A 143,567-nucleotide genomic window follows, 5' to 3' on the forward strand; every position below is an offset into this window, starting at 1 on the left:
TGCTGGAAATGAGACAATCTTAATCCCATTATTTTTGTAGGAGCCATTTTTGGGTTGATACCTCATGTTGCCGCTAGAGGTAACCTTTTTAAGTTTTTTCTTTTTTTTTTAAACTTTATTTAACAAACAATGAGTATACAACATACGAACAGATGAAGTATACAAAACAACAGAACATGAACACAAAAAGCCAAGAGTAAAAGAAAAAGGTAACAATTATAAGAATTCACATACATGTATTGTTTTGAGAGCCTTTGTGTTGGTGGAGTCTGATATTGATTGTATGTACATTTCCACATCCTTAAAATAATGACAGAAATATGGTGTTTTGTTAGTAAACTTACATTTATGGATAAAAAATGTAGCTAAAAGTATGAACAAATTCATCATAAAAAACATTTCTCATACTTCTTGGGGAACTTAAACAAACAGAATAAAACATTTTCCCATCGTAAAGAAAACTCCCTTAAAATATGGACAATAACAAACCTGCTAAATTCCTTCCAGAATCTCTGTGTAAAAGAACAGTACCAAAAAAGATGCGTCACAGTTTCTGGATGATCCCCACAGAAAGTACAATTAGTATTTATGTCCCTTTTACATTTGACCATGTAGTGACTGGCTGGATAACATTTATGTAGAATTTTAAATGAGACTTCTTTCACCTTATTTACAATCAAATATTTATGGGGGACCATCCAGACTGTCTTCCACTTGATATCTGGAACATATCGGTTCCAATAAGATGTTATATATGGGAGAGAGACGATATCTTCTTGGAATAACTACGTATTCTCTTATTGCTGTTACCAAGTTCCTGTGAAAAGCAGATTTTTCCTATTGGTGACTCAGCTGGATCAGGGAGAGTGACTGAGGCAGATATTGAGCTGTATGGTAGGTTTATGTAAGGTATTTAAGGTGGACGCACGTAATCAGCGTCAGGTGTGTTGTTAATCATAAGAAGGCAAAACGTTTGTGACCGCTGCGCTTTTATCTTAAAATGTTTGGAACAAAGACCAAAAAGGACAAGATAAGTACTGCTGGAGTTATTGGACTGTTTAATTAATTCATGCATACCAGAAGCATCGCGTCACCCCCGCTAACAACCACCTCAGTGGCTTCAAGCCTACGCTTGAATTTTTGTTTTTTGTTCCCTGTTATACTGATCATAAAGCTTTTTCCCCCTTTTTTTAAAATAAAAACCTTCTTGCTGTTGCCCTGTTTTCTGATTTTATAGCTGAAGATGTTGTACAGTAACTAGTGCATCTTTGGTAATAGTTAATAGTTTTCATAAATCCTTTTTACCAGATAAAATCAAGGACTTGCTAAGCCAGGATGCAGTGGGTAGCCTGACGAAGCTGGTTCTCGTGAATGCCATTTACTTCAAGGGCAGCTGGAACACGCAGTTTAAGGAGGAGAAGACTGCTGATGTGCATTTTCGACTGAACAAGGTAACAGTGCAGAAAGGCAGCATAGGATGGTGCAGTTATACTTTGATCTGTCATACTACAAACGAGCTGTGGACTTTGCTGAATGAGAACATAAAGCCTGGAGCTCTGAGGGGATAAAATCGTGCTTTTAGGACGATCACTTTCCAACTTTATGCAGTTATGCAATGCAGTTTATTATTCATGTAATATCCAATAAGTTCTCAAATAAATCTCAAACAACAGCACATCACAAACTTCGGCTAACAAGAACAAGTTGTGTTGTGACGTGTGCTCTACATCCAAATCCACTCAATGGCTGGAATAAAACCATGACAGAACTTTTTGAGATCATTTTGAGACTAAACACAAAAAACATTTCTCTTGTCTCCCCTATTTTTCAGAACGACACTAAGCCGGTGAAGATGATGCAGCAGAAAAGTAAATTTCCTTTTGCGACCATTCCTGAGGCCAACTGCAAGGTAACATCCATCACTTTCAGCTTATTACAGGATTTCACCAGCATGATCTAAAACTTGTCTTTTACAAATATCAGCCTAAATTTCTAGATTAGGAAGTCAGATCATCTTTGATGGAGTAATAAATAAAAACAATGTTTCTGGACAGATTCTTGAGATGCCGTATAAAGGAAATGACCTCAGCATGCTCATATTCCTGCCTAATGACATAGAAGATGATACCACAGGCTTGGAAAAGGTAAGATGCACTTACCAGTACTTTAATGTCCAGTTTCAATCAGACAAGCTAGTGACACTGTATCCACACAGCTGGAGAAGGAGCTGACCTATCAGAACTTTGTGGACTGGACTCGCCCAGACATGATGAGCCCCAACGAGGTTGATGTCAAGCTCCCTCGATTTAAGATGGAGGAGAAGTATGACTTGGAGAAAATCCTGACCAACATGGGAATGGAGAACGCTTTTGACATCTACAAGAGAGACTTCTCTGGTGAGAAATATTGCACCAATGAGACACACTGAATCAATTATACAGTTATATTGAGAGCACAAAAACTGCAAAACATCATCTGGTAAAGAAAAAAACACAACTGATTTCTGGGCTCTTCATCTACTAGGAATGTCTCCAGCAAATGACCTGATAGTGTCCAAAGTTGTCCACAAGGCTTTGGTGGATGTAAATGAAGAAGGAGCTGAGGCTGCTGCTGCCACTGGGGTTGACATGGAAGTCCGCTCTATAACGATTCCCGCTGAGTTTGTTGCCGACCATCCCTTCATCTTCTTCATCCGACATAAACCCACCAAGAGCATTCTCTTTGTGGGCCGGTACTGCTCACCCGAGTAAACACGAGCTGACATTGACATGAATTAAACATAAAACATTATATACAGTATAAGATTTTGTAAGGTAAACCTAGTTCATACAAATGAAGTAAACAAAAGTTATTAAAACAAAACGTGCCTTGCTGTTTATTCTTTCAGTGTCCCACAGTAGCACATTTCCTGCTAGGAAAATGTCAGAAGTCACATCATTTCTGTAAATTGGGAAGTAACTGTAATACATCAAGTCACCTCTGTCTCTTGTTACCAGGACTTTTTAAAATGAATGGTGCAACATGGAAAGAGGCCCTACACAAGAGTTTAGCTTTGAGCTCAATATGCGATGATCCTTTCAGCCATGACATCTCTGACATGGGAAACCAGGGAATTTGATTAGAAAATGGTGAAGGATTTTCTTTTCAGTTAGAAACTGGATTTGTGTAACATGGTGGTGAAAAGCCCCCAAAGAAAGCAGCATATGATCAGTCGCTATATTGCATTTAATACAAACGTCCTTCGTGTATCCTTTGAATACAGAACAGATCATTTCTGATATCTATGAGTAAACCCAACGAGCACGTGTCCCAAAAGACCCCACAGTGTTTTTATCTGGCTTTTCCCTGACAGTTAGTGGACACTGACAGATGTGTGCTGAATATGAAAGGAAACAAAAGAACTAAAGAAGGTTTGCAGTGTTAAAAACAAGAACTACATGAAGGTTGTTTCATCCTGCTGTAACTTATGACAGAAGCATCTTTTGTTTGTTTTTTCATTTATTTACACAAAGACAGATGTTGAAATAACAGGAGTAACAGTTTAATTCAATTGAAATCGGTCCAATCGTCTATAGTGAAATTATTGTTTTTCATTAGTTGGCAAAAGATGGGGGTTGTTGACGGCAATTCAGTGAATGCACTTTCTTTTTCTTCAGGAATAAAACACAGAGTAAGAGCACATGTTAGCACTGTGTACAACTGTGAGGGAAGCAGTTCAAAAACACGAGACAAGCTGTAAAACTGAATGAAATCAGGCACCATTAATGGATCATTACAATAATTCCTGCAGACATCTGCAAACAAATGACAGATACTTGCAGATCAGTGAACCAAAGCAGCCGAGCAAACTTAGTTTGGAGTGGAGGTGTTAGGTGGAGGAGCAGGAGTGACATACTCATACATCTGTACACCGTTCCTACACAGATGAAGGGAGACAGATATGAGATAACAGGAAGAAGTTATGAATATAGAGATGTTCAGCAGCTGTGTTCACTCCAGTGTTTGTGTGTTTTACGTACAGTACTCCAACAGGACGCAGGTTCTGGAGCACACAAAACACACAACAGGTGACGAGACAAGCTGCAATACTATCATCTATCCACTAGGTGGAAGAATTGATCAGTAGAAAGAGGAGATGTGCTCAAAACGACATTCATACATAGATTTATTCTTCTTAGTTAGTCTTAAGAATTAGGATTCACTGACAGTGAAGAAGTTTACTGGTCAGCAAAGTTATTTAAGGGTCAAATACAAGAAAGGTGACAGCAGATTGATTTTACATTCAAACAAAACAGTTTTTCCTTCAGTTGGCCTGAAGCATGCAAAAGTTTTAAGCACTTTTATCAATTAAACTCTAATGACACCTGCCACTACCTCTGGTTGTCTCAGCGGTCCCTGGTTATCTGTCCCTGGCTCTCTGTACAAGTAAGCTGGCCTCATAATGATGGGAGTAACAGCGAGTGGAACTTGCTGCTGAGATACAGGAAGACAAGATCCCGGGAAGGTGTTGTTAACAAACCACCCAGTCTCTGCTGCTGGCTGAGGGGGGAAAGGTGTTCCAGTGGGCAAAGGAGGAGGAGGTGGAGGGTTGGGTGTTTGCCCAAACATCACATCGTCAAGCCTGCAAGGAACATCATGTTCCAGATCTTCCCTGTTGTCCATTTTCGTGATGTTTTTGTCTGAACTCATCCAGAAGAATTTCGAACCGATTCTGTCTGGGATCCTGTGGCACAAAAGGAGGGTTTGATCCTCTTAGACTGGGACTGACATCTTATATAATACAGAACTATACAAAGGACGAGTACTATGAGGGAACAAAGTGACTTATCAGTGAAAAAACTGGTAAGTCACACTTGAAAATATGACATTTATTTTACAAAGAAGTTTAAAAAGGACATTTAAAGTGCTGCATTTGCAAACTAATTGAAACAAAACTGAAAACTATGAAAAATCAACAGTAATTAATACCCCAAACTATGAATTCTGTTAGCTCAAGACTTCACTGCATTTATATTGTAATTGTTCGAATGTGACACAATCAGAGTTTAAAACATAATGCACTGTTACACATGCAGTTACCCACTTCTGCATAATATAGTGAACGGATTTCAGTTGTTCTTTACTTTTAGTTCAGCTTCAGCTCAGCCAGTTACAGCATTAAAGTACTGACCTCTGAACTGTGCTGCAGTGGGATACGGTGTAGATTCAATACTTGCAGATTCAAGTTTTACAGGCGCTCCTGTGATAAACTAGTACAATATGATGAATTGTTAGAGATGAAAGCATCCCAAAATTCGATTCATCTGTACCAATCCACAGAAAGGTTCATGTTTGTCTCTGTTTTGAGCTTGTGGGTTGAATGTATTTAATATTTCTGATACAATTTGCAATAAAATCCTTCAGTTATTGAAGAAAACAACTGTCAGTTGTTGTGTCGCTGCTCTTTTATAAAGTCCTACAGTTGCTATACACATCAAACACACAATGATACTTCATTAATCAACCCTTACAACAAATATCATCTAAAGAAAAAGTAGTTCAATTGGATTATGACTCAAACCACGGAGCACATAAAGTGGCAGCTATTTTACACATACAGCCTGCTACAGCTTTCAATAAAAAGAGTAAACATGCTTGTTTAGAAGTGTTTCACAAGAGCCCTACAGTACCCTATTAACATTTTCTAATATTGTATTTTATCCAGTTGTTTGAACTGACAGGACTCACTGCCTTCTTAGAGCTTTAGCTTGATCATGTTTTTGTGTTTTTTGCATCTTGTATCTTGTAAATTATTCTTTTTTTTTTTTTTTTATTGATATTTTTCTGTGTTTGTCAGGTTTCCTGTATTATTATTTTCAAAGTCCCCCCTTGTTCTTTGTCAGAGTGTCTGCTCATCTAGCCTCATGTCTCTCAGGTTGCATGTTCTCTGTTCCCAGTGTTTCCCAGTTTAACATTTCTGTTGTAGTTTCTTATTGCATCTTGGACACTATGGGGCTGTATAAAATGTGTCAGTGTCCAATTACAGTTAAGTGTATGAATATGTATGTGTGTTAGCCCTGCGACAGACTGGCGACCTGTGCAGGGTGTACCCCACCTCTTGCCCTATGACAGCTGGGATAGGCTCCAGCACGACCCTGAAAAGGATAAGCGGAAGCAAATGGATGGATGGATGATTATAATAAAGTACTTCTAACTGAGAGTTTTTGATTGAGAGCAGAATATGTCCATGCATGCCTTCTAATCTGCCAAATACTTTAATTACTAAAATTACCACAGAGGTGAAATGTGTGCCCCCAATCCTCCATATTTAACCTCAAATTTGAGACTTTTGTTATGTGGATTGTTTTTTCATATCTCAAAGGAAAGCAGGTCAGCACAGAATGTCTGCTCAAACATATTTATATCCAACTAGCATTGGTATGCGTTCACATATTCACACAGAAATACAGAAGATATTTGCAGGAGAAACTACAGATGCACTTCTGACACAGTGCATGCACGTGACAGCTAATTTAATGTTTTAAAAAAAAAAAAAACTAAAGCAAACAGAAAACATTTAAAGCAATCGCAGAGCATCACTGTCATCACTGTTGCTCTGAAGTGTTTGAAGTGGAATGTTTACTTCCTGTTTAGCTCAGGTTTGGTCTCCATCACTGCCCGAGTCATACCAAAAACTCAGATTTGTTTTGCATGTGCAACATCCCCCCCCACCCCAAACCCACGTTTCTTCCTTCCCTTCCCTTTCACAGTAAAAGTCCTGGAAACTAAACTTCTGGACTCTTAGATCAGGAGAGACAACTCCTGTAAAATAGCAACTAAATAAAAACCAAACCAATAAGGTCGATTCTGGAATTTAGAGAAAATCCTGTTTTTGGTTTGACTACTGATGCAACAGAACAGTTTATTTTCTTTCTTCTTATTAAATTATTCTTTAGATATACAAATACATATACAAAACGAAAAAGGAGAATCATTTTTTCTTGTCAAATACACACGTTAGCGTCGTCTATGAAGCTGAATCCAACAAGTGTGAATGATATTGCATTGTCGAAAATGTAATTCTTCATTAAATTAAGAAAGTTTCAATTAATCAATTAATTAAAGAATTAATCATGAGATAAAAATGATCATCTGAATAAATCTATTTTGTTCACTTTTGCTTTTCTTTTGTCCTTTGCTACAAATCAAATGCAGCCCAGATGTTTAGATCAATAAGATCTATCTGGAGGAAGTTGGTGGCAAGTTCTTTCTGCAGGTGAACCTGTGGAACGGTTATTAACAGCTGTATCAGCACAAAACTGAGGCGACTGCTGATCATCAGCTTCATACAAGCCAGCAAGCCACGCCGGTCTGCTGCCTCCTGAGCTTCTTCCTTCTCCATCTACACCTGCATAGGAAGCTCAAGGCCAGGCTATTGAGGACCCAAATGGGAAATCTCCATTAAAAAGATCATCTCTTAAAAAGTTCAGTGTCAGTCATTTTTGTATCTGGGTAAAGTTGAGTCACAAATCTTAAAAATGGTTCAAGCTTCGCTCAGGTTAGAAGGAGCTGATTTCTACGTCCAGTGCCAGTTAAAATCAAAAACTCAAAGATCACATGACAAGAGCAGCGTTCTATGCCAGTTGTTTTGCTGAAAGGTCAAGTTCAGCAAAATAAAGGAAAAACAAAAAAAAGCTCCCTAGGGTGTTGGCCGTGAGTGCATGCAGATCAAAAACCAACACAAACAGCGGCCAAAAAGCTACCCGGGGTGCATCTGAGCCATCTTTTTATAGGGTCAGTGACCCCTCCTACTGCTGGTGGGTATTTTTACATTCCTTGCTTTTTCCCTGTTCCATATTAAAATTAAACTAATAAGTATTTTCTTAAGTCTACAAATGTCAATATTAACCCCAACTACTGATAGAATATGGTTGTCTATACTTTTCCCCAGTCATTTGTCAATTTGCACTTTGTTCTTCTTAAATCTCCGACTCTTGTGCAAAATTCGTTTATTTCAAGGGTTAGAGATGGGTGATTAACCGCTTGCTGGCAGGAGAGAGTCTCCTATCGGTGCAGCTTAGCGGGGCCAAGTTTATTTAACCTTTTGTTTGGACTAGTTACCATTGGCCATAATACAATAAAGGATCCTAATCACTACATTTCAGACAGCATGGATCACATGTGCTCATTCAACAAGTGAAACAAACTTCATTAATATGCTTGTGAATAATATTTGACCTAAAGATGTGAGTCACAAAGAACAAAAAATGCTGGGTCAGGAGACCCAGGATCCTGACAGGAAGAGGGCCATGTGACACATCAAACTTATTAGTAATGTCACAAGAAAAACAATGGTGTGCTCGGTTTCAACGTAACTTTATTCTTTCATGAGTTATTTACAAGTTTCTCTTTGTTCACAGCCATTGACATGTCAAAGAAGTTAACATGTGAGGAACGGATCGAAATATGTTGATATCTGGTGAACGCAGCAACTGTGTCATTGCAGCAGATTTCAATGCAAGACACCCTACAAGACCACCCATCTCCCATGCTACAGTCAGCAACCTGCTTGCTAAGTTTCATGAAACGGGTTCAGTGTTGGGTTTGCCAAAATGTGGACGCAAGAAAACTGTCACTAATGAAGAAACATCAGCTTCATTCAGCAAGAGCCCACAGCATAGCACTCACCGCATGTCACTGGAGAGTGGCATTAGTCGAACATCCCTTCGGCGGATATTAGCTACTCACAAATGGCACCCTTACAAACTCCAGCTGCTGCAGCATCTCAACGAGGATGACCCAGATCGGCGCACAGAATTTGCAGAATGGGCAAAACAAAAATTGGAACAGGACCCTCAGTTCATGCAGAAGATTTTGTTCAGTGATGAGGCAAACTTTTATGTGAATGGTGAAGTTAACAAACAAAACCACCGCTATTGGTCTGACACTAACCCACATTGGATGGATCCCTCCAAGACTGTTGGAACAACAGAAGTGATGGTTTGGTGTGGTTTAAGGGGTACAACGATAGTGGGTCCATTCTTCATCAATGGAAACCTCAAGGCCACTGGATATTTGAAATTGCCACATGATGATGTGTTTCCCTCTTTATGCACTGAAGCTGGCACGTTCCCTGAGTTTTTCCAGCAAGATGGTGCACCGCCACATTATGGGTGCCAGGTCCGAGCATTCCTAGATGAGCAGTTTCCTGGAAAGTGGATTGGTCGTCGTGGGCCAGTTGAATGGCCCCCAAGGTCTCCGGCAGAACCAGGCTCAGTGAGGGGCGGCCAGCTGCTGCGACCGGTTGGGGAGAGAGAAAGAAGATGGGATAAAGACCTGCTGTGGAAGAGAGACAGTGACGGAGTTTGTGACTCTGTGTTTATGTTTTAGTAGTTATTATTATTCTGGGTTTTGTTTTCATGTTCCTATGTGTTCCCCAGTCTGTGTGACGTTGTTGCGTTGTGTCATTGCGTGTATGTGTTTCCTGTTTTATTTTGAAGGTCTGCATCTTATGTGAGTGTTTTCAGGTTGCCTCCCTAGTCTCGTCACGTTAATCACTCCCAGCTGTGTCCCCCACCTGTGTGTGATCTCCCTGTGTTCTCTGAGTGTTTTTAAGTCTTGTCTTCTGTCTTAGTCGTTGCTGGTTCGTCTGTGTTGTTTCTCCTCGCTCTCCCTGCGTCTCTCCGTATGTATTTCCCCGGACCTCCTGCATCTTCGTTTCTGGTTTGTTTTGTTAGTTTTACCCAGTTTAGGTTTTCCTGTTTCACCTTCACCCACGCCATTGCTGTTTGTATTTTCTTTTGTTAAATAAATACTCATCTGCACCAGAGCTGCCGCATTTTGGGTCCTATCTCCAATTCCACACGTCTGCCACCGCGGACGTGACAAACAGAGGTTAATAACAGATATGATTCAGTGCAAAGAGGTCTATTAACACATAGTGAGTGAGAATCATGGAAATCCTCCGGCAGCCTACATCTATTGCAGCATAACTAATGGAGGATTCAGGGTCACCTGGTCCAGCCCTAAATATATACTTTACCAAAGAGGAAAGTTTTAAGCCTAATCTTGAAATCTTGTCTCCCGAATCCAAACTGGAAGCTGGTTCCACAGAAGAGGGGCCTGAAAACTGAATGTGTTCACTGACCGGTGTTGCCAGCTTTGGTGGCTCGTCTCCCGCTCGAAGAGGACCAAAAAGAGAACCATACAGTGTTCAGCTGCCTGGCTGTGCTCTACACACACAGCCCTGCTCTGGTACAGTAAAAACCACATTTACATTTGTTTACATTTCCAATGTAGAGGATGAGTTTAGATCACTGTGGTCCAAGCTTGTCGTCAGTTATAGAAACTGGATGTTGCACAGGAAAGTGTGTTTCCTTACATTTATTTTGTGTTGACAGAAGTCTTTGATTCATATTGATTATTAAAGAGCAGCTGTTCACATGTTTAGAAAGATGCTTTGAAAGGAAAAACTTCCAACCAATCATTTCTTTTATTAAATGTTAAATCAGTTATTCTTACAATCCAACACATGCAGAAACTTTGACATGCTCTGATGTCTTGAACTACTTCACATTGTGCATTTTGTCCCTAAATTTTAAAAATATTTTTAATTACACTTTTTTCTTAAATGTTTTTATTTATTTATTTTATCTCTTTCAGGTCGTGAATTTAATGAAACCCATAGTTGCTGCTTCCAGTCATGTCGTGGGCAACAAGGATGTTGATAAAGGTGAAGATTTCTATGGCCACATGCAGAATAACTCATCAGATTGCATGTTAAAATTCCTTTGAATGAACCCTCATGACTCAGAGCTTCATATCTAATGTCTCTTAGCATCGTGCACAGCACTCTCATCAGTATTTGGTTCTTTTGTAGTGATCTGTCTCCAGTGTTGACCTCTAACTCTCAGTTTGTTTCTCCTCCACAGAAAGCCAGAACATTTCAGTAGCACTCATGAGAAAGTTTGGCCAGAACCACAGTGCTGAGGTCCAAGCAGCTGTGACCTCACTTCCTGCACAGCAGAGACCCTTGTTAACGTGCATGCCGTGTTTACTTTTTCTTATGTTAGGAGTTCGGGTTCACCATCCTGTGTTCTGTATTTTGATTTCCTGCTTCACTATAAATCGCTGCTGCTGTTCTTTACGCGGTTTGGACACACTTCGTGCTTTGTTCTCAAGAGTGTGAAGTAATGGATTTAATCTGCTAAGGAGAGTTTTTCATTCCCATTGCTCTTTGGGAGTCAGCGGGCTTTAACCTGTGGAGAAACACGTGTGCTCTTGCTCCTTCAAACGGTTTTCTTCAGAGATTTCTCACTGTTTGTACACATGCTGAGTGGCTAGTTTTGAAAACACTTACTTTACCTTTACTACTCTGCTCAGAAATGCAACCTGTGACCTTACACAGCCCAAAAACTTATCCTAAAACATAAATTAACAAGGACAGAAGCTTTTTACAAATGCTTCAACAGTGTAATTCTAACAAGGTATGCAATACATCTAATGTCAGTTCAGAGGTATGAAGTGATGACACTTTGACATCACTGAATAAAAGCAGTCTTGTCATAATAAGCTTTGCTGTGGACAGTTGGCGCGTTAAACTTTTTCTTACAAATAAAAAAGGTAATCAGATGTTAAGTTTGTTCAGTTTTAGTTGTTCTCATCGTGTTGCTCCTCAGATCTCCCGTTGTCCCTGAGCCTGACTAAAGCTCGGCAGCTTGTTTTCAGGGCATGGCAATGCAGATATGAGCTAAATGTGACACAGCAAAGAAAAATCAGAATCAAGAAACCCTGAGCTGACTTTCATGGCTACAGACGTGACATTAAGAGCCTCACAGATCAAAAAAGTATGGGATTTAAACTGCTTCTAGACCTGCACACGTCTGTTTCCAGGGCAGGATATCCATTCCAGTGCAGCAGAAGGAGCGGTCAGTGTGGACCTCGGTGCTGTACAGGACCTCCTGGAGCTGCTTGTCTCCTGGCATCTGGGCTTTCACTCGTATCTGAAGGACAAAATAGGAAAATCAAGTTGCTCTCACTGTCACCTGATTTCCACAGACTGCCATCTGACCACATCCCTGCAGTTGGATCCCACCGCCGTACCTCTAGGATGGGTCTTCTTGGTGTCAACCCAAACCACCCTCTCCTTCAGCTCTGAGCTGAATATATACACATGATTGCTTCTTAAAAAACAAACAAAAACAAAAAAACGTCCCCACACGGAGTGAGACTCAGTCTTGGATGCCCAGATCAGCCAGTGTGGTGTCCAAGAAAGGGAAGGGTTGGTTTGCCAAGTTGGGCTGTACCTCGATGGGCAGTGTCACCAACATGGGGATATCCTGCTCCAGTCTGACGCGCAACATCTTGTTGTGGGACCCCGGGAGCTTCCTGTCTGCCGATCCGCCTCTTCGTCGGCCTGCTCCACAGTCGCCGCCTCCTCCAGAGAGCGTTTTGTGTCGTCTGCTGCCAGCTTGACTTGCTGATCTTTATCTCAGGAGGCAGTGGGTTTTTACCCTCTCCCCCTTTGATCCTGTGTGTTATCGTTTAAAACTCGCTATCTGCATCTTTTGGCTCCAGCACGTCTTTATTGTTAGAGTTGTTGCTTGCTGTGTTCTTCTGCAGGGTGCTGATGATTCATTGTTCTGCTTCTTCTGATGGTAAACGCCTCTGGAAAGCCTGAATATGTGAGCGCGTCTGATTCATACAGAGTTCTGCTCTGCCCCCCCCGGACTGATATATGCAGCCAGTGTGAATGTGTGTTATGTATCACTCACATGTTAGGTTCATTAGACTGACACAAGGGTGATGCACGGATGTTGGTGTTTTTAGGGCCAAGTGTGAAAGTGGAAGAAAGACAATTTCTTTTGAAATGTTAAAAGAACGTTGGAAATTTGATCAGAATACAGTAAAAATGAGAGAAACAGATATTTTTCTCAGATCATTGTGTTAAATTGTCATAATCGCCATGTTCTCTTTAAGACTATCAGCTCTACTCTAAACAACCCTGAAAGCCTCTGCTGACACATGTCATCAGTTCCTTTCTTTCTTTGTAAACAAGGTCGAGTCTGTCAGCAATAGTACTTCCTACAGATGACCCATCAGTGTTTATTCCATGACTGTAAACATGTTTCCATTTGTCACTTCAGTCTTTACTCTGAAATACAGGAAATGACATCATGGCTCAAAATCTTTGTCGTTCAAACAATTCTTTATTTAACAATATTTTAACTTTATTTAACAAAATACATTCAATAAAAACTTAAACAACAGAAAACTGATTTTTAATCCAACCACTGAAAAAAAAAGGTAACGACTGAACACAAACAGAAGAACAATTTATAAAGATTAAAATGGAACTACAGGAAGTTTGATTCATAGCCTCATTTGAACTTTAACTTTAACTTAAACTTAAGGAGAGCCGACCTGAACTCTGTGGAGCCTGATCTCCAGGGTTTTAAGTTGGACTCTGAAACCAGAGGATGTTTCTCTCTCTTCAGATTCGCTGTCGTCCTGTGATGGGAACGGTTTCAGCCCTGCGTGATCGCGCTGATGTTTGCACAGAGCAGATGATGAAGTGAATGTTTTGGCACAGTGGTAACAGTGAAACAGTTTATTAGTAACGTGGGATCGTTTGTGTGCAGAGTATGAACTGAGATTACTGAAGCTCTTGTCACACTGCTCACAGCTGTAGTTTCCTTCCATGTGTGTACGTTCATGCTCGTTACGATGACCTGACTGTGAGAAGCTTTTGTCACAGTGTCTGCACTTGTATGGTTTCGCTCCTGTGTGGACTCGTTTGTGTCTTTTAAGGTGACCTGCAGTGGTGAAGGATGACCCACACTGATCACAGAGGTGCTTTTTGACCCCACTGTGAAAGAGTTCATGTTGTTTTAACTCAGCTGATGTGGGGAAGCTTCTCCCACATTCTTTGCAGTATTTCAGTTTGTCTCCAGTGTGTTTACGTTGATGTATTTTTAGGCCGGCTTGCTGACTGAAAGTTTTTCCACAGATGTCACAACGAAAGTCTTTCCCACCACCACAGCGATGACAGGGTTGAGAAGTGGATCCATCTGTGTCGCTCTGCTTCTAAACAAAGACACAAAGACAGTGTAAGTCAGTCCTTCAACACTTTTATCCTGAAAGTCGCCTGAAATAAAGAGCATCTCTGCAGACGTCCAATTACATTTTACTGTTTCAATTAACACACTCAGTTTACTGGGCTACAATAACTACAATACTACCACCATAATACTACAGCAATACTTATTTAATATTACAGTAACATCTGACTTACACTTAAATGAAATGAAAACCTGAATAATGGCTCAGAGCTACTCTTCGGTGCAGTAGAAGTGCTAACATGCTAACACAATTTAATGAGCAGACTTGTTCCAAACAGTCAGACTGAACTTACAAGAATAAAATAAAAATACAAACCTCACAGTAACTGCACTTGTAGAGTCTCTTTCTGGTGTGGATCTGTTGGTGTTGTCTCAGGTACTGTGGAGTTTTAAAAGTCTTCTCACACAGGTCACATTGATAAGGTCTCTCCTCAGTGTGGGTAAACATGTGGTGTTGTAACTCTGTGTCTGTTGTAAAGTATTTGCCACACTGATCACACCAGTACACATCTTCTCCGGAGTGAATGCGTAGGTGTATATTTCGGTACCCTAGCTGGCTGAAAGTTTTTCCACAGATGTCACAGCTGTATGCCTTAACTCCAGAGTGGGTAACTAGATGACTCTGTAAGTTGCTACTTCGAGTAAAAGCTCTGCCACACTGATCACAGCTGTAAGCTTTAACTCCACTGTGGACGACTTGGTGTGTTTTTAGGGCATTCTTCCAGGAAAACGACTTTCCACACAAGTCACAGCTGAACGGTCTCTCTCCAGTGTGGATGAGCTGATGTTGTTTTAGTTTAAACTTCCAGGTAAAATCCTTCCCACACTCGTCACAGGTGTATTTTTTCTCTCTCTTTCTTCTGTGAGGTTTGTCGGCCTCCTGAGAGCGCTGACTTCTCGGTCCACGTTGGTCCTGCAGTGACAGAGATACAAACAGAGGCAGTGAGTGAAATGCAGTCATTAAACAAACTGAAGCTTCAAACTCCCTCCATTAACACTAGTTTTAAACCTGAAGGTGGAGTGTGGCACCAAACACCACCAGAACCTGAACGACTGCAGGTGCTGATAAGTTGCGGTCGCGGTATTTCAACATCTAGTTAGCAATACAGAAGACGAGCGAGAATAAATGGAGTAATATTGTTTATGTGGCAGGTAATTTCAAATGCAGCGATTCTATCAGCCCAACAAACATCAGCAAACACACAAACTGTTTGTGTGCAGTTTGTCTCACAATGTGATGTAAAGACTGCAGTAAAATCCTCTGCAGGTTAGTGCAGGATAAGCAGGCAAGTTTACTGTAATGTGATGGATTTAAGTAAAGAACAGTGTGTGACTGGTGCACAGTGACTGTGGTGCTCATGTCAGAGTTAGATTACATCAAGTGTAGCAGAGATTAACTTAAACTTAAGCTCATGATGCTGACATTCATTCACTGAGCTCCACCCACATACCAACAGTATAGTGTCTAATATAAAGACAGTGTACTGTCAGTGTAGAGAAAGGAAATCAGCCAGGACAACTCGTGAAACATCTGCTGACATCTGGATGAATTCACAGAGAGCAGCAGGTCAGCTGATCACAGCCTGTACATTAAAAAAATCTACTGGAGCTCTCAATAGAAATGATTGTGAGCTGTGACCCTTTTCCCCACACTGAGCCACTACAGCTGATTTTAGGGTTGAATCCTGCTGAATCCCACTTTAACATCTTCCTGCTCATTTTGATGTTTAGAGGCAACGTCACCGTCTAAGATGTAGGCATTGTATACATTGTATACATTATTTCTACATTACATTAATATTGCACAAGGTTCACTTAGTTTAGCATAAAATATACATATCAGTACTTCAGCTTTTAATGGAGTATTTCTTAACACTAGTATCTGTCACCTTCTGTGTTGAGCTCATTGTTTTCTCTGCAGTGGCTGAGCTGAGTCCAAGTAGCTGAAATTTCCTCTGCTGCTCCGTCAGACTCTTCTCCTCCTCCTGATCAGCTGGGACACAAAACAGAACTTTGTTAAGCTCCACACTGCACTGAAGAGTCAAAGTGTCTCATATGTTCATCTGAGAACACACAGAACACATTTTAGCTTCCCTGGGTGGACAACTTGTTTGAAACAAACACAAAAGGTTTGAGCACCGATACCAAATTCAGCAGTATGACACACCAGTACCAGGAGAGCAATTCCTCTTTAAAATATGCCCTGGCCAAGAAAAAACCCAACAATATACGTGTGCCGTGAGAAATGATAGATAGATAGATAGATAGATAGATAGATAGATAGATAGATAGATAGATAGATAAAATTTATTTCAAACATGCAAATATAATTGAAATAACAACAGAAAAAAATAAAAATAACAAAACTTAAAAATCATCAAGTTTTCATGTAAATATCTATGTCTACAGAATGTGTGTGCTCGAAAAGGAGTAGGATGAAGTTTTCTTGTTCCTACCCCCTTATTTCAAATTTCATTGCTTACAAATCCATATCCAGGATTCAACATTATTTGATCATATATTTAACTATGTACAAGTCTAACACATTGAACATACACAAATAAAACCATTTTCAGCACGTAAACCAGAACAACAACAAACTACATTTTTTACATAAACTAATCACTCTGTTTATAACAGCCGCTTAATCTCTGAGTTTATTTTCTATCTATGTGACAAAAACCTTAATGAACACTTAAGGTTGGGTTACTCAGGCCTTGATTTATAAAAAATGAGGACACAATGAGACAACTCAGTCACTGAGAGGAAGATTTCCTATATTCATGCAATTTATTATTTTTTGAACAATCCTGTGAATTTTTGTATTGATGTACTTGTCTTGATTTCATCTGTATATCCGAGTGGGTGTAGAAATCTGAGCCTCATCACAACTTTGCGCTGATAAAGGCAGCTGTGTTTTAGCCTGGAACACATTTATTTTTACATTTCTCATAAATGTATTTCATTATAGCACTTTTACCGCCAACATGTTGGGTCTTTTGGAGCCGGAAGTGACCTTATATGGAAGAAGGGTGGCGCTAGCTAGCTTAGTTAGCAAGCTGCATTCATAAGCTGTGCAGGTGCCACAGAGATGCTAAGTAGCCTTAATAACAGGCTAATAAAACAACAGAAACTCTGATTACAATGAGCTCATTTAAAAGCTTTCTTCTAATAAAATTATTTTCTTCTCTGTGTTTCACAACCTTTTGCTGATATCTTTCTGTAAATTAGTTTAAAGCAGCTTGAGTCAATTTAGTCAGATTTTTTTTTCCAACTGGTTCACAAAAACTTGAGAAGAGACACCGAGGAGAGCAACAGAAAGCCTCATTCAGGAGCTAAACTCAAGATTAACTAGACTCGGATTAATATTAGCTCGGTGCTTACCTTTAAATCAGTCTTGACAATAATCGGAGAGAAAAACGCCATAAAGCGGGAACTCGGCTTCTTCTTCTTCTGCTCTTGTATTTTTTGGCGGTTAAAGCTTTAAGGCGCATTACCGCCACCTGCTGGACTGGACTTTTCATGTCCCAAACATCATCAATTGGGCACAAATTTGTTGGAGTTTCTGTTAATAAAAAAGATGGAATTCAAGGATCTTGTTATTTGGTTTGTTTGTTTTCACCATTTACTCTACAATTTTCTGCCAGTGTATAGCAAACCCCACAGCTCAAATCAATGAAGAATTTAGTATTTTTAACATATTGCTTAAGCTGGAACCAGCAGCTATATAGGCCTAATTTTTAATCCAAACATGTGATAGAGGTTTACCACCAGGAGAAGCAGACTGTAAATAAAAGACTGTGCTACTGAAAACTGTTAGTCTGACTTTGGATTGTAAATATGTTTCCTTTTGTCACTTCTGTATTTGTATATGGCTCAAACTATTTGTTATGAAAGCAAAACAAACAAACTGATGTTGTATAAATTGATTCAGGATTATTTACTTCGAGTCCAGAAATCATAGCTGTCTCATCAGATCCAGTTGTGACATTAGCTATAGTTTCCGCGGAGGGTACTTGGTTCTGTATGACAGCACAGCTTTTAGGTTGAATTCAAGCGCTTGAGTACAGCCTGATAATTAGAGGCCTGCAAACTGTTTGCTGATGAACTTTGGAAGTAAAAGTACAGACAGCTATAGAAGACACAGGACACGAGATGGGTTCATTATTTCTTTTGAGTTCCATGTAACAATCCGTAAGTCTGTAATTAATGAATGTGCCATTTAATCTTGGCTGCAGCCAAGATTAAATGGCACATTCATTAAATGGCTAAAATGGGTTGGCTGCTGTTCAGCATTTAGCACAAGTCAGCTTTTGATCAGAAAGTTTTCTGGTTTGATCCCTGGCTGCTCCAGTCTGCAGGCGAAATATCCTTGGACAAGATTGTAATCCCAAGCTGCTTTCTGATGCATCCATTGGAGTGTGAATGCTTTATAGAGTTTGTGAAACAGTTGTACGTGTGGTCAGATTGTTTTGTATTTGTGTGTGGATTGAAGCACATGTCTGAGAGCACATCAATCACTGCACATATTTTTTAAAATCTTAGTTTAAATAAAGTTTTTGATTATTTATTATAAAAAAGAGATGATATATATATAATGCAGTGGGCACTCCACCAGCTAACATGTCAGTTAATTTGACACATTGATTTATTTATCATTTCTTTTTCTCTCTCAGCTTTTCAGCTCCATATTTTTGCCATTTCTTCCACACTCAACTCTGTTCTACAAGGTGAGCCCACAGTTAATGTAGGAGAGGGCAGGTGGCATTAAGAGGTTTGATTGGGCAATCTAGGGCCCAGTTAGTTCTTCCTTTTGGTGAAAGCTGGGCTCTTCAGTTCAGCATGGTACAGCTCCAAAGATTCTGCAACATCAAACCCTCTGTCTGCTAATGTTACATCACCTGGGCTGAGGCAGTCCAGGTAATTGCAACAGTTTCTTGAAATTAGTTAATTTAGATATAAACAGAGTGACAGTTTACAGATTCAAACATGTCTCAGAGAAAACAGAAAAAAACAGTAAAGCCCAACTCTCCTCTTTGTGATCAGGAAGACAAAATTCAACTTCCTGATCAAGTAGACAAATCATTCAACCAGCTTCTAGAAAAGGAAGATATTCAAAAGTTGAAAGAAATGGAACTCCTAGACAGGGAAGAAACTTTGAGCTCCAAGCAAAGCTTGATAAAGCACTAGAAAAACTAGTGCTGAAGGACAAAAAGAATCAGGAGCTGCAAGTAAAGCTTGATGAAAGACCGCACACAAATGAAGAGTTTCTTCAAGAAAAAAGGCTACAGGAGATAAAACAGAAGGAAATGGATTTCAAGCTCCAGGACATGGAGAAACACAACAAAGGCGTGCAAATCAAGCTTAATGAAGCTCTGCAAAAAAATTAAAGAACTCCTCCAAGAAAAATAACAACAGGACATGAAGCAGTGCAAACTCCAAGGCATGGAGGAAAAATACAAAGCGCTTCAGGTAAAGCTTGATAAAACACTGAACAAAAATAAAGAGTTGCTTCAAGAACAAAAGCAACAAGAAATTAAACAGAAACAAACGGACTGCAAGCTTGAAGACGTGCAGGAAAAATACACAGCGCTGAAAATGAAACTTGATAAAGCACTGCAAAGAAATAAAGATTTCCTTCAAGAGAAAGAACAGCAAGACATGAAACAGAAACATCTGGATTGCAAACTTCAGAACATCGAGAAACACAACGAAGGCTCGCAAGTAATGCTTGATGAAGCTCTGCAAAAGAATAAAGAAATCCTTGAAGAGAAAGAAAAACTGGACCAGAGAGACACGCAGTGCCAACTCCAAGGTGTGCAGGAACAATACGGAGCGCTGCAGGTAAAGCTTGATGAAACACTGCACAAATATCAAGAGCTGCTTCAAGACCAAGAACAACAGGAAATAAAGCAGAAAGAAGACAAAGAAATTCTCCAGGACTTTGAGAGGAAAAACCAAAACCTGCAAGAACTTTATAACAAACTGAACTACAAAACACCTGAACTGGAAGAGGAAAAGGAAAAACTGCAAAACCAATGCTCAGAGATGCAGAGTAAGCTCAATGACATGCTGAGAAAAAACACAGAAGTCGAGGAACTTTCAGACAACGTGAAATGCAAAAACACTGAGATGCAGCTGTTTTGCGGCAGTCCAGACGTTGATTTGAGAAGAAGCCACGGCATGGAGATCACCTGAGAAGGTGCCAGGAGAAAGAGCCAGGCCTTTGCTTGTGAAAATAGAGCACGCAGAAGCAATGGACCCAGCTATGTCCTGACAAAATTAGGCACATATTCAGTAAACATGGCATCCTTCAATTGCTCTCTTAGCCACCCCAGACGTGTAGTCATCCAGGATCCTGTCTGAGTACCGCCAATGACTGATGCGTCTGACAAATGCTGATTGCTTTGCAAGAGGATCGGGATTGGAGGGACAGCGGATTTCACCGGGAATGGGACAACAGCAGAAATAGCTTCAAACATCAAACATTACTGCATGAAAAGCACAAAGAGTGGACACATTTCATTGTTTGGAACACTGCTTTTCACTTCAGCTCTTTGCATGTAAAAACTTTGCTCTTCTCCACAGCTGGCTGACGGACACGCAAAAGCGCAAGAGTGGCCACAGAGCCACTATGCCGGCCTTTGTACACTCTCTCCATCTAATGATAGAGAGGAAGGATACATTCACTACTTCTAGCCTCCACTATTCAAATTCAGTATTTTCACAGCGTCCTAAAAGCTTCCTGAAAAGCCTTTACACTATTTTCCAAAACGCTGCTGTGCTGCCCCTTTAATCCTCCTCAGTTCCCTCAGTTTGAGATCCTTCCTGGGCTTGGTGTCATGGTACTCCAAGTTTTGCCAAACTTTGCAACTGTTGTAGCCCCTATGTGTGGCTGTGCTAACGACAAGAACACTTTCACATGGACTTCAGGTGCACAAGCGAGCTTTGAAGAAGTAAAAAAACTCCTGGTGAATAGTCCTGCACTGGCACTGTTTGACCCTGCCTTGCGTGTTGTGATCTCTACTGATGCAAGTGACTATGGGCTTGGTGCTGTATTTGCTCAAGTGCAACCTGATGGCACAGAAAAACCTGTGGCGTTTGCTTCCCGCACACTGTCTGCAACAGATCAAAAGTACTCAACTGTTGAAAAAGAAGCTTATGCTTGTGTGTGGGCTGCAGAGAAATGGAGAACGTATTTGTGGGGCCGACGTTTCACTCTGCGGACAGACCACCAAGCTCTGACAACGCTGCTGAGCACCAAAGGGTTTAATAGGGTTGGCATGCGCATCGCCCGCTGGTCTGCCCGCCTCCTGTGTTTTGACTATGATGTTATTTGCCGCCCAGGTTCTCAGAACTATACAGCTGACTGTCTCTCTCGCCTGCCCCTGCCTGTTTCTTCCCATCCCACATCAGATTCAGATCATGAAATGGTAGCCCAAGTTTCTGCTGCCATGTCCTCACTTCCAGTTGCGGACTTTGACTCTGCCTGTTCAACTTGCCCTGAACTGGTTGCTTTGCGTTCACAAATACAAAGTGGCTGGCCTGCCTCAATCAAAGCACTTGATGTCACGCTTGCACCTTACTACAAAATCCGTAATGAACTCTCAACCCTAAGTGATTATGTTCTCAGAGGCTCAAGGCTCATTGCACCACTTTCAGTGAGACCTAAACTGATTGCACTGGCACATGAAAGTCACCATTGTGCGCACAAAACAAAGATTAAGAGATCTCTACTGGTGGCCAAAAATGGACTCACAAGTTCAGTCTGCCATAACCTCATGCCTCCTTTGCCAGTCCAATGACAAAACTGCACATACTAATCCTGCTCCTCTCCAACCCGTCCCACTGCCTGATGGACCGTGGAAAAAACTTGGTCTTGACATTGTTGGGCCTTTTGATACTGCAATACCTGCTTGTAGATACGTCATAACATTGACTGACTACTACTCCAAATGGCCTGAGCTTGCCTTTTCACCTTATGCTACTACTGATGATGTCATTCAGTTCCTCTCATCTGTCTTTAGTCGTCATGGCAACCCAGAGAACATCATAACTGACAATGATGCACAGTTCACCTCTGTAATGTTCACCTCATTCCTCCAGAATAGAGGCATCTCCCACAGCAGAACATCTGTCTACTACCCAGCTGCAAACGGAGCAATCGAACGGTTTCATCGTGCCCTCCGCACCTGTATCCAGACATCAATCCAGCAGTCGAAACCATGGAAGGCGACTGTGCTGGATTGGCTTCAAGTTTACTGTGCAACACCGCATGCAACTACTTCCCTCTACTTCCCTCTCCCTAAGAACTCCTGTGTGGCAGGAAGATGCATACTATACTGGATGTACTCCCTTTGCCTCCTGCTGTGTCTCCACTGGATACGTTGCACGTCACTCAGTTCAGAAATATCAGTTGAAAATGCAACGTTACACTGATGGTAGGCGTCACGCACGGAAACCTTCTTTTCTACCAGGAGAGAGTGTGAGGATAAGGAAACCCCACCATGTTCCCAAAGGACATCCCAGATTTACCCCTCCTGTAACAGTAACAAAAGCCAAAGGCTTGAATGCCTTCTTGCTGAGTGATGGAAAGAGTTGGAATGCCACTCATCTAGCACGCTGTCGCCCAGTGACTGAAAAGAACGCTGACACTGCTAGGCTGCACCACACTCAGACTGGCTCACCTACTGCCAGAAGACTGCCACGCGTCAAGTACAAGCCTCGCTGGCACAAAGACTATATTGTAGCATAATAGGTTGCTTCCTCTCTGTGCAGGGGGATGACTGAAGGGATCACCTTGCTAATCCTTGCTGTCCAAACTGGCCTCATTGAGCTGCAGGTCATCCACAGAGCCTTCCTCCTCTCTATCATCCTCTTTATTGTTGTTGCTTCCATCCTGCAGTCCATGCTGGAGATACCTGAGTCCTAGCCCTGGGAGCATCTAGAGGCAATTAAGATAATATACCAAAGACTTTTTTCATGTGTTTATTTTTAAGAAAACTCTGTGTCCCACTGTTTGTTTTATTTTTTACTGATCATAAACAACCAGAGGTGTGGACTCGAGTCACATGACTTGGACTCGAGTCAGACTCGAGTCATTAATTTTATGACTTTAGACTTGACTTGAAAAAATGTTCTAAGACTTGTGACTTGACTTGGACTTTTACACCAATGACCTGGGACTTGAATTGGACTTGAACCGGTTTACTTGAAAAGACTTGATATTTCACCCCAAATATAAAATTTAACACGCATATTATATAGAGATTGAAAATGTGACGTCATTCAGGGGTAAAACCGCAAAGGATTCTGGGAACTCGTGGCAAGAGGTACTAGCGCACGCAGGCTTTCAATTGAAATCACAGCGATAAAAAAGAAACACAAAAATGGCAAGAAGCTGTTGTATTATTAACTGCAATAGCCGGTCGCATGACAGCCACGGGAAGCCGACGGGTAAAGAGATCGGTTGTTATCGGATTACGTCGTTGAAGAGAAATTGTTCGAGCCATGTTTCCGAAGTAACAATGAGGCGACGGGTGGCCTGGATTGCAGCCATTCAAAGACCAAATATAACGTCCCAGAACCCTCCAGCTCACAGGTTAGTCTGCTCCAAGCATTCCCACAAAGGTCAGTCTGCTGTTGTAGTTAATGCGTCATTTTCATAACATAATTGATGATATAGGTTACAAGCAAGTCTGGCGCTGAACAGAAATTGTCGCTCCTTTGTTTGTTGTGCATAAATAGTGAATTGTCCTGACACAATATTGCGTTTCGCTTCTGTTATTTTGGTACATTGACAAAAACATATACTTTTATTCACAGGATAAAACAGGTTTTTTGTATCACTAATTGCCCAGTACGATTACAGCATACAGTATTGTTGTCACTGCTACATTTCTGTAACGCGTACCAGAAATTATTTCCACTGCTAATTAATTACCGTTGAGCTTAAAGGTCCTATTAATAAACGGTTAACGATTGTGTATTTATGAAGACGATTTGTGAGACTGGTAAACTTATGATACGTACGATGGTCTTTCGTTCTACACGGTGCATTTCAAGGTCCTGCACCCATCCGTCGGTAAACTGTACCTGGGCTTGTTGCAGTGACCGGAAGTTACTATCGTGCCAAACTAGGTATCCCCGACAGAATTTGTTTCCCCTGCGTCGGGAGCACACGCTGGACTGTCCAAATCACGGACAAACAGTATCCCACATTGTTGATTTTTAGTTTACAAACACTTCTTATAATGACTGACTACTCCTGACATTTTTGAGATCTTAGCTCTTTATACAACGAAGTTATAGTGGGATACAAATAATATCAGGCTGGTCCTGCCACAATTTGTTCCCCCTGTGTAAATCACGGACAAACAGTATCCCACATTGCTGATTTTTCGTTCACAAACACTTCTTATTATGACGCATTTCTCCTGAAACTTTGGAGGATTTAGCTCTTTATATAATAAAGTTACAGGAGAATAAAAATAGTTATTAGCCAAAATGTTTATGGTTTATTAAAATAATCCCATCTGATACCCCGTGAGCAATAAATATATAATTTTCTGTTGTAACCCTCAAACTGAATGGTAATGTAACGATACTAATTTTTCACAAAATGAAAACATCAGTACTTCCTGCATGCTCCCAGCACAGGGGAAACAAATTCTGTCGGGGATACCTACTTTGGCACGACACCGGTCCTACAACCGCATCCAAGAATAACATGCAGCTTATCTCAGAACTGTCGGTGAAAATTATCCTTGGAGCTAGGTTTAATTGAGCTGCATTTTAAAGAGGTGCAATTTCACAATTTGTGTATATTTTCTAAGTTCACTATTTTGTCATGTGTTGAGAAAAAGACAGATTTAAAAATTACATGGTCTAATATTTACATTTAGCATAACTGCAACATTATTTTTTCTTTTTTTTCTTTTTAAAGACTCGAAAGGACTTGAAATTCAAAATTTCAGACTTGTGACTTTACTCGGACTTTTACACCAGTGACTTGAGACTCGACTCTGACTTGCCTGACATTACTTGAGACTTACTTGAGACTTGCAAAACAATGACTTGGTCCCACCTCTGTAAACAACTATTAATAACTATGGGCAGTTAGTTAATTATCACAGAATTCATTATCTATGGTCATCAGTACAACTCATGCTAACATCATAAGTTAAGTAATACTACGGTGTACTGTCCTTCTTTCTTCATTCTTAAACAGGCAGTTTGTCTTTTTGACATCAATAAATGTAATCTGACTGAATGTGTGTTTGCAAAGCCTGTTATCAACCTGACTGCTTTCTCATACGCTGGTTTTGCTGCCCGTCCCGTAGGAGTTTGTGGAAGCACTTCCGTGCAGTTTCTCTCTGTCCCTTCCTGCTGATCTTTCCAGCGTACATGGCTTTTATGATCTGCCAGTTCTTCCACACGGACTTCTGGCTTCTCATCATCATCTCCTCCTCAATCCTCACCTCTCTCCAGGTAACACACAACCGCATCGCAGTGTGCAAAAACATTAAATTAAATAGTTTAAACTTGCTCTACCCAAACAGTTCAGGCCAGTAATAATTAAACATGTATATTTGCTTGTTTTTTAATTCCATAATAACTCTGAAACACTCTACCGCCAGGTGCTTGGCACTCTGTTGACCTGTTGTTCTCTTCATGGTGGAGGAGTTTTGTAAAGCTCCAGTGGAGAACATGGATGAAGTCATATATTGTGTAAATGGGACCTACAGATTGCTGGAGTTTCTGGTATGTGTCACACACACGTACAGCAACTCTTTGCTAAGTTCTGACTGTAAACCAACACTGTCATGTAATGCATCAGCACTGTCTCTGCCTCACTGTCAGTGATTTGTTACCTCACCAGGTTGCGGTGTGCTGTGGTGTATCAGAGAGTGTATTTGGCGAGTGGAGTATGATGGGAAGCACCATCATCTTGGTCCACTCATACTATAACGTCTGGCTCAGAGCCCAGCTGGGCTGGCAGAGCTTCCTGCTCAGGAGAGATGCTGTAAACAAGATAAAAAGCCTCCCCACAGCTAGCAATACACAGCTGGAGCAGTATAACGACATCTGTGCTATACCTTGTGTGTCACCTCTGACACCAACAACTGCAGCAAGCGTTTGGTGCTAGAGGTCACATTTTGAGTTTGTGAAGCTATTTAAGGTAGACACACGTAATTAGCGGCAGCTGTGTTGTTGATCGGGAGGAAGCAAACAGTTTGTGACCGCTGCGCTGCTGTTAAATCCTAGAAATAAAGAATCTGAAGGACAAGATGAGTAAGGCTGGAGTTATTGGACTGTATCAAGTTTAATAACTTCATGCATACCAGTGACATCGCGTCACCCCCGCCAACGAACACCCCAGTGGCTTCAAGCCTGGGCTTAGCCTCTACAGGAGAGGTTTCAGCCATGTGTGTCCATCACAAGCCCACCACCATGATCTCAGGCCTTGAGGCAACAATCACGAAAACTAATCTTAACTGAGAGTGTTGGATGTCCTCATTGTTGCAGAGCACATGGACAGCATACTCACCTGGTTCTGTGGGCCAGCAGCACATGTCACACCATTCATCACCCTTGTCATCACATTCAATCTTGGTCTGAGAGAAACCTGAAGACAGAAACGTTCAATGATAAAAACACACAGTGGAATAAAATTGTGAGAAGTCATCAGTTGATGCAGTTTAAGGACACTTGTTGTTCTGTGCAGTCTCACCTGGAGCTCACGCTTCTAGTTCATGCCATCATGACCAAAGATTCTTCAAATAATAGTTTAAAGATGTCCATGAATGCACTGCTAACTGCTCTTCACCCTGATAAAAATCAACATGCATTTAGAATAAGAAACACTTTTACAAAACCAAAAGCTTCACTGTACTTAGTGATTTATATGTCTAAGAAACAGGTTCAGTTTGTAACTGAGAGAGCGGCTCAGTGGTGCTGAATTATATTTCCAATAGAAACACAATTTCATATGTTGTAGTAACAACACACTGCCACAAGATGGCAGCCTAGGCCTACTTTACCATGCTGTTCCAGTCAAAAAGAAAAAGTGACAGAGCCTTGAAAGAGTGACAGAGACACTTTTTATGAACTCATCTGTAATGTGTCACCTTTTCTGTAGGATGAAGAAGTGCTTCCCTTCTTTTAAAGTAAATACAGGCTTACAAAGATCCTCTAAACATGTTTCTGAAATAATCCTAAACACAATCACTAAATCAAAAATGCAAGAAACTATTTATTTAATCACTCTTCTTAACTTAATTCCTTAACTTAGTAAAAAAAAAAAAATAGACAAGAACTTTTCTGCTGTCTCACCTCTGTCAGTTTTCATGCTGTTGCAAGAACAGGTGGAGGTGCAGGTGGAACTCTGACTTCAGTGTGGTTTGTATGTGCAGGCAGGAGTGTGACATCTCAGGACAGCAGAGGATTGTTGAGCACGGTGACTCCTGCTGCGACGCCCCCGTCTGACTGTCCTGAGCTCTTGGTCCTCAGCAGACGGCCCACACACTCATTCGTCAAGTTAGTCAGCCATAACCTGCTGACAACTTGTATCTGGTAGCTTTTTCACATCCTGATCAATGTTGTTGTCAAGTGTGTCTCATATACACTATTATCTCAGTCACAGTACAGCATGCATGAATCACAGTAGATACACAGTAACGCAAAACAGCAGGCAGTCATGTATGTGTCGTCACTGTTTTGACTGAGGCTAGCTCATACATGGAATGCAAGCAAATGCTGCATGTGTGTGCAGATCCACACAATGTTTGTGGCTGTAATGTGACAAAATGTGGAAAAGTTCAAGGGGGCCGAATACTTTTGCAAGCCACTGTAGTACCACGCTCCAACAGTTTTGCAAAAGCTTCCCTGGAGAATCATGGAGAAAATACTTTTAGTTCCAGGAAGGAGCTCAAGAGGTCTAAAGTGTAAAGAGTAGACATGTTGACAGATGCTGGCCAATATCCACTCCTAACCAGGTCCTTTAAATCAGGGCTGCACTGCTGCTGCCATGTTTGACATCTGTGTATCGCCTGGTGCACATCATAACGTCCTTGGACCAAAAAGAAAAAGAAACAACATGAATAATACACCACTGCCTTCACAGATGACTTCTGTTAAAGCAATACCATGTTCTGATTGTACAGCAAGGGCAGAAAACATGCTCCATCACACTATGTTCAAATCCATCACAGAAACCTAAATAGCAGGTTGCTGTTTACTATTAATGTCGATTAAAATCACGATTTTTCCTGCTGATACTGTGAAGTTTACGCAACCCACAGGAGCAGTTTCAAAGCTTTACTGTTGGCAGAATGCGAGCTACCAAGAAAGAGAAAACCACTTAAATAGATTCTTTCTAACTGGCTGTAGACACATATGAAAACCAAAATTGAGTGAATCTCATGAGGAAATATCTTGTATATTGGTGCAATTTTGACCGTCCACTCTAATAATACATGTGGTTGGAGCAATGGCTTTAAAAACATCAATAACACTTTCTCTGCTGTGGAGTGGCTGATGTTCGTGATGTAGAACATCACAATCCCCACAGAACCATTCCTCTGGAAGACACTCTCTGCACATAGACAGGACTTTGAACAAATTCAGCAAAATTTGAATAACTGAAAGTAGTATGCACTCAGATCCAGCCACTCTTGACAAAGGTAGCAGCTTCTATTTTGATATTATAGCTCCGGGTGGCTCAGTGTGCTTCACTATGAGCTGACGGTTAAAAGGACATTTGTCAAACTCATGTGGTTTTATAATTATTAAACTTCTCACACGCTCAAAGACATAAATGTCAGCCAACAAGGCATCGCTCATCAAGCTTAGCTCCATAGAAATGTATGTTATTGACACTTAATAACAGCAGGGTGAAGACAGTGGCAACACAGAGGATGGCCAACAGCTTCTGTGTCAGTGAGACATTTCAGCTGGTGTGGCCGTGCTTCTTTCCAGCACTCAGCAGCTTTCTGCTGCCAAAAGGACCGTGACACTGCCCTACTTCTTTGAGCCTCCGGAGAATGACATCAATCCAAAACAGCAGACAGCCTTTTCAAATACTTTTCTCTAAAGAATGCAAATATCAAGTATTCTTGCTCCCCTTTCTTTCTGATAATGTCACTTTTACAAATCCTGTCCCATCAGCTCTCATGGCTGGTTTGGCTTTGAGGGTCGGGGAGGACAAAAAGCTATTAAGGACCTTTTGATCTGCAGTCCAGTTCTCCTCTAAAGTATTAAGGATGAAGCAACAGTGCTCCTCTTTGCTATTCTGAAATGTGTGTTAAACACAGTGTAGAAGGTAAGTAGAAGCTTACACAGCACCATCAGCCATCATGCTAAATTTGCATCTTCAAAAGTCAATGCAGCCAGACTCACACCTGATTATAAATGTTCAGGAGACACTGTTGAATGTTTAGTGTTAACTTAAATCACTCATCATTTACAGCATTACAGAGTTCGGGGTTATGGGTTAGCACTATCATGTTACCCGTAACTGTATTAACTATGGTAGTAACTTAACTAGCAGTGTTGGTCAAGTTACTTACTTCCCCCAAAAGTAATCCCCTTACTTTACTGATTACTTATTTTCAAAAGTAATTAATTACTTAGTTACTTTTTAAAAACATGATTTATGACCTGAATAGGTAATAACGCAATAGATCTTTCAGCCCAATTCTACTTTTTCTGCATCATCCATCATACAAAATGTAATCAAATGGAAAAGTCTGTTTTTAAAACTTGTTTTATTAGTTTGAATCTTTTTACTTTATGCATCAAGCAAAAATTAAATTATATGCAACATCCTGACTAGAAGAAATTTGTGGAGGAATCCGCGAGTCTCTCTGTGAATTTCCAATCCCGTAGTAGCGTACTCGGTGCTTGCTCTGAAGTTAAGGGTTTTTTTCACTGTAAAAAGAAAGTTTCTAAAAGTTTTTGTCACTTTTTACGGAATCAAACTCAAAGTAAGTTCAGTACTTCCACGCTTTAAACGCTGCACGGTCATACTCTCTCTGCACTCCTCCATAGATTATCCATTCTTGATCTGCACACAGCTGTTATTGTCATGAGGCACTCTGGCAAAAAAATTACGGTTTTAGTAACGCAGTAACGCAGCGTGCTTATGGGAAAGTAACAGTAATCTAATTACCTTTTTGCAATAGTAATCCCTTACATTACTCGTTACTTGAAAAAGTAATCGTGTTACTGCCCATCTCTGGCTGTGAAACACTAATAAAAAATGATTAACTCAAGTTTTTGCTGCTAAAGTTGGTTCCATCAGCTGCTGAATCACAGGATGTACTTGGTTATAGTCATTTGTGCATTTTGGGTTGCTTTAAATAAATAATGATGTGTTGTAATCATCCAGATCTAGAAGCTTAAACTGCTTTTTCACGTGTCTGTAAATGAATTTCTTTCTTATCATTGGTGTGGGCTGACACTTGACACTCTGTGGCTCCTGATTTGTCTGTTGTCAAGGTCTCACCTCAGTGTGATTCCTCACGTTTTGTCATGATTAAAGGATGAATGGGAACACAGCTTCAGTCACTGTGTTCACTTCCTGATATGTCAGAACTGTGCTCACATCACTCACTTTTTTAACAACATGACACACTGCTGTAAACAGTGTGTCACGTTACTTGAAAAAAGTAATCGGATTACAGTAACGCGTGGGCAGTTAATGTCTCTGTTAACTAGTCATGATAGAAGCCAATATTTCTGTCCAAACATGGTCGGAATATGTTTCACTACAAGCTAACATTTACAGCATGACTTTAAGCTAGCACCATAAAGACGGTAAAAGACACTGTAATATGTAGAAATGCATGTGAAAAGTGTTATATTAGCAGTGGTTGTGCTACTCCACACAGCCACTTTAACATTACTGACACTGTATTTCTTACCTGTAAACAGCAGGTCTTGTGTGATAAAAGCTTGTGCAGAAAGTAGCAGGTGTAGACTGGTCCATAGCACTGTGTGAAGTGATAAGATGTGAAAGGACATATATAGGGTACCTTAAAGGGCGGCTTAAAAGTGTTTCCCTGAGCTTTTACTTGCAGCTTGATATCTAAATAAATGTAAATAAATATGAATGAAAAAAAAAAGCGGGAAAAAGGAGGAGCCCGGAGCTTCGTCTTTCGCTCGGCCTACCCCGCTATAGCAGACGGACCGTCAGAGACTCGAACTTGGCCGTTAAACTCTGGGGTCTGAATGCTGGCCTCTTAAGGCTGCGCACCACACAGCAGGCCAGAAGAAAATAGAAAAAAAAGGACATTTATCTTCTGTTGTTCAACAATTTTTTTTTCGTTTTTTTAAATCTATTTAGCTTGTTGTGCAGTATTGTTCCACACAAATGACACATGGAAACCTAGCTATTTTTTTATTGGCTTTCACAAAATGGGACTGCCAATGTTGGAGGTGTTACTGCAAAGTCTTCCTGCTAGCCGGAAACCTGCTGGCGGCGCCACTATGTTCTCAGCACACTCTTCAGCGTCAGCTTTGTTGCCTGTTTTCGGCACACCTACCTAGTCCCACTCATCCACTTTATCTGCTCATGGCAGATTTACCCACACTGAGCACTCCTTGGATTAAGGTAAATTGAAGCAGGTCATTATAAAAAAGACACACAGTTTATCATCTTATCCTTGTGCAACACCTAAAAGCACTCTGTTCATTTGTTTGCTAGATTAGCCGCTAGCATACACACACTGTGTTAGAGGCTTGTTGCTACCTAGTTAGCGATGCTACACACCTGTTACTGTGTATTTTTCAATGATTCAGCACTCCTTGGATTTTTAGACAGTAATGAGATCATGTGCACACTCCACAGAGGTCCAGAGTCCAAATGTGACCTCTAGCACCAAACGCTTGCTGCAGTTCTTGGTGTCAGAGGTGACACATAAGGTATCGGGTTTCTGTGCGATTACTTTTTCATATAGGACCAAGTATGTTTGGATAGCGTTTTGCCCTTGAAAACTGCCGTTGAATATTAGACATTGTTGTCTAATGTTATAAATGTATTGATGTGAAAGGTGTAAGTGTGACAAATATGGAATAAGATAGGAAATCAGAAAGGAGGCAAATACTTGTTCACAGGGCTATAGTCTGTAAATGATCTTTTGGCTATAGTAGATCTTTTACTTGTTCCTTTTTTAATTGTTTGTTTAAAATAGTTTTCTCTAGGTTAAGGCGTACGGTCCAGGCCTTCAGAGCAGTGGTCTGGCTGTTGGAAAACCCACTGAGTTCACAGTTGATGCCAAGCAAGGAGGAAAAGCTCCTCTGAAAATTATAGCCCATGAATATCTGGCTTTGTATATGATCACAAATATGTTAAATATATTGCATGTACCGTATTTTTCGGATTATGGGTCACACTTAAAATCCTTTTTCTCAATAATCGACAGTGCGCCTACTTAAATCTGATAGAACTAATCCCTTTTCTTCTGCACAGGATGTTGAAGGTAATTCTGTGGATGTCCAGGTTAAGGATAATGGCAACAGCACCTGCACCTACACCACACGCAAGCCTGTGAAGCACACTGTGATGGTCTCCTGGGGAGACGTTAACATCCCTGAGTAGGGATGGGTATCGTTTAGGTTTTATCCGATACCGGTGCCAAACCGGTACTTTTGAAACGGTGCCGGTGCTTAAACGGTACTCAAACCGGTGCTTAAAGAATGAAGAACACAAACTTTGTCCAAAAACCTCTCGTGTTCAGCATTGGTCTTACGCCTTTATTTATACCTTCATGGTACATGGTGAAACACACAGATAAAGCAGGAACTTAACTGCACGCCCTTCACTCGTGGGTGGAGAACATGCAGTTCCAGGAACTTAATCTAACAATAACAGCTGGTTTTCACAACTTATTGTGGTTAATGCTTTGTACGCTATCTATAAATTCAAATTCAAATTTTATTTGTCACATACACAGTCATACACAGTACGATATGTAGTGAAATGCTTGGATAACTGCTCGTGACCTAAAGAAAACAAAAAAGGAAAAGGCTATGAATAAGATAGGAAATAAATATGAAAAATTAAAAGGGTAAATTTAACTAGGAAGGAATAAAATATAAATTAAGGTTAAAAATGAAATAACTGTACAACACACTGGGAAAGAATAAGATAAAATATATAAATTAAATTGAAAAATGGCAAACCTTCTGTTGCTATGTGCTGATAACTAGAATATGCTTAAAGAAACTGACAGAAAAACAACTGCTTTATATGTGCTGGGAGTCAGGGAGTGTGCTCTCATGATAATTAAGTTTTGCACGTTCCTCTGACTGCTACAAGCATAAGGGAAATTTAAACATAATACACTCATATTTATTTCGCTGAAGGCATATATTCATAAAAGATAAAAATACTGTAACACAGATCGTTGAGCAGATCGTGTGTTGATCTGAGTCCTGTGATTTCCAGTAGTGATTTATTCCCATAACAAAATCAAATTGTCCTCTGCTGCTGTGTTGTTGCACAATGAAAATGATGGAGGTTTCAGAAACAGTCCGAACCTGGTTACTGTCTCAGATATGACGCTAGTCTTATCCTGCCTGCTTCTGTGTGTATATATGTAATATGCATATCCACATAATTATGGATTATTACAATTATGATATTTAATAAACACACACTGTGTTTTAAAGAACATACATTAAGAAACTGATTGTATTAAATTTTTATTTCAAATAAATTTCATTATATTTATAGTCATCATTTTATTATAGATTAAGTGCAAGAGTTGTTAAGTGTGGATAAATAAATAATAGTTTATTGCAATAGCAAATTGCGCCTTGGAGTCCTGAGGCACTGTGCAGGGCAACTAGGAAGTGTGTTCTGGACTCACTGTTAGTATCCACTGATTTAGTCACTGATCAACCTTCAGTCACGTAGGAGGACAGAGCTTCATGTTTATGGGATTAATGTGCAGTTTCATTGAATCCGTATTTATCTGTAAACAGGGTTCACACGGGTGCTTGAAATATGTGATCTTCGGTGCAGTTTTCCTGTTTTGTGGGGAAGAAAGGCTTTTTAAGCCAACCTAAGATGATTCGTTTTCATTTTCACATGGTCTTAGTGAGGTGATGCAAAGTGAAACATGCTTTCTGTGGGTTCTTTTGGCCATGTGCTGGGAAAGCTTGAACATGGACCTTGAAAGTGCTTAAAAAGTGCTTGAATTAGAGCCAGAAAAAAGCGTATGAACCCTTGATTTGGAGGTGTTGGAGTCTGAAACCATGTGATGACTGTAAGCTCTGTGATTTATTACCTGATGGACCAGCAACACCTTCACTGTGTTTAAATGAGAATGAATCCAGCTTTACTTTAATATAGACGGCAGTGTGCAAAAGTCTTGTGCCCTCGTTTCTTTACATTTTGCAGGAGAATTGGAAACGGGTGCAGCAATTTTTGTAGATCGGACTGCGTAGTTGTGAACTGAGTTTTGTAACTTTGTAAACCGAAAGATCAGAAAATTTCTAGTCATTCACATTTATTTAATGGGCTAAATTAAGTTTTGTCTTCAGGTCCTGGGATAATGGAAGGCGGGAGGGATTTGCTCAGATTAAACGGTTCTTCTTTCTAAACAAAAAGCGTGCAGATTCTGGTTTCGTTGTGTAGAATAAAATAAAAAAAAATGTTTTGACCTGGTTTAAAAACGTAAACAAATGGAGAAATGTGCTTATGGACGTAGATCCATCGATTATTCACTTTATTCAGTAATATGTGGCCTCATTAGTAAAGAACTGACCTGCCTTGTGTACTGTAAAGCACATGTACATATATTTCAGGATCACTGTAACCTCAGTGGCTTGAAATAAACTTTATTTTGGAGTTACATATTTTGATTTTGGGCAGTTTTCTTTACGAAACAACTGTTTCTGGTCATTCACATTTATTTAATATGCTAAATTAAGTTTTGGGCATGTGTGGCACCATGATATAGATGAATACATGAAAATTGCAGCCCCCCCCCCCCCCCCCCCATTTTATTTTTATGCTTCATGCTTCCTTTTGGGGAAAACTACTGTTAGTGTTTATTTTGCTGCAATATAAGTTCCGCCAGCAGAGGGCGGTCGAGTCTACGGTAGTGCAAAGTCTACGCTGACTGTAGACGGTTACGTCGTTTTCATTGGCCCGGAGTCTACGGTGAGCGTAGACACTGTAGACTCGGGCCAATGGGAGCGCCGAATCCCACTGTAGACGACCAATCGTCTGCTCGGCGGAAGTTGCGTCACCAAAACAACAACATACGGCGGTACAGCGAAGAAGCCGGCAAGTCCGCTATTCTTTATGGAAACTAGCATTTCTTTTATGTTTACAGTAAGTTATCGACTCTAAGACGCTCCTGGATTTAGCTGGAAGTACACGACGCCACGCTGAATACATAATTTAACCTTTTTTAACTCCATTTTATAGTCTTGGTATGGCGACACCGACGATTCGGGTAGTTAATCCAGATGCCCCTGCACATCGTCAGCAGGCGCTACTTATGGCAACCAAAGAGGCACGTTACTCTCGGGTGAGAAGTACGGTCTTCCCCAAACCTCCACAGGAGCTGCTCAGCCAAGTCACTGCCTTGACTCACGCAGAGAAGCTTCTTCAAGCCGAGGGTATCCACGCGCCTTTAAGTCAACAGTGCCTGGGAAAGCTGGTGGTGCCATTTGATCTTTACAATTGATCTTTTAAAAAACATTACAGTCAGAATCAAGTTCACTGATTGATTGTAGTGCTGTCTTTGTGTTTTACTGATTGCTTGCAGTGTTGTCCTTGTGTTTCACCATTTCATTTATTTTAATAAAGTGTTTTGTATTACAGTAACAGTGAGTTGTGGAATAACTTAATGAATGAATGACTTGGACTTACTGACCTTCTTTGAATCAGCATCACTATAGTCCAAAAGGCACTGACAAAACATACAAGCATAAATAAATAAAATCTATAGAAAGACAAACATGTTGTATATTTTTTTATTAAGTTACACACAAATAGCATACTCTGCCAACAGGTTTAAAAGACACAAATATGAAGAAACATAACAGACCTGAACCAAAGAAGCAATGTGTACAAGCAGGTGGCAAAGTCAAGTTCATAAAGTATTTGTACAACACATGTCTCTGCAAGAGCTTCAGTGTTTACTGGAATTGATTCTGAAACACTAACAGAGCTATTATCTATCTGTTATGTCAGTCAAATTTCCCATGATGCTCTTGGTTGAGATCTGGTGACTGTGAAAGCCATGGTATATGATCACACCATTTTCATAATCAACTATTCACTGACACTTCTTCAAATACTTTGTCACAGGACAAACATAATCTGTCATAGCAAAAGTGCACCCTAACATGGCAGCAAAGTGCAATGTCTCCCCATCTGGGGGTCAAGAGTTCAGGGTATGCCTTTAATTTCTTGCCTGTCTGTAAATGACAGTACAATGGCATGAATAATTCTTCACATTTTACCAGTATAAAAGTAAAACAATTACATGGTCTCATGGGGGCAACATAAAAGACTCCTCTTATGGATAGTCATTGCACATCATAATAACACAGAAGAAAAGAGAGCTATTTGTTTTCAATTGCTGTTGATTTCAGGGGACTTTCCAAACTGTTTTGGTTCAAAAGAGCCAAAGGATAATCATCATCACTATTGGCATAACAACTAGATGCTTTAATTGTATGTGCACTGATAATGCTTACTGTCCTGTCATTGTAAACCAGTCAAAATACATAAATAACACATTGTGAACATGGTGAAGACCACAGACAGCAGTACAGGTGTCAGGTGGGATAAAGGAGATGGAAACATCACCTGATGAAGAAAAAACAGACAACAGACTGAATGAATGAAAGAACGCTTCTTCATTGCACATTTTCCACCAATCACAAGCCTCTCCTTTCACTCTAGACTTTTGACCAATCACCAATCAGGATGAATTGCACTACTGTACTGTGCATCCCCATTCGCGGTGTCTCGCTAGAAGAGTAGTGCAGAGCTGGCGCACCAGGTAGTTCCTGATACCTCCTGTTTCTCTGTTTTTACAGGTATGCTGGGTTCCAAATAATACATATGCGATAGACAACAGTAGCAATCGATCATAAACGTAAAAGCGAGAGAGCCAATTCATGAGCTTGAGGGTTGATAACGGTGAATCGCCACCAGGTGTTGCAAAATTCACCTTTGTTAGAGGGAAGTCACCTTTGTTAAATAGCAAAGTATTTAAAAATGAATTTCATTATGTATGATCTGAGCATGCGCAGAATGATCCACAGCGCTCTTTGATCCTTTTTAAAAAAATTATTATTAAACTTTATTGAGAAACAGTATACAGAACGTGTATACAACCAGAGCAAAATTAACATATGCCAGGGGGTGTAATACAAAGAATTCATTCAAATATTTTGTAATTACTACAAATGGTAATAGTTTTCATAGCATTTTGTTAAGTAATCCACAAACCAATTTTATGTAACATAAAACATCATTATAGTAATATTTAAAATTAGGTTTTTGGTTACTGTTATTAGATTATTCTGTTATTATATGTTACCTTATATATGTAATCAAAGTAGTTGAATTAGAATACTGCTGTAGATCACATTATACCCTTTAAAATAGAGTGTGTGAGCTATATGTAGTGTAGTTCTCATTATACTTTTGAGTTAACAGAACATATTCACATATTAGTTCATTAGATAAATGTGCATCACTCTGTATCCTTGATCTGCTGGGAATGTGTTACACTGTTTTCTTGACATGCTTAATTGTTGAATCATGAAGAGAAGGTTGTAAGCAGGAGACTCTGTGTCTAAAGACAGGGGAGATAGATAGACCACATTCCACACCCCCACCTTACAGAAAGCAGAGAAACAACTGCCGAGGTCATAACTTAGGCGCTGTAACAGAGAAAAAATGTGATGTTTTGGCTTTTACGACTAGCTGGGGGCCACTAGAGACTATAAAAAGCTGAGCAACCCGTCACCATTTTGAGACATGTGCCTGACCCTCTGGTAGCATCTCTCCTGTCCGGACGTTGTAATGCTCTGACTGTTGAATTGTATGGAAATAAATGATTGTTGATTGAGCATTGATACACCGAGTATTGTCCCTCCTTCAGCCCAAAGATTCAAAGAATTGGGAGATTTCAACAACTTGGTGCCGTGTGACCCGGATCTTTGGTGTGCTGAGGAGGTGTAGATTTGGCCTTTGGTGAGATCGTGGGGCAAAGTGAACAGAAGGCCGGCCTAAAACAGAAAGGTAAGCACAGCCTGTTGTATTATAAATACCAAATGTGCATATTGGGCTTTCCAAATTAATCTGTTCGCTGAGTCACATGTATTTTCACAGTAAATTTGTCGGTGTCTGGTTTTTGGCGCAAGATACTAACAACATAAGTTGAGGCTGAATTCCAGTGTGTTAAATAAACTGCTTCTACCGAGATACTAATAACATACTACGTTGGACTAGTTGCAGCCACTTTACCTTCCACATTTAATTTTGTCTAATACTGGCTTCTGTAGCAATAATACGTTAGAATTTATTCTGAAGACGCGGCCATTAGTTCAGTACATTGAAGTCGAGGTTTGTTTATTTTGTTTATGGTGTCAGTGACGTCCTGGCTTTTGCCGGCTATGAAATAGAAGTTGATTTAAGGAAAAGCAGATGCTGGCTTCACGGTGCAGTTGAACGCTGGCAACGCGAGAGCGAAACACGTCCGTAGGTTTGGTTTATGATACGGCGTGTTCCGGTGGTGCGGCCGTGAAGTGCAGTAGTGGTTGGTGCTAGTTTTAGTACATTGGACAGAGGTTTGACGGTGGTTTGTGGCGTCAGTCGAGTTTTAAGGGCTGCGGTCATAATACAAAGTAAAATTTTAAGTACATAGAGCAACACCTGGTTTATGATGTCAGGTATAACTTCGGGGATGCAAGCATCACTTTTATGATGCGACTTTGCCCCGTTGTGGCGGTCATAAGCGCAGAGAAAGGGGTATTTTGGTCTATGGTGCAGTGTGCTTTAAGAAGATCTAATAGTTGAGCTCAGAGGTTTCTGTGCAAATTTCTGCTGATGAGAGGCGCTCTCTGTGTGTCACACTGATGGTGTAACGCGCTGTGTGTGTAAGGCGCGCTCTGGCCGTGGGTGAGGCGCGCTCTGAGTGTGCTTTTTGTGTGTGTGAAGTCTGAACACAGTGACAGTGACGGTTAATGTGTTTGATTAGGAGGACATTAGAGCAAATACACATTTTAGGATCAAAGGTTGATGCCTAGTGTACCTGTGGAACATTTTGCCTATGGAGTAGCGACCCTCCTGTCCAGGGACGCTTGGCCAGGACCGGCGGCGTCCGGGTGCTGAGGTGGTGACTTGGGGAGGTGAGGGCCCCCGCATAGCCACGGAAATAACACTGGAACGACCGTGTAATCACGGGTTCACATTTATTTCCGGACTAGAACAAGACACATTTTGCGAACAAACGTTGAGTCTAGATTAGTAAAGAAATATAAAAAGGTTGAATTCCTCGTTTCAGTGGTTGAAATTGTTGTGTGCCTGTCCCCTGACGAGTGTGAAATTAGAATAAAGAGGGAATTCGGAGCCACATAGAGATAGACGGGCATAATTGGGTGTATTACTCTGTGGTGTAATAAAAATAAAAAGGAGAGATAGTAAGAGGTGTGCAGTGGAGAATTATGGAGGAGTAGAGAGAGGAATGTGTTGGGAGACTGGCGTACAGTTTACGCTGTCAAGGTAGGCGTGTTGCCTGCTTATCTGTTTAACAGTGATGAAAATGAAATTAAATAAATCTCTTAGTGTGTTAATACAGGAAGCTGCGGACCTGGACCAACTGCCCCCACAAGCACAGCGGCCGAAGCAAAATTATAGGTAATGGGAACCACACCCAGCACGAATCAGCAGCTGTGAAAAAGACAGCAGCGAGGAGAGAATTAGAGGAGAAATTAAGAGAAGTTTTAACACATAAAATTGGGGCCAACGGACTTGTGGAGGTTGGGAAGGCGTCCGGAGCATCACAACAAAAAGGTGAAACAAAAACACACACAAGCAGAGAAATCTGAGAGAAAGGCTCCTTTTAAGGTAACGCCTAGTTTGAGAAAAGATAAAATTAACCTGCTTTTATACAAATGCACATACACGCAATGAAGAAACAGCTTACACTCATGAACACGTGAAGATTTTCCAGCAAGGTTAAAGAAAAATTAACATACTTAAATGATGAAGTCTATACATTACTGACAAAGAAACCCTCTGGGTTGCAGGACAACAATTTAACTTAAAAAAAAAAAAAGGAACACTGGTCTAACCAACCAGGCAAGACGCAACAAATTTAGTGGTAAAAAGAGTCAAATTGTGACATGTTTTCTGTTGATTGATTAATAAAAGTGATTACTGAATGAAAGAAAGTTCCTTTTTTGGGCTTTTAAACATGATCTTAAGAATTTTAACATATACCGGTGTTGTCCTGTCAACTTGGTGGGTTAGGAGTTGATTATATCGGGAGACAAAAAACAAAAAAAGGGGGAGAGAAGGCTGACACAGGGCCTGGTCCCGGTGTGTCTCCCCTCTGAATAACACAGCCAACACAACAACATTTTCCTGTTCGTTTGTTTTTGTTTTTTGTTTGTTTTTGTTTTTTCTATACATATTTAATTACAGGCTGCTTTGCCGGCCCTGAAAGCCGAGGCTGACTGGACTCCTGCTCTCCCCCATATGTGACACTGACCAAATGCTGCAACAGCTGGACCCACAACAACGACCTGAGAATGTCAACAGACCTGCAGGAATGTGATCTCATGCAGCCGAGACGGAGAGCACTAAACCTAAGGCCCGTTTCACTACACGGGGGAAAAATTCCCAGACTGCGTCAGCTGACAGAGCTGTGACGAGACGCCCGCCAAGCCCGAATGAAAAGTAAGGCAGAGCGAAAGAATGCTGACCTTGATAACTTTGCATTCACACTGTGCAGGACAGTGATGGACCAACACGGATGATCGGGTGGCGAAAAAGGGCGTGACCGAGACAAGAGGAGTAACTGAGGACAGAAGGCACCTCAGAATGGACAAAAACACAGAAGAAGATGCAGGTTTCACCTGCGGTGAACATCGACACTGGAGAAAGGACTGCCCCAATTGGGGTCAGAACCAGGACGGACTGAATTTTGAGCAGCAGCAGCAATGGTCGCAAACAAACTGAAAAGGAGGGGGGCAGGACCCCAGGGCACGCTTCAGGCCGTGGTTTACCCAGAACACCAGAACAGGAAAGTGATGAACACAAACACCCACACACACACACACACACACACACACACACACACACACAGATTCAGAATGAAGTGAAATACACACATGAACACGTGCACTCGTTGAGTGAGTGAGAAATGACACACACACACACACACACACACACACACACACACACACACACAGATTCAGAATGAAGTGAAATACACACATGAACACGTGCACTCGTTGAGTGAGTGAGAAATGACACACACACACATATACACACACACACACACACACACACACATTGAGAAGTGATCCACATACACACACACACACACACACACACACACACACACACACACACACACACACACACACACACACACATTGGAATGCTGATTCACTGAGAAGTGATCCACATACACACACACACGCTGATGCAATGAAGAATGCTTTGCTTATGCTGATATGCAAAATGCTGCACACAAACATCCCAATGCATAATTTTTATGAGGAGCCATTGATTACCATTAAATACTTAGAATGTGTTATATGTCACCTAGAAGGCATTTATGTAGATTTTAGGAATAAGCTCTAAAACGGTTTGGTTATGAAAACAATGTCTGTGCGTGATGTCTGTTTATGGCTCAAGGCCTTGACTGAATTCTTTGCTGTGCTTCACACAGCCCTGATGAGGAACAGTGGCACAGAGTGAAAATGATGAATTAATAGTGTAAGTTTTAGGTCGGAGTACGGCATTTTCTGTGATTGAGTTTTAATTCAAGGAGGAACAAAAGGTGTTACGGCACCTGAGGTTCTCATTCCCACACAATATTTTAAACCAGCAGGAAGCAAAATTTTCCTGTGAATTTCTGGTTGATTGTTTGGTTTTGTTTAGCGCTAGCTTGATTTTATCAGTGAGCTTTGGCTTGTGTTCTTTCTCGTAAGCGAGAGAGGATAGTTTTATGCTTGGACATGTCTGCAACGGGCCCTAGTTTGTGTTATTGTTGTTAGTGTTTTGTTGGTTATGTCTGTTTTCGTTTTGTTACAGTGCACTGAGATAAGAAAATCTGAGAGGTGTGATCCACCGGTGGTGATATGTTGATATTTTGTGAGTTCATGATTTAACAATCAGCTCTTTAAACAAGGCCTGAAAGATTGAAATTTAAAGCGCTATAAAATATTATTACTGTAAACAGTTGCAAAGTGTGCTTCTCCATGATTGTAATTGGCTTGGGAGAAATTCACTTATAGGGAACACTGATCTAAAAGGATTGCACCGAGTCAATCCGGCCCAAAAAACAACAAGGAATTGTTTTCCTTTAAAATGATGACGTCATCTTGCTGGTGATGGAGGCTCGAATAGGTTGCGCGGGAGACTCCATTATCAGCAACATCTGGTATGAATGTGTATGGAGGTATGCATGTGAATGGACTGTGATGGACTGACGACTAAAAGTTTTGACTGACTTGATACTGAGACAATGACTGCACCCACTTTAGGATTAGTAAATGCCAATAAACAATTCATAAACAATTCACCCAGCGGACAAGAGAAGGGTGGATGCTTCGCTTTGTTTTGTTTTGTTTTTTCAGGAGCAGGAGGATAAGAGAGACTGGAGGAGGAGACTCTAGCTTCACATAAGTATGAACTGCAGACTTAACACTGTGGTTGCTGATTTTGAGTTACTGATGTTTGCATTAAGAAAACTGTGCTATATTAGCTGTGTTTTGATTAAGGTATCATGTTATATTATTGGGAATGCCAAATGCTACAGTGGAGAAGACTTTTTATACCACTCATGACTGGAATATGTTATTATTAACCATAGCAGGCCACTGTAAAAAGTCAATTAAATTTTATAGAGGAAAATCGCCAAAATTGAACAATACCTATGAATGACTGGCCACATTCAGAATAGAGATATGCAATAATAAACATTGGTCCACGTGATTTAGGTTCTCACTTGAAATAGTAAGTTATTAAATGTAGAATATAATCGACAGGGACATTTGATAGGATGTGGTACTGCAAAAGAACAAGAGCAAAGTAAATAAAGAAAATATTGTGTTTAGTTTGGATAAATTCAAATTAAAATGTACCATTACACTCAGAGGATCAATATGAAATAAAACATATGCAAAATTTGTAGGAAGTACATGACTGATAACTGTTCTGTCCTGAGCGTTTGTTTCTAGAGCACCCACTTGACCACACCAACAGTTTCTCGCCACCGAGGAGGGGTACTTGCAAAAAGAATAAAATAAAAATTTGAGTTTAACAAAACATTTTAAATGTAAATATCAAGCTTACCTTTCTTTTTCCATGAAATGTGCTTGTGGGCACGCCAGCCATTTTGAAAAGGTGGGCAAAACAATTGGCAAGGCCACACCCCCACACATGTGATATAATTTTAAAGGTACTGTTGCCCTCTCTAAGAAACATCAGGAATTAGAGGAGTGGCAAGTAGAGTATGCGAGCTACAAGCAAAAACTAAAATGTGTACTACAGTGTGCAAAAATGAAATACTGGGTCATCAGGGGGTCATGAGGGACATTTATAAAACTAAAAGTCCCACTAACCTTAAAGTGCACTTGAAAAGCTCACACAAGAAGGCTAACCTAGCTTACCTAGAAGACCTCATCAGGGGGAGCACACTCCCCCCTCCTTGAAGAGCTCACCCACTCAACCCGCATCCCCAGAAAACAGCTAACCCCAGATAAGGCAGCGTGATGTATCCCGAGACAACAGGACTGGGACATCTAAATAAAGGTGTGAAACAATCGCCTTCAAAAGGTTATCAATTCACTTCAACCAAAATTAGGACCACTCGGTGCGGCAAGAGTTAATAGTTATTAGTCTCAACACCCAAGGATAACCAGAAGAGCATGACTGATATGATGGAACTGGGATTTTGTTACACTTAATTTTTGCAAAACACAAATAAAACTAAATTGAAACTAAGGATTTTCAGAAAATAAAAACTACACTAAACTAGCAAACAATTGGTAAAAACTGATTAAAACTGATGAAAATTGCAAAACTATTACAACCCTGGTCCAGACTAAGATGGTGTTGGACATCTTCGGGGCAGAAAAGGGTTGGTGTGACCAAGGTGTGGTTTGGCTTGTTGTATGTACATTTCAAAATGTTACAGCTCTGGATGGACCAGTTACCAGGGCATGGAAGGATGACAGACTTTATTACATGAGGAGAAGGGACATTTTCGGGATCGAAGATCCTCAGGGATGACAAGGCTGGAGCAACGGTACTCGAGAGAAGAATTTCTGATACTTTCTGAGATATGATGTCACCAACCTTCTCTTTTAATTGTCTAGCTCCAATGAATTGACACATGGGAGTGTGTCAAAAAGGGGGAAGTTGAGTCCGAACATCAAACAATGGTTTTATGAACATCTTATGACGTTATTTCTGTGTTTAATAATTTAGCTATGGTAAAACTTAAGCTTATAATGTGTTAGACTTAGAAAGGGTTCACTAATTTTTGATTTCTTTTACACACACATAGATTATGATTAGAATAGGTCCTGAACATAATATTTTAAACCAAATTTGAATCATTAGAAGAACAATGGATAACAATATTAGATTATCAAGGCTAGGGAGAGAGGTGTTTTGGTTTTCTGTCTCTTGCAGAGAAAGGAACAGACACCAGACGGGGACCCGGAGATGTGAGGACCCTTCACAGCAGGGACAGATGTAGGGACTGCCGAGACAGCAACTGGGGTCAAGTGTCATGACGTTTGGGCTCCTGGAGAAGATGGATCCCACAAACACAGCAATAACCATGAAGGGGTTGGCGAAAACCAGGAACACCAGACCAACGAGGTTCAAGAGGCTCTTGGCAAAAAGGGGGACACGCCGGTGACCCCAAAACACACAGATCCTTGTTTGAAATCGGGGCAGAATAATCCCCAGAACTGTGCAATGACTAAAGGGTGGTCTAACCCCGGAGGTCGAAGAAAGAAGCTGAGAATCACCCAACTGGAAGACACTGGTAGCTGCAGCAATAAAAATAAAGGTTAAAAGCTCCTTAGACAGAGGTTCTAGTCTAAGTACATTTGAAAGGTATAAGGTGGCATTAAAATGGGAGTGGAAAACTGGAGCACCAAAATAAAGCTGTGGGAGAATTGGGGAGTGATGGGAGAGTCATCTGTAACTGCTGTTATGGTTGTAAATCTAACTTTGCTTGCATCTGAACTGCGTGAACACAGAGGTCATCCCACATATGGTCCACCCGTTAAAGGGGGACAGAGGGCCTCAGGATCAAGAAAACCTGGACCTTGCGACCCTGGAGTGCATGTTGTAAGTGATCTCTTTCAGAGATCAAAAGGGGGAATTATTAGATTATTCTGTTATTATATGTTACCTTATATATGTAATCAAAGTAGTTGAATTAGAATACTGCTGTAGATCACATTATACCCTTTAATATAGAGTGTGTGAGCTATATGTAGTGTAGTTCTCATTATACTTTTGAGTTAACAGAACATATTCACATATTAGTTCATTAGATAAATGTGCATCACTCTGTATCCTTGATCTGCTGGGAATGTGTTACACTGTTTTCTTGACATGCTTAATTGTTGAATCATGAAGAGAAGGTTGTAAGCAGGAGACTCTGTGTCTAAAGACAGGGGAGATAGATAGACCACATTCCACACCCCCACCTTACAGAAAGCAGAGAAACAACTGCCGAGGTCATAACTTAGGCGCTGTAACAGAGAAAAAATGTGATGTTTTGGCTTTTACGACTAGCTGGGGGCCACTAGAGACTATAAAAAGCTGAGCAACCCGTCACCATTTTGAGACATGTGCCTGACCCTCTGGTAGCATCTCTCCCGTCCGGACGTTGTAATGCTCTGACTGTTGAATTGTATGGAAATAAATGATTGTTGATTGAGCATTGATACACCGAGTATTGTCCCTCCTTCAGCCCAAAGATTCAAAGAATTGGGAGATTTCAACACTGTATTTGTGAAAATAAAATTTAGCTAAGATAAAAAGTTTATTATAAAGTAAACATCTTTTTTTTGTAGCAAAATCCAAAACATTGAGACCACCGTGTTCATAGTCATTCATCACTACACTCTTTCTGATGTAATGTCCCGTTTTTCCAGAGGAAGTTGAAGAGCATTCGGTCAATATCCTTACAAGTTTTGCCGTGCAGAGAAATCGCTGCATAAGTCAGTCGAGACAGACCTTCTGCTTTTGAGAGCAATACCCTTCCTCTTAAACTTAAATCTCTCTGCAACCATTGATTTAAATTGGTTTGAGATTTTTTAATAATTGGGGGAAAATTTAGTGAAATTCTGTCTTTTGGATCTTTGCAGAACTATTAGCATTGGAATACAGAGTTTTGATAGCTTTGCAGAAGATATCACCAAAACCAAATTTCTGAAGTGTAAGAAATATAAATTCATGCTCAATTGAGTCAAAGGCTTTAGAGAAGTCCAGGAGAAGGATAAATGAGTCATCAGATATTAATGCCGAGTAGTCCAGAATATCCAAGACGAGTCTAATATTATTGGAGATGTGTCTGTTTGTCATAAATCCATAAATCTTGAACGAACAAAAGCTTCTTCAGCTTTCTGGCAGTAGAGCTCATCCAGTTCAGATTGAAAGGACCTAAGATGTAATCTATCCTCCTCCGAGACCTCGTCTGGTGGGAGTTGATATATCGCGGAAGATTATATTCTGCTGCTGCCCTTGACTTAGCTATTTTTGCCCCATACTGTCTTTACATTTTACTCGTTTCAAATTAAAAAAATTCCCAGTTTATGCCATAGGAATTGTCAATATTAGCCTTGTGTATAAAATGTTTTAACAGTCGTGTGATTTCTGAATTGTATGGCTCAAAAGCGAACTACTTAAGTTCCAATATGAGGATCTATTAACCTATCCCCACAAGCTGCATGTCTTTGGACGGTGGGAGGAAGCCGGAGTACCCGGAGGGAACCCACGCAAACACGGGGAGAACATGCAAACTCCACACAGAAAGACCCCGGCCTGATGGTGGAATTGAACACAGGACCTTCTTGCTGTGCGGCAACAGTGCTAACCACCGTGCCCCACTCTGAGAACTGCAATAAGAAAAAAAAAATTCTTATTGCAGTTCTCAGAGTTACGAGATAATCTGAGAGAGCTACAGGAAGTCAATAAATCACTTTTTTTTCTAGATATATAATTACCTGAAAGAGTTGCTGAGACATGAACTCGTTTCCTGCTTAGTGGCTTCGCACACTGTTTCAGCTTAAGCCTGATAAGTTTTGTGAGGCTTTAAAACTCAAAATCATTTCTGTGAAAATTTTTTCAGTTTTTCCAAAACTCCAAAATGTGGGAAGCTGAATATGATAGAAGCTAATGTCCTACGGTTATGTGGAAAAGAAAGCTGTCACAGGACTGTGAAAAACTAAATACACTTCATTATTCAGTAGCCTGTAGAGCTACTTCTGCAGCAATAACTTGAACTAATCACCTTCTGTATTGCTTCATCACTGTCACATTGTTGTGGAGGGATTTTGGCTCATTCGTCTTTACAGCATTGCCTTGGTTCATTAACATTTGTGGACATTCGTGCATAGCTCTCAAGGTCACGCCACAGCATTTCAATCAGTTTGAGGTCTGGACTTTGATTGAGCCATTGTTGTACATTTTGGGGCTTATTTTGCTGTTGCATGACCCAGTTTCACTCAAGCCGTGGGACAGATTGGCCTTACATTTTATTCAAGAGTACTTTGGTGTACAGGTTAATGGTTGAGCTAATAACGGCAAGGTACCCATGTCATGTGGTTGGAAAATAAACCCAAATCATCACCCCTCCTCCAAATGCATGTTGGTATGAGGTTTTTGTTGTGATATACTGTGTTTGCTTTTTTCCAAATGTGGTGCTGTGCATTATAGCCAAACATCTCTTTAGTAATCTTTGGTCTCGTCTAGGGCTGGGCAAAACGATTATTTTCCTAATCGATGAATCTAGCGATTAATTCTTCGATGCATCGATTAATCTAACGATTCGTTTTTCAATCCGATTCGATTTCGATTCGATTAACGATTTTTTCCCCCCATTATTTGACTTGTATAGCAATTTCACATTTACTAATTTATGTATATAAATGAAAAACACAAATTTATTCATTTGAAGACCTTTTAATAAAAAAAATTGCAATCAATACAATAGAGATAGCATTTAACAAGAATTGAAATGTGCAAACATATATAAAATTAAGGAAAAGTTAACAAAACATTTCAAATAAATAGCAACAATGGTGTCTTTAAACAAACAAAATGTAACATTCACTTTGCTTTCTGCCAAAAAGTGCTCTTCATTCACAAAACAAAATCCACAATAACATTGTACTACAATCTTCTGTTTTTAACAAAAAATTTAATGTTTTGCAAAACAAATATAACAAAGGAAATCATAGCAAAAAATTAATAATATACAAACAGCAGCAATGGCGTCTTTGAACAAATAATGAAATGACAAGTTACCCCTAAGTAGGACTCTGTGACCAGACTTGTCCAAGCATCAGTGGTAAGGGAGATTTTGGATGTGGCCTTTTTTAGTTCTTTCCTTAGTTTCTCCACTGAAGTTTCATACTTTCTCTCCATCATGCTTGTAAAATGACGCTTAGACGGCAGAGTGTAACCTGGTTGGAAAGTGGTCAGCATTTCTTTGAATCCCTCACCCACAGCAAGTGGTCTCTTGTCTTTTAAAATCATAGATAAGTCGCTCTCAGTAAGTACAGCCACCTCCTGCGGGGTGCATGGCGTACTTCTTCTCTGAAAGTAGTCCTCCAGACTTTTCTGTTTATTCCTGAAATCATAAATCACACACAGCACACAGATGAATTCGAATAATTACAAAATAATTATATGGAAAGCATAATATCAAAATAATTTGATAAGGATCTGGTTGAGATAGATAGATATACACACACACATACTGTTATGCCATGTGCTTTCATAGCATAACAGTAAGAGGTTAATAATAATCCCCAATGTTGAACATATGATATGCAGTAATCATGATGGCTGGAAAAGATAACGTTTAAATAGCCATAGCTGATGGCACCTTTACTGGTGCACTGCTTTCTAGTCATTAGATGGCATAACTTTGACCTATAAGATCAAGCTGGAGAAGCATTATGTATTAAAACAGCATTCAAATAGGATTAAACACATTAAATTTGACAAATCAAGAGTTCATTGTCATTTTGCTTTTGCAAGCACTTTAACAATGTTGTAATAGTGTCCACGACGGCTACGTTTAGCAGGTGGTGCATTATCCTTGTTAACATTTCTCCTGCGGCCAATTCGCTGTCTCACATTTTTTGTCTTTCGCCGATTCTGATAATCAGCCTGCGTGCATTCCGACTCATTTTGCCAGCATGGGCCACAAACAAAACAACAACAACAACTAAACAGCAGCTGCTATATGTTACTGCTAAGCAGCTTAAATGAGTTTTGCATTTACGGAGGTTGGGTGTTTATCTCTGTGTCTATGAGTGAGTGTACGTCTACGTGGGGGGGGTCTGGATGAATTAACGGGTAAAAACTAGCGTTAGTAAAAAAGTTGAAAACTTACAGTGGTTTGTCCTTTGCAGAAGCTGCTCCTGGATGCAGTCGTTTGAGGTGCTGGTGCATAGCCGTTGTGCTTTTATGATAGGCCATTTCCACCTCACAAAGCCGGCAAACGACTGAATCACTTCCTTTTCTGTTAAAATATCCCATACTGTAGAACTGCGTGTTCGGGTGGAGTGATTTAAGTTGACTGCAACTGCCTCATTCATGATTCCGCTACTCGCTGCCGCCATGTCTTTTTTTGAAAGTGACGACGCATCGACGCAGATTTTTTTACGTCGACGTATTTTTTGCGTCCACGTAATCGATTACGTCGACGCGTTGTCCCAGCCCTAGTCTCGTCTCTGCAAAGCATATTGTTCCAGAGGTCTTGTGGTTTGTTTAGATGCAGCTGTGAAAGCCTGAGCCATGCTGCAGACTTTGTTTTAGAGAGAAGAACTTTAACATGGTAATTGAGGCCTGTAGAGTCTGGGATGTAGCTTTTAGGGTTTTTCGCAGTTTCATTGAGCGTTGCACAATCTGACCTTGAGGTGAATTAGCTTGGACTGCCACTCTTGGCAAGACGGTTGAATGGTCTTAACAGATCCCTGAATGCTCCAGAAAAAAAAGAAACAAGGCTTAGTACGCATCACTGAAACAAAGATCTGATCGACAAGCTGGTACTCTACACATGCAGTTACCAGCATAAGGTATCAGTGTACAGGAAATGATGGAATGGGCACTGCATTGTGCTTAAGGTCAACTATCTGGCATCATTCAAATAAAACTGGGAGCAATGAGACCCAACAGAGTGTCAATCACAGAAGGCAAGCACAAGCTAGACTGAACAGCATCTGTCAAGATTGACTTGTGGGTCTGCTTTAGCAACAATCTCTCATATATTATTCCATTAACTAAGACGGTAGTCAATTAATGTTTCTTAGCACAATGCGTTAAAACGGATAGCTAGCTGGCTCTGACCAGAGACAAGAAATTCATCCCAATAACAAAAAGAGGAAGAGGTTGTGGTTTTGTTAGGCCTGTGCCAGTTTCATGACTTAAAGCAACAGCTTCCTCAAAGCATACTGTCAATGGGAGGTTACCAGGCAACCAGCTGTCCACTTCACTTACATACCTACCAATTAAGGATGTTAAGAAACGCTGAAGAAGATGGCTATTAATGATTTAGCAGAACTGAAGAAACCTATAACTAGCAGTTACAATAATCAGTCCATCATTTCTCACTCCAGTTTCTCAAATGTGAAAACAAGTTGTCTTGTTCTTTATATTTTTTGATTGAAAATGGCTTTGTCAGGCAAAATGACCAGACATCGTGCAAATGTAAATGAGTTGCATTTACATTTGCACGATGTAGATGCAACTCAGTGACAAGTAGTGAGCAAGTAGGTGATTTGAAACAGTAATCCATGCTTTTATTTCATCTCGTTTGGATTACTGTAATGCTCTGTATTTTGGAGTTAGTCAGTGTCTTCTCTCTCGTCTGCAGCTGGTCCAAAATGTTGCTGCACGACTTTTAACCAGAACTCATAAAAGAGAGCACATAACTCCCATCCTCGCCTAACTCCATTGGCTGCGTGTATAATTTACAGAGTGGGTCATTTATATGGATACACCGTAATAACATGGGAATGGTTGGTGATATTAAAGTCCTGTTTGTGGCACATTAGTATATGTGAGGGGGCAAACTCCTCAAGATGGGTGGTGACCATGGTGGCCATTTAGAAGTCGGCCATCTTGGATACAACTTTTGTTTTTTCAATAGGAAGAGGGCCATGTGACACATCAAACTTATTGGTAATGTCAAAGAAAAACAATGGTGTGCTTGGTTTCAACGTAAATGTATTCTTTCATGAGTTATCTATAAGTGTCTCATTGTTCACAGCCATTGACAGGTCGAAGAGGTCAACACGTGAGGAGCGGTTCGAAATTGTGTTGATATCTGGTGAACGCAGTAATCGGGTCATTGCAGCAGATTTCAATGCAAGACACCCTACGAGACCACCCATCTCCCATGCTACAGTTAGCAAACTGTTTGCTAAGTTTTGTGAAACTGGTTCAGTGTTGGATTTGCCAAAATGTGGACACAAAAAAACTGTCACTAATGAGGAAACATCAGTGGCTGTCCTAGCTTCATTCAGCAAGAGCCCACAGCGTAGCACTTACCGCATGTCACTGGAGAGTGGCATTAGTCGAACATCCCTTCGGCGGATATTAGCTACTCACAAATGGCACCCTTACAAACTCCAGCTACTGCAGCATCTCAACGAGGATGACCCAGATCGGCGCACAAAATTTGCAGAATGGGCAAAACAAAAATTGAAACAGGACCCTCAGTTCACGCAGAAGATTTTGTTCAGTGATGAGGCAAACTTTTATGTGAATGGTGAAGTTAACCAACCAAACCACCGCTATTGGTCTGACACTGACCCACATTGGATGGATCCCTCCAAGACTGTTGGAACAACAAAAGTGATGGTTTGGTGTGGTATATGGGGTACAACGATAGTGGGTCCATTCTTCATCAATGGAAATGTAACCCAGTGAGTTTACACGGCTCAGTAATGCACAACAACATGTATTGTTAATTGGGATTTATCATTACTCTATTAATCACTGAGTTGAGCTAAAGTAAATCAATAGTAAAAGATAAATACTATAAATATAAGAATAAAACCCAAAGAGTATATTTACAGTAACACCCCTACTGGTTAGGAAGGAACAAGCCCCGCCTTCCCCTGCTCTGTACTGTCACCTGCTCAGACACAGAGAGAGACGGAGGCGCAAGAGACCATCGCTGATTTTCACCGCCAAGCTTTTCGCTGGAACATAACTATTAACTTGATAAATTGAGCAAATATCCATACCGGAGATCTGCATGGACCTTGGAGAAACGGACCTGATTTATTGTGAACATTTCGGACCTTGAAACCATCGCAGTGAGTCAGAAGCTGTTAAGCTAACCTTGAAGCTAAAAAGCTAACAAGAGGTTAACAGGGAATATAATGGCCCAATTTCAATGTTGTATATTTGCGCGGGAGCGGATGAAGTGGACAAGATCCTCTCTGAGAGTTGAACATTAGAAGTGTGCTGGTGAGTTAAACTGGGACTGGGCGAATCAGGCTAATTGAAAAGCTAACTAGCCTAATGCTCATAGCTGCAGCTGTAGCTGACCAGGTTTTCACTTTTTTTTTTTTTTTTTTTTTTAAACATTAAACTTTATTAAGAAACAGTATACAGAACATGTATACAATCAGAACAAAATTAACATATGCCAGGGGGTGTAATACAAAGAATTACAAACATTCAAATAATTTGTAATTACTACAAATAGTAATAGTTTTCATAGCCTTTTTGTTAAGTGATCCACTAATCAATTTTATGTAACATAAAACATCATTATAGTAATGTTTAAAATTAGGTTTTTTGTTACTGTATTTGCATTTGTGAAAATAAAATTTAGCTAAGATAACTAATAAGTTTATTATAAAGTAAACATCTTCTTTTTTTTGCCTTCGAAAGAAACAAAATACAACATTTTCCCATTTCACAGTAAAGTCATTATAGAGATGTCCAGCAATGAATCTACTGAAGTCTTTCCAAAATGTTCTAGCGAATGAACAGATCCAGAAGAGGTGTTGCACAGTCTCAGGATGGCTTCCACAAAATCCACAGTTCACATTTATGTCCCTTTTGAACTTTGTCATGTAATGATTAGCAGGATAAAATTTATGCAATATTTTAAATGAGACTTCCTTCACTTTATTCGTTACCAGATACTTGTTAGGAATTGACCATACTCTTTTCCAGTTAATGTCACTGACAAAGGAATTCCAATAAGAGACCACATGTGGGATAGTTAGAGATTCTGTCTGGAACAAAGCACGAATATTCTTATTACTTTTACTGTGGTTTGTTAGACAGATTCTTCCTATGTGTGAATCTAAAGGGTTGGGGAGAGAAACAGATGATATGCAAGGTTGAATACCTTTAAAAAGCATTATAATACCCGTAGGTATTGCATCAAATAATATGGCATATTCTTTGGGTGTGGCTGGAAATTTATAGGTGTTTAAGAATTCTGAGTAGGACATGAGCTGCCCATTAGGATTAAACAGCTGATTCACTAAAACAATCCGTTTCTCAACCCACCTAGAAAAAAATAATGATTTATTTTTATACACTATGTTCCTATTATTCCAAATTGAATACGTATGGGGTGTAAAGTTGTGTTTATATATAAGGGACCAAGCTAATAGAACTTGTTTATGAAACATCGAGAGCTTTTCTGGAAGCTTATCTATATTATAATCACAACCTAAGATAAAACTTAGACCACCAAACTTAGAGAAAATGTAGTGAGGAATAAAATTCCAAATGGATACCGGATTTTTAAGAAAATGTTTAGCCCAATTAATCTTAAATGTATTGTTTAGAGTAGTAAAATCCAAAACATTGAGACCACCGTGTTCATAGTCATTCATCAATACACTTTTTCTGATGTAATGTGTCCGGTTTTTCCAAAGGAAGTTTAAGAGCATTCGGTCGATATCCTTACAAGTTTTGCCGTCCACATGCAGAGAAATTGCTGCATAAGTCAGTCGAGACAGACCTTCTGCTTTTGAGAGCAATACCCTTCCTCTTAAACTTAAATCTCTCTGCAACCATTGATTTAAATTGGTTTGAGATTTTTTAATAATTGGGGGAAAATTTAGTAAAATTCTGTCTTTTGTATCTTTGCAGATAATCAGACCTAAATATGTTGCTTCATTTTTAACTGTTATATTACAAATACTCTGAACATTACACTCTTTGACAGGTAATAACTGACATTTATTTAAGTTTAGGACCAATCCAGACCCTTTTGAGAAATCCTCTATTACACTTAAAGCAATTGGCACTTGGCTAGCATTTTTAAGAAAAATTGTGGTATCATCTGCCAATTGACTGATGACAATCTCTCTGTCTGCTATGTTTATACCCTTCACAGGGCTATTCGAAATATGAGAGGCAAGAATTTGGGTGCAAAGTAAAAAAAGATAAGGGCTAATCGGGCAACCTTGGCGTACACCTCGATTAAGACTAAAACGAGAAGTGGTGCCATTTTTCATTCTAATAGAACTATTAGCATTGGAATACAGAGTTTTGATAGCTCTGCAGAAGATATCACCAAAACCAAATTTCTGAAGTGTAAGAAATATAAATTCATGCTCAATTGAGTCAAAGGCTTTATAGAAGTCCAGGAGAAGGATAAATGAGTCATCAGATATTAATGCTGAGTAGTCCAGAATATCCAAGACGAGTCTAATAAGTCCCTGAGTAAGGCTGGGAGGAAGAGTGCCCCTTTCAATACTTTCATTATAAACCTGCAACAAAAAGGGTGCAAGCTGACAAGAAAATGATTTATAGAATTCAGCCACCAGCCCATCTGTGCCCGGAGATTTGTTGTTTTTAAGAAATTCAATAGATGTCAATATCTCTTTTTCAGTAATTGGACTGTCACAAAAAAGCCTATCAGCACTTTTAATCATTTTAACATTGTTTACAGAGTCAATAAATTGGGTAGCGACCTTTGCGTTATAATTGGATCCATACAACTTTGAGTAGAAATTACAACAAAATTGAGAGATAATTTTTGCATCATCACTGACCGTACCATTTATATTCAATTTATGAATAGTATTGGTTTTAGATCTATGTTTTTCTAAGCGGAAAAAATAAGCAGAATTCTGCTCTCCCTCCTCTATCCACCTTTTTCTTGAACGAACGAAAGCTCCTTCAGCTTTCTGGCGGTAAATCTCATCCAGTTTAGATTGAAAGGACCTAAGATGTAATCTATCCTCTTCCGAGACCTCGTCTGGTGGGAGTTGATATATTGCGGAAATTTGAACAATTAGATTTTCTTCTTCTGCTGCCCTTGACTTAGCTATTTTTGCCCCATACTGTCTCAACATTTTACTTGTCTCAAATTTAAAAATTTCCCAGTTTGTGCTATAGGAATTCTCAATATTAGCCTTGTGTATAAAGTGTTTTAACAGTCGTGTAATTTCAGATTTTACAATTGTATGGCTCAGAAGCGAGCTATTTAATTTCCAATAGGAGGATCTATTAATTGCAATAGTAGGAAAGAGTTGCAGATTAATATATATTGCTCTATGATCCGTAAGTGGAGTTGTAAGGATATTGACCGTAACACTGTCCTTTGATAGACTACTTGATATTAACCAGAAATCAATACGTGATTTCCTTGAACCAGAACGGTTACTCCAGGTAAAAGATATATCATCAGGAAATTTGTCTCTCCAAATATCAGTTACATTAAATTTATCCATAAATGTTTCCAATCTCAAATTATTCCTAAAATGTTGTGCTGGTGGCCATCTGTCTATAGTGTCATTTAGTGAAACATTAAAATCTCCTCCAATTATTAAGTTTGAACTGGGATATTTAGAGAGCCAAAAACTAATCCTTGTATCTAAAGAGTCAATTAAATTATCATTTTCAGGTTTGGTATTATAGCCATATAAATTGACAATTATGAAAATGGAGTGATTGTATTCTACTATCAGACAAATATAATGACCCAAAGAGTCACAATCTGAATGTAGAACAATACCTTCGAAGCTACCTTTGAGAGTTGTGACCCCAGCTGACCTCTCTGTGCCATGCGAATACCAAACATCGTTACCCCACTGAGACTTCCAGAAGTTCACATCAGCAGATACAGAATGGCTTTCTTGGAAAAAACAAAAATGACTTTTATATTTCTTAGCAAACAAAAATAAGGCTTTACGTTTACAGATCTGTCTCAACCCCCTGGCATTTAGGGAAACAATAGAAAATGACAATTAAGAAAACAAAAAATAAACAGCTAGAAATTTAAAGAACCAATATTGTGTGCTTAACAAAAAATAAACCTCACTAAGGGACCGAGCATTGCAAGGATGAAAATAACTCGGCAGAAATACACGAAATATTTTTTAGGATACAACTCTGGTGCTGAAACTTAAAGTGTCCTCACACTATAAATGAGGCATAGACTTAATGATCCAAAACGCCAGAAGGATCAATGAAAAACAGCCAACCAAGTCCAAGCAACTGTGCAACATTGTAGGGTCTTTTCCATTCCTTAGCTTCCCCCATATTCACCTCTCATTCTGAAGACGGGAAAACTTCTGTCCCATTAACAAAACCCCGGCATCCAACGTAATAGGCCTTTTTATTTTCTCTGCGAGCCTTCTCGATAATGGGCCACAACTTGCTCCGGCGCTCCCTCTCTTCTCTGGAAAGGTCCTCAGCAAACTTCAAGTCCCGGTTTTCCTTTAAGAATGGAGATGTCTTAGCTGCTTTCCACAGGCTATCTCTGGTTCTGCGGGAGATGAACTGGATGATAATAGGTCTGGGACTGGTGTTGTTTGGGCGTTTGGAGCCGACCCGATGTACGGTGTCAATGGTGTCATAAAGTTGGTTTTTACATTCAGGCAACGTAGCCTGACAAATCTCAACAGCAACCTTCCATGTATCCTCCTGTTGTTCTTCTTTGACACCAAACAGCCTGAGGTTCCACCGTCTGGAATATCGCTCGAGATCTGTGATTCTTTGCTGGTTTTTATCCATACGCTCTTCCTCTTTGGAGATTTTCTGCTCCAATGTGCCCACTCTGCATTTGACATCTTTTATCTCTTCGCATGCAAAGTCCACAGTTTTTCTGATCCCGTCAATCTGTAGTGCAAGGTTATCCATTCTTTCGTTTATTAGTTTTGATAGAGTTTCAACAATATCCACGCTATCTCCCTTTGAATGCATCGCTTTCTTTGGCGCCGGAGACTGGCTGGGTGAGACGGGTAGAGGTGGAAACTCGTCCATTACGTCCTCAGTTATTGGGAGAGGTAGTGAAAGAGCCGTATAGTCATGGCAGTTGTCAAGCAGTGGGTTCACTGACCCGGTTGTTTGGCTAGCATTAGCCTTTAGCAGTAGCTTCGTCTTGGAGCTAGACGAGGGTCTTTTATTGTCACGCTGTGACATTTTATCTCTTAATTGATCAAAATCAGTCCTTTTCTGGCTTAAATACCGTAAAAGCTTCTAAGGTCTGAGTTGACACAGTGTTGCTACCGTATTATAAGGTTACATTTGCTAAGCTCGGCAGTAAGCGTGTACTTACTCGGCCATCTTGGAACGCCCCCCCGACCAGGTTTTCACTGTGGGAGAACACACGGGGTGTCACTGTCACTACCCGATCCGTACCGGAAACCCGATCGGTACCCCGCATGCGCGAAAGGTTTCTACTTCCGGTCATAGCGTTTTACGATAGTTAAAGGTCAGAGTATCTGTTAAGATGTTAAGAATAACAAGTATATCTTAAAATGTTTGCAATAATGAAGCATTTCAGTACAATGTAGACAAAAACGAAAAATAAAAAGATAGTTACGGATCAGGACTCCCCGATCCTTACTGCGCATGTGTAAAGTCTGACCGTACAAATCGAGTCTACCCGATCCGTACCGCGCATGTGCAGATGTTTTCTTCTTCTTCTGTTCGTTTAATGGCAGTGTACTCCCCAGTGTACGAGGATACCGTCACCTGCTGACCGAGCGAATAAACCCTATTATAAACTGAATTAGCGTCATTATAAACGTGTGTTAAATTTGATTTAGCGATAGTCGAGTGTGTTTATGCTTGTCTGTGAGGAGAGGATTGTTGGAATAGTGATGATTATGATGTGCGCTATCACTGTCAATTGTCAGTAAACACTTCATCTGGCTGCTGAATCTACACGTGAGATATTACAAAGTCTGCATTATTAACTCTGTAATTAGGCGCCATTCTCCTTATTTTACAGTGCTGTTGCTCAATCGGGGGACACTCTCTGTTGAGGAGAAAAGCATGAATTTCTTTGTATACCGATTATTCATTGTTTAAATGTCCCGGGAAGTCGAAAAGGAGGCAGAGCTGTTGAGAAATGCTAGGAGCTAACTGGGCGCTAACCGTATCATTCAAATATATTGGATGTCGCAATGTTGGCAGAGAGGAAGTGACGTAAGATTCGCGCATGCGGGGTACCGATCGGGTTTCCGGTACGGATCGGGTAGTGACACGGGGTTTCTCACGGAGTTCAGCCATTTTGAGCACTCAGCTTGTGTGCTGATGATGTTCTAGTATTACTTGTTGAATATTAAATGCACTAAAATTAGATGATGGAATAAGTTAATGTTGATCTTAAAGGTCATGAATCTACTTTATTTTGTTACATTTGATGCTCGAGCGGCACTGGATAGATGTCTGTGTGTATTCTTACTGTGCTGATACGTTACCACATACTGTAAAACTACAGCCTGTGGGTTTTTGTATATTCTTTTCATAATTTTATTCTGTACATTGAGTGTAAATAATATATTGCTTCATTGCTATGCAGTGTAAAGCAATGCTCCTTTAATTCAGTTAAAGGGCAATACTGTAAAAAAAATCTACCATAGTTTATGGTTTATTTCTGATTTCTGATAGAAATGTGCACATTGATGATAGAATAAGCTGATTGTGACTTAAAGATTGCATTCATGATTAAGATGCACTGTATAGACTATAGTTAGAAATTAGAATTAATGTTTTGTGCTTGTTTTGTTATAGCACTTACATTATTTACACATGGCCATGTATATCATTAGAGTGTGAACTGAATTAGTAATAGTCCTGTTGTTTACAGGCTAGGTTTTTTTATGGGATCGTGAGACCTGGATCTCTTCCTGACGAGGAAGATGGCGAACCTTTCCCTTTGAACCGAACCACAGCCATTCTGAGTTGGCCCAGAAGGGCAGGTTGCTCTTCTCTCATGAACAATTGCAACAGTGCGGTAGGACGAAATCGCACCAATCACAAACTTTTGACCTATTGGATTTGACTTGACTGAACACTGACTATTAAGCCGGCAAGACTGACATATCTGAGCTGAGATAGGATTCTGACTGTTATTATTATTGCTGTCACTGTATTTTATTTTATGTTTTCATTCCTGTTCATGAAATGCTGTTAAATTGTTGCTAAATAGTTTAATACAATTCATAGCAACTTTACCTGTGGCTCCAGTCATTCTTCTCCACGCAACTCACTTTATCCCTCCTACGAATCTAGCTATTGGCCCATTCTCTCCATCTTACTTTAATTTCCCCTACCCTATCCTGTACTTGGCTACAGAAACCTCAAGGCCACTGGATGTTTGAAATTGCTACATGATGATGTGTTTCCCTCTTTATGCACTGAAGCTGGCACGTTCCCTGAGTTTTTCCAGCAAGATGGTGCACCACCACATTATGGGTGCCAGGTCTGAGCATTCCTAGATGAACAGTTTCCTGGAAAGTGGATTGGTCATGTCATGGGCCAGTTGAATGGCCCCCAAGATCTCCCGATCTGACCCCCTTAGACTTTTATCTTTGGGGTCATCTGAAGGCAATTGTCTATGGTGTGAAGATACGAGATGTGCAGCACCTGAAACTATGGATGCCTGTGCTGGCATTTCTCCTGCGGTGTTGCTATCAGTGTGTGAAGAGTGGGAGAAGAGGGTTGCATTGACAATCCAACACAATGGGCAGCACATTAACCACTAACCCTCCTATGCAGGGAAAGACACATACACCGGTGGCGAGGCGGCCGCCGATCGACCGGTGGTGGCTAACGTGGAGCTCAATCGTGGATAAGGGAAACCGAAGGCAGGAGAAGCAGGCTGCTGCCGGTCCGAGCGTGAGGTGAACTGAATTTCAGGTAAGAAGTTACGAACTGCACTCTATTTGGGTCAGATATAAACCGAGTTTAGGTGTAGTTTATTTTCGTTGTGCTGACAGTTACAATAACTCGTTCTGCGTGCTAGCTAGCACGACAGCTGTGTGCACCTAAGTTACTGATGTTGAACTTTATGACAGCCTCCCCTGTCATTCTCTCGCCTGTTGAAACTTCAATCATGAAACTGATCAATGATCGGCTTTTCTCTCGTTTGTTCATTGCGCTAAACAACAGCAGCACGGTTAAGCTTGATCAGCTGTTGTTAGAATTCATTTAATTTTAATTTCTAGTATCAGCTGATGTTTGCTGGAGCCACAGCTGTAAAAAAGGGCTGGTCGAAACCAGGAGATGTCCTTACTGAATCATCAGAGCTGAACTGGTGATGGAGAAACAGGTTTACCTTTTAGGTGACATGAATGAGTTGAAGGAAAGTTATCAACTGTTTCTGAGAGACAAATAACACCAAGCTCCTTTTTTTGTGTAGCTGACAGCTGGTAACTGTGCAGGGGCGGATCTAGCAAAGCTTTTGGCAGGGGGCCAGGTAGGGCATTAACAGGGAGAGGGGGACACAAAGATATACTTTTCTTTCTTGCTCTCATATAAAATATTTACCTTTTATTAAATAGTTATCTGAATCTTACAACCAAAGTTTGTATAATAATACACAAGATTGGCTGTAGACCATTGTTAATCATTCAGAACACTGTGTAAAAATAACAAAAAACAAAAAGTGAATGCAAAAGTGCATAAATATTTATTTTACGTGTTTGATGTGTGTGGCAGGGCGTGGTCTGCAGTGCCGCTGCAGGGGAGGTGGACCCACGGGCGTAAAGTCTGTGCTCTCTCGGCTGGTTTTTTTTTGGTGTGTGTTGGGCTGTGAGTTGAAAAGCTACAGCCGGCTGTGTGGGTACACCAACCATGTGTGAAAAGTGGTCCATAACGTAATGCTTCAAAGCGTGTTCATGCAAACATTGTTGGGTCTGCCGTGGTACAATGGGACTTCTGCTCATGAACCTCTGTGCACAGCGTCTGCAAATCGGGGCTGTACGAAGTCACCTCATCTTTACACAAAACTGTAAGCTGTCATCTGTGAGGCGCGAGCGGTGTTTGTTTTTACCATAGTTCATGGTGGAGAATGGCTGCTCTGCTGAGTTTTGCTCTCTGTAGCCGTATGAATGGCAAACTACACTGATTAGCAGCAGCATAGGCAGGCTTAAAAATTTTTCTGAAATTTTCGCTTTCTAGTATTTATTTAATATTTCTTTATGTTATAAAAATGACTTTGAATCCTGATAAAAATTCAAAATCATGGGTTAAAAATGAAAACAAGAGAACTAAGAATGTATTAATATTTGTTGACAGAAAAACAGAAACTGTATATGTGCAACCAAAGTGCCGTTTTAATTCAGATGAAAAAAAAGGGATTTATTCATTCATTGTCCATTCAGGATCTTAAAAATGTGATAATAATAATGAAATAATACAAATAATGTAATAATAAGAATGATGTAATAATAATTAATGTAAATCTAAATAATATTGTCCTTCAGAGAAATAGTTTGTAGTCCTGAAGATGGAGAAGTTTACTCCCGCAGAGCGACTGGGACTGTCTGTGGTCATGATGGTTGAACCTCCAACGACTTTCCCAGCTTAGCCTCAGAGTGCTGCTGCTACTGTAGCAGCCACTCTTCTCCTCTGTACTCGTCAGGACTTGCATTGTCACATCTGGGGAACCCAGGCCCTGCTGGAGAGGAGAGCCTAGTCTGGATGCTGACCTGCTGCCTGTAATTATTAGCCTTTTTCAGGCTCTTGTTACGTTCTGGTCCCGGCAAGTAAATAAACGTAACAAATAGTTTGCCCCACTCACTTCCCACCCACGCACAAACCCCAACAACGACACCTTTTTCAAGTATTTAAGCAGCCATTTATTTTCATCGGCAGTGAGCAATGCCAAAACAATAAACAAAACTCCCTATAAAACAATCCCTACTCTTCCCTACACCAAAATAAAAAGAAGCCAAAACAAAAGACAAGTCACTTAACTAACTATCTAACGAAAAACAGGAGAAAACTTGTTCAACAAAAGAAAACGGCTTCTCACGGCTACTAGGCTGCGACAATGAAAGTTATACAGCAAAGGAACAAAAAGTGACCGCCACTTGTTAACTTATTTACAATTATTTACATGGCAAGGCTAGAGGTACACGTGAATACTCCAGCCTGCACTACAATGACACAACACACAACTCCCTGCTCATGGCAAAAAAAACACACGCGGTTCTCAATGGATGAGGGGATGGCACGGCGGGTGCCCCTTGGAGACCATCTGGGCGGGCTACCGGAAGACGGAAAACTGTGAGCAGGAACCGAAAACACCACTTTGTGTGTCAACACAAACTCATCAGCCCGTATAGCAGCAGCGGCGAGAGTCGTAACCTTCTGTTCATTTAAGTAGGTTACCACAGTGTCTGGTAGTTGGTTTTTAAACTCTTCCAACGTCACCAACTCACCCAGGTCATTCAAGGTTTTTACTGCTGTAGCATGACACCACTTATCAAACAGAGTTTTCTTTTCTCTGGCAAACTCCACATAGGTCTGGTTGGCGGATTTTTCCCCATTCCTAAATCTCTGCCTGTAAGCCTCTGGCACAAGCTCGTAAGCACGCAGGACAGCAGCCTTCACCATATCATAGTCAAAACTGTCCTCCAGAGAAAGAGCGGTGCACACCTCTTGAGCTTTCCCCACCAATCTACATTGGAGTAGAAGAGACCACACATCTTTTGGCCAGTGCAGCGCACCTGCGATACGCTCAAACACTGTGAAATACGAATCCACCTCAGTTTCCCGAAACGCCGGCACCATTTTGATGTGTTTACTCACATCAAAGCCACCACCTGGCATCAAGGCCGGTGGCTGCGGAGATGGCGACTGCGGGGATAATGACTCCGGGGAGGGTGCCTGCGGGGATGGTGACTGGATGGTGAGCCCTGATCCTCAAGTGCATAGCTTCCACCTCCAACTGCTGTTTCTTTAGCTCCACCTCCTTAATGCGCAGCGTTACCCGCAGCTCCTCCGCAGAAGGGCTAGGTGGAGAAGGGAGATTTTTCAGTGGGGCAAAAACACCAGCAACAGACACACACACAGCCTGCACTACAATGACACAACACACAACTGACCGAGTCAACGGGGTTCCAAAAAGCACTCCCAGGTGACTGTCATCCGGACGTTAAGTACTGGAGGTGGTCCATCAATTATCCAGTCCGAAGATATGTAGAGACTCCACCCAGATACCTAGCAGCCACGCCCAGGTGTCCACCTCCTAGGAGAGAAAAAAGGGAAAATACCGCCAGCCATCCTCCGGTGGGAGGCACAACACCAACAAACACATCACTGGGTCATAACAGTTTCCCCCACCCAAAAAAAATCAAACATCCAACCCCACACAAAGATGTTTGATTTACGACCTAGAGAGGGCATCAGCCATAACATTCTCTAAGCTCTTATATATCGGATCTCAATGTTGAAATCCTGTAGGAGTAAGGACCAACGCATGAGGCGCTGGTTGCTGTTTTAGAAATTTTCTAGAAAAGAAACAGACTGGGTGGTCAATGCCATTTTCATCCTCCTGCACGAGCACTGCACCCGCCCCCAAAACACTGGCGTCCACCTCTGAATCCTTGGCCCCTCAGGAACCGCCCAGGGACACCAAAAGTCTCCAGATGGCGCTTTCGCTCCTCTGCCCACGTCAGTCTGAGCCCATTATCAGATGAGATGTTGTCAAAGAAAGACTTTGCTTTGTCATAGTAGCACTTTGGACCAAAATGATCCTCCCCCGAACTCAGCTGCAACCCCACCTTTTCTCTTCCCTCAGAATTCCCATCTTTTAGATTCAGCCCCTCCTGTAACTTCTTCTCAAGCGCCTCCTTAATGAATTGCGTGTTGGAGGAATCAAAATCAAAGTCTGTGTCAAATTTAAGGGGTGGGAGATGGAGCATTAGCCACCATCAGCTGGCCTCTTCTGCGGTTCCTGTGCCGTCGAGGTCCTTGTCTTTTTCTAGCAGGTGGCCTGGTTTCAGCATTTTGCTGCTGACTGTCCTGAAAAGTGACTCTACTTGGGTCTGATTGCATGGTGGCTTCAGTGACCCTTGTGGTTTGAATATTTGTTCTTCTCGTCCCCTTGGGCTGCCTCCTATTCTGCTGCTGCTGTTGCTGGGATCCACTCGCACCTCTCCTCTGCCTAAATGTCTTTACACTGACGGTTTGAACAGCCTTTGATGTGGCACGATCGAAACCACTGTTATTTGTAAGTGGTATATCAACTACTTCTGGCGACGGAAAAACTGTGCCGCCAGCTAGATCGTTTCCCAAGATGATGTCAATACCTGCAACCGGTAACTGGGGTCGCACCCCAAGCTTAACCTCACCAGACAAAAACTGAGATGAAAGCTGCACCAAGTGTAAAGGAACCCGTATTACACACATCCTAACTCCCCAGGCTAACACATCCGCCCCACAACAGGATTGAGCTGAAAACGGTAAGACCCCCTCACGAATGAGCGACTGTTTCGCACCAGTGTCTCGCAAAATACTGACAGGAGTCCGCCGATCTTCTCCTATCAAGGGAACAAAGCCGTTTGACACAAACGGCTTAAACTCCTTATCTACTTTATCATTTTCGGGTGCCATCACCTCCCCCCAGGTAGGAGAGTTTGTCTGTAGAAGGATTATTGGGGAAGGAGATGTACCCTCCCTGGTCATTTCTTTTCTCTTCAGAGCAGTGCAAACCGCAATAAGGTGTAAGGCAGAAACACCAGCAACAGCCCCCAGCTCAACCTCCCCCGCAGGACCCGGCTCACCAAACAACCCCTTGTCCGTCAACTGGACACACAGGAACTCCCTAAGCTCTTTCTTCTCCACAGGACGCCTGTCTTTTTCAGGCTCTTCTCCACAGGACGCCTGTCTTTTTCAGGCTCTTCTCCACAAGACGCCTGTCTTTTTCAGGCTCTTCTCCACAGGACGCCTGTCTTTTTCAGGGACAATCTTCACCCACAAATTCATAAAGTCCTTGTGAAGGGTCAGTTTCTCAATGATTGTTCGCCCATGGTACCTGTGGAAGATTACAGTTGTCATTAATTTTCATTAATTGTGTAAACTCACAGAAAATAAAACATTGATGCACTTCAAACCCATTTAAAAGTACCCACCTGGCTTCAGGTGCAGCATCCCCTGCCATTCTAGAGGCAGCAATTAGAAATCTTTCAGTGAAGGTTCCTGTTTTCAGGGTGACGGCTGCTCCAAGTTTGTCAGCCAGCTGGTGCAGGTGTTGAGCCGTGCTATTCCTCACTGCAACACAGCGATGGCTGAGCAAGGACAATATTAGACACACAACTCAGTGAACATGATCTCTCTTTCATGTCTTCTAATAAAATCACTACAGCTTCTTCTCTCCTCTTACGTCAGTCCTGTGTTAAACAGAGCGCTCAGAATCCGTCCATGGCTGCAATTTTCCACCATGGCATCAAGCGCCAGATTGACCTCCTGATGTAGAAAGTTGTTGTTGGTCATTGCAAGCTTCAGCAATAGAGCTCGGCCTGTTGTTTCAACTTCTGGGTCCATTGTTCTCTGGAGCTGAATGTAGAGCTCATTGATGGCATGTATGGCCTCAAAGGCTATTGCTGAGCGTTGGTTTTTCACCTAAAATGTGAGTGAAAATCATCAGTTGAGGCTGTAGTATGCACTTGAAGGGAAACTAGCTGCATGAAACGCATATAAGAAACATAAAGTGTGCAATACCTCCTCAATGAGGACCAGACACACTTCATGTAGTTTAGTCTTCAGGATGTCCGAGTGGTGCTTTGCCAGAGACTGAATAGTTTGCAAGCCCTGTCTTTTCTTAATCCTGTATTTACACAACACAACATTGAACACGACTTCAGGAACACCACAAATAACACAGCCACATTATGCAGCACTGTTTCTGTGCAGTATTTAATGTCTCCTTACTACGTTTCTTACCAGTCGTCTGAAGACAGCAGACTAAAGCTGTGGGACAGGCTCTCTACAGGTGTAGCTACAGGCGGGAGTTTGACCCTGCTCTCTCTTGGATTATTCTGACTGCACTGACTGTCTGCTTTCTTGTCTGATAATCAACGAGGTTAGTAAAAAGAAACTGTCATTTCTTCTAATTCGAAGCATGATGCAGTGATTAATTGTTCATTAAAATCTTTTTAAAAAATCTCTTAATTTAAAGTTTGATTATTCAGCATCTTCTACAGTTACTGAGGAAAACCACTTACCGTCTATAGGGACGACTTTTGCACGGCGCAGCAGCGTCCCAGGCCGAGGTCCTCGTTTTTGCGGTATGGGAACTGTTGGAGGTTTTGGAGTCAAAGGCTTTACTGCAGTAAATGTTTTGGTTGGTACTGTGTGTCCAGGTGAGGTTACAATCCCATCCTGGAAATGCTGCAGTTTTTCCAAAATAGGCCCAAATTTGTCTTTTGCTGTCAAGACTCTTATTCCACGAATGACCTTCGTGTCTGTTTAGACAAAAAAATAACTAAATAACTACAAATTGACATCTTACAAAAACAACAATAAACATTTTTCTTCCTGATTTTTTTTTTCTTCAAAAAAGCATATAAAATGAATGGACAGCAAGAATGTGTAATTTAGCATTAAAATAGATAATCTACAGTGTCAAATTTTAAAATCTAAACTAACTGATTAACAGCAGGTGTAACCACTAAAGAAAAGCATCACCTTTGAACCGACCTGCTCCTGAATGTTTAGCAGAGAAAACAGGCAATTGCGATGGACAAGCTGCTCGAGGAGGTGGAGGAACTGGAGTGAGCGGTGTCATCTCAACAGGACTAACAATGAAAGGAATGGCCCTCAGATCACTTGGTGTGTGTGTGTCTGCAGAGCTGAGGCTACTCAGACTTCTTTCAGGGTCCTCCTGATTCCAAAAGGGGTCATCCAAACAGTTCCAGCTTCCCTGGACTATCTCTGGAGAGCCTGCGCATTGCTCAGGTAAAGGTGGGAGTTACACAGCATAATCTCTGGGTCTCTGTGCGATATGCAATGTGTCTGCCTGTTGAAAGAACACATTTGTCTTACTGCTCTGAGCTTTGTGAAAGTCCAGGATCCTGGACTCTGTGGTGAAGCGCTGACAGTTGCTCTGTCTACAGTGACTTACACAAAAATTACACTGTGCAAAGCAGCAAAATATAACACATCTCTCAGAAACATTTACATTTGATCAGCAGAGAAGTCAAGAATGAGTATGTTTAGTTACTTACATCTCCACCTGTGCGTCCCCTTGTCCGTCAACTGGACACACAGGAACTCCCTAAGCTCTTTCTTCTTCGCAGGACGCCTGTCTTTTTCAGGCTCTTCTCCACAGGACGCCTGTCTTTTTCAGGCTCTTCTCCACAGGACGCCTGTCTTTTTCAGGCTCTTCTCCACAAGACGCCTGTCTTTTTCAGGCTCTTCTCCACAGGACGCCTGTCTTTTTCAGGCTCTTCTCCACAGGACGCCTGTCTTTTTCAGGGACAATCTTCACCCACAAATTCATAAAGTCCTTGTGAAGGGTCAGTTTCTCAATGATTGTTCGCCCATGGTACCTGTGGAAGATTACAGTTGTCATTAATTTTCATTAATTGTGTAAACTCACAGAAAATAAAACATTGATGCACTTCAAACCCATTTAAAAGTACCCACCTGGCTTCAGGTGCAGCATCCCCTGCCATTCTAGAGGCAGCAATTAGAAATCTTTCAGTGAAGGTTCCTGTTTTCAGGGTGACGGCTGCTCCAAGTTTGTCAGCCAGCTGGTGCAGGTGTTGAGCCGTGCTATTCCTCACTGCAACACAGCGATGGCTGAGCAAGGACAATATTAGACACACAACTCAGTGAACATGATCTCTCTTTCATGTCTTCTAATAAAATCACTACAGCTTCTTCTCTCCTCTTACGTCAGTCCTGTGTTAAACAGAGCGCTCAGAATCCGTCCATGGCTGCAATTTTCCACCATGGCATCAAGCGCCAGATTGACCTCCTGATGTAGAAAGTTGTTGTTGGTCATTGCAAGCTTCAGCAATAGAGCTCGGCCTGTTGTTTCAACTTCTGGGTCCATTGTTCTCTGGAGCTGAATGTAGAGCTCATTGATGGCATGTATGGCCTCAAAGGCTATTGCTGAGCGTTGGTTTTTCACCTAAAATGTGAGTGAAAATCATCAGTTGAGGCTGTAGTATGCACTTGAAGGGAAACTAGCTGCATGAAACGCATATAAGAAACATAAAGTGTGCAATACCTCCTCAATGAGGACCAGACACACTTCATGTAGTTTAGTCTTCAGGATGTCCGAGTGGTGCTTTGCCAGAGACTGAATAGTTTGCAAGCCCTGTCTTTTCTTAATCCTGTATTTACACAACACAACATTGAACACGACTTCAGGAACACCACAAATAACACAGCCACATTATGCAGCACTGTTTCTGTGCAGTATTTAATGTCTCCTTACTACGTTTCTTACCAGTCGTCTGAAGACAGCAGACTAAAGCTGTGGGACAGGCTCTCTACAGGTGTAGCTACAGGCGGGAGTTTGACCCTGCTCTCTCTTGGATTATTCTGACTGCACTGACTGTCTGCTTTCTTGTCTGATAATCAACGAGGTTAGTAAAAAGAAACTGTCATTTCTTCTAATTCGAAGCATGATGCAGTGATTAATTGTTCATTAAAATCTTTTTAAAAAATCTCTTAATTTAAAGTTTGATTATTCAGCATCTTCTACAGTTACTGAGGAAAACCACTTACCGTCTATAGGGACGACTTTTGCACGGCGCAGCAGCGTCCCAGGCCGAGGTCCTCGTTTTTGCGGTATGGGAACTGTTGGAGGTTTTGGAGTCAAAGGCTTTACTGCAGTAAATGTTTTGGTTGGTACTGTGTGTCCAGGTGAGGTTACAATCCCATCCTGGAAATGCTGCAGTTTTTCCAAAATAGGCCCAAATTTGTCTTTTGCTGTCAAGACTCTTATTCCACGAATGACCTTCGTGTCTGTTTAGACAAAAAAATAACTAAATAACTACAAATTGACATCTTACAAAAACAACAATAAACATTTTTCTTCCTGATTTTTTTTTTCTTCAAAAAAGCATATAAAATGAATGGACAGCAAGAATGTGTAATTTAGCATTAAAATAGATAATCTACAGTGTCAAATTTTAAAATCTAAACTAACTGATTAACAGCAGGTGTAACCACTAAAGAAAAGCATCACCTTTGAACCGACCTGCTCCTGAATGTTTAGCAGAGAAAACAGGCAATTGCGATGGACAAGCTGCTCGAGGAGGTGGAGGAACTGGAGTGAGCGGTGTCATCTCAACAGGACTAACAATGAAAGGAATGGCCCTCAGATCACTTGGTGTGTGTGTGTCTGCAGAGCTGAGGCTACTCAGACTTCTTTCAGGGTCCTCCTGATTCCAAAAGGGGTCATCCAAACAGTTCCAGCTTCCCTGGACTATCTCTGGAGAGCCTGCGCATTGCTCAGGTAAAGGTGGGAGTTGCACAGCATAATCTCTGGGTCTCTGTGCGATATGCAATGTGTCTGCCTGTTGAAAGAACACATTTGTCTTACTGCTCTGAGCTTTGTGAAAGTCCAGGATCCTGGACTCTGTGGTGAAGCGCTGACAGTTGCTCTGTCTACAGTGACTTACACAAAAATTACACTGTGCAAAGCAGCAAAATATAACACATCTCTCAGAAACATTTACATTTGATCAGCAGAGAAGACAAGAATGAGTATGTTTAGTTACTTACATCTCCACCTGTGCGCTTTCTCTGAATCAAATCTTCAAAGCGATGGAAAAAGTTATCTGATGTCTTTTCAGACATGCCTGAGATAAAAAGTGAACAAATTGTTTAGAAATAGAAAGTTAGTGAGTGCTGCTCAGTGTGTGAGTGGCAAGTTCTAACTGAGCTGCTCAGTAAATAGCTGTTATGATGTGGAACTCACAGAGCATTTTTTGAAAATATTCATATATATACACTATTTTGTGTTTACAAAAATATCAGACATGTCTAAATCAAAGGCAGCTTATGATCTCTAATTATGATCTTTAATCAACAAATTTAAATAGACGTCCTAATCACAGCTTCTAAAACTAGACAACACTATACTGATAAATTCATATAAAACAGCAAAAAGGAGATAAAAGCACTGTCATAAATAGAGAAATAAGTACAGTAAATAAATAAATACAGTTTTTAAAAAATATAGAAAAAAAACATGTGTCATTTGTTACAACGACAACAAAATAGCAGCTTGGACAAAGCTGTTTCTTCAAACTTCGCCTGCATTTAGGGGCTGCAAACCTCTGTCCCACAGGAAGAAGCTGAAATCCTCCAATAAGGGGTGGGAGTCATTTAAAGTAGAGTAACTCATCCTCTACAACTGCCTAGTATTCAAGGACTCTATGTTAAGATGCTCTAACATGGTACAGTACCTTCAGAAACGCCTCAAATTTCTATACTGAAAATTAAATCTCTTCTCAGGAACCTTTTCTCCATTCAGTAGAAGTAGATCTAGTATTCATTTTAAAGTTCTAATGAAGACAGCAGACTAAAGCTGTGGGACAGGCTCTCTACAGGTGTAGCTACAGGCGGGAGTTTGACCCTGCTCTCTCTTGGATTATTCTGACTGCACTGACTGTCTGCTTTCTTGTCTGATAATCAACGAGGTTAGTAAAAAGAAACTGTCATTTCTTCTAATTCGAAGCATGATGCAGTGATTAATTGTTCATTAAAATCTTTTTAAAAAATCTCTTAATTTAAAGTTTGATTATTCAGCATCTTCTACAGTTACTGAGGAAAACCACTTACTGTCTATAGGGACGACTTTTGCACGGGGCAGCAGCGTCCCAGGCCGAGGTCCTCGTTTTTGCGGTATGGGAACTGTTGGAGGTTTTGGAGTCAAAATAGGCCCAAATTTGTCTTTTGCTGTCAAGACTCTTATTCCACGAATGAACTTCGTGTCTGTTTAGACAAAAAATAACTAAATAACTACAAATTGACATCTTACAAAAACAACAATAAACATTTTTCTTCCTGATTTTTTTTTCTTCAAAAAAGCATATAAAATGAATGGACAGCAAGAATGTGTAATTTAGCATTAAAATAGATAATCTACAGTGTCAAATTTTAAAATCTAAACTAACTGATTAACAGCAGGTGTCACCACTACAGAAAAGCATCACCTTTGAACCGCAATTGCGATGGACAAGCTGCTCGAGGAGGTGGAGGAACTGGAGTGAGCGGTGTCATCTCAACAGGACTAACAATGAAAGGAATGGCCCTCAGATCACTTGGTGTGTGTGTGTCTGCAGAGCTGAGGCTACTCAGACTTCTTTCAGGGTCCTCCTGATTCCAAAAGGGGTCATCCAAACAGTTCCAGCTTCTCTGGACTCTCTGTGGAGAGCCTGCGCATTGCTCAGGTAAAGGTGGGAGTTGCACAGCATAATCTCTGGGTCTCATTGCGATATGCAATGTGTCTGCCTGTTGAAAGAACACATTTGTCTTACTGCTCTGAGCTTTGTGAAAGTCCAGGATCCTGGACTCTGTGGTGAAGCGCTGACAGTTGCTCTGTCTACAGTGACTTACACAAAAATTACACTGTGCAAAGCAGCAAAATATAACACATCTCTCAGAAACATTTACATTTGATCAGCAGAGAAGTCAAGAATGAGTATGTTTAGTTACTTACATCTCCACCTGTGCGCTTTCTCTGAATCAAATCTTCAAAGCGATGGAAAAAGTTATCTGATGTCTTTTCAGACATGCCTGAGATAAAAAGTGAACAAATTGTTTAGAAATAGAAAGTTAGTGAGTGCTGCTCAGTGTGTGAGTGGCAAGTTCTAACTGAGCTGCTCAGTAAATAACTGTTATGATGTGGAACTCACAGAGCATTTTTTGAAAATATTCATATATATACACTATTTTGTGTTTACATGGCAACGGGAGGAAACAACCCGGCAAAATAACACATGACAGCGAGATAAATTTATATTGGCATGTGTATTCAGAGTGTTACCACTATTCTAGGATTTCTATTGTCAGAATAATATTTGTGACTTTAGACCTTTATTTAAACTGTAGACTTGCTTGAACTTAAGAAAGTAGAAGGTTGGTTTGTTATGCTTCAAGGTTGGATTTTATTAATGAAAACATTAAAGGGAAAAATGTTAACAAGCAAACAAACCTTACTAAAAATGTTCATGTTATTCATTGCATTATACAACAGAGGTCCAGAGTCCAAATGTGACCTCTAGCACCAAACGCTTGCTGCAGCTGTTGGTGTCAGAGGTGACGCACAAGGTATCAGGTTTTCTGTGTGATTACTTTTTCATATAGGACCAAGTATGTTTGGATAGCGTTTTGCCCTTGAAAACTGCCGTTGAATATTAGACATTGTTGTCTAATGTTATAAATGTATTGATGTGAAAGGTGTAAGTGTGACAAATATGGAATAAGATAGGAAATGAGAAAGGAGGCAAATACTTGTTCACAGGGCTATAGTCTGTAAATGGTCTTCTTTTGGCTATAGTAGATCTTTTACTTGTTCCTTTTTTAATTGTTTGTTAAAATAGTTTTTTCGATCATATTGAGTATAGAGGAATGCAACTGTGAGCTTTAGCAATTATCCCGCTTCAACAGGACCGTGATCCCGATGTGTGAGACAGCAGGGTGCTGCCACTGGTGTTGTAATGTGTGATTTAGTTCCTCCTAACATTTCAGTTTTCTTCCAGTATCTATCCTCTGTGATTACTGGCTCTTTAGACAGATTTAATAGAAGTGTGTGAGCTATTGGCTCAGTATAAAGGGTCAGTAGTGTTTTCATGTCACCTATCCATCCTCCATTTAGTCACCCAAAGCATGTAGTAAATACTGCTCACTTTTATTCACCTTCTCTTAAATCCAGAAAAATTCCCACTTGTTAACGTTGAGTGTGTGTGTGTGTGTGTGTGTGTGTGTGTGCGTGTGTGTGTGTGCGTGTGTGTGTGTGTGTGCCAGTTGCAGCCTCCAAGTTGAACACCATCACCAAATCCAACCTGGGTCAGTGTGTCAGCAAGTACGACCTGCTGGTCTGGTTTGAGATCAGCGAGCTGGAGCCCACTGGAGAGTGAGTATCCACCTGGAGTGTTATATTCACGCACAAGCTTTAAAGGAACCATAAAAATGATCTCCAGGAAGAATATTATAAGTTGGGATGTTGTGTCACCTCCTCCCTCCATGCACAGGTACATCCCAGCCATCGTGGATCACAGTGGAGGCCTGCCCTGTCATGGTACCTACCTGCTGCACCAGGTACAGGATTGGTGCACATGTTGTTTCCTTATTACTCACACAGTGGTAACTGCTTCCTTTGTACACAGTTGAATATCTTCTTTTAAAGCGTAATGTTGCTCTAGCTGTGCTCACTGTGATCCTGAGCTCCTGTTATGTTTGCTGCAGGGGATCCAGCGGAGGATCACAGTGACCCTCATCCACGAGAAGGGCAGCGAGCTCCATTGGAAAGATGTTCGTGAGCTGGTTGTAGGTGAGCAGCCTGCCTTTAGGGTCTAGTCGTGCTATACCTCTGTGTAGAAAACAAAACCCCAAAGCACCGAAACAATGTTTTATAGTGTTTGTGTGCTTTTGATAGAGGAAGACAGGACAGAACATCATTAAAGGGATTTGACTTTGTGAGATCACCCTGAAAACGCACCACTCGGTTCACTCTGAGATATTTTCAGTCTGGAAAGATGAATCTGTCGGGCTTCAGGCTGCTTCTCACTTTAAGCAGTTCATGCTGTAGCTGATGGACCAAAAATGACATTTGATATTTTAGACATTCAGCTGCTGACTCTGAAGCCAACAGGCTCTTGAGTGTGGATGATTGTGTTGGTACTGGATGCTGTGATCAAACAGCTGTTCTGATCTGTCTTCATTCATGCCTGTTGTTATTAAGCCTCCTAAGCTCCAAACCAGTAAAAGCAATCTTTGGAGGCAACACCCTTTTTAGTACTTTGCTGTATTTGTTTGTGATTGTGTGACACTGAACCACAGTGCTATGTATATCCTCTGTAACACTCAGACGTTTCCAGATCAGTGTTTCCCCCTCAGCTGTTTCTCACTATAGAGTCTTTCCTCTGTAACAATGAGGCACCAGCAGAGCATATCTGGCTCCCAGTCTGTGGCTGATAGTGCCCCCTGCTGTTAATAACAGGAACAGTGTAACCTTGTATGGAGCTCATAGTGATGGTCTGAAGATTGCTGCTGCAAGGCAGTAATTTGTATCCATGTGTGCTGTCTATTCTGAGCATATGCAGTTATGTGAGCTCTCAGGTTTTATGTATCAGGACATAATTAAAAACAATCAGGTCCTTAGTAGGTCTTAATATGAGGTAAATGCAACCTCAGATGAACAGCACAGAACACATTATACCAGGTCATTATTTATTTAACACACACTGAGCCGAAATTCAGATGTTTCAAAAACTAAGACATCCAAGACTATTTCCATAATTATTTAAGAGGGTCAGTATTAGCCAAGTGCTAATCAAGTGCACTAGATCATCAGTAAGTGTAACCACTACTGTCAGTTTGCTGGTGTGGCGTATTCAGGTAAGTGGTAACATACTGAGGAGGAGAGAAGCAGTTGTTGATACCCATGAATGTGGGAAGGCTTTGAAGTCGATCATTTTACAGCAAGAAAGATTATTCGCAAGTTAAAAAATCAAAGATTATCTTATATCTTATCTAACTATGAAGATGATGTTCTGGATAATCTCTACATGGACTTTTGGTATGTGTTTTACTATAGAAGATGATCAGTAATCTGTCTCATTCTCAGGTTTTGCAGCTAAACTCATCTGATTTATAACTAATTTACAGATAATCTGGGATGGAACAGATGTTGACCTGGATCCTCAAACTCCTGGAAAGCCACTGACAGGTCAAAATAAGTAAGCATATAAAACATGAAGTGTTTGTGAGGTTCATCTGCAGCACCTTTGTCTCTGTGAAATGTTTGCTAATTTAACATTTTCCCTCCTAAACAGGAAGGAGTTTGTGGAGGCCTATGTGAATCATGCCTTCAACACATCAGTGGAGAATCTGTTCCAGGAGTTCAAGCGAGGCTTCTTCCTGGTGTGTGAGCAGGATTTGGTGAGGCTGTTTCGACCAGAGGAGCTGCAGGGAGTGCTGGTCGGCCAGGACGTGCATGACTGGGAAAAGTTCAAACAGGTACAGTCAGCCAAACAGACACAGGCTGTAGTTTCACAGCTGTCCTGTAGCACAATAACTGTGTACTGCATACTGTCAAAAGCATTCAGTCGGCTGCTTTAACACAAATATGAACTTGAGTCACATCTCAGTCTTAATCCAGACTTTTGTATGATAGTATAATATAATAGTCAGCCCACCCTTCGCAGCTATAACTGCTTCCACTCTTCTGGGAAAGCTTTCCACAAGGTTTAGGTGTGTTTATGGGAATTTTTTGACTATTCTTCCAGAGGTGCATTTGTGGTGTCAGACACTGACGTTGGAGGAGAAGGCCTGGCTCACAGTTGCTGCTCTAATTCATCCCAAAGATGTTCTATCAGGTTGAGGTCAGGACTCTGTGCAGGCTAGTCCAGTTCTTCTACACCAAACTCACTCATCCATGTCTTTATGGACCTTGTATTGTGCACTGGTGCCCAGCCATGTGCACACATGCCCACACTTTACACTTGGCACAGTGCAGTCAGACAAGTACTTCTGGCAACCACCAAACCCTGACACATCCATCGGATTGCCAGTCAGAGAAGTGTGATTCGTCACTCCAGTAAACACATCTCCACTGCTTTAGAGTCCAGTGTTGAGATGCTTAAATCACTCCATCTGACGCTTTGCATTGTGTTTGTCAGTGTAAGGCTGGGATGCAGCTGCTCAGCCATGGAAACCAATGAAGTTTGGACATCTGTAACAACAGCAGACTGCAGATATTGGTGACTTAAGTGCACTATGAGCCTTAGCATCAGCTGACTCGCTGTCATTTCCAATTACTTCCACTTTGTTATAATATCACTAACAGCTGACTATGGAATATTTAATAGCGAGGAAATTTCATGACTGGACTTGTTGCACTGGTGCATCCTATCACATTACCATGCTGGAATTCATTCAGTTCCTGAGAGCGACTCGTCCTTTCACACATGTTTGTAGAAGTAGTCTGCATGCCTAGGTGCTTGATCTAATACACCTGTGTCCATGGAAGTGATTGGAACACATTAATTGAATGATTTGGATGTGTTAGGGAATACTTTTGGCAACATAGTGTATGCCTGACCTTACAAACTCTATGATTATAACAGTCATTTTCACTGTTTTCAGAACACAAGTTATGGTTGGAGATATCATGACCGCCACCCCACCATACAGATGTTTTGGGAGGTATTTGATGAACTAACTGAAGAGCAGAGGAAAGATTTCCTTCGTAAGTACTTGCTGAAGCCTCCATTATGATATGTTACTGAAATCACACTGTATCATATAAAACATTAGATTTTTCTGTGCTTTACCAAGATACATTAGAGAGCAGCATTGTTCTGATTAATATACTGTAAAGCTGCTTCTAGCTGGTGGACTGAGCCGCCTCACCTTTCACCTGGCTCACGTCACACACCTGGAGAGACTCGACCTCCACCTGTGTTGCCTCACGCGAGATGATCTAGAGGCTCTGAGTCAGTTGCTACCAATCTCACACGCCGGACACTAATCGCATGCTCGCTGCAGCAGTCATGTGACTCGTTGTTTTTCAGTCCAGGTGCTGCCCTCTCTCACTGCACTGACCGAGCTTGATGTGTCATCCAATAAGGAAGTGGGAGGTGTGGTCCACCTGCTGGTCTCCGCCCTCCCTGCGACACAAATGAGGAGGCTGCCATTCAACAGCTGCTACATGAGCAACGAGTCCTTCACTGCTCTGGGTAACACACACACACACACACACACACACACTTGTTTATTTATAGAAGTTTTCCTTCAAGTCATTCTCCCTGAATACCTCTTCCACCCTCTAGCCTGAAATGGTGAAAACTTTGTGTTTATGCATCAGCCCTGGCGGTGTCCTATCTGCGCACGGTGGATATTTCCTGGTGTAAAGTGGTTGGCGGTCACTTGGCGCTCCTGCTGGATGCTCTGCAGCCATCAGTCGTCAGCGAGCTCCGTCTTTGCAGCTGCGAGCTCACCACTGATGACATGCAACATCTGGGTAACTAACACACAATGACATTATACTTTTTCTTTTTTGGTCTGTAGTGGATCATTAGGCTGCATAAATGTATATTAAGACAAGTAAAGCCTGAAGGAAATTGATATTTCTTTCATTTATTTCATGCTGCCAGCATCTGTAGCTGTCGTATAAAACAAAACAATGAAACTATTCGGTGTTATTTTTGTCTCCATCAGAAACATTGTGAACAAAACAGTAAAGTGAACAGGCATAAAGTGATCAGTTATCAATGGGTCCTCTTCCTCTGTGCAGCTGCCGTGTGCAGACGGGGCTGTCTCTCCTCACTCCGTGCACTGGATCTGTCCTACAACAGCTTGGTGGGAGACAACGGTTGGTGCAGTCTGTTTGCAGCAGGAGGTCTGGGCTCTCTGGAAGACGTGGATGTCAGTTTGCGACCTTCAACCTCTGCTCCGTGCTCAGCCTGGCTGCCCGCTCTGCTCCGAGCTCTGCCTCAAATGCCGGCGCTGGCTCGACTGGCCATGCAGAGGTGGACAGCTGACTGTCAGGAGAGAGAGCAGCTGAGGTACTGTCTGAAAAAGAGGAGCGTCCTGCTGGAAAGGGATCCAGATTTACAAGACACATCATCAACATGTAAAGGGAACAGTCAGGAGAGCCTAGAAGAGAGTCCGCCTGAGGAGATTGGAGCTTTATTATTATTTTTTTAAGTCTCTGTTACCACAAGAAGGTCAGTGTTGACGTCAGCTGCATCACGTCTGATGTAAACTGTGTCACACGTGATGGTTTCAGGGAATACTGGGAACTTACAGAGTTAAGCACAGCTGGTGTGGGTTATCATATTTGTCGTCTCTCACCTTGGCTGCAGGGTCTGGGTCTTTCCAATGCAGCAGTCCTAACACTTGAGACACACATGCCGAGAAGTGGGGATACCTGGAAATGGACAAAGGCTTTCAGCAGAGTTTTAAAGCAGCTATTCAGGAAAAGAGCTGTGAATTATCTGCATACCTTGTTAGGTAATCAGCTATTTTGGGGTTCTTTAACAAATCAACCAAAAGGTCGACTGAGTATTTTCTCGTCAGAGTACCATCACCGTTCACGATGATGTTGAGCACAAGCTGGAGCGTTTGATGGATGTTCTTTGCATCAAAGAGCTACGAGGAAATCCCAGAGAGTAGAGACAGGATATTATGTGAATCAGCATGAATGTTGTTTGTTGTTCAACAGATAAAAACAAGAAGAGAAAATAGAAACAAAGTAAAAAAGGAACAATTGTTTCTGCCGTTAAGAAAAAAAAATTGAGTCATGGCAGAGACCTGCAGAAGTCTTGAGTCTCATTTGATGACATTTTGTCAGATTGCCTTGTAATTTAAAAAAAACAAAACTGTTTTTTGAGCAAAAGTTCTCCAGGTTTTTTTGGAGTTCTTTCAAAGTTTTCTTATTTTTGGACGTTAGCTGCTTTTTCACTCTTTTTCAGTCCAGTCTGTGCATCTGAACATTTACAGAAAGATTTCTTTGTTTCGTCTTTAGACACTTTGTTAAACGCAGATCCCAGCAGAGTTCGCCTACCTTCTCTCCAACCTTCTCAGGTTTTGTGGATATTATACATGGTTATGCTGAGGATATGTCGGCTACTTTCCACTGGAAATGCCTTTTGGTTAAACTGTCAGCGAGGAATTTGCACTGTTACATTTTTATATAACTTTAATGCAAAAAAAACAGCTGCTTGTTTAAGTGAAAATACACTGATGGGGTTTTTTTCTATTCATGAACAGGAGTGTGATCAGTTTAATAAAAGAAAAAATAACCATAACCAAGATATGAGGGGAAATCTTGGACAAATACAAGCAGACTGGAGCAGCCAGCGTTCAAAACACCGACGTTCAAGGTAACAGAAGGTTCCCGAGCCACATCCACCCAGCTGGTTTCTGTGTTTCTTGTGTATTTGTGTACACTGTGACTTCATGGCTGTCTTGGGCTCCAGCTCTTGTTTTGGTGTCTCATTAATTTGATTTAATGTCCTGCTTAGTGATAACATCACTCTTGGCCTCCCTGCACTGGCTTCCAATTGAATTTAGGATTCATTTTCAAGTTCTTTTATTGGTTTTTAAATCTTTAAATGGTCTGGCACCTGCTGAAGCCCTATGTCCCCACTCGTTCGCTCCGGTCAGCTGAGCAGCTGTTGCTCTCAGTCCCCAAATCACGGCTGAAACTGAGAGGAGACCGAGCGTTCTCTATCGTGGCTCCTAAGCTTTGGAATAATCTTCCTCTTCACATTAGGCAATCGACATCAGTGCTGGTTTTTAAATCCAGATTGAAAAAGCATTTTTATTCACTGGCTTTTGACTCAGTGGTTGACTGACTTGTATTTTATTGTTTTTCGCTATGTTTATTATTGTATCGTATTTATTATTCTTATGGTATCTATTATGTTTCTATTGTTCAGCAGTTTGGTCAGCCTTGTGTGTTTTTAAAGTGCTATATAAATAAACAATGATGATGATGATGAACATAGTAACGTGTGTTGGGTTGCTCTGTCTTCAGACTCACTGTCAGACTGATTAGACAGTGAGTCTGAAGGTGAGAGTCCTCACTGCCCACGCCTGTCTTTGGGTCTGACCAACACCGTTTCCTGTGTGTCATTCCCCCCTCGCCTTCCCCCCATCCGTCCTGTCTGCACTGACCTCTCCAATAAAGACAAAAGGCCTCATTTTCTGAAACTCTTCCTATCCCATCACCTTGCGAAGAATCACTTCACCATGTTGATTAATAAGGACGGTGGGAATGGTTTGAAGTCTCGTCACAGAAAATGTGCCAAAGGCAAAGAATCTGAGCTTGAAATAAAATGAAATGAAAGATCAGCCCCACACAGGGGTTAAATTCAGATGGAAACTCTTATCACACAAAGAGAACAAGCGAATAAATATATCTGAGTGTGGCCCCTCGACTGTCACAGTGTAGCTGACATTTGATCTTATCATGTGTTAAAGCTATTTTAATTACTGAAGAGAACCAGTGTCAAACTCAGCCCAAGTATGGTTGTACGTTAATCCTTAAAGCAACAACGTTTTTAAAGTTGCAGCGTCATTTTTACACCACACCTAAAATCCCACTAATCGTCCGGGCTCTTCACCCTCTGACCACACGCTGGGGTATCTAACACCACATGACCCAAATGGAAACTATGTCAGCTGAAAGAAACCCATCGAAATGTGCAACACTTAAAACTTTGCCTGATTGGAGCATGGCTTCAAATACAGCCCTGAAAACAGACAGGCGGTCGTTGGCATTTCGTTACAAAGTTTCCTTGTTCAAAACTTCTGCTTCATTATAACAACCGAGTGACTGGGATCTACGAGCTGAGCTTGTGTAAGATGTCTGACACTGGAAGCTCAGGTGAGCGGCCATGAAACATGTTTAAAGAACGGCAGCTGTTTTATCATAATTCTGTGGAGAGCTTCATCCTAATGAGGGCTCATGTCCTGAGCAGGGATGCAGAGGAGGAGGAGGAAGGTGCTGGACACATCAGTGGCTTATGTGCGTGGAGAGGAGAACCTGGCCGGCTGGAGGCCCAGAGGAGATAGCCTCATCCTAGAGCACCAGTGGGAGCTGGAGAAGATGGAGCAGCTGCAGGAGGTGGGGCCTTAAAAGATTCATAAAGAAATAAATCTGTTTAATATCATTGAGGGAAAAATGACTTTTCAGCTCAAAGACCAAAGTGCTATTCTAAAAAGTTTTTTCTTAGAGTACAGACTTTACATGACTAACCTCCCCTCTTCTCCCCACCTCACATTCGCCCCCATCTTTCGTCCAGGTGGAAAAGACCCGTCACCTTCTGGGAGAGGCGGCTCCCGTGGGAACAGCTCCCACCACCAAGTCCCTGAGTGAGTCTCTGTCCCCCAGCGTGAGCTCCGGCACTCTGTCCACATCCACCTCCGTCTCCTCGCAGATCTCCAGCACCACCTTTGAAAGCGTGAGAAGGAGCTGGCCACCAAGGTGAGAAAAACGTGGGCTTAGTGGGCGTTCTTGTTGCTGCCTTCTTCCTTCTCTGCTCGGAGCTGATCGGTCTTGTTCCTGTTGTGTTGTAGTGCCTGCGCCTTCTGACACACACCTTCAATACTGAATACAAGCAGCTGGTGAACAGCATCAGTGACTGCAAGGTGAGAAATAATACAAAGAAATAAAAAAATAGCCTTTCTGTGTCACATCAGGGAGTTCCTATATTGACGTCTACCTCATCCTGCTGTTGTTTCACTTCAGCTTTCTCTCATCTCACCGATCGGACGTGATCCATCCGTGACGAGCTTCAGCAGTGCCACCCTCACCCCTTCCTCTACCTCCCCCTCTCTGTCGGACTCCCGCTGTGGCTCCATGGGCCAGAAGTAAACATATTTTTAGGAACATTGACCTCGATCTGCAAACGGTTATTGACAGGTTATCTATTTGATTCTAACTTGGTGTGATTTGTGTTAAAGGACCCCTGAGAACAGCTCACGTGCCTCCAGTCCCTCCTGCTCAGACTGTGAAAACTTCCCGATGGTTCCCACTCTGGAGACCTCCTACCTTGCGCGGGCTGCAAAAGAACGAGTTCCTGAACTTGGTGCCTGATATTGAAGAAATGCGACCAGGGTGAGTAATGCCATATTAACCCAAATACTGTCACTATGACATGTGTCTCACAGACCAAATGTAAGTCGACACTCATGTTCTCTAGTTCAAGCAGAAATGATGTGGATCGATTCAAATTCCTGAGCCTGGATGATTTCAGCTGGAAACAAACCAACTCTGCTTCTTCCTCAGAAAAACAAGCGCTCTCTTAAAAAATAAATAAATGAATAAAATCTCTTCTTTTCAGATCTGTTGTGTCCAAGAAGGGTTTTCTAAGCTTCGTGGAGCCTCGCTCTAACTCATGGGGGAAGCATTTTGTGGTTGTTCGCCGGCCCTACGACTTCATCTACAACAGCGACCAGGACCCCGTGGAGCGAGGCGTCCTCAACCTCTCCACAGCACAGGTGGAATACAGCGAAGACCAGCAGGCCATGCTTAAGGTTTGAGGCAGGATAGAGAAAGGCTGGATGTAACACGTTTGTCTTTAATGAGAATTCATTCAAATTGTTTTGGTGCACGTTGATTGATGAAATGGCAAATGGACTGGGATTTATCATTTGAATGAATATGAATATAATGTGATGTTTTCTTTTCAGACGCCCAACACATTTGCAGTGTGCACAAAACATGGAGGCATCCTCTTGCAGGCCACCAACGAGAACGACATGAACGACTGGCTGTACGCTTTTAATCCTCTGCTAGCAGGAACGATAAGGTACACACACACAGACACACACGCTCCTCTCACACCACAGTCAAACGTGCAGCTTCTGCACCCTTCAAAAACATTCCCTTCTTCTCACAACGTAAAACTCTCCCTGCAGATCTAAGCTGGCGAGGCGGCGCAGCCTTCCTCCAGCAACCCCGCTGCCAGCTCAGCTTTCCTCCTCTCTATTCCCTCCCCTCAGCTTTTTGTGTTTTTGTTTCGATGACAATGTTTGGGTCTAATCTTGTTCCGCTTAGTTGTCATTCCCAAACTCTCCTAACTAAGTAGCATGTTGTAGTAGTCTACTTGTGTGTGCACGACTCTTTAGAAACTTTCCGTTTGCCAATCATCTGTACAAAAAAAATGTCTCTATCAGTGCTATTTGTCTCCTGAAATGAGTTTCATTCTATTTTGGGGGTTTTTGCTGTTGGTTTTTTAATAAATTAACATGCTCGCATGATACCTGCAGCAGTCCTCAGGAGAAGACCAGGTTTGCTCAGTTTAAAACAAAAAAACAAAAATGAACCAAATCAGCCAGCTTACATTTGAAACCATGAAGGAAAAATCTACAGTTATCTCCAAGTGACGTGTTAGTTTATGCTCTGTGTTACGACCCGGCTCTGCTAGGCGACAGCGGACGTAACATAAACGAGCCCAGAGACTAGGGGGTTAGATAAAAAGAAAAACATAAGGTTTATTAACACAACTGAAAACCGTTAGTGAAACAACTCACTAGGCAATAGAGTGATTTTAAACAAACATAACAACTCCAGTAACACCAATAACACCAGTAGAACACTACTCATCTAAACATCTCACAGGAGGCAACTCAAAACAAAGGCTCACATGGCAGCAGTGCAAAGGCAGGAGGGACCGTCTCCACAGTCTGTTCAAATCAACAAGTCCCTCCACGAATGAAGAATCCTCAGCCTTTTATCTTCTCAGGTGATTGCAGGCAGCTGTGTCATTGGTCTGTCGTACTCAAGGCTCCCTCAGCAGCCAATGGTGTGAGTGGTCTGGCACGCTCTGACCTGAATGAAGGTGGGGCGGGCATAGGTCCGGGCCAGCCAATCCCCCGTGAGTCCTGGAACACGTTGATTTCCATAGAGGAAGGCGGGGCCACCCCTCCCCTTAAAGTACCACCTATGTTGGGCAGAAGCAGACATTAAAGAGTGTGAACAAAAACAAAGAACAAACACAGCAAAACATGTTTACAAGCGGGACAGACCATCAGCTAAAACATTTTCAGACCCCTTCTTATGGTGAATACTTAAGTTGTATTCCTGCAAAAACAGAGCCCAGCGCATAAGGCGCTGGTTATGATTAAACATGCGAGTAAGGAACACAAGTGGGTTGTGGTCGGTGTACACAACAAGAGGTAACATGCTGGACCCCAGGTATACGTGAAAGTGCTGAAGAGCCAACAACAAAGTCAGGGTCTCCTTTTCAATGGTGGAGTAGTTTAACTGATTTTTATTGAACTTGCGGGAAAAGTAACAAACGGGGTGGTTCAAACCCTGCAAGTCTTCTTGCAACAGCACTGCCCCAGCCCCGACAGCACTGGCATCAACCTCCAGTTTGAATGGTCGTGTCAAATCAGGTGCAGCTAACACAGGAGTGTGGCAGAGGAGGGCTTTCGCACTCTCAAAAGCATCTTGACACTCACTTGACCATATAAACTCAACTTTTGGGCTGAGTAGGTCAGTCAATGGCTTGACTACTGAGGAGAAATTTTTACAAAGGTTTCTGTAGTAGCCCACCATCCCTAGAAACCTACGCAACTCACGCCTGGTGGTAGGTGTGGGAAACTCTTTAATCACTGCCACTTTGGCATCTATGGGCCGGACCTGTCCACGTCCCACCTCCCTGCCTAAGTACATCACTATAGCTTTGGCAAACTCACACTTAGCTAAGTTGAGAGTTAGAGTAGCTTGAGCCAAACGGTGAAATACCTGCTGTAACGTTTCCAAATGATCTTGCCATGTTTCAGTATAAATTACTAGATCATCTACGTAGGCACTGCAGTTGGACAGGCCACGGAGGACTTTATTTACCAGCCTCTGGAAGGTGGCAGGAGCGTTACACATGCTGAAAGCCATGACTGCGTATTGTAGAAAATCATCAGGTGTAACAAAGGCAGAGATGTTAGAGGCACGTTCAGTTAAAGGGACCTGCCAGTAACCATTAAGAAGATCTAATTTAGTGACATACTGAGCAGTCCAATACTGTCCACACAATCCTCAACTCTTGGGAGAGGATGTGAGTCAGCCACAGTCACAGAGTTCACCTTCCGGAAGTCTGTAATAAAACGGGGCGAGCCATCTGGCTTAGATTCCACTATACAAGGCGAGCTCCAGGGGCTTTGACTGGGCTTCGCTAAGCCATGTTGCAGCAGATAGTCAGCCTCCTGTTTCATGAGCAAGCGCTTATGGGGGCTGGCTCGATAAGGATGCTGCTTAATAGGTTTAGCTCCCTGGACATCAATATCATGCTCTAGCACCGTAGTGCAAGTTGGCACATCCCCGAATAAACAGGTGTATTCCTTAATCAAGAACACAGAGACAGAATCAGAATCAGAATACTTTATTGATCCCTGGGGGAAATTATTTTTTGTTACAGTGCTCCATTTTAAACCAACATTAAGACAAGACAGACAATACGCTAACTAAGAATAGTACAATATATACATATATATACATACATACATACATAAGTCACTCATAAATAAATATTTGGAAAAGAAACATGTGTAGTTGTAGCAGCAAACAGTGTGTTAAGTGGATGCGTTGTACAGGGAGATGGCCACAGGCAGGAATGATTTCCTGTGTCGTTCAGTGGTGCTTTTCGGTAATCTCAGTCTCTCACTGAACGAGCTCCTGTGACTGACCAACATGTCATGGAGTGGGTGGGAGGTGTTATCCAACATTGTCTTTATCTTGGACAGCATCCGCCTCTCCGACACCACCTTGAGGGAGTCCAGCTCCATCCCCACAACATTGCTGGCCTTACGGATTAGTTTATTGAGTCTGTTGGCATCTGCGACCCTCAGCCTGCTCCCCCAGCATGCAACAGCATAGAGGATCGCAGTTGCATGCTGGGGGAGCAGGCTGAGGGTCAGAGTCAGGAGCTGTGATAAGAGGCCTGGTGGTGCCGACCTTTTCAATAAAAGGTGATCATCATGTCTGGCGATTATACCTCAGCAGAGACTTTGTTTGGTGAATGACACAGGTCAGAAATAATAGAAACAAACTTCTGAGTGACAGATGAGCAACCACACACAGCAGCGCCATCTTGTTACCAGTCAGGTGTGAAGAGCAGTTAGACCAAAGGTTCATTCAAGACTTTTTATGTGAAGGGAAGGATTTTAAACTGGATTCTGGATTTATCAGAAAATCAGTTCAGCTCGATCTGTTTCAGGATGGCTGAGTGGTCTAAGGTGCTGTGTTTAGTGCTCACTCTCCCCTGGAGGTGTGGGTTTGAATCCCACTCTTAGCAGTTTCTGCTTCATTGTCTTTCTCGGTGTTCACATCTCCTCATTCCTGAAATGGTCTGCTCACATTCACGTCCAGTCCAAAAAGGCTAGGCAAGCGCCTGTACCGTCTCCGACAACTCAGGAAGTTAGCAGGTTTTTCCAGTGGTCCTCAGAACTTTCTATTCAGGCGCTGTGGAGAGCATCCTCACACAGAACATCACTTCCTGGTGTGGGAATAACTGTGTCCAGGATTGAGAAGCAGAGTGATCCGTGCGTCAGAACGCTGCTGCGTTACAAATGCAAATACAGTATGATCCACAAATATAACTTCCCTACAGGACATTTACACCAGGAGATGTTGGTCCAGAGCATCTCAGATATTAAAGGACTGGTCCCATCCCAGTAACAAAATGTTTCGACTTCTGCAATCAGGCAGAAGGTTCCACACCATCGGGGCCAAAACAGACACTCGAGGAGGAGCTTCTCTCCTCAGGCCGTACGAGTCCTAAACCAGAACACGCCCCCACTCCCCTCATAGCATCAATAAGTGACTGAAACAGGACCTTATATCAATCTGTTCACACTACCCTGGTCGCATTACTGTTTACACTTCTCTGGTCACTCAGTTGAATTACTCTGTTTATATTACTCTGCTCACTTGTTTACTTGCACAGCTCTGTCAATACGTTGCTGTGCTAATATGGCACAAGACACTTTAACACTCCATTTGCACAAAGTACATTTTCAGATTTTTGATTTAAAATTTCCAGACTTTTAAAATCTATTTACTTATTGTATATAATGTCTTTTTTTGTACAGTCAAAGGAGCAGTTCAGGAGACATTTCACTGTTTGTTTTGTAATTTAATGACTATGCATGTGACAAATAAAAAATCTTCAGTCTTGAACGTTATGCTCTCTCTTTCTAGGCCCTGCCAGTACTCTCGCTCCAGCATTTTGGATCAGCTGAAGGCTTTTGAGGGAGTTTTTATGACATCTGAAAATAGCAAATTACAGTTTCCCAGGACTTGCATGAACAGTTCAACAGCAAAGCCCCAAAAACCAAACAGGCTCATCAGGGATTTGAACCCAGGACCGCTTACACCCAAAGTGAAAAGGGAAAAGCTTCCTTAGGCATTTTCCAGGTCACAGCAGAGGTGTGCTTGCAGGCGGAGGAGGAGTGAGGTGCTGAGGCTGCTCCTGCTGCCCTCCAGCGAAGCCCAGGTGGCTGCTCTCAAACCTGCCCACAGCAAAGAGGAGCAGCTTCAATTACATGTTTCTTAGATTGTCACAAATAAGCTTTCGTCTAATTTTCAGATGATCACTTTTAATTTTAAATTAAGAACCAATTTAGGTGGGTTATTTAGAGCTTCCAATGAGGTGCATGTGTTTAGATCATGGCGGACAAAAAAAGAGTACCTGAAGAAAAACCCTGCAACATGGAGCATGCACCCACCTGCAATCAACACAGTGGCATGAGCATATAGTCATACAGATGAGCATGACAGCGTCAAGCTTCATAACCAGAAACCTTACACCACAAATTAAGTCACATTTTGACCCTAAAATCTGAATTTTGCAGTTAAAATCATCACATAATTTTCATCTGTAATATTTTATTTCACTTGGTACATAAGTTACATGTGTGCATAATGCACTGAAAGAGATTCCTTCGTGGTACTGAAGTACTAATGTTTACTGATGTTTATTTTTGGCCCTTTTGTGTATCAGTAAAACTGATGTGCGTTCTTCCACATGCATATTGTTAAAGTCGTGTGAGAGAGTTACACATTTATAATATATGATACATAACTGTGTATTGTAGTAGTTCTGTGTACAAGTTTGAATTGAATTCTCTTATTTAATCTAAAATAAAACTCTGTGTTATCTTGAATAACAAATAATTACCTTAGAAAAACTTTTTGGAGAATTTAAATGGTAAACAATAAGAACAAGGCCAACAACATCCTTCATATCAGATCTGTTAGCTGTCCCTGTATGAGGGACTATGGGAACATGTGTGCAGCTGCAGAGATTCTTTCAAATGGAGCCTAAACAGCATGTGGCAGCTGAGAGGCTCTATAGACAACACGTGGGCTCGTCCAGGATTTGAACCCAGGACCTCTCACACCCAAAGTGAGAATCATACCCCTAGACCAACGAGCCACACAAACAGTCCAGCAAGTCTTTTTTCACAAAGTCTCACATCAGAGCAACTAGATGAAGAAGAATGTGTGAAAGATTGTCTTGAACGCTCAGAGAATCATCTGTTTGTGTGCTTGATTCTAGATTTTATTCTAGGATTAATTCAGTAGAGATTTATTGGACATACTATAAGGACACATTCTATTTAACTTGAATTCTCAACAACAACAATGAGGGCTGGCCCTAAATAAATAAAGTTAAAATAAATCATATCATACTAACTGCTCTGTGTGTACTTTTTAAAAGAATCTTCTATCATTTGAATATAGCAGACATGCTTTATAAAAGCCTAGTATATATTATTTTCTTTCTTCCCTTAAACTGAAAGAATTACAAGTATGTAACTAGTATAGCAAGTTGAGAGTCATACTGTACCAAAAGAAAACAAACCTCTTCTGCCAAAGAGGAGGAGTGTAGAGATTAGAATATTATTTTACTGTTACTATTCATAACATTATCATTACTGTTGCATTACGTATCATTTATCATTATCATTTCATTAGAGCATTTATTGAAACTGTTGATGTTACATTAAAGTTTGTATTTCAGGTGTGAGCATAATTACATAATAATCTTTCATTGCAGGTGCAACTGTAACCATGTTATCCATATTGCATTTTGTGCTAATTAAAGAGTTGAAGCTCGGTCAAGTTAATTAATGGTCTGAAGCTTCGGTCAGCGCGACGTCTGGCCGATCAATAGGAAGTTAAGGTGACCTGGAGCCATGAAAGAATTGCATACATGCTTACAATACAATACACTACATATAACCTGTAAACAGAATAGAGGCCTGTGTGTGTTCAGCAGCCTGCTGCATTGGAGTTTGCCTAGTAACAGATGACTCGAACGGAGTCAGGAAGTATACTTCTAAGATGTCTTTGTTTGTCGAGTGAGGTCATGCACTGAGGTCAAGACACATAGTCTGCCTGAACACACATACACAGTATATAGACTTGTTTTGCTCGAAACTGCAAAGTTGTTTTACCTGCATACGTGACAGTTTAGTTCCACAAATAAGTGAAGTGCAGTAAGTGAAATAACAGGAAGCATCTGGCGGTGGCGGAGGAACAGAGGAAGGAACTGTTCTTTTTTAGAATATGTCCAAGGTCGGAATTACTGGAACTGATGCATGTTTCTTATCTGCTTTGACGCATGATGCTTGTCATCGACTATGTTATATATATGACTGCTCGTTTACTGTTCTGGGGAGATCGAGGCTGATGTTTTGCAGAGCTCATCTTTCCCACACACGTGTGTGCTTTAATAAAATCATTGTTTTGACGCACAATGGACCTCCAGTCGTTTGTCTCTTACCTCAAATACGAAATCAGGACACTTCTTAAACACTAATAAAAATATATAACATAATTCACAATCCACTTATGACACGTTTTATGAAGTGTCAAACTGAAAGAAAAGCGTGTTTTGTCATGGTATGTCATAACAATAGCTGATGGGCTTCTATTCCTATAAAGCAGACTAGACAAAGAGAAACCATCTGTCACGGTCCCCGTGTCTCTCTGGTTGGCCCACGCTCGCTACAGGTTTTGTTGTTGTTAGTTTTGGGTTTTTTTTGTCTCTCCTCCTCCTCTCTGCCTGGGTGGAGCTCATTACGGGCTCTCACTCTTGGCCCACGCACCCCTGTGGATGGTGTCCACCTGCGGCTGATCCGGCTGATTTCCCCAGCTGCTATTTAAGGCAGTGGCACAGAGCAGCTCACCGCTGGAACGTCGAACCACCTGAGTTCGTGCTCGCGGCATATTCAAAGAAGAATCGCTTACACGTGTTTTATGTTGTGGAACTAACCTTGACCTTCTGTCTGTAGATTCTGGACCGAATTACCGGACCTGTCCAAGTGGGGCAGTGTGTGGAGTGTTGGAGCGAGTGCGGCTGAAGAGGAGTGCGTGTGTGCGGAGGAACGGTGGCGGTGACTGAGTGGAAGAGGAAGCGTGTGGATTCCCCCCCCCCCCCTTCTCTCCCTGGAGCCCTGGACCCCCTCCCAACTCACTGTACATATATTTTGCACTAAGGTGATCCCTATTGTAAATAAATCCCCTTTTTGTTTCGTTGAAAGAACTGTCTGCGCGTGGGTCCGTTCAGTAGCCATGACACCATCCATCCATCCATTCGCTTCAGCTTATCCTGTTCAGAGTCGCGGGGGCGCTGGAGCCTATCCCAGCTATCATAGGGTGAGAGGCGGGGTACACCCTGGACAGAAACACTTTGTTGAAAACAAAAGTGAAAGGGCGACTCACATCTGACTGTGTTCCCGGTGGGTTGAGTCACTTTGTATATAAAGCATTTGCAGCATTTTTAAAAATCTATTGTTCCAAATTTCTCTGTTTTCTCAACTTTTTCTCAAGCTGAGCACTTGGTCCACTTTTACAAGCGATGGCAGCAGCAGCAGCCTTTTCCAGAGGTTTTAGTTTTAGTTTTATGTGCAATAAACATTCATTGTGTCATTTATTAATTCATCCTTTTTTTATTTTCACTTTTTAAAAATCCACTACATGTTGTGTTGTGTTTAGTTGTGTTTAGTGCCGATGTGGGACAGTTTCCAATTCCATTGTACTATTGTACCAAATATGAATGTGCAATGACAATAACGAGTTATTCTTATCTTATCTTATCTTATCTTATATCTGATCTCAGATGCACTCCCTGATGTACCCACAGTGTCTGTGCATTTAGGATACACAGACAGCTAGTATAAATCCATGCACGCACATGCATATTCTGAATATAGTCTCTGTTTCGTTTTGTTCACTGTGGAAGGTCTTTCAAGGTCACAGTAGTTCATGTAAAAGAAGCTGATATTTTCATGTAAGCAGAACGTGACTTTTTGGAATTCAAATGAAAGAGGTGCTTTGACTCAAAACATATTGCAGGCAGATTTTCATGCAACATCTCTTAAACTTAGAAAGTTCTCTTTGTACATTTCTTTACAAATCTTTATTTCCTTAAATCCTTATTGATACTTTCTCATGTGTTTCAGAAACTTTGATGGCAGCGGCACAGTTGACCATGAGTGGTGTCACAACTACCGAAGGCTTAGTTAGGATTTTGCTGTGTCTGCTCCATCTTTCAAGTTCACTGATAAACAAGGGCGAACTGGTAAACTGACTGTTAACTTTCTTTTTGTTGTTGTTGTTTTAATAAAGAATGTAACTTTTAATTAACCACCTTTACCATTAAATCATGACCGTCCGATCACTGGTTAAGCTTTTCTCCTTACTTTTAAAATGCTCATTTTGTCCCAGTTACATGTTTCGCACGCATGTTTGTTGACGTTCTTTCTGGTTTTGCAGGAGGAGCTGAAAGGAAACGTTGAAAAATTACAAAAGGAAACAGCAAGAAGGAAGGTGAGTCTGTCAATGACATGGATGTTGACAGACTCCAAACAGAAAAACATGCTTTGCTATGACAACTAAAACAAAAAAACAATTTCCCATCATACAAAAGTCTGTTTGCACTCTTTACACTACATACTTTTGTATATTTTGTTACATTAATTTGGTTTATTTTTGTCCTCCAGGCTGAAAATAATTTAGACAAAGCCTATGTTCCTGCTGTCCTTGATGATGTTAAACGTCTCATGGATCCTTTGTACGAACTTTTGAAGTCAGTGAAACGTTTTACATCACTGCTTACACCAGTGCTGGATTTAATGGATGACCTACAGACTTTCGTGGGAGCCGGCAAGGAGTACATGAATAAGTCCTTTGAGACAACAGCTGCAGAAATCAATCACAATGAAGAGAACCTACGCAGAGTTATGGCAACACTAACACAACTAGAAAAGAATAAAGATGAACTGTAGCATATTAGTCAGCGTCTGTCTCTGGTAAATGTTCTGTGAAACATCTCTTTCATACTGCGCTGCTTCTAAATCAAAGCTAACTGTACACTTGATTTATAAACTTTGATGAGAAAAAAATCTTTTCTTTCTTTCTTTCTTTTCTTTGTTATATCAGGTCTAATGCGAACACAAAACACAAAGCTGAGATTTTCTCTGTTTAGAAATCACATTAAATCTGACAGTTGTTAATGATTCATATGTAGAAACACTTTCATGTGAATAAAAACATTCAAACTGTTATTATTGCAAATTGTGACGTTTGTAAGAATAGAAGCGGTGGCTGATTGTTCTCTAGTGTTTGTGTGTGGATCAGTGTTGTTCAAGTTACTTGGAAAAAAGTAATTAGTTACTTATTACTGATTACTTCTCAAAAAATGTTATACCGTTACATTACTGATTACTTAATTTCAAAAGTAATTATTTACTTATTACTTAGTTACTTTTTGGTACACACCTGAATACTTAATAAAGCAATAGACCTTTCAGCCCAGTTCTATTTTTATGCATAATCCATCATATAAAAATTCAGTCAAATGGAAAAGTCTCTTTTTAAAAATTGTTTTATTATTTTTAATCTCTTAATTTTAGGGAAATCGCATCAAGCAAAAATGTAATTCTATACAACAGTTTTTAAAAAAAAACTATGTGAAAAAATCTATTTTCACCTGTTTAGCAGGAGTGGGGCCGGTGGTCATATCAGTGGGGGATCTGGTGGTTTCTCTGTGAATTTCCGTTCCCATGGTAGCGTGCTAGGTGCTTGTTCAGATTTGAAGTGTAATTTTTCGCAGAGTGTACAACGGACGCTAATGTTTTTGCCACTTTTTACAGAATAACACTTGAAGTAATATAAGTACTTCCACGCTTTTAACGCTGCATGGTCGTACTCTCTCCTGCACTCCATATTACCCATTGTTGATCTACGCACGTCTGCTGTTGCCACGTATATGAACACGCATGATCAGCACAGCGCACCAGGTAGAATCCAGTTTTCAGGCCCCTCTTCTGTGGAATCAGCTTCCAGTTTGGATTCAGGAGACAGACACTATCGCTACTGTTAGGTCTGCACTCGCAGGCTCCACTAGTTCAGAGATTTATCACCATGAACGAATCAAGACGATCAGAGCTCGATCGGTTTTAAACTTGCAAGGGAAGTGTCGGATCCGGATCTTGGAGCTACAAGCTCCTCACATGATCCCAGACAACTCCAAAAATCCAGCGTCCCCAAGCAGGCTTTTATTCAGTGACAATAGTTACACAAACACCCATGGTAAAACCCTATTGTAATAATTTGTGATAAATAAAAGTAGAGTCTGGGGAATATTTGATGAAAGCTTATTGTGATTAATGCTGGGGTGAATTTCAAAGTTGATGTGACGTCTGTTTGAAGTTGGTGTGTTATGTGTGTGAATGTGTTACGTCAGCCAAGAAACGAGATTAGATTAGGACATTTGGATAGGGGATTTTATTCCCACATTGATTAGCAGGGTTGGACTCGGGCACCAGATAATTTAACTGTGGAATCGACAGTGGTGCTTTTAAATTTATTTAAATTATTTAGGACGGGGACGGTAATCCCTAGGAGCGCGGTTGCTCAGCGTGTGGCATCGACTCCTGATCACAGATGCGTGGTCAGGCCTGGCGGCGTCCAGTTAGCCCGAGTGGCGCCCGCGGGACTTCGGGAACCCATTAAAAACCAAGTGGTCAAGGACCACTTCTTTACCGTGCTGTTTGAGTAAAGAGCGGGCCTCAGGCGTGACCATTTCAACGTGGCTGACAGGTAAGCTTTAAGTAAAGCTTAAAGTGGGATATTTAGGACTTCCGGTCAGCATGCGACCCGAATAGACGCAGGAACGAGCTGCTGTGGTGAACTTAACTCCGCTTTGACCAGTTTCACCCCTTCAACTGCCACCTTTAAGTCGCTTACACTCGTAACTACTTTTCTAGTGTTTTGAACACTTTTGACCCTTTCCAATGGCTGCTAAGAGTGCAAAAGCGAACAAAAAGGAGGACGCTAGCTTAACACTGGAGGCTATCACCACGCTGCTCCAGCAGCACCGAGAGTTGGCATCTGAATTTAAGACCTCATTTAACGCCCTCGATTCAAAACTGGACCAGGTACGACAAGCCCAAGAGGAACAGGCCGAGAGAGTTTCATCCTTGGAGCTTGCAACTGAAGACCTGAGCCAACGTGTCGCTGACCTTGAAAACACGTGTGCCGCTCTTCGCGAAGACAACAACCAGCTAAAGAACAAAGTCACTGACCTGGAGAGCCGTAGCAGGCGTCAGAACATCCGCGTCCTTGGACTGCCTGAAGACACTGAAAGTGGGCGCCCCACTCACTTCTTTTCCAACCTTCTCTGTGAGTTATTGGGCAAAGAAATACTTCAGTCTCCACCGGAGCTCGATAGAGCGCACCGCTCCCTCGCAGCGAAGCCGCCCGTGGGACGCCCACCTCGCCCGGTGATCATCCGCCTGCACCGATACCAGATCAAGGACCTCATCATCCGAGAAGCTAGGAGGAGAGGGAAATTCGACTACCGAGGCGTGCCTATCCGAATTGTGGAAGACTACAGCCCCGAGGTCCTCAATCAGCGGGCGCAGTACAAGGACATTATGTCGGAGCTCTACGGGCGAGGCCTGAGGCCGGCTCTCCTCTTCCCAGCACGGCTTCGCATAACGCAGGCCAGAGGCGCCAGAAAGTTTTTCAGCTCCGTGGACCAGGCTCAACAGTACATTGAGAGGCTCCCAAAGGCTCCGGAAGCCCCGTGAAGAATTATTACTGATAAAACAATGGCACCAAATGCAGGTACCAAACATTCCATATAGGTATGGAGGCGCAGTCGGGATCCACGTAAGACGTTGCTTTTCCTCTCCGAGTGTAGCGATGTAGTCTGAGTGCTATAGCACTGAAATGCTGATTATTACTTTAATTTAACTCGATAATCTTATTTTGTTTTCTTTGTTAAATAAGGAGACAACCTCATTGACTTCTACCCGTTGGCTAATGACGTAATACCTGTTGCACGGAGACGGGGAGTTTTGTTATCTACTCGTAGCCTTCTGTCTGTTCTTATTCAATAATTCAGTTATAACGGTAGTACTTATTGAACTACATCATCTTTTTGTGTTTGGTTGTTTGTTTACATACTTGGACTCTGCTTTGAAACACTCCAGCAATTACATTTGGACTTGGTGGCTGATACAGTTTCGAAACTTAACAGTATTATAAGGGGTTTCAGCTTACTATGCTATGGCCACCGGAGCAGTGGTTCGACTGCTTCAATACCTAGGTTATTGGTATCATAGACAGGAGGAGTAACACTCTAAATATGTTAAGTTTGAAGAGCTCGCTGCTTGTTCTTGTTCTTTTTTTTGGCAGCCATTTTCTGTTGTGGGGAGGGTTTGGGGAGGGTAAGGGTCACTGCTTTGAACCTCATACACTGTTCTTTTTTTTAACCTGTTCTGAACTAATTTCCACCCACTGTAAAGTTATTCTGTTCTTATCATCTAAGGCCAGTGTGCATAGTTTCTTTGCTCTACAAATCAGATGAGTCTGCAATTGAACTTTCTAAGCTGGAATGTTAAAGGTCTAAATCATCCAGTCAAGAGACGGAGGGTTTTGTCACATGTTAAACACCGTAACACTGACGTGGCTTTCCTGCAGGAGACCCACGTCAGGGCCTCTGATAATGTCCGTCTCTTCTCCCGTTGGAGGGGCCAGTGTTTTCACTCACTTTTCCAAGCTAGGGCACGTGGGGTCTCTATATTGGTCAGGCAGAACATTCCCTTTGAGGCCCACAATGTCATAGCAGACAAATATGGTAGATATGTCATAGTCATAGTCCTCAACATGAAGAAGAAGGCTTTCAGGAGCAAAGTGAAAGAGGAGATGAAAGCAGCACAGCGGGAGGTGAAACGCTGCCTGAGGGAAGCAAAGGACACCTACAGGAGGAAGGTGGAGCAGAAGTTGGAGAGGAACAATATGAGGGAGGTCTGGAATGGTGTGAAAACCATCACAGACCACAACACCAAGAAAAGCACAGTGGGGGGGACTGTGGAGAAGGCAAACGAACTCAACAACTTCTTCAACAGGTTTGACCAGCCCACAACCCCCCCACCCTCACCCTCACCTTCACTACAGAGTCCTCTCCCCACTCTCCTGCCTCCCTCGCTTCCCCCCCTTCCTGACACCATGACACCCCCCTCCTCCAATCCCTCTCTCAGCAGCAAGACATCTCCCCCCCTCCCCTCCTCCCAAACACCTCCCAGTGTCACAGTGGATCAGGTCAGGAGGCAACTGAGGAAGCTTCGCCCCAGAAAGGCAGCAGGCCCAGACAAGGTGTGTCCTAGGATGCTTAAGGCGTGTGCTGCTGAACTTGGGGAGCCGCTACAACGAGTCTTCAACCTCAGTCTGCGACTGGGGAGAGTGCCCGCCCTATGGAAGACATCCTGCATCGTCCCGGTCCCCAAAAAGAACCGGCCCAATGAGCTGAATGACTTCCGACCGGTGGCACTGACGTCACATCTTATGAAGACTCTAGAGCGGCTCTTCCTCAACCTCCTCCGACCACAGGTACAACATGCCCAGGACCCACTACAGTTTGCATACAAGGCGGGTGTCGGAGTGGAGGATGCCATCCTGTACCTCCTACACAGAGCCCACTCACACCTGGATGGGGGAAAAGGCACGGTCAGGATCCTGTTTCTTGACTTTTCCAGTGCCTTTAATACCATCCGGCCCTGTATGCTTCAGGAAAAACTGAACAGGATGGAGGTGGACCCCTGCCTGGTGGCTTGGATCTCCGACTACCTCACCGACAGACCACAGTACGTCAGGCTGAAGGACATCACGTCTGACACTGTGGTCAGCAGCACAGGAGCACCACAGGGAACTGTGCTGTCCCCTCTTCTCTTCACCCTGTACACCTCTGACTTCTGCTACAACTCTGAATTATGCCATATTCAGAAGTTTGCAGATGACACGGCCATCATGGGGTGTATCTGGGATGATCAGGAAGAGGAGTACAGAAGTCTGGTGAGGAACTTTGTCGCATGGAGTCACACAAACCACCTGCAACTCAACACCTCAAAGACTAAGGAACTGGTTGTGGACTTCGGGAGGTCCAGAGAAGGTCCACTGCCGGTTCAGATAGAGGGGGAGGAGGTGGAGGTGGTCAACAAGTACAAGTACCTCGGGCTGTGGGTGGACAATAAACTGGACTGGTCATGCAACACAGAGCACCTGTATAAAAAAGCCCAAAGCCGACTGTACTTCCTCAGGAGGCTGAGGTCTTTTAACATCTGCAGGAAGCTCCTGAGGATGTTTTACCAGTCGGTGGTTTCTGGAGTACTTTTCTATGCTGTGGTGTGCTGGGGGAGCAGCACAACAAAGAGGGACTCATCCAGGCTGGAGAAACTGATCAGGAAGGCTAGCTCTGTGGTCGGCATGAAGCTGGACACTCTGGTGACAGTGGCAGAGAAAAGGACATTAAAGAAACTGCTGGACATTATGGACAATGCTGGGCATCCTCTGCACACGGCCATAAACAATCAGAAGAGTCTGTTCAGTGACAGGTTGCTTCTCCCCAAGACAAGAACTAACAGACTTAAAAACTCCTTTGTCCCACACGCCATCAAACTGTTTAACTCCTCTCTGGAGGGGAGAGGGAGGGGAAACAGGAGGACAAAGGAGGGGGGAACAACTAAGCTGTAGTGCCTCTTCACCTCACTGTACAATACCTTGTGCAATACTTTTTGTAAATAGTCAACAGTGCAATAGACTCAATACTTGAAATGTGCAATTCACTTGTATTTTTATTTTTTATTCCTATTTATTCTATTTATCCCCTTTGTATATTTTATTTATATTTGTCTCTGTATTTATATATGTGTGTGTGTGTGTGTGTGTGTGTGTGTGTGTGTGTGTGTGTGTGTGTGTGTGTGTGTGTGTGTGTGTGTATATATATAACAATTCTGTAACTGTAACTTCGGTCGTTGCTGTGCTTTTTTTGGAAGTCGAATTTCCCAGAGGAACCCACCCGAGGGATTAATAAAGTTCTATCTTATCTTATCTTATCTTGTCAGTGGGAAACTGTATAACAGTCTTGTTGCTCTAGTAAATGTGTATGCTCCTAATACAGATGACGAGAATTTCTTTAAACAACTATTCTCCTCTTTGCCCGACTTAAATGTCTACTCTCTTTTTCTGGGGGGTGATTTTAACTGCTGGTTAGACCCAGCCCTGGATCGCTCATCCACTAAGAGCAATGTTTTAAGCAAATCTGCATCTGTCATTCATGCCTTTCTATCAGAATATGGAATGTGTGATGTTTGGCGTACTCTAAATCCTCATAAAAGAGATTACTCCTATTTTTCACATGTGCACCATACATATTCAAGAATTGATTACTTTATCATTGACACTAATTGTCTGCAGCAGGTCCACTCCTGTGCCTACCATAGCATAGTTATTTCAGATCACGCCCCTCTTACTTTGTCTCTGTCTCTTCCACATCCTCCTGTTAAAGCTGCACAATGGCGTTTCAACTCGACCCTCCTGTCGGATGAAAATTTTGTAAAGTTTATCCAGGATGAGATACGCTTTTACTTTGCCACCAACTCTTCCCCAGAGACTTCCAGCCTTGTCGTATGGGATGCCTTTAAGGCGTATATCAGAGGCCAGATTATTGCTTATTCGGCAAGAATTAAAAAACAGTCCACCCATGAAAGGAACAAGTTAATGCAACAGATTAAGGAGACTGATGAACAGTATGCTCTCAAACAGAGTCATGAAATATTTAAAAAGCGTGTAGAACTTAAAACAAGACTTGACCTACTCACAACGTACTCGACTGAACGTTTACTCTTACATGACAAATCCAAATTTTATATGCATGGTGACAAACCTGATAAATTACTGGCGAGCCTTCTAAAAGGTTCTCGGGCAAGGCAAAGTATTCTTAAAATTCGACAACAAATTCAAATTCAAATTTTATTTGTCACACACACACAACCATACACAGTATGACATGGGGGTGAAATGCTTGTAGCTGTACAATGCCCGACCATTAAATGACAGAAGAAAAGTTTTACAATATTTACAATTTACTACAAAAATTTACAAATTAACTTAGGAATTTACAGTAAAGAATGTGCAAATAGCAGAAGAGATTATAAAGATAAGGATTGTAAATTATAGGAATTATAGGATTATAGGAAATGTGTGGTGGTGCGTGTGGTGACGTGTGTGAGAGTCCAGTCTTATAGTGACGTGTTTGGGAGAGTCCAGTCCTACACCTGGTTCAGGGCCCGAATAGCCTGGGGGAAGAAGCTCCTCCTCATTCTCTCTGTTTTGGCCTTAAGGGAGCGGAAGCGCTTCCCAGACCTCAACAGTGAGAAGAGTCCATTGTTGGGATGGGAGAGGTCCATCATAATCTTCCTAGCTTTGGACTTGCACCGCTTGGTGTAGATGGACAGCAGGTCAGGGAGCTCTGATTGAATGATGCGTTCTGCCGAGCGCACCACCCTTTGCAGATCTCGTCTGTCCTGCTTGGTGCTGTTCCCAAACCAGGTGCAGATGTTTGACGTCAGGACGCTCTCGATGGTGCAGGAGTAGAAGTTCTTGAGCACAAGATGGCAACATAGTCACAGATCATGAAAAAATCAATGAAGTGTTCAGGGATTTTTACTCACAGCTTTACACCTCAGAGTCCCAAACTGACTGTAATGCAATTAATGAGTTTTTAGCTAAACTTAACATTCCTGAAATTCCAACAGAACTTAAAACAAGGCTGGATGAACCCATCTCCCAGTTAGAAGTTTCCTTGGCTATAGCTTCGATGCATTCTGGTAAGTGTCCAGGTCCGGATGGCTTTCCGTCAGAATTTTTCAAACACTTCTCTTCATTACTGTCCACGCAGCTTAGTGCAACCCTCACGGACTGCAAGGAACAAGGATCTCTTCCTCGATCATTCTATGAAGCCTGTATTACACTTATTAAAAAGAAAGGAAAAGATCCGTTGGAATGTGCCTCCTATAGACCCATTTCTCTACTGAACACAGACGCTAAAATATTAGCCAAGATACTTGCCCGTAGACTAGAAATAGTTCTTCCAAAAATTATTTCGAAAGACCAGACAGGCTTCATTAAAGGTCGTCATTCATATTTTAACATAAGGAGGCTATTTAACATAGTCTACTCCAGCTCTACAGACTCTGATGAATGTGTGGTCTCGCTTGACGCTGAAAAGGCCTTTGATCGAGTTGAGTTTGATTATCTCTTTGCAGTCCTTGATAGATTTGGCTTTGGAGCGAAATTTACTTCATGGATCAAATTACTCTATTCTCAACCATCTGCTACAATACGAACTAACCTCCAATTGTCAAAACCCTTCAAACTTCACAGAGGCACACGCCAGGGATGTCCTCTCAGCCCCCTGCTTTTTGATCTGGCCATAGAACCCCTTGCCATTGCGTTCCGCAGTTGCAAAGAGGTACACGGCATTTGGAGAAACAATACAGAACATAAGGTCTCGCTCTATGCAGATGATCTCCTGCTCTTTATTTCTAAGCCCTTAGCCTCACTACCATCTGCATTGAATCTGCTTAGTCAATTTGGTCAGATTTCAGGGTATAAACTGAACCTTAATAAAAGTGAGCTCTTCCCGCTAAGTAGCAAAGCCAGTATGTTAGACTTCACCTGCTTGCCCTTCAGAGTTGAAAGGACAAAAATTACATATTTGGGAATCACAGTGACAAAAAAACATAAAAACCTTTTCACAGAAAATGTGAGTGCATTGCTGAACCAAGTGAAGCGGTCCCTTACCCACTGGACACCACTCTCTATGTCTCTGGTAGGACGTATCAATTCAATTAAAATGACCATTCTACCCAAATTTCTATACCTTTTCCAGGCCATACCCATTTTCATTCCCAACACTTTTTTCAATAAGCTGGACTCTGTCATCTCATCTTATCTATGGCAGGGTAAACGCCCAAGGCTCAATAAGATGCATCTTCAAAAATCTAAAATTGAGGGTGGGTTTGCACTTCCCAACTTTCGTTTTTATTATTGGGCTGCTAACATACGATGTTTGGTGTTTTGGTATTTTTACCATAATCGGAGTGGTTGTCCTGACTATGGAATTGCATAGTGACAACAGTATATCCTTACTAGCTGCACTTTGTTCTCCACTCCCATCCTCTTCATTCAACTTCATTCCCAACCCTGTAGTGGTGCACTCATTAAAAATATGGGGCCAGTTTAGGAAATATTTTAAACTTTGTGACTTCTCCCTCCTCAGCCCCATTGCATCTAACCATTTCTTTAAACCTTCTACCCAGGACGGTGGGTTTGCGGAGTGGCACAGAAGTGGAATAACTTGCTTTAAGGACCTATTCATAGCCAACAAACTAGCATCATTTGAACAACTTGCTAATAAATATATTCTTCCACCATCACACTTTTTCAGATACTTGCAAGTCAGGCACTTTATTTGTTCCCAGATTTCAGGCTCAAGCCCTCCACCAGAGCCTACACTACTAGAAACTATTCTACAACTCAATCCAACCAATAGAGGGCTGATTTCCTTGCTTTACAATAAAATGTTAAATTTGACACATACCTCTTCATCCAAGCTCAAGACACTGTGGGAAGAAGACTTAAACATGACAACCTCTGATGAAACATGGGCCTCTATACTCAAACATGTCAACACTACATCACTATGTGCCCGCCATTGTTTAATCCAGTTCAAAGTGGTGCATAGAGCCCATTTCTCAAAATCCAGATTATCCCGTATCTACCCTGAAATCACTCCATACTGTGACAGATGCAAAACTGCTGAAGCCTCACTGGTCCACATGTACTGGTCTTGTCCCAATCTCACTCAGTTCTGGTCAGAGGTTTTTCGTACCCTGTCCAGAATTCTCAGTGTGACGCTGGCCCCCGGCCCCCTTCTTGCTCTGTTTGGCATCAGTGGGAATGAGGTGCTTCTACCGGCCTCTAAAAAACAGGCATTATCATTCTGTTCCCTGTTGGCCAGAAGGGCAATCCTACTGAGGTGGCGGGACGCTGCCCCTCCCACTCACAAACAGTGGTTATATGACCTCATGGCCTGTCTAAAACTGGAAAAGATAAGACACTCACTTCAGAACTCCACTGGGAAATTTCAAGACATGTGGGGACCCTTCCTTGATGCTTTTCAAAATCTATAAGAATTTTTCAGCGAACTCTCTTAAGTCAGGTGTGGAAATACAGTGTGCGGGTGCAGGCAGTGACCTGGGTGGTGTAAAATTATGATATTATTTTATGCCATGTTATACCCCTAATTAAAGACTGTGAATTATTATGTAGTTTTAGTTTGCATTATTCTCCTGAATTAGAAGAAGCTGATAACTATTGCATTAGTTAAACTGATTTGCATTACATTAAATTGCTGACTTGTTGTGAATGAATGATATTGTTTTATGATGCATTATATTGTTGAGTTATAAGAAATACTGTTCGCAGAAGGTTATTGTCTAATTTGTCTGAGTAGAAGAGAACAGAGTGTGCTGGAGTTTTCTGCCCCATTTCAGCAGGAGCAGATAAACAGGGAGCCAAGGTCGTAGCTCAGGCGCTGTGTGAGAGAGAGCATGTGAATGTTTAGGCTTTTTATGATAAGGTGGAGGCACCAGAGGCTATAAAAGTTTGAGCAATGCTCCACCATTTTGAGATTTTGAGGCTGTCTGCATCAGTGTCCATCTCCCACGTGTGTGATCATTAAATCATCGTTTGACTCAACCCGGCCGGACCAGTGTTGTTATTGTGGTTTTTGCTCTTGTCTCCATCCCCAATATTTTGAACCTTAACAGTGGGAATGAATGGGATTGTTTTGCAGGGATTATGTTACTTTGGGATATATTATACATTTGTTTATATTCTTTTTTTTTCTCTTTCTTTCCCTTTTTTCTTTTTCTTTTTTTTTCTTTTATTTCACAGCCGAAGATACATTTTTGGACTCATTTCACAGCTTAAATGTACTACTTAACCTTAATGTACAGACCACCTGGGTCTGGGTGCAGTTCCCCCCTCCAGGGGCAAGGGTACCTAGACCCGGTTCGTAGAGTACGCTTGGGGAGTGTGATCGTGTGTACAGCGTCTCTTTATGTCTGTCTCCACGTTGGTTGAGTGTGGAGTAAGTGCATATGAGAGCATGAGGGTGGGAATGGATGTTTGTGTCTATATGTCAGGTTGGGTATCAGACGCCACCTCTCTGGGGACATCTCAGGCCCTCCAAGGTTTGGAGGCCTATCTCCACCCACCACCACTTCCCCTGCCAGTGGCGGACTCCCACAGGTGTCAGTGCGTTGGTGGTTCTTTGTGTCTGGGGGTGGGCGTCCGGGTACACACCGGCTCACTCCTTGGCGGCCGCTTATCGGGGCCTGGAGCCTGGGGCTCGCTCGGGCCACTTCGGTGGGGTGCCCCCGGCCTCTCGGCCTGGGGCTCGGTCACTCAGGCACAGCTGGCTGCCGGCGGAGCTCACGGGCGCGTCACTGCAACTCCCCCTGGCTTCTGCTCCGTGGCTGCTGAGTGAGCCCTCATCTGGGACTCTCCTCAGCTCTTACTGGGACAGTGGCGCGGCTGCCCCTCTGTTGGTCTTCCTTGGTCTGTTGTGTTCTGGGGGCCTCTGGATGTCTGGAGTTTTGATCTCCTCCATACCTGCTTCATGCCCTGGTGGACGGGGCTGTGGCCCCCCCCACACCCTCTAGCAGATCATTACATGGAGAAACCTTTGGAATGCAAGCGCGCTGATCCACACAGGTATACACACAGGTGTACACACGGATATTCACAGACGCGGACTACAGCTTTCTTGGCTGCTGCCTCAAAGCACATTGTGCGCTGTCTATCTTGCGTGCTGCACAATATCGTTTATTATTTAGTATCTACTGCTAGCTAGTTTATTGTGATGGTGCCGTTTTTTTTATTATGTTGCTCTTTGTTGTTTGCTTTCTCTTCTGTTTTTTTTCTCCATACAGGTGACCCAGGTGTTTTTTTGTTTTTTTTTGTTTGTTTTTTTTCTTTCTTCCCCCCCTTCTCACCGTCTCTTCTCCCCTTTGGTTTTCTTTCTCTCCCTCTCTTTCTTTCATTCTTTCTCCCTGTCCTATCCCCCAGTCATGTCTGTCCCGTTTGTAGCAACTGTAAATAAAATAAATTCATAATTATAATAAAGGTCAATCAAATGGACCAATATCGCAAGGCCATGATGATCCACTTGGTAAAATAAATCCGCTTGGCATCTTTCTTGGCCTTAAGACAACAATTCTGATGGCTATAGATCCAAACGGGACACAAAAAAAAAAAAAAAAACCCTTAATGTACAGATCATCTGTAATCCTTCTCTTTTCTTTCTGTCTATATGTATAATATATATGTTGATGTTTATGTGTACAAAAGGAAACCTCTTAATAAAAAAGACATTGTTTAAAAAAAAAGTGGGATACTTAGACGCCGGTTAAGTGGAGCTTCCTGTTAAGCTGCGGGAAGCGCTTATAAATTAACATAAGACTTAGAAATCGGCCCGCTGTCCTGGACAGAGAACGGTCAATTGAACAGCAAGGTGGGCAAACCTGGGCTTAGAGGCTTTTAAATCTGTCGAAAAGGTAGGATGACCGATATCGGAGGCAGAGGAAGTGACGTTGAAAATGTTTGTTTTCTCTTTGATCTTTTAGTAGAATAAGCGGTTATAATGCACACTTTCTTACACATACTGAAAAAGTGCTCATGAAGAGATGATCTGTTGTGAAAGGTGACTTAGAGTGCAGTAAAAGGTCAATGCATGCACGCTTATGGTCACAGATATTACGTAGATTTATTTCTAGGGTAGAGGTGAAACATTTTGCTTTGTCTTTGCTTAGCAAGTAGTGATGCAGAAGGTGTTAAAGATATTCATGCCATGAATAAGTCGACAGGAAACATATGGAGAGTGAGACACCTACAGTGGGGCAAAAAAGTATTTAGTCAGCCACCGATTGTGCAAGTTCCCCCACCTAAAATGATGACAGAGGTCAGTAATTTGCACCAGAGGTACACTTCAACTGTGAGAGACAGAATGTGAAAAAAAAAATCCATGAATCCACATGGTAGGATTTGTAAAGAATTTATTCGTAAATCAGGGTGGAAAATAAGTATTTGGTCAATAACAAAAATACAACTCAATACTTTGTAACATAACCTTTGTTGACAATAACAGAGGTCAAACGTTTACTATAGGTCTTTACCAGGTTTGCACACACAGTAGCTTGTATTTTGGCCCATTCCTCCATGCAGATCTTCTCGAGAGCAGTGATGTTTTGGGGCTGTCGCCAAGCAACACGGACTTTCAACTCCCGCCACAGATTTTCTATGGGGTTGAGGTCTGGAGACTGGCTAGGCCACTCCAGGACTTTCAAATGCTTCTTACGGAGCCACTCCTTTGTTGCCCGGGCGGTGTGTTTTGGATCATTGTCATGTTGGAAGACCCAGCCTCGTTTCATCTTCAAAGTTCTCACTGATGGAAGGAGGTTTTGGCTCAAAATCTCACGATACATGGCCCCATTCATTCTGTCCTTAACACGGATCAGTCGTCCTGTCCCCTTGGCAGAAAAACAGCCCCATAGCATGATGTTTCCACCCCCATGCTTCACAGTAGGTATGGTGTTCTTTGGATGCAACTCAGTATTCTTCTTCCTCCAAACACGACGAGTGGAGTTTATACCAAAAAGTTCTACTTTGGTTTCATCTGACCACATGACATTCTCCCAATCCTCTGCTGTATCATCCATGTGCTCTCTGGCAAACTTCAGACGGGCCTGGACATGCACTGGCTTCAGCAGCGGAACACGTCTGGCACTGCGGGATTTGATTCCCTGCCGTTGTAGTGTGTTACTGATGGTGACCTTTGTTACTTTGGTCCCAGCTCTCTGCAGGTCATTCACCAGGTCCCCCCGTGTGGTTCTGGGATCTTTGCTCACCGTTCTCATGATCATTTTGACCCCACGGGATGAGATCTTGCGTGGAGCCCCAGATCGAGGGAGATTATCAGTGGTCTTGTATGTCTTCCATTTTCTGATGATTGCTCCCACAGTTGATTTTTTCACACCAAGCTGCTTGCCTATTGTAGATTCACTCTTCCCAGTCTGGTGCAGGTCTACAATACTTTTCCTGGTGTCCTTCGAAAGCTCTTTGGTCTTGGCCATGGCGGAGTTTGGAGTCTGACTGTTTGAGGCTGTGGACAGGTGTCTTTTATACAGATGATGAGTTCAAACAGGTGCCATTCATACAGGTAACGAGTGGGGGACAGAAAAGCTTCTTACAGAAGACGTTACAGGTCTGTGAGAGCCAGAGATTTTCCATGTTTGAGGTGACCAAATACTTATTTTCCACCCTGATTTACGAATAAATTCTTTACAAATCCTACCATGTGGATTCATGGATTTTTTTTTCACATTCTGTCTCTCACAGTTGAAGTGTACCTCTGGTGCAAATTACTGACCTCTGTCATCATTTTAGGTGGGGGAACTTGCACAATCGGTGGCTGACTAAATACTTTTTTGCCCCACTGTATATAGGGCAAAATGTGGTTGAGCTTGTAACCGAATGTGTGCCTGCAAAAGTAACAGTGTTGTACAAGACGTGCTCGAGATGATCAGATAAGAGAAGAAGAGAGCGAGCAACAGGAAACAGCTGGAGGGAAGACGGTGAAAGCGGCTCTTTAAGTGTGTTAAAGGTTGTCAAAAATATCGCTTACACAAATAAATAAAATTGAAGATTAAATACATAAAGGATAGAACCCAGAACATGATAAGTTGAACCAACTTTGAATAATTAAGAGAACAATTGATGAATACATTAGATTACTGAGGCGTAGCAGGGGGAGGAGTTTTTTTTTATACTTTACAGCAGTGGTCCCCAACCTTTTTTGCGCCACGGAACAATATTTTCACGGACCGGCCTTTAAGGTGTTGCGGATAAATTCAACAAAATAAAACTAGTACCGATACCGAAAAAAAGAAGATTTATTCATAACACACGTGAAAAGACCCAGGAAAACCGAGTTAACGATAAAAACACTAACAAAATAACACTGAAAACCGATAAAAACCCTGAAAACCATACATTTCACACCTGAGCCTCAACTCTCGCGGCCCGGTACCAAATGACTCACGGACCGGTACCGGTCATGTTAAAAGAATGTTGGAAATTTGATCAGAATACGGTGAAAATGAGAGAAACAGACATTTTTCTCAGATCATTGTGTTAAATCGTCAAAATCCCCGTGTTCTCTTTAAGACTATCAGCTCTACTCTAAACAACCCTGAAAGCCTCTGCTGACACATGTCATCAGTTCCTTTCTTTCTTTGTAAACAAGGTCGAGTCTGTCAGGTCAGCAATAGAACTTCCTACAGATGACCCATCAGTGTTTATTCCATGACTGTAAACATGTTTCCATTCGTCACTTCAGTCTTTACTCTGAAATACAGGAAATGACATCATGGCTCAAAATCTTTGTCGTTCAAACAATTCTTTATTTAACATTTTTTTAACTTTATTTAACAAAATACATTCAATAAAAACTTCAACTGAAACTGATTTTTAATCCAACCACTGAAAAAAAAGGTAACGACTGAACACAAACAGAAGAACAATTTATAAAGATTAACATTGAACTATAGGAACAGTTTGATTCATAGCCTCATTAGAACTTTAACTTAAACTTAAGGAGAGCCGACCTGAGCTCTGTGGAGCCTGATCTCCAGGGTTTTAAGTTGGACTCTGAAACCAGAAGAGGATGTTTCTCTCTCTTCAGATTCGCTGTCGTCCTGTGATGGGAACGGTTTCAGCCCTGCGTGATCGCGCTGATGTTTGCACAGAGCAGATGATGAAGTGAATGTTTTGGCACAGTGGTAACAGTGAAACAGTTTATTAGTAACGTGGGATCGTTTGTGTGCAGAGTATGAACTGAGATTATTGAAGCTCTTGTCACACTGCTCACAGCTGTAGTTTCCTTCCATGTGTGTACGTTCATGCTCGTTACGATGACCTGACTGTGAGAAGCTTTTGTCACAGTGTCTGCACTTGTATGGTTTCGCTCCTGTGTGGACTCGTTTGTGTGTTTTAAGCTGACTTGCAGTGGTGAAGGATGACCCACACTGATCACAGAGGTGCTTTTTGACCCCACTGTGAAAGAGTTCATGTTGTTTTAACTCAGCTGATGTGGGGAAGCTTCTCCCACATTCTTTGCAGTATTTCAGTTTGTCTCCAGTGTGTTTACGTTGATGTATTTTTAGGCCGGCTTGCTGACTGAAAGTTTTTCCACAGATGTCACAACGAAAGTCTTTCCCACCACCACAGCGATGACAGGGTTGAGAAGTGGATCCATCTGTGTCGCTCTGCTTCTAAACAAAGACACAAAGACCGTGTAAGTCAGTCCTTCAACACTTTTATCCTGAAAGTCGCCTGAAATAAAGAGCATCTCTGCAGACGTCCAATTACATTTTACTGTTTCAATTAACACACTCAGTTTACTGGGCTACAATAACTACAATACTACCACCATAATACTACAGCAATACTTATTTAATATTACAGTAACATCTGACTTACACTTAAATGAAATGAAAACCTGAATAATGGCTCAGAGCTACTCTTCGGTGGTGCAGAACTGCTAACATGCTAACACAATTTAATGAGCAGACTTGTTCCAAACAGTCAGACTGAACTTACAAGATAAAAATAAAAATACAAACCTCACAGTAACTGCACTTGTAGAGTCTCTTTCTGGTGTGGATCTGTTGGTGTTGTCTCAGGTACTGTGGAGTTTTAAAAGTCTTCTCACACAGGTCACATTGATAAGGTCTCTCCTCAGTGTGGGTAAACATGTGGCGTTGTAACTCTGTGTCTGTTGTAAAGTATTTGCCACACTGATCACACCATTACACATCTTCTCCGGTGTGAATGCGTAGGTGTATATTTCGGTACCCTAGCTGGCTGAACGTTTTTCCACAGATGTCACAGCTGTATGCCTTAACTCCAGAGTGGGTAACTAGATGTCTCTGTAAGTGGCTACTGTGAATAAAAGCTCTGCCACACTGATCACAGCTGTAAGCTTTAACTCCACTGTGGACGACTTGGTGTGTTTTCAGGGAATTCTTCCAGGAAAACGACTTTCCACACAAGTCACAGCTGAACGGTCTCTCTCCAGTGTGGATGAGCTGATGTTGTTTTAGTTTAAACTTCCAGGTAAAATCCTTCCCACACTCGTCACAGGTGTTTTTTTTCTCTCTCTTTCTTCTGTGAGGTTTGTCGGCCTCCTGAGAGCGCTGACTTCTCGGTCCATGTTGGTCCTGCAGTGACAGAGATACAAACAGAGGCAGTGAGTGAAATGCAGTCATTAAACAAACTGAAGCTTCAAACTCCCTCCATTAACACTAGTTTTAAACCTGAAGGTGGAGTGTGGCACCAAACACCTTAAAGGTCTCTTATCCCCACCTACTGGTAGTAGTAACACATTACATCCAACCTGCTGTTAAAGATAATTAATCATTGTTCAAACACTCTAAAATCATGCCCATCCCTCCTGCCTGTGCACAAATATTAATGCTAACACACTCAGAATAGTAATAAATGTTTACCAGGTCTGTACTTTTTTATATTTCCTGTTTGTTTCCTATTATATATTTCTATAATTGTATAATTTATTCGATAATAATAAATCATATGTAACAGTTACTAGCTTGGTTCAGTGAAGGATGATGTCAGAGTCTGACTGTAACCTGACGTTTTTTTTTACTTTTACTCGCTACATTAAAAAAAAAAAAAAATCTGTATTTTCTACTCCTTACATTTTCAACACAGGCTTGTTACTTTTGGTTTAAGTCATTTGAGGGGAGTTATTTCATCACTGCGGGCTTCAAAGATCAAATTGATTTGAGCCTAAACAGTAACACATGAAATCCAATCCTGCATCATACACCAGGCTGTGTGGTAAAGTCCTATAAATGGAGCATGTAACGATCACTGTAACACAAACCGTAAATTTTATCTGAGTTTAAAGGTTTAAATCACCATCAATTTCATCCTTCTATGATTCAGAGTTTGGCGACATCCTTATCATACAGAGTTCCGTTGGCTGAGTTGGGAAAAAGTTCTCAATAGAGTTTTTGAGCTCAGCAAGGAAATCTGTCAGTTCATGGTGTGAGATTATTATATTATCTTATGCCACGTTATACCCCTAATTAAAGATAGTGAAATTATTATGTAGTTTTAGTTTGCATTATTCTCCTGACTTTGAAGAAGGTGACAACTATTACAGTTATTAAACTGATTTGTATTACATTAGACTGCTGATTTATTGTGAATGAGTGATATTGTTTTATGATGCATTATACTGCTGAGGTATAAGAAATACTGTTTTCAGAGAGTCATGGCCTTATTTGTCTGATTAGAAGAGAACAGAGCATACCAGAGAGGTTTTCTGCCCCATCTCATCAGGAGGAGATAAAACAGGGAGCCAAGGCCGTCACTTAGGCGCCGTAAGAGAGAAAGAATGTGAATGTTTAGGTTTTATGACTAGGTGGAGGGGGGCTGAAGCTATAAGAATGTGAGAAACACTCAGACGCTTCGAGATCAGGCGGACACCCTCCCGCGCTCATCTCCCCTCCGGATGGTTTATGCTCAAAAGTGTTGAATTGTATGGAATAAAAGATTGTTGATTGAGCATTTATACACCGAGTATTGTCCTTCCTTCAGCCCAAAGATCAAAAGAATTGGGAGATTTAACAATGGACATGGCATGTATGATGCAGTGAAGGTATTTCAAGTGAAGCTGTCACAAATGCACCAGTGCAACCTGTCTCACTTTCCCTGTTGCCAAGTAATGTTGAACCAAGTCGGCGCACTTTGCTGATAAACTGAGCGCACTGAGTTCGCGGCGCTTTGGTGACTGTGAAGCACAAAAAGAGAATTTCAAGCTTCTTTTTTACGTGGAAACTGCACCTGTGCAGATTCAGATGGAGCTGCAGTGTAATGGTACACTCAAGGCAAAGTACGACACTGAATGGCCTGCACAGTTTATTAGTTCCATTCCTGCAGCAATGCCCCAGCTCCGTCTACATGCAGCTCCAACCTTGTGTATGTTTTCATTTATTTTTTCTGGGGTTTTTGCAGCATGTTCATATTTCTAACTTGCATAATTTTGACAGGATATATTTTTATGAAGATCAAAACATTTAAAGTTAAAGTTGATTTTTTAAGTTTATTTATTCTGGAATAAAATTCCTGTCTGTTTTTATTCATATTTCTGTTTAAAAAACATGGTTTTAGTGTGTTCAATAAATGTTTATCTTGTTTGGCCCGCGACCTAAAGTGTGCCTTGAGTTTTGCTCCCTGTGCAGTTGAGTTTGACACCCCTGGTGTAGAGGATGGAAATCAGCCAGGACAACTCATGAAACATCTGCAGACATCTGGTTGAATTCAGTTGTGTACATCCACAGAGAGCAGCAGGTCAGCTGATCACAGCCTGTACATTAAGAACATCGACTGGAGCTCTCAATAGAAATGATTGTGAGCTGTGACTCTTTTCCCCACACTGAGCCACTACAGCTGATTTTAGGGTTGAATCCTGCTGAATCCCACTTTAACCTCTTCCCTGCCCATTTTCCTCTTTAGAGGCAAAGTCACCCTCTACAATGTAGGCATTGTATTATTACATGAATATTACATTACATTAATATAGCACAAGGTTCAGTTAGTTTTGCATAAAATATATATCAGTACTTCATCTTTTACCCCTTTAAGACCTACCATAGAACCAAGAGCTTATGTTTATATTTTTACTAGAGATGGCACGATACCACTTTTTTATGTCCGATACCATAAATTTGGATATCTGCCGATACCGATATGAATCCGTATTTTTTAATCAACAGAACTGTTTTTTTTTTAATATCTTGCTGTTTTTGTATAAGTTCATACTCAAGTTAAAAAACAAAACACTAAAGCTATTCTGTTATACCTGTATGCAAAAAATACACAGCACCCAAATATTTCATAGTTCAGTAATAGTGATCAATCTAATACACTTAATCCTACTCCATCCTCCCTATTCTGGTATTTTAAGGAGTAAGTAACCTAAATAATAGGGCTCTAAAACTCCCAGCAAAAAAAAAAAATAGATAGGGAATCACCCACCCTCCACTTCATGATGCTTAATCAACATAATCAACTTTAATTTGATGCAGTGTGAAAAAAGATTCACAGAAATCAATTATTTTTCAAGAATAATTAAATAGATTCAACATCTTTCTTCAACAGAATTGCAGACTGCACAGATGGTACCTTCCCAAAGGAAAAAGTAGTAAAGCTTACTAGGGTATATTAGGCTTAGTTACTATATACAGTCATGGACTTCTATACATTTTACATCAGATTAAAACTTTGGGTGTAAGATTCAGATAATTATTTATTAAAATCTAGACATTTTAAATGAGAATAAGAAAGAAAAGGATGTCTTTGTGCCCCCTTTTCCCTGTTAATGCCCTATCGGCCACCCTGGCTAAACTTTGCTAGATCCGCCCCTGCACAGTTACCAGCCGTCAGCTAGAAAAGGATCCTGGTGTAGAAAGTAATATTAAATAAATTCTAACAACAGCTTATCAAGGTTAAACGTGCTGCTGTTGTTCAGCTGCTGGTTTCCTCTTTCTGGCGCGAAGTGGGCAATAAACAAACAAGAGAGACGGACTCGCGACAGAAAAGCCGATCAGCTGATCATGATTTCATGACTGAAGTAGCAGCAGGAGAGGGAGGGGGAGAGAAGAGGCAGTCGCTCCATATATGTTCCATCGCAGGAATGCTTTACAAACATTCAGAGACGAACTTACACACTTGCTTTACTTCTCTCTGGGATAACTTCCTCGGAGATGAAATGCCGGATTGGTAGCGAGGCTACAAATACACACAGCCGCTCTATCACATGAGCACACTGCTCTGACGTGCTACGGTTATGAGCCGAGTTATGCCATGTCGCAAGTTTTGTGAGGTGCTTTTTTGAAATTTAATGGATCGGATTACATTTTTTATTTCTCTCCGATATCAGATCCAGTAATTTACGTCAGTATCGAACCGATACGATACGTGATATCGGATCGGTCCATCTCTAATTTTTACATGCCCTTAATGCAGGGCTCTAGAGTGCGACCAATTTGGTCGCAAATGCGACCAAATTTTTCAGTGGTGCGACTAAAAAATATATTTGCTTGCACCTGTGCGACCAAATGTTCGGGTAGCAAAAAAAAAAAAAAAAAAAAATCTGCAACCTTCCCTGTGGTCAACAACAGACACACATTATGCCCCTATCGTGGACTAAACCAATCAGAGATAGTAAGGGGCGGGACCTCTCTGATTGGCCGTGGTCCAGTTGAAAGTGCAGGTGGAAGTGGGAGGTGAGTAGCTTGAATAAAGCGATATCAATTCATTAAATCCTGAATCGACTTTTAAATATAACTGTGTTTTGCCAGAAACGCCAGATTCTCAGATTAAAGCTCACAAAACCATTTCAACAACAACCAAACAGCAAATGAGAGCAGGTACACGGACTCCACACAAAGACGTAAACACAGAGCCAACGCATCAGAATCAGCTTTGTCTTTCTCGGCTTTCTCAGCTTAGCGATCCTGATGCGTCCGGTCCACGCTGTGATTACGTCTTTTTGCGCTGATTCTGAGCTGCAGGTTTTGTCTCTCTCCAACCAAAATTCACCGAGCCAGCAGCAAAAGAAGCAGCAAACTGCGCTTCACATTTGATCAATGTCGTAATGAATTTTGCTGTTTTGCTTCCACGACTATTAAAATCACACTTCATGCACAGCTAGCTCTCTCTCTCTCTCTCTGTACTTCAAGAACAGTTTCCCGTCTCCAATCTCTGTTTTCTGTATTATTCATTCGCTTATTACCCACCAGTCTACCGCTGTTTACGGCGCTGTGGCTGCTGTCTTTTTCTATTCTTTTTTTCACTTAAATGACATCGGGCAAGCAAGCCTATTTTTTCTGTTGTTCAATACTGAAGAAATTTAAACTTTATATGCAGAACATTGTAGAATATTTTGAAGGTTATCTGCTATAAAAAGCCAGACAAGGAAAATCTCCTTCATGTTTTTCTGTGTTTTATTCTCAGTTACTTTCACACAAAGGCATCTGCTGTGATGTTCACAATTCTGAAGAAGTCAGTACTGATAAATGATCAGAATTATAATATTTCTGACTGTCTGAGGCTAATTTGAATCGAATCGGGACTTTGAAAACCGGAATCGAATGGATTATAGAAATCAGTGATGATACCCAGCCCTAGTGAGCAGCCTAGGCACGACAGAAGTGGATGTAGCTGTAATAGGAAAAGAACTATTGCTAACTTTTCTGTTAAGTTAAGGCCTGATCCTTCTGAAATTCATAGCCAGTGCTCTGACACGGTGTCATCAATCTTTGAATGCTGAAAAAGCACAGTGTATCCAGAAAAACACATTATATTATATAAATTATTATAAAATTTGTGTGCGCCTAACTTTTGTGCTGGTACACCTAACTTTTTAAAGTTAGGCGTACCGGCAAAAAGTTAGTCTAGAGCCCTGCCTTAATGCCATTTTGGGGAGCATTTCAAGTTGCTATACATCAATATGACCATTATATCCCAAATGTTAATAATATCTATGCATTAAGTCCATAGTAACTACATAAAGTGCAAAAAAACTGCAATAAAATACAAAAAAATTTAAATTGTTTTTGTTTTGTTTTTTACACATATTTGTAGTTAGAAAATTGTATCCCTCAAAACTGTAAATTTAAAAAAGTTGCACATTGTTTCCAACCACAGGAAATTTGTTTTTGAGCATTTTTGAGGAAAAACAAAAATAAATATTATAATGCAAATTTGCAAACAAACAGCATGTGCATCAAAATAAACTATTACCAACAGTGCAGTTTGAGTTCTAAGCATCCCAGAAACAATACAGAAAAGAATAAAGTCAAACATGACTTTTAAAAACACCAGTATAGGTGTCGCTGAAGGCAGGTTTTGGCAGGTAAAGTTGGACATGTGATAGTTCGCGCTGGCATCTATTCCAACATAGGAAGTGCTATGAACAGCAAAGCGTGTTTCTGGTATATTATGTTTTTTTGCTGCAAGTGCTTTTTATGCAATTTCTGCAAATACATATGTGGAAGGAAACGTGACCTAGGGCAAGCTGATGGCATAAGATGTAAGTACAACTATTCCTAAATAAAATAATTGTGTTAGCTTAAGTGCAGTTCTACCGGGATTTTAAAATTGTTACGCAAAACGGAGCATTCCTGCTCCAATAGGCCTTAAAGGGTTAATGGAGTATTTCTTAACACTAGTATCTGTCACCTTCTTTGTCGAACTCATTGTTTTCTCTGCAGTGGCTGAGCTGAGTCCAAGTAGCGTAAATGTTCCCCTGCTGCTCCGTCAGACTCTTCTCCTCCTGCTGATCAGCTGGGACACAAAACAGAACTTTGTTAGGCTCCACACTGCACTGAAGAGTCAAAGTGTCTCATATGTTCATCTGAGAGCACAAACAACAAATTTTAGCTTCCCTGGGTGAGCAACTTGTTTAAAACATACACAAAAGGTTTGAGCACCGATACCAAATTCAGCAGTATGGCACACCAGTACCAGGAGAGCAATTCCTCTTTAAAAAAAGCCCTGGCAAAGAACAAAAACAGAACAATCGATGGACCTGCATAAACGAGTACAGTGTTTCCCAACCACTGTGCCGCGGCATATATACGTGTGCCGTGAGAACTGATCAGGTGTGCCGTGGAAGATTATCCTATCTGAGTGGGTGTAGAAATCTGAGCCATGATCTGAGTAACCCTCATCACTCAGTCACACTCCGATTCTCTACTTATATCAAGTCCATTGCACTACTTTCAAGCATTCTGCAACCTGTCCTCTAATTTATTCTTACTGTCTTACTATTTATATTGTTTTCCATGCACGGTTGGTGTGGAGCACCCACAATTTAGTTGAATATGTACAAAGACAATAAAAGACTATTCTATTCTATTTTAAAAACTCTGCAGTACTTTTAAAACACAGATCCCCTCTTGGGGTTCGAGGCTGTATTTGTTTTAAAAATGAATCTCTGGTATCTCTGGCCTATCATTATTATTTTGCTAACAGTTAATCAGGCTCATTTACTGAATACTGATCAGAATTTATCAAATTATCTTTGAAATGATTCTAACAACAGGCCTCTCAGAGTGAGGCCAGTTTTTACAATCACATGCCCTGTGGGCTGACACAACTTTGCTGATAAGACAAAGGCAGCTGTGTTTTAGTCTGGAATACATTTATTTTTTACCTTTCTTTTAAATTGATTTCATTATAGCACTTTTACCGCCAACATATTTGGATTTTTTGGCGCTGGAAGTGACCTTATATTGATGATGGCTGGCGTTAGCTAGCTAGCTTGGATAGCATGCTGCATTCAAAAACTATGCAGGTGCCACACAGTGACAGAGATGCTAACTAGCGCTTAGTAACAGACTAATAAAATAATAGAAACTCTGATTACACTTAGCTAATTTAAAAGCTTTCTTCTAATAATAACACTGTTTTCTTCTCTGTGTTTCATTAGCATTTGTTAATATTTTCTTGTAAATTAGTTTATAGCAGCTTGACTTGATGTAGAGGCTTTTTCTTTCAACTGGTTCACAAATAACTGACAACAGAGACCGAGGAGAGCAACAGAAAACTTCACTCAGGAGCTAAATTCAAGATTGACTGAACTCAGATCAAAGTTACCTTAGTGCTTCACTTTAGATGAGGAAGAAAAATAAACTAAAACACAAACGCAATGAAGCGGGAACTTCGCGGCTTCTTCTTCTTTGGGGTTTTTCTTTGGCGGTTAGAGCTTTAAGGTGCATTACCGCCACCTGCTGGACTAGATGGTTCTTAAACTAAAACTAGACATTTAAAAGTATTTTAATAAACAATAAAAACAAAGACAAAATGTTTCAGTGTGTTATATTCATGAACATAAACATCAGATGGCTTCAGCTTACGCTTACCCCCATTTATTTAAGAGAATTTGCTCTCTGCAGGCAAGGATTTTTTGTTTAGAGGATCTTTGTAAGCCTGTATTTACTTTAAAAGAAGGGAAGCACTTCTTCATTCTACAGAAAAGGTGACACATTACAGATGAGTTCATAAAAAGTGTCTCTGTCACTCTTTCAAGGCTCTGTCACTTTTTCTTTTTGACTGGAACAGCATGGTAAAGTAGGCCTAGGCTGCCATCTTGTGGCAGTGTGTTGTTACTACAACATATGAAATTGTGTTTCTATTGGAAATATAATTCAGCACCACTGAGCCGCTCTCTCAGTTACAAACTGAACCTGTTTCTTAGACATATAAATCACTAAGTACAGTGAAGCTTTTGGTTTTGTAAAAGTGTTTCTTATTCTAAATGCATGTTGATTTTTATCAGGGTGAAGAGCAGTTAGCAGTGCATTCATGGACATCTTTAAACTATTAATTGAAGAATCTTTGGTGATGATGGCATGAACTAGAAGCGCAAGCTCCAGGTGAGACTGCACAGAACAACAAGTGTCCTTATTAAACTGCATCAACTGATGACTTCTCACAATTTTATTCCACTGTGTGTTTTTATCATTGAACGTTTCTGTCTTCAGGTTTCTCTCAGACCAAGATTGAATGTGATGACAAGGGTGATGAATGGTGTGACATGTGCTGCTGGCCCACAGAACCAGGTGAGTATGCTGTCCATGTGCTCTGCAACAATGAGGACATCCAACACTCTCAGTTAAGATTAGTTTTCATGATTGTTGCCTCAAGGCCTGAGATCATGGTGGTGGGCTTGTGATGGACACACATGGCTGAAACCTCTCCTGTAGAGGCTAAGCCCAGGCTTGAAACCACTGGGGTGTTCGTTGGCAGGGGTGACGCAATGTCACTGGTATGCATGAATTTATTAAACTTGATACAGTCCAATAACTCCAGCCTTACTCATCTTGTCCTTCAGATTCTTTATTTCTAGGATTTAACAGCAGCGCAGCGGTCACAAACTGTTTGCTTCCTCCCGATCAACAACACAGCTGCTGCTAATTACGTGTGTCTACCTTAAATATCTTCACAAACTCAAAATGTGACCTCTAGCACCAAACGCTTGCTGCAGTTCTTGGTGTCAGAGGTGACACACAAGGTATAGCACAGATGTCGTTATACTGCTCCAGCTGTGTATTGCTAGCTGTGGGGAGGCTTTTTATCTTGTTTACAGCATCTCTCCTGAGCAGGAAGCTCTGCCAGCCCAGCTCGGCTCTGAGCCAGACGTTATAGTATGAGTGGACCAAGATGATGGTGCTTCCCATCATACTCCACTCGCCAAATACACTCTCTGATGCACCACAGCACACCGCAACCTGGTGAGGTAACAAATCACTGACAGTGAGGCAGAGACAGTGCTGATGCATTACATGACAGTGTTGGTTTACAGTCAGAACTTAGCAAAGAGTTGCTGTACGTGTGTGTGACACATACCAGAAACTCCAGCAATCTGTAGGTCCCATTTACACAATATATGACTTCATCCATGTTCTCCACTGGAGCTTTATGAAACTCCTCCACCATGAAGAGAACAACAGGTCAACAGAGTGCCAAGCACCTGGCGGTAGAGTGTTTCAGAGTTATTATGGAATTAAAAAACAAGCAAATATACATGTTTAATTATTATTGGCCTGAACTGTTTGGGTAGAGCAAGTTTAAACTATTTAATTTAATGTTTTTGCACACTGCGATGCGGTTGTGTGTTACCTGGAGAGAGGTGAGGATTGAGGAGGAGATGATGATGAGAAGCCAGAAGTCCGTGTGGAAGAACTGGCAGATCATAAAAGCCATGTACGCTGGAAAGATCAGCAGGAAGGGACAGAGAGAAACTGCACGGAAGTGCTTCCACAAACTCCTACGGGACGGGCAGCAAAACCAGCGTATGAGAAAGCAGTCAGGTTGATAACAGGCTTTGCAAACACACATTCAGTCAGATTACATTTATTGATGTCAAAAAGACAAACTGCCTGTTTAAGAATGAAGAAAGAAGGACAGTACACCGTAGTATTACTTAACTTATGATGTTAGCATGAGTTGTACTGATGACCATAGATAATGAATTCTGTGATAATTAACTAACTGCCCATAGTTATTAATAGTTGTTTATGATCAGTAAAAAATAAAACAAACAGTGGGACACAGAGTTTTCTTAAAAATAAACACATGAAAAAAGTCTTTGGTATATTATCTTAATTGCCTCTACATGCTCCCAGGGCTAGGACTCAGCTATCTCCAGCATGGACTGCAGGATGGAAGCAACAACAATAAAGAGGATGATAGAGAGGAGGAAGGCTCTGTGGATGACCTGCAGCTCAATGAGGCCAGTTTGGACAGCAAGGATTAGCAAGGTGATCCCTTCAGTCATCCCCCTGCACAGAGAGGAAACAAATTAGAGCAACACACCACAATTATATGCCTTGGCTTTGCACTCAAGTTGGAGATCATATACACGTTTATCCAGACTTGACCTTTGGGTATACAATGTCAATTATTTTATCCTATTAGACAGTTGTGTGAAATGCAGACATCCTTAAAGAACAGTGTAGTAGCGGCCGGTAATAAACCAGTCCTCATAAAGGAACAGTGCTCTTTAATGAATTCAGCACAGACTTTACATCGTAGAGGTAACAGGGAGACACAACAAGTTATCAGTTAGCCATCTAACTATACTCTAACTCTAAAACTTTTCCAACTCCACTTTACTCTTATTTCACGACACCACCCTCTAGTGGTGCAATATGGTACGATCATTACAGGACAACATCTCCTCTCTCTTTATGAAAAGAGTTCACCAAATAGCGTAGTACAGAAATAAAGTAATTCACTGTTTAGCAAGTCACACATACACTTGTGAACTTAAATGTCGCAATAGTTATACCATCAGAATACTACAACTAGCAAAGTTTAATAAGCCTGAAACTATATTGCACTCCTACGTAAAATGAAAAGAAATTATTATTCCAGTTTTTCCATGACAATTTTTTCTTAGTGCATTGGTGGCAGAAAATCAGTTCTTTTTAAACTCAAGATAGAACAAGTAATAACATTTCTCTAATGTTCTTTTTCAAGCAACCTATTATGCTACAATATAGTCTTTGTGCCAGCGAGGCTTGTACTTGACGCGTGGCAGTCTTCTGGCAGTAGGTGAGCCAGTCTGAGTGTGGTGCAGCCTAGCAGCTCAGTAGGTAGAGTGGTGGCCCCATGATCGGAAGGTCGGGGGTTCGACTCCACTGAACGGCTACCCTGAGGTACCCCTGAGCAAGGTACCGTCCCTACACACTGCTCCCCAGGCGCTGCACTGGTGGCTGCCCACTGCTTCACTGGGTGAATGGGTTAAATGCAGAGGAATTATTTCCCTATGGGGACTAACAAGCTCACTTTACACTTTACTTACTTTTACACAGTGTCAGCGTTCTTTTCAGTCACTGGGCGACAGCGTGCTAGATGAGTGGCATTCCAACTCTTTCCATCACTCAGCAAGAAGGCATTCAAGCCTTTGGCTTTTGTTACTGTTACAGGAGGGGTAAATCTGGGATGTCCTTTGGGAACATGGTGGGGTTTCCTTATCCTCACACTCTCTCCTGGTAGAAAAGAAGGTTTCCGTGCGTGACGCCTACCATCAGTGTAACGTTGCATTTTCAACTGATATTTCTGAACTGAGTGACGTGCAACGTATCCAGTGGAGACACAGCAGGAGGCAAAGGGAGTACATCCAGTATAGTACGCATCTTCCTGCCACACAGGAGTTCTTAGGGAGAGGGAAGTAGAGGGAAGTAGTTGCATGCGGTGTTGCACAGTAAACTTGAAGCCAATCCAGCACAGTCGCCTTCCATGGTTTCGACTGCTGGATTGATGTCTGGATACAGGTGCGGAGGGCACGATGAAACCGTTCGATTGCTCCGTTTGCAGCTGGGTAGTAGACAGATGTTCTGCTGTGGGAGATGCCTCTATTCTGGAGGAATGAGGTGAACATTACAGAGGTGAACTGTGCACCATTGTCAGTTATGATAAGACAATGTTGGATAACACCTCCCACCCACTCCATGACATGTTGGTCAGTCACAGGAGCTCGTTCAGTGAGAGACTGAGATTACCGAAAAGCACCACTGAACGACACAGGAAATCATTCCTGCCTGTGGCCATCTCCCTGTACAACGCATCCACTTAACACACTGTTTGCTGCTACAACTACACATGTTTCTTTTCCAAATATTTATTTATAAGTGACGTATGTATGTATGTATATATATGTATATATTGTACTATTCTTAGTTAGCGTATTGTCTGTCTTGTCTTAATGTTGGTTTAAAATGGAGCACTGTAACAAAAAATAATTTCCCCCAGGGATCAATAAAGTATTCTGATTCTGATTCTGATTCTGATGTTCTCTGGGTTGCCATGACGACTAAAGACAGATGAGAGGAACTGAATGACATCATCAGTAGTAGCATAAGGTGAAAAGGCAAGCTCAGGCCATTTGGAGTAGTAGTCAGTCAATGTTATGACGTATCTACAAGCAGGTATTGCAGTATCAAAAGGCCCAACAATGTCAAGACCAAGTTTTTTCCACGGTCCATCAGGCAGTGGGACGGGTTGGAGAGGAGCAGGATTAGTATGTGCAGTTTTGTCATTGGACTGGCAAAGGAGGCATGAGGTTATGGCAGACTGAACTTGTGAGTCCATTTTTGGCCACCAGTAGAGATCTCTTAATCTTTGTTTTGTGCGCACAATGGTGACTTTCATGTGCCAGTGCAATCAGTTTAGGTCTCACTGAAAGTGGTGCAATGAGCCTTGAGCCTCTGAGAACATAATCACTTAGGGTTGAGAGTTCATTACGGATTTTGTAGTAAGGTGCAAGCGTGACATCAAGTGCTTTGATTGAGGCAGGCCAGCCACTTTGTATTTGTGAACGCAAAGCAACCAGTTCAGGGCAAGTTGAACAGGCAGAGTCAAAGCCCGCAACTGGAAGTGAGGACATGGCAGCAGAAACTTGGGCTACCATTTCATGATCTGAATCTGATGTGGAATGGGAAGAAACGGGCAGGGGCAGGCGAGAGAGACAGTCAGCTGTATAGTTCTGAGAACCTGGGCGGCAAATAACATCATAGTCAAAACACAGGAGGCGGGCAGACCAGCGGGCGATGCGCATGCCAACCCTATTAAACCCTTTGGTGCTCAGCAGCGTTGTCAGAGCTTGGTGGTCTGTCCGCAGAGTGAAACGTCGGCCCCACAAATACGTTCTCCATTTCTCTGCAGCCCACACACAAGCATAAGCTTCTTTTTCAACAGTTGAGTACTTTTGATCTGTTGCAGACAGTGTGCGGTAAGCAAACGCCACAGGTTTTTCTGTGCCATCAGGTTGCACTTGAGCAAATACAGCACCAAGCCCATAGTCACTTGCATCAGTAGAGATCACAACACGCAAGGCAGGGTCAAACAGTGCCAGTGCAGGACTATTCACCAGGAGTTTTTTTACTTCTTCAAAGCTCGCTTGTGCACCTGAAGTCCATGTGAAAGTGTTCTTGTCGTTAGCACAGCCACACATAGGGGCTACAACAGTTGCAAAGTTTGGCAAAACTTGGAGTACCATGACACCAAGCCCAGGAAGGATCTCAAACTGAGGGAACTGAGGAGGATTAAAGGGGCAGCACAGCAGCGTTTTGGAAAATAGTGTAAAGGCTTTTCAGGAAGCTTTTAGGACGCTGTGAAAATACTGAATTTGAATAGTGGAGGCTAGAAGTAGTGAATGTATCCTTCCTCTCTATCATTAGATGGAGAGAGTGTACAAAGGCCGGCATAGTGGGTCTGTGGCCACTCTTGCGCTTTTGCGTGTCCGTCAGCCAGCTGTGGAGAAGAGCAAAGTTTTTACATGCAAAGAGCTGAAGTGAAAAGCAGTGTTCCAAACAATGAAATGTGTCCACTCTTTGTGCTTTTCATGCAGTAATGTTTGATGTTTGAAGCTATTTCTGCTGTTGTCCCATTCCCGGTGAAATCCGCTGTCCCTCCAATCCCGATCCTCTTGCAAAGCAATCAGCATTTGTCAGACGCATCAGTCATTGGCGGTACTCAGACAGGATCCTGGATGACTACACGTCTGGGGTGCCTAAGAGAGCAATTGAAGGATGCCATGTTTACTGAATATGTGCCTAATTTTGTCAGGACATAGCTGGGTCCATTGCTTCTGCGTGCTCTATTTTCACAAGCAAAGGCCTGGCTCTTTCTCCTGGCACCTTCTCAGGTGATCTCCATGCCGTGGCTTCTTCTCAAATCAACGTCTGGACTGCCGCAAAACAGCTGACCGTTGTCGACAGGATTCGAACCTGTGCGGGGAGACCCCAATGGATTTCGAGTCCATCGCCTTGACCGCTCGGCCACAACAACCACATTTGGTTTTGGAGCTACATACTTGAAAGACATACGTCTTCCAAGTCCTACGCCACACGTCTTTCAAGTAGGATGTGCACAACAACGGCCACGCTGGATTGTAAATGCGGTAGCTGCATGACTTTGGTGAGAAAGCTTGTGGTTTTGCAGTTCCGTGAGATTGGTGCAGCACAGCTGCGGTTGAAGCTAGCTGGCTGACATTAGCTTGCTTGTTTGCATGAACAGTAACACACACAGCTGATGATTTTGCCACCGCAAAGAGCTGATCAGTACATGGTTAGTAAAATGTTATCTTCATTCCAAACATTCAGCACAATATTTAAAGTGGGACTGGGTGTCTTTATGAAGAAGTAGCGTGTCCAATCCCAGTGTCATGTAAGAAGGTATAGGTATGAAGTGATGAGAACTCAAAGCCTGTGTGAACAGTGTCTTTCCACAGCAAACGGTAGCAGCGAGGCCGATGAAGAATGCACCTGGCCTGACATTGTAAGCCTTTGCAGAAAGAGCGGAGAACGTTTTTAGTGTAAAACAGTACGCAGCCCACATGCTTGAACAGCACTGCGAGAAGCAACTGCGATGGCCGGGAATCGAACCCGGGTCAACTGCTTGGAAGGCAGCTATGCTCGCCACTATACCACCATCGCTGTGAAAAACTGCAACATCACTGATTCATTGTCCGGCTTATGAAGCTTTCAGGACAATTAACAAGGTGGGCATTGGGATTACTCGCTTGTCAGGTTCTAAACTGGTCAAAAGGTGGATCACTAAAAAGACTAGTGCTCTCATGCAACTGCACATTTAATCTCATCAGCTAAGCTTCTTTGCTACTCAAGTGTGGCCTCTCACGCATTTAAACTCTTGTGTGATTTTTAGCACCTTGAGAGTCGCAATGGTCACGCGAGTTCTTCAGGTCACAGCAGACAAGGTGCGAATAGGTGTGAATCTGTCTTGGGACGAATCTGGGACGAGGACGTCTTTGGCTCCTCTCTCAAGTTATTGGACTTTGGCAAAAAGGTTTCACGCTTAATTAAAAAATGAGAGCAAGTGTCTGTGTCCCGAATACAAAGTGGGAGCTGGTTCCACAGAGAGGGGCCTGAAAAGTGATGGCTCTGCCTTCCATTGTACTTTTAAATCCCCTCGGAAGACAGCAGTCTGAGAGCAAAGCACTCTGTTGGGATGATATGGCACTGTGAGATCTTGTAGACAAAATTGGGGGTGATTATTCAAGACCTTGTGTGTGTGAGGGCAAGTATTTGGATTTTTATTTGGGATTTAATTGGGAGCCAATGAAGAGAGAAGTCCATATGGGGGAAATATACTCTCTCCTTCCAGTCCCTGACTGTGCTCTGGATGCAGCGTTTTGGAAAATAGTGTAAAGGCTTTTCGGGAAGCTTTTAGGACACTGTGAAAATACTCAATTTGAATAGTGGAGGCTAGAAGTAGTGAATGTATCCTTCCTCTCTATCATTAGATGGAGAGAGTGTACAAAGGCCGGCATAGTGTGTGTACCAGAGCAGGGCTGTGTGTAAAGCACAGCCAGGCAGCTGAACACTGTATTGTTCTCTATTTTGTCCTCTTTGAGCGGGAGACGAGCCACCACAGCTGGCAACACCTGTCAGTGAACACATTCAGGATGAAGATGGGCCACACGTCACGAAGCTGCCAAATGCCTTCATGCTCTATCTCAAAGAGCAGAGGCCAAAGGTCATTGCTGAACTCAACATCCCTGGAAGTGCAGCCGGAAATGCAGTGGTGGGACAGAGAGTAAGTGTGTAACTCTGCATACAGCCCTTCAGTTCCAGACAGAGGAAGCCTTTGTCGCAGACAGTGAGGAAGAACTGCTGTCAGTGCTGGAAGAGCTCGACCCCCTCCCCATCACTGCACAGTCTCAGCAGCCCTCACCCACCCCTGCCTCTCCTGTAGATGCCTCTCAAACTGCATCAGTTCAACCCCGAGTTGAATTATTTCAAGACCGAGATGAGCCCATCTGTTTTGCTGAAATCCAAGAAGACATGTGGTCAGTGCTTGACTACCTCCCCGTCTCTCAGCAGTCTAATGTGCTCTCCTCTCCTCATTCACACAACTACTCGACTCCTAAACAAAATCTCATCTGTCCTGCTGATTCCCCTCCATCCAAACTGGCGTCCTCCCCTGTTGCATTCACTGAATTGCCGTCAACAACCCCCATCTTTTGCCAACTAATGAAAAACAATAATTTCACTATAGACGATTGGACCGATTTCAATTGAATTAAACTGTTACTCCTGTTATTTCAACATCTGTCTTTGTGTAAATAAATGAAAAAACAAACAAAAGATGCTTCTGTCATAAGTTACAGCAGGATGAAACAACCTTCATGTAGTTCTTGTTTTTAACACTGCAAACCTTCTTTAGTTCTTTTGTTTCCTTTCATATTCAGCACACATCTGTCAGTGTCCACTAACTGTCAGGGAAAAGCCAGATAAAAACACTGTGGGGTCTTTTGGGACACGTGCTCGTTGGGTTTACTCATAGATATCAGAAATGATCTGTTCTGTATTCAAAGGATACACGAAGGACGTTTGTATTAAATGCAATATAGCGACTGATCATATGCTGCTTTCTTTGGGGGCTTTTCACCACCATGTTACACAAATCCAGTTTCTAACTGAAAAGAAAATCCTTCACCATTTTCTAATCAAATTCCCTGGTTTCCCATGTCAGAGATGTCATGGCTGAAAGGATCATCGCATATTGAGCTCAAAGCTAAACTCTTGTGTAGGGCCTCTTTCCATGTTGCACCATTCATTTTAAAAAGTCCTGGTAACAAGAGACAGAGGTGACTTGATGTATTACAGTTACTTCCCAATTTACAGAAATGATGTGACTTCTGACATTTTCCTAGCAGGAAATGTGCTACTGTGGGACACTGAAAGAATAAACAGCAAGGCACGTTTTGTTTTAATAACTTTTCTTTACTTCATTTGTATGAACTAGGTTTACCTTACAAAATCTTATACTGTATATAATGTTTTATGTTTAATTCATGTCAATGTCAGCTCGTGTTTACTCGGGTGAGCAGTACCGGCCCACAAAGAGAATGCTCTTGGTGGGTTTATGTCGGATGAAGAAGATGAAGGGATGGTCGGCAACAAACTCAGCGGGAATCGTTATAGAGCGGACTTCCATGTCAACCCCAGTGGCAGCAGCAGCCTCAGCTCCTTCTTCATTTACATCCACCAAAGCCTTGTGGACAACTTTGGACACTATCAGGTCATTTGCTGGAGACATTCCTAGTAGATGAAGAGCCCAGAAATCAGTTGTGTTTTATTCTTTAACAGATGATGTTTTGCAGTTTTTGTGCTCTCAATATAACTGTATAATTGATTCAGTGTGTCTCATTGGTGCAATATTTCTCACCAGAGAAGTCTCTCTTGTAGATGTCAAAAGCGTTCTCCATTCCCATGTTGGTCAGGATTTTCTCCAAGTCATACTTCTCCTCCATCTTAAATCGAGGGAGCTTGACATCAACCTCGTTGGGGCTCATCATGTCTGGGCGAGTCCAGTCCACAAAGTTCTGATAGGTCAGCTCCTTCTCCAGCTGTGTGGATACAGTGTCACTAGCTTGTCTGATTGAAACTGGACATTAAAGTACTGGTAAGTGCATCTTACCTTTTCCAAGCCTGTGGTATCATCTTCTATGTCATTAGGCAGGAATATGAGCATGCTGAGGTCATTTCCTTTATACGGCATCTCAAGAATCTGTCCAGAAACATTGTTTTTATTTATTACTCCATCAAAGATGATCTGACTTCCTAATCTAGAAATTTAGGCTGATATTTGTAAAAGACAAGTTTTAGATCATGCTGGTGAAATCCTGTAATAAGCTGAAAGTGATGGATGTTACCTTGCAGTTGGCCTCAGGAATGGTCGCAAAAGGAAATTTACTTTTCTGCTGCATCATCTTCACCGGCTTAGTGTCGTTCTGAAAAATAGGGGAGACAAGAGAAATGTTTTTTGTGTTTAGTCTCAAAATGATCTCAAAAAGTTCTGTCATGGTTTTATTCCAGCCATTGAGTGGATTTGGATGTAGAGCACACGTCACAACACAACTTGTTCTTGTTAGCCGAAGTTTGTGATGTGCTGTTGTTTGAGATTTATTTGAGAACTTATTGGATATTACATGAATAATAAACTGCATTGCATAACTGCATAAAGTTGGAAAGTGATCGTCCTAAAAGCACGATTTTATCCCCTCAGAGCTCCAGGCTTTATGTTCTCATTCAGCAAAGTCCACAGCTCGTTTGTAGTATGACAGATCAAAGTATAACTGCACCATCCTATGCTGCCTTTCTGCACTGTTACCTTGTTCAGTCGAAAATGCACATCAGCAGTCTTCTCCTCCTTAAACTGCGTGTTCCAGCTGCCCTTGAAGTAAATGGCATTCACGAGAACCAGCTTCGTCAGGCTACCCACTGCATCCTGGCTTAGCAAGTCCTTGATTTTATCTGGTAAAAAGAATTTATGAAAACTATTAACTATTACCAAAGATGCACTAGTTACTGTACAACATCTTCAGCTATAAAATCAGAAAACAGGGCAACAGCAAGATGGTTTTTATTTTAAAAAAAGGGGAAAAAGCTTTATGATCAGTATAACAGGGAACAAAAAACAAAAATTCAAGCGTAGGCTTGAAGCCACTGAGGTGGTTGTTAGCGGGGGTGACGCGATGCTTCTGGTATGCATGAATTAATTAAACAGTCCAATAACTCCAGCAGTACTTATCTTGTCCTTTTTGGTCTTTGTTCCAAACATTTTAAGATAAAAGCGCAGCGGTCACAAACGTTTTGCCTTCTTATGATTAACAACACACCTGACGCTGATTACGTGCGTCCACCTTAAATACCTTACATAAACCTACCATACAGGAACTTAAAAAGGTGGAATCCTCAGTGGTGCTTGGTGCCACACCCTCAGGGACTTTAATGTTATATAAAAACACTGACAGCTCAATATCTGCCTCAGTCACTCTCCCTGATCCAGCTGAGTCACCAATAGGAAAAATCTGCTTTTCACAGGAACTTGGTAACAGCAATAAGAGAATACGTAGTTATTCCAAGAAGATATCGTCTCTCTCCCATATATAACATCTTATTGGAACCGATATGTTCCAGATATCAAGTGGAAGACAGTCTGGATGGTCCCCCATAAATATTTGATTGTAAATAAGGTGAAAGAAGTCTCATTTAAAATTCTACATAAATGTTATCCAGCCAGTCACTACATGGTCAAATGTAAAAGGGACATAAATACTAATTGTACTTTCTGTGGGGATCATCCAGAAACTGTGACGCATCTTTTTTGGTACTGTTCTTTTTCACAGAGATTCTGGAAGGAATTTAGCAGGTTTGTTATTGTCCATATTTTAAGGGAGTTTTCTTTACGATGGGAAAATGTTTTATTCTGTTTAAGTTCCCCAAGAAGTATGAGAAATGTTTTTTATGATGAATTTGTTCATACTTTTAGCTACATTTTTTATCCATAAATGTAAGTTTACTAACAAAACACCATATTTCTGTCATTATTTTAAGGATGTGGAAATGTACATACAATCAATATCAGACTCCACCAACACAAAGGCTCTCAAAACAATACATGTATGTGAATTCTTATAATTGTTACCTTTTTCTTTTACTCTTGGCTTTTTGTGTTCATGTTCTGTTGTTTTGTATACTTCATCTGTTCGTATGTTGTATACTCATTGTTTGTTAAATAAAGTTTAAAAAAAAAAGAAAAAACTTAAAAAGGTTACCTCTAGCGGCAACATGAGGTATCAACCCAAAAATGGCTCCTACAAAAATAATGGGATTAAGATTGTCTCATTTCCAGCAGGTGGCACCACAGTCCTATAACCCTCATAGAAAGTCCTTGTATCCTATTATTATAGATGGTAGATTTATAAATGGCCTGTATTTGTATCGCGCTTTTATAAAAACAATGAATGAATTTCCTGCTGCACTTAAGATAATATAAAGATATAGAATCAATAGCAGCCAATCCTAAATGGGCCTGAAAAATAAAAATATGTTAAAGACACAAGTGATCAAAGTAGAAGTACCCATCACATAATATAATAAGAATAGAAGAATTGGCCTGCTATTTACAGCAACATACTGCTGTGATGGTTTTATTAATAGCATGAAACCAAACAGTAAAACCCAGAGATAGTGCTGCTTAATACTGAATAGAAATTAGACTGGAAGAACTGGAAACAGAAAATAATGTGGACGGTGGACAATCCGGTAATAATGTCTCAACTGAACACAACACAACTGATCCCCAAGGATTTACAGTGGAGATCATTTAAAGTTACATTATGCTTACCTTGTGTCTGCTTCTCCACCCAGCTGTTGATGTGGACCCTGGCCTCCTCTGCATTTCCTTTGAAGTCCACAGACTCGAGCTCAGCGTTGTAATGCTTTTTGGTGCCTTTTAAAAATTCCTGGAATTGTGAAAATAAGTCACTCGAAACAGATTCAACAAACTACGGAGACTTCAATCAAGTTCAGTCACTGTGTTAAAACATTTTCAGTCCTTTGGATGCAGTTGAAGCTTGAACTAACCAGTCAGCCTTTGTCTAATAAAAGATTAAAGCAAATAGCTTGTTGGATGCCAATTTAAGTAGCCAGCATAGAAAAATACACAGATTGTGGGTAAGCTGGTTTGTAACGTTTCGGTTCAGATGGCAGCAGTTTTTGCTGACAAATGTAAGTTTTAGTATTTCTAAGTATTAATAAATTACTGTTTTACTTCTTTATATATTTCTTTATACTATTTGCAAATATTTTAAAAGTTTAATCTGCTGTGATGACTGGAACACAAAGGAGAGAAATGGTGCCTTGTCTCTTGTTATGAACTGTAAATAGCTAAGTGCTTAGAGCAGCTGGTCCTAGCACACTTCAAATCCTGTCTCCCCCCCACCCTGGACCCCCACCAATTTGCATACCGCCAGAACAGGAGCACAGAGGATGCAGTCTCCATCGCACTGCACTCTGTCCTCTCACACCTGGACAACAACAACACCTACGCCAGAATGCTGTTTATAGACTTCAGTTCAGCATTCAATACAATCCACCCCTCACAACTCATCAGGAAACTGACAGACCTGGGCATCAGTTCCCTCATCTGCAAATGGTTACTGGACTTCCTGACCAACCGCCCCCAACATGTCCGGCTGGATAACCGCTGCTCATCTACCATCACAATGAACACCGGTGTACCACAAGGCTGTGTGATGAGCCCTTTCCTCTACTCCCTCTTCACCCACGACTGCAGACCTGCTGATGGTTCCAACACCATCATTAAGTTTGCAGATGACACCACGGTGATTGGCCTCATCAGTGACAACGATGAGGCCGCCTACAGGGAGGAGGTGGATCGTCTGGCTGAGTGGTGCGACACAAACAACCTGCTGCTTAACACCGAGAAGACCAAGGAGCTCATCGTGGACTACAGGAGGAATGCTGACCCACATCCACCCATCCACATTAAGGGGACGGCTGTGGAGCGTGTGAGCAGCTTCAAGTTCCTGGGAGTCCACATCTCCGAGGATCTCACCTGGACGACCAACTGCTCCAAGCTGGTCAAGAAGGCTCACCAGCGCCTCTTCTTCTTGAGGACTCTGAGGAAGAACCACCTGTCCTCAGACATCCTGGTGAACTTCTATCGCTGCACCATCGAGAGCATCCTGACCAACTGTATAACAGTCTGGTACGGGAACTGCTCTGCCTCGGACCGGAAGGCGTTGCAGAGGGTCGTGAAAACTGCCCAGCGCATCGCCGGAGCACCACTTCCTGCCATAAAGGACATCTACAGGAAGCGGTGTCTGAAAAGGGCTGGGAAAATCATCAAAGACCCCAGTCACCCATCACATGGACTCTTCACCCTCCTGCCCTCTGGGAGGCGCCACAGGAGCCTCCGGACTAAGACCACCAGGTACCGGAACAGCTTCTTCCCCACAGCTGTCAGACTCCTGAACTCTGCCTCCTGACATCTGACCCACGTTAACTCATGGACTGAACATACACACACCCACAATGGACAACTGTACCCTCAAACACAATAATAACATGGACTGAACCACCACTCACAACCACTAGCACTTTATATAGCCTCTGTAGAAACTATCTACACCCTCACTTATCTTAACTGCACTACTGTATAGCTCTGTGTAAATAATCATTCTGTACATTCAATAATCTTTAATCCTACAACTGTTTACAACTTGCATAGTTGCCGGGGATTCCCATGATGCATTGAGTTTTTCCTTTCCAGTCACCTTTCTCACTCACTATGCATTAATAGACCTCTCTGCATTGAATCATATCTGTTATTAACCTCTGTCTCTCTTCCACAGCATGTCTTTCTCCTGTTTTCCTTCTCTCACCCCAACTGGTCGCAGAAGATGGCCCCGCCCCTCCCTGAGCCTGGTTCTGCTGGAGGTTTCTTCCTGTTAAAGGGGAGTTTTTACTTCCCACTGTCGCCAAAGTGCTTGCTCATAAGGGGTCATATGATTGTTGGGTTTTTCTCTGTATCTATGAAGCGCCTTGAGGTGACTTTTGTTGTGATTTGGCGCTATATAAATAAAATTGAATTGAATTGAATTGAATTATCTGAGGAAGAAGCAGAGTTGGTTTGTTTCCAGCTGAAATCATCCAGGCTCAGGAATTTGAATCGATCCACATCATTTCTGCTTGAACTAGAGAACATGAGTGTCGACTTACATTTGGTCTGTGAGACACATGTCATAGTGACAGTATTTGGGTTAATATGGCATTACTCACCCTGGTCGCATTTCTTCAATATCAGGCACCAAGTTCAGGAACTCGTTCTTTGCAGCCCGCGCAAGGTAGGAGGTCTCCAGAGTGGGAACCATCGGGAAGTTTTCACAGTCTGAGCAGGAGGGACTGGAGGCACGTGAGCTGTTCTCAGGGGTCCTTTAACACAAATCACACCAAGTTAGAATCAAATAGATAACCTGTCAATAACCGTTTGCAGATCGAGGTCAATGTTCCTAAAAATATGTTTACTTCTGGCCCATGGAGCCACAGCGCGAGTCCGAGAGAGAGGGGCAGGTAGAGGAAGGGGTGAGGGTGGCACTGCTGAAGCTCGTCACGGATGGATCACGTCCGATCGGTGAGATGAGAGAAAGCTGAAGTGAAACAACAGCAGGATGAGGTAGACGTCAATATAGGAACTCCCTGATGTGACACAGAAAGGCTATTTTTTTTATTTCTTTGTATTATTTCTCACCTTGCAGTCACTGATGCTGTTCACCAGCTGCTTGTATTCAGTATTGAAGGTGTGTGTCAGAAGGTGCAGGCACTACAACACAACAGGAACAAGACCGATCAGCTCCGAGCAGAGAAGGAAGAAGACAGCAACAAGAACGCCCACTAAGCCCACGTTTTTCTCACCTTGGTGGCCAGCTCCTTCTCACGCTTTCAAAGGTGGTGCTGGAGATCTGCGAGGAGACGGAGGTGGATGTGGACAGAGTGCCGGAGCTCACGCTGGGGGACAGAGACTCACTCAGGGACTTGGTGGTGGGAGCTGTTCCCACGGGAGCCGCCTCTCCCAGAAGGTGACGGGTCTTTTCCACCTGGACGAAAGATGGGGGCGAATGTGAGGTGGGGAGAAGAGGGGAGGTTAGTCATGTAAAGTCTGTACTCTAAGAAAAAACTTTTTAGAATAGCACTTTGGTCTTTGAGCTGAAAAGTCATTTTTCCCTCAATGATATTAAACAGATTTATTTCTTTATGAATCTTTTAAGGCCCCACCTCCTGCAGCTGCTCCATCTTCTCCAGCTCCCACTGGTGCTCTAGGATGAGGCTATCTCCTCTGGGCCTCCAGCCGGCCAGGTTCTCCTCTCCACGCACATAAGCCACTGATGTGTCCAGCACCTTCCTCCTCCTCCTCTGCATCCCTGCTCAGGACATGAGCCCTCATTAGGATGAAGCTCTCCACAGAATTATGATAAAACAGCTGCCGTTCTTTAAACATGTTTCATGGCCGCTCACCTGGGCTTCCAGTGTCAGACATCTTACACAAGCTCAGCTCGTAGATCCCAGTCACTCGGTTGTTATAATGAAGCAGAAGTTTTGAACAAGGAAACTTTGTAACGAAATGCCAACGACCGCCTGTCTGTTTTCAGGGCTGTATTTGAAGCCATGCTCCAATCAGGCAAAGTTTTAAGTGTTGCACATTTCGATGGGTTTCTTTCAGCTGACATAGTTTCCATTTGGGTCATGTGGTGTTAGATACCCCAGCGTGTGGTCAGAGGGTGAAGAGCCCGGACGATTAGTGGGATTTTAGGTGTGGTGTAAAAATGACGCTGCAACTTTAAAAACGTTGTTGCTTTAAGGATTAACGTACAACCATACTTGGGCTGAGTTTGACACTGGTTCTCTTCAGTAATTAAAATAGCTTTAACACATGATAAGATCAAATGTCAGCTACACTGTGACAGTCGAGGGGCCACACTCAGATATATTTATTCGCTTGTTCTCTTTGTGTGATAAGAGTTTCCATCTGAATTTAACCCCTGTGTGGGGCTGATCTTTCATTTCATTTTATTTCAAGCTCAGATTCTTTGCCTTTGGCACATTTTCTGTGACGAGACTTCAAACCATTCCCACCGTCCTTATTAATCAACATGGTGAAGTGATTCTTCGCAAGGTGATGGGATAGGAAGAGTTTCAGAAAATGAGGCCTTTTGTCTTTATTGGAGAGGTCAGTGCAGACAGGACGGATGGGGGGAAGGCGAGGGGGGAATGACACACAGGAAACGGTGTTGGTCAGACCCAAAGACAGGCGTGGGCAGTGAGGACTCTCACCTTCAGACTCACTGTCTAATCAGTCTGACAGTGAGTCTGAAGACAGAGCAACCCAACACACGTTACTATGTTCATCATCATCATCATTGTTTATTTATATAGCACTTTAAAAACACACAAGGCTGACCAAACTGCTGAACAATAGAAACATAATAGATACCATAAGAATAATAAATACGATACAATAATAAACATAGCGAAAAACAATAAAATACAAGTCAGTCAACCACTGAGTCAAAAGCCAGTGAATAAAAATGCTTTTTCAATCTGGATTTAAAAACCAGCACTGATGTCGATTGCCTAATGTGAAGAGGAAGATTATTCCAAAGCTTAGGAGCCACGATAGAGAACGCTCGGTCTCCTCTCAGTTTCAGCCGTGATTTGGGGACTGAGAGCAACAGCTGCTCAGCTGACCGGAGCGAACGAGTGGGGACATAGGGCTTCAGCAGGTGCCAGACCATTTAAAGATTTAAAAACCAATAAAAGAACTTGAAAATGAATCCTAAATTCAATTGGAAGCCAGTGCAGGGAGGCCAAGAGTGATGTTATCACTAAGCAGGACATTAAATCAAATTAATGAGACACCAAAACAAGAGCTGGAGCCCAAGACAGCCATGAAGTCACAGTGTACACAAATACACAAGAAACACAGAAACCAGCTGGGTGGATGTGGCTCGGGAACCTTCTGTTACCTTGAACGTCGGTGTTTTGAACGCTGGCTGCTCCAGTCTGCTTGTATTTGTCCAAGATTTCCCCTCATATCTTGGTTATGGTTATTTTTTCTTTTATTAAACTGATCACACTCCTGTTCATGAATAGAAAAAAACCCCATCAGTGTATTTTCACTTAAACAAGCAGCTGTTTTTTTTGCATTAAAGTTATATAAAAATGTAACAGTGCAAATTCCTCGCTGACAGTTTAACCAAAAGGCATTTCCAGTGGAAAGTAGCCGACATATTCTCAGCATAACCATGTATAATATCCACAAAACCTGAGAAGGTTGGAGAGAAGGTAGGCGAACTCTGCTGGGATCTGCGTTTAACAAAGTGTCTAAAGACGAAACAAAGAAATCTTTCTGTAAATGTTCAGATGCACAGACTGGACTGAAAAAGAGTGAAAAAGCAGCTAACGTCCAAAAATAAGAAAACTTTGAAAGAACTCCAAAAAAACCTGGAGAACTTTTGCTCAAAAAACAGTTTTGTTTTTTTTAAATTACAAGGCAATCTGACAAAATGTCATCAAATGAGACTCAAGACTTCTGCAGGTCTCTGCCATGACTCAATTTTTTTTTCTTAACGGCAGAAACAATTGTTCCTTTTTTACTTTGTTTCTATTTTCTCTTCTTGTTTTTATCTGTTGAACAACAAACAACATTCATGCTGATTCACATAATATCCTGTCTCTACTCTCTGGGATTTCCTCGTAGCTCTTTGATGCAAAGAACATCCATCAAACGCTCCAGCTTGTGCTCAACATCATCGTGAACGGTGAAGGTACTCTGACGAGAAAATACTCAGTCGACCTTTTGGTTGATTTGTTAAAGAACCCCAAAATAGCTGATTACCTAACAAGGTATGCAGATAATTCACAGCTCTTTTCCTGAATAGCTGCTTTAAAACTCTGCTGAAAGCCTTTGTCCATTTCCAGGTATCCCCACTTCTCGGCATGTGTGTCTCAAGTGTTAGGACTGCTGCATTGGAAAGACCCAGACCCTGCAGCCAAGGTGAGAGACGACAAATATGATAACCCACACCAGCTGTGCTTAACTCTGTAAGTTCCCAGTATTCCCTGAAACCATCACGTGTGACACAGTTTACATCAGACGTGATGCAGCTGACGTCAACACTGACCTTCTTGTGGTAACAGAGACTTAAAAAAATAATAATAAAGCAACAAAGTGGGTCGCTCTTTGACAGTAAATTCCAGTGCGGTCCGCTCCAATCTCCTCAGGCTGACTCTCTTCTAGGCTCTCCTGACTGTTCCCTTTACATGCTGATGATGTGTCTTGTAAATCTGGATCCCTTTCCAGCAGGACGCTCCTCTTTTTCAGACAGTACCTCAGCTGCTCTCTCTCCTGACAGTCAGCTGTCCACCTCTGCATGGCCAGTCGAGCCAGCGCCGGCATTTGAGGCAGAGCTCGGAGCAGAGCGGGCAGCCAGGCTGAGCACAGAGCAGAGGTTGAAGGTCGCAAACTGACATCCACGTCTTCCAGAGAGCCCAGACCTCCTGCTGCAAACAGACTGCACCAACCGTTGTCTCCCACCAAGCTGTTGTAGGACAGATCCAGTGCACGGAGTGAGGAGAGACAGCCCCGTCTGCACACGGCAGCTGCACAGAGGAAGAGGACCCATTGATAACTGATCACTTTATGCCTGTTCACTTTACTGTTTTGTTCACAATGTTTCTGATGGAGACAAAAATAACACCGAATAGTTTCATTGTTTTGTTTTATACGACAGCTACAGATGCTGGCAGCATGAAATAAATGAAAGAAATATCAATTTCCTTCAGGCTTTACTTGTCTTAATATACATTTATGCAGCCTAATGATCCACTACAGACCAAAAAAGAAAAAGTATAATGTCATTGTGTGTTAGTTACCCAGATGTTGCATGTCATCAGTGGTGAGCTCGCAGCTGCAAAGACGGAGCTCGCTGACGACTGATGGCTGCAGAGCATCCAGCAGGAGCGCCAAGTGACCGCCAACCACTTTACACCAGGAAATATCCACCGTGCGCAGATAGGACACCGCCAGGGCTGATGCATAAACACAAAGTTTTCACCATTTCAGGCTAGAGGGTGGAAGAGGTATTCAGGGAGAATGACTTGAAGGAAAACTTCTATAAATAAACAAGTGTGTGTGTGTGTGTTACCCAGAGCAGTGAAGGACTCGTTGCTCATGTAGCAGCTGTTGAATGGCAGCCGCCTCATTTGTGTCGCAGGGAGGGCGGAGACCAGCAGGTGGACCACACCTCCCACTTCCTTATTGGATGACACATCAAGCTCGGTCAGTGCAGTGAGAGAGGGCAGCACCTGGACTGAAAAACAACGAGTCACATGACTGCTGCAGCGAGCATGCGATTAGTGTCCGGCGTGTGAGATTGGTAGCAACTGACTCAGAGCCTCTAGATCATCTCGCGTGAGGCAACACAGGTGGAGGTCGAGTCTCTCCAGGTGTGTGACGTGAGCCAGGTGAAAGGTGAGGCGGCTCAGTCCACCAGCTAGAAGCAGCTTTACAGTATATTAATCAGAACAATGCTGCTCTCTAATGTATCTTGGTAAAGCGCAGAAAAATCTAATGTTTTATATGATACAGTGTGATTTCAGTAACATATCATAATGGAGGCTTCAGCAAGTACTTACGAAGGACATCTTTCCTCTGCTCTTCAGTTAGTTCATCAAATACCTCCCAAAACATCTGTATGGTGGGGTGGCGGTCATGATATCTCCAACCATAACTTGTGTTCTGAAAACAGTGAAAATGACTGTTATAATCATAGAGTTTGTAAGGTCAGGCATACACTATGTTGCCAAAAGTATTCCCTAACACATCCAAATCATTCAATTAATGTGTTCCAATCACTTCCATGGACACAGGTGTATTAAATCAAGCACCTAGGCATGCAGACTACTTCTACAAACATGTGTGAAAGGACGAGTCGCTCTCAGGAACTGAATGAATTCCAGCATGGTAATGTGATAGGATGCACCAGTGCAACAAGTCCAGTCATGAAATTTCCTCGCTATTAAATATTCCATAGTCAGCTGTTAGTGATATTATAACAAAGTGGAAGTAATTGGAAATGACAGCTAGTCAGCTGATGCTAAGGCTCATAGTGCACTTAAGTCACCAATATCTGCAGTCTGCTGTTGTTACAGATGTCCAAACTTCATTGGTTTCCATGGCTGAGCAGCTGCATCCCAGCCTTACACTGACAAACACAATGCAAAGCGTCAGATGGAGTGATTTAAGCATCTCAACACTGGACTCTAAAGCAGTGGAGATGTGTTTACTGGAGTGACGAATCACACTTCTCTGACTGGCAATTCGATGGATGTGTCAGGGTTTGGTGGTTGCCAGAAGTACTTGTCTGACTGCACTGTGCCAAGTGTAAAGTGTGGGCATGTGTGCACATGGCTGGGCACCAGTGCACAATACAAGGTCCATAAAGACATGGATGAGTGAGTTTGGTGTAGAAGAACTGGACTAGCCTGCACAGAGTCCTGACCTCAACCTGATAGAACATCTTTGGGATGAATTAGAGCAGCAACTGTGAGCCAGGCCTTCTCCTCCAACGTCAGTGTCTGACACCACAAATGCACCTCTGGAAGAATAGTCAAAAAATTCCCATAAACACACCTAAACCTTGTGGAAAGCTTTCCCAGAAGAGTGGAAGCAGTTATAGCTGCGAAGGGTGGGCTGACTATTATATTATACTATCATACAAAAGTCTGGATTAAGACTGAGATGTGACTCAAGTTCATATTTGTGTTAAAGCAGCCGACTGAATGCTTTTGACAGTATGCAGTACACAGTTATTGTGCTACAGGACAGCTGTGAAACTACAGCCTGTGTCTGTTTGGCTGACTGTACCTGTTTGAACTTTTCCCAGTCATGCACGTCCTGGCCGACCAGCACTCCCTGCAGCTCCTCTGGTCGAAACAGCCTCACCAAATCCTGCTCACACACCAGGAAGAAGCCTCGCTTGAACTCCTGGAACAGACTCTCCACTGATGTGTTGAAGGCATGATTCACATAGGCCTCCACAAACTCCTTCCTGTTTAGGAGGGAAAATGTTAAATTAGCAAACATTTCACAGAGACAAAGGTGCTGCAGATGAACCTCACAAACACTTCATGTTTTATATTTACCTCATATTAAGACCTACTAAGGACCTGATTGTTTTTAATTATGTCCTGATACATAAAACCTGAGAGCTCACATAACTGCATATGCTCAGAATAGACAGCACACATGGATACAAATTACTGCCTTGCAGCAGCAATCTTCAGACCATCACTATGAGCTCCATCCAAGGTTACACTGTTCCTGTTATTAACAGCAGGGGGCACTATCAGCCACAGACTGGGAGCCAGATATGCTCTGCTGGTGCCTCATTGTTACAAAGGAAAGACTCTATAGTGAGAAACAGCTGAGGGGGAAACACTGATCTGGAAACGTCTGAGTGTTACAGAGGATATACATAGCACTGTGGTTCAGTGTCACACAATCACAAACAAATACAGCAAAGTACTAAAAAGGGTGTTGCCTCCAAAGATTGCTTTTACTGGTTTGGAGCTTAGGAGGCTTAATAACAACAGGCATGAATGAAGACAGATCAGAACAGCTGTTTGATCACAGCATCCAGTACCAACACAATCATCCACACTCAAGAGCCTGTTGGCTTCAGAGTCAGCAGCTGAATGTCTAAAATATCAAATGTCATTTTTGGTCCATCAGCTACAGCATGAACTGCTTAAAGTGAGAAGCAGCCTGAAGCCCGACAGATTCATCTTTCCAGACTGAAAATATCTCAGAGTGAACCGAGTGGTGCGTTTTCAGGGTGATCTCACAAAGTCAAATCCCTTTAATGATGTTCTGTCCTGTCTTCCTCTATCAAAAGCACACAAACACTATAAAACATTGTTTCGGTGCTTTGGGGTTTTGTTTTCTACACAGAGGTATAGCACGACTAGACCCTAAAGGCAGGCTGCTCACCTACAACCAGCTCATGAACATCTTTCCAATGGAGCTCGCTGCCCTTCTCGTGGATGAGGGTCACTGTGATCCTCCGCTGGATCCCCTGCAGCAAACATAACAGGAGCTCAGGATCACAGTGAGCACAGCTAGAGCAACATTACGCTTTAAAAGAAGATATTCAACTGTGTACAAAGGAAGCAGTTACCACTGTGTGAGTAATAAGGAAACAACATGTGCACCAATCCTGTACCTGGGGAGCACTTGCTGAACCTTCTTGGTACCAGCCAGGTGAGCGCTGATATCTGGACACTTCACAGCTCGAGAGCGCTCCATGAGGAGACGAGCATCCCAGCTCTGCAATGGAAAACAGACAATGAATTCTCTGCTTTTTATCATTAGATGTATTTCTGTATTAAAAAATTCCGTTTATTGGGCCACTTTGTGCTAGAAGAATTTTTCCAGCATAAAATAGCCTCTATCATTTCACTAACTAACTTATTTCACTGCTGCTAATGACGTTTCACAAACTGTCACAGGTTTTTTAGCTTCGTTCGTATAAACTTTCTTGTGGTTGAGATTCTCGAGAAAACAGCCAGCACACTGAGCAGCAGAGGGTGACAACAGTTGGTTTATAATACGCTGAGATTTGACAGACAGAGACAGAAGAATGAAGGAGAACAACACAGAGTCACGCTATCAAGGAGAACCTGGACGGTAGATTCAGCAGTTTGGCTTGAAGCTTGCAAACTGTTTTAACTTGTTATGTCCGATTAAGTTTTCCTTCCAGGATGCTCGCCAGTTTTCTTTCACTTGTTTCCTGCCAGCAGAATGCATACACAGCTGCAGTAACTACACACAATGTTGCAGAAAACATGGAGCAGCAACAAACATGTGTTGGTCTCTAATCACCCATTCAAACTCACACAGCGACAGGTCTGTGGTCACTTATATCAGCCAATCAGGGCTAGACTTGGTGTTGCTTAGCAGGGAAAGAAATAAACTCAATGATAATGACGCTCCAGTTTCTCATGAATACGAATCACTTTAAGCAAGTCTGCAGGTTTCATTTAGTGTTTTTAACTAAACTCTTTGATGTAATCATTCTGAGTGCAAATCAAAAGTTGGACCTGTTCAGAAGTGTAGTTGTCGGGCATGTAACCGTTCCTGAAACACGCCACAGTTTGCCGTCCCTGAAGTGAAAGTGACACAAAAGACACAATCCATGTCGACACACAGCGACCTCCATCTCCTCTTCATCCAGTTTGGAGGCCTTCCTTGAAGTCTCTCGTGCTGCTGTCCACTGGGAATCCCCACATGTGCCTCTTCCCCGTGTCTACGACATGTAACAAATATAATAAAATAGCAAGAAATTATAAAGTAAATGACAAGATTTTCCATTTACTCTAATTTAACAGTAGTCATCTTGCAGAAGACAGTCGTTTGGTTACTATAGTAAAAACTATTATGTCACACAAACACAAACACAAAGAACATCAACAATGAGCACCTTTCTTTTTGCTGAAAGTGATATAGCTTTCTGTTACCATCAACTGAAACCGCCAACATTTCAGGTGTGCATGCTGGGCAGCTGAAGCTGACATCACAGCACAGCTGCTCTTCCTCATCAAGAAAGCTGTGCTGCAGTGCATCGCTTTTGGCACGCCCAGTCTGTATGTACAGAAACATAACAGAGGAGTAAATATTTGCATCTGCTTATTGAAAAACAATATCAAAGAAATACTTCACTCAGCCTTCCCCCACACTTGCAGTTGCTTGCAAAAGTATTCGCCCCCCTCAGATCTGTGGCAAGATCTGAAACTGCTGTTCACAAACGCTGTCCATCTAATCTGACTGAGCTGGAGCTGTTTTGCAAAGAAGAATGGGCAAAGATTTCAGTCTCTAGATGTGCAAAGCTGGTAGAGACAGACCCTAAAAGACTGGCAGCTGTAACTGCAGCAAAAGGTGGTTCTACAAAGTATTGAGTCAGGGGGCTGAATAATTACGCACACCCCACTTTGCAGTTATTTATTTGTAAAAAATGTTTGGAATCATGTATGATTTTCCTTCCACTTCTCACGTGTGCACCACTTTGTGTTGGTCTTTCACGTGGAAGTCCAATAAAATTGATTCATGTTTGTGGCTGTAATGTGACAAAATGTGGAAAAGTTCAAGGGGGCCGAATACTTTTGCAAGCCACTGTAGTACCACGCTCCAACAGTTTTGCAAACTAGAGGCCATCCTGCTACACATAAAATATATCAGTGTCATAAATGTTAGTTTAGTCACGTGTTTGTTTATTATCCTTATTGTTTTATCTGGGACTGTTTGCAAACATCTCAGAGAGAGGAGACACCAGCATCTGAACAGAGACTCAAACCAGCAACCTGCAGCTCCCTGCTTGGCTGCTCCAGTTTTCTCCTCTCTCATGTTGCCCACCAGTGATTTCTAGCTGCCCACCCACACAGCAGGCTAGAATATGCACTGAGCCTCAGCACCATGGTTGCAATACTTGGACATGTTTTCTTTATTAAATAATGAACCAGACCCCAAAAAGTAAACAGCTGTTATTGCTAGGCAACGGGAGCAGCATTTGGTGATGCAGCACCTGACATTCCTGACC

At 41.8% G+C, this 143,567-nt stretch overlaps 5 protein-coding genes, 7 long non-coding RNA genes and 2 other non-coding genes across 15 annotated transcripts; 6 read left to right on the plus strand and 8 right to left on the minus strand.

Annotated features, from left to right (window-relative positions):
* The first annotated feature begins 9,632 nt into the window (after positions 1-9,632).
* On the plus strand, positions 9,633-12,062 carry LOC143419151 (uncharacterized). The gene is made up of 4 exons (XR_013099127.1): positions 9,633-9,873; positions 10,081-10,233; positions 10,642-10,711; positions 10,911-12,062. It is a non-coding gene; the product is annotated as an uncharacterized LOC143419151 (long non-coding RNA).
* A 1,037-nt stretch (positions 12,063-13,099) lies between these two features.
* LOC143419091 (uncharacterized) lies at positions 13,100-27,450 on the minus strand. The gene is made up of 5 exons (XM_076885372.1): positions 27,435-27,450; positions 26,650-26,727; positions 15,989-16,092; positions 14,416-15,012; positions 13,100-14,064 (listed from the first exon to the last, which is right to left on the minus strand). Exons 1-5 carry the CDS (start codon positions 27,448-27,450, stop codon positions 13,387-13,389), a joined length of 1,473 nt encoding a protein of 490 aa, XP_076741487.1. The 3' UTR covers positions 13,100-13,386.
* A 7,707-nt stretch (positions 27,451-35,157) lies between these two features.
* On the plus strand, positions 35,158-35,943 carry LOC143419152 (uncharacterized). The gene is made up of 2 exons (XR_013099128.1): positions 35,158-35,445; positions 35,542-35,943. It is a non-coding gene; the product is annotated as an uncharacterized LOC143419152 (long non-coding RNA).
* Positions 35,944-41,643: 5,700 nt separating this feature from the next.
* LOC143418927 (uncharacterized) lies at positions 41,644-46,286 on the plus strand. Its single transcript, XR_013098877.1, has 2 exons — positions 41,644-42,999; positions 44,694-46,286. It is a non-coding gene; the product is annotated as an uncharacterized LOC143418927 (long non-coding RNA).
* A 6,417-nt stretch (positions 46,287-52,703) lies between these two features.
* LOC143418928 (uncharacterized) lies at positions 52,704-75,999 on the plus strand. Of its 2 annotated transcripts, none has more exons than XR_013098878.1 (7): positions 52,704-53,052; positions 60,571-60,711; positions 73,792-73,900; positions 74,019-74,085; positions 74,233-74,317; positions 75,655-75,725; positions 75,822-75,999. It is a non-coding gene; the product is annotated as an uncharacterized LOC143418928 (long non-coding RNA). The 2 variants fall into 2 exon arrangements; XR_013098879.1 differs by having other exon boundaries at positions 52,704-52,898.
* On the minus strand, positions 65,695-67,158 carry LOC143419032 (TOG array regulator of axonemal microtubules protein 1-like). Its single transcript, XM_076885092.1, has 4 exons — positions 66,523-67,158; positions 66,185-66,423; positions 65,934-66,089; positions 65,695-65,836 (listed from the first exon to the last, which is right to left on the minus strand). Exons 2-4 carry the CDS (start codon positions 66,343-66,345, stop codon positions 65,695-65,697), a joined length of 459 nt encoding a protein of 152 aa, XP_076741207.1. The 5' UTR covers positions 66,346-66,423; positions 66,523-67,158.
* Positions 67,584-73,159, minus strand: LOC112430454 (uncharacterized). Its single transcript, XM_076884667.1, has 11 exons — positions 71,979-73,159; positions 71,605-71,757; positions 70,543-70,619; positions 70,004-70,334; positions 69,541-69,780; positions 69,260-69,383; positions 69,038-69,143; positions 68,700-68,938; positions 68,449-68,604; positions 68,028-68,351; positions 67,584-67,819 (listed from the first exon to the last, which is right to left on the minus strand). Exons 1-10 carry the CDS (start codon positions 72,253-72,255, stop codon positions 68,210-68,212), a joined length of 1,845 nt encoding a protein of 614 aa, XP_076740782.1. The 5' UTR covers positions 72,256-73,159; the 3' UTR covers positions 67,584-67,819; positions 68,028-68,209.
* A 1,792-nt stretch (positions 76,000-77,791) lies between the features above and the next one.
* On the plus strand, positions 77,792-80,500 carry LOC143418929 (uncharacterized). Its single transcript, XR_013098880.1, has 2 exons — positions 77,792-78,010; positions 78,284-80,500. It is a non-coding gene; the product is annotated as an uncharacterized LOC143418929 (long non-coding RNA).
* Positions 80,501-82,335: 1,835 nt separating this feature from the next.
* LOC143418930 (kinesin-like protein KIF1B) lies at positions 82,336-90,343 on the plus strand. The gene is made up of 5 exons (XM_076884668.1): positions 82,336-82,368; positions 82,462-82,615; positions 82,842-83,034; positions 83,191-83,309; positions 87,701-90,343. Exons 2-5 carry the CDS (start codon positions 82,605-82,607, stop codon positions 87,903-87,905), a joined length of 528 nt encoding a protein of 175 aa, XP_076740783.1. The 5' UTR covers positions 82,336-82,368; positions 82,462-82,604; the 3' UTR covers positions 87,906-90,343.
* An 18,028-nt stretch (positions 90,344-108,371) lies between these two features.
* On the minus strand, positions 108,372-117,774 carry LOC143418934 (uncharacterized). The gene is made up of 4 exons (XR_013098884.1): positions 117,674-117,774; positions 116,255-116,359; positions 109,606-110,202; positions 108,372-109,254 (listed from the first exon to the last, which is right to left on the minus strand). It is a non-coding gene; the product is annotated as an uncharacterized LOC143418934 (long non-coding RNA).
* A 6,516-nt stretch (positions 117,775-124,290) lies between these two features.
* Positions 124,291-124,372, minus strand: trnas-cga (transfer RNA serine (anticodon CGA)). Its single transcript has one exon. It is a non-coding gene; the product is annotated as a tRNA-Ser (tRNA).
* Positions 124,373-124,947: 575 nt separating this feature from the next.
* Positions 124,948-125,019, minus strand: trnag-ucc (transfer RNA glycine (anticodon UCC)). The gene has a single exon. It is a non-coding gene; the product is annotated as a tRNA-Gly (tRNA).
* A 2,289-nt stretch (positions 125,020-127,308) lies between these two features.
* LOC143419092 (leukocyte elastase inhibitor-like) lies at positions 127,309-134,452 on the minus strand. The gene is made up of 12 exons (XM_076885373.1): positions 134,431-134,452; positions 134,269-134,336; positions 133,854-134,012; positions 133,444-133,565; positions 133,198-133,350; positions 133,138-133,144; positions 130,739-130,856; positions 128,720-128,862; positions 128,262-128,339; positions 128,027-128,116; positions 127,775-127,955; positions 127,309-127,647 (listed from the first exon to the last, which is right to left on the minus strand). The coding sequence occupies exons 1-12, from the start codon at positions 134,450-134,452 to the stop codon at positions 127,421-127,423; spliced, it is 1,368 nt and encodes a 455-aa protein (XP_076741488.1). The 3' UTR covers positions 127,309-127,420.
* An 860-nt stretch (positions 134,453-135,312) lies between these two features.
* LOC143418931 (uncharacterized) lies at positions 135,313-138,066 on the minus strand. Its single transcript, XR_013098881.1, has 2 exons — positions 137,848-138,066; positions 135,313-137,574 (listed from the first exon to the last, which is right to left on the minus strand). It is a non-coding gene; the product is annotated as an uncharacterized LOC143418931 (long non-coding RNA).
* Between the last annotated feature and the right edge of the window lie 5,501 nt (positions 138,067-143,567).

Source organism: Maylandia zebra, linkage group LG6 (genome assembly GCF_041146795.1).
Source record: "Maylandia zebra isolate NMK-2024a linkage group LG6, Mzebra_GT3a, whole genome shotgun sequence".
Lineage (NCBI taxonomy): Eukaryota > Metazoa > Chordata > Actinopteri > Cichliformes > Cichlidae > Maylandia > Maylandia zebra.

What these genes read in the sequence shown, in the direction of transcription:
- LOC143418930 (XM_076884668.1), top strand. An exon ending in ACCAGCAGGCCATGCTTAAG is followed by an intron (nt 83,035 to 83,190) that starts GTTTGAGGCAGG and finishes TTTTCTTTTCAG; the next exon opens with ACGCCCAACACATTTGCAGT. An exon ending in CTGCTAGCAGGAACGATAAG is followed by an intron (nt 83,310 to 87,700) that starts GTACACACACAC and finishes CTCTCTTTCTAG; the next exon opens with GCCCTGCCAGTACTCTCGCT.
- LOC112430454 (XM_076884667.1), bottom strand. Translation starts at nt 72,255, where the DNA reads ATGAGACCCAGAGATTATGCTGTGCAACTCCCACCTTTACCTGAGCAA. An exon ending in AGGAGCAGGTCGGTTCAAAG is followed by an intron (nt 69,781 to 70,003) that starts GTGATGCTTTTC and finishes TTGTCTAAACAG; the next exon opens with ACACGAAGGTCATTCGTGGA. An exon ending in GTCTGGTCCTCATTGAGGAG is followed by an intron (nt 68,939 to 69,037) that starts GTATTGCACACT and finishes CTCACATTTTAG; the next exon opens with GTGAAAAACCAACGCTCAGC.
- LOC143419032 (XM_076885092.1), bottom strand. Translation starts at nt 66,345, where the DNA reads ATGGACCCAGAAGTTGAAACAACAGGCCGAGCTCTATTGCTGAAGCTT. An exon ending in CTGTTTAACACAGGACTGAC is followed by an intron (nt 66,090 to 66,184) that starts GTAAGAGGAGAG and finishes GTCCTTGCTCAG; the next exon opens with CCATCGCTGTGTTGCAGTGA. An exon ending in GATGCTGCACCTGAAGCCAG is followed by an intron (nt 65,837 to 65,933) that starts GTGGGTACTTTT and finishes AATCTTCCACAG; the next exon opens with GTACCATGGGCGAACAATCA.
- LOC143419092 (XM_076885373.1), bottom strand. Translation starts at nt 134,452, where the DNA reads ATGTCTGACACTGGAAGCCCAG. An exon ending in CCAGCACCACCTTTGAAAGC is followed by an intron (nt 133,566 to 133,853) that starts GTGAGAAGGAGC and finishes GTTTCACTTCAG; the next exon opens with CTTTCTCTCATCTCACCGAT. An exon ending in TGCATTTTCGACTGAACAAG is followed by an intron (nt 128,340 to 128,719) that starts GTAACAGTGCAG and finishes CCTATTTTTCAG; the next exon opens with AACGACACTAAGCCGGTGAA.
- LOC143419091 (XM_076885372.1), bottom strand. An exon ending in CTGCTGGCCCACAGAACCAG is followed by an intron (nt 16,093 to 26,649) that starts GTGAGTATGCTG and finishes TTTGTGTCCCAG; the next exon opens with CTGATCAGGAGGAGGAGAAG. An exon ending in CAATGAGCTCAACACAGAAG is followed by an intron (nt 15,013 to 15,988) that starts GTGACAGATACT and finishes CTGTCACTGCAG; the next exon opens with GACCAACGTGGACCGAGAAG.